Source organism: Lytechinus variegatus, chromosome 12, assembly GCF_018143015.1.
Source record: "Lytechinus variegatus isolate NC3 chromosome 12, Lvar_3.0, whole genome shotgun sequence".
NCBI classification, from domain to species: Eukaryota; Metazoa; Echinodermata; class Echinoidea; order Temnopleuroida; family Toxopneustidae; genus Lytechinus; species Lytechinus variegatus.
Window position 1 is genome coordinate 1786584 of NC_054751.1, and position 144179 is coordinate 1930762.

Consider the following 144179-nt stretch of genomic DNA (forward strand, 5'->3'; position numbering starts at 1 on the left):
GGAGCTATTAATATCTGAAGACCATCCTTGACAAAATTGATCTTTTAGTCTTTGAAGTAGGCGTTTCTTAAAACTAGATATAAAGTCAATTCTTTGGTTCAGCCAAGCAAAGGAATATCCATTACATTCAAGAACATGCTTCACAAACAAAAGCCAGTTAGAATGAAATTTGTTATCAGCACTAAGAGAATACAAAAGCTTATAAATAATACTAGATGTCCTACATAAATCGCTAGTAACTAGTCTATACCAACAAGAAACTACTCTACTTTTAATATAAATGTCTAATGGGAACCTACCAAGCTCTCCATATACCACACAGTTAGGGGTAGATTTTTTAACTCGTAAAATAGATTTACAATATCTTAAGTGGAGTTTTTCAATCAGAGAATTATTTTCATGACCCAAAATTTCACAACCATACAAAAGAATTGGTACAACCAGAAAATCAAATAAATTTAACTGAATATCAATAGAGAGGTTTAAGTTTCTAGATTTACTTATGAGAGCATACATAGCCCTAGTTGCCTGGTCATAGAGATATTTTTTTGCTTTACTAAAATTTCCATTATAATTAAATATAATACCCAAATACTTGTATTCAAAAACAACCTCAATTTTTTTCATTTCGGAAAGTGAATTCTGGTATTTTCCTAATTCTACCCTTTGAAAAGACCATGACTTTTGTTTTCTTAACATTTACTGTGAGATCCCAGTCAGTACAATAGGTTTCAAATGCATTTAGAGCAGTCTGGAGATCATCTTTACTTTCAGCCATAATAATAGTATCATCAGCATATAACAACGTATTTAATTTTAAATAAATTACAATATCATCAAAATCAACTTCATTTTCAATTAAGTCTGAAAGAGCAGTGAGGCCATTATATTTACTGAACAGTTCTGTTTCCATATCATTCAAATAAAGAGCAAAGAGGAGTGGAGAGAGGTTATCTCCCTGTCTTGCTCCAACCTGACTCGGGAAAATATCAGAAATAAAACCACTTGGATGTTTGACACACGATTTTGCTTTTTTATACAGGTTTGAAATAGTGATCAAGATTTTACCATTGATGCCATTGCTGATTAGTTTGTGCCAAAGTTTGTTTCTATTTATCGAATCAAAAGCCTTCTTAAATCAACAAAGGCACAAAACAGTTTTTTATTCATGTATCTTGTATACACATCAATAATACATTTTAATGAGAATAAATGATCAATGGTTGAATACTTGTGTCTGAATCTAGCTTGATTTTCCTTTAAAATGCCATAATCATCAATAAATGTGGTTAACCTGTCATTTAAGAGGGAAGTAAACAATTTACCAATACATCTGCAGGTCCATTGTTTTTATAAATTGGGGTTATGACCCCGATGCCCCATATGTCAGGTACTACACCAGTATTTAACACAATATTAAATAATTTAGTGAGTATTGGGGAAATAACATCAGAAGTATCTATAATAAATTCATTCACTATACCATCAATACCACAAGCTTTATTCCTTTTTAACTTTTTAATTGCGTTCTTTACTTCATTGAGAGTAAAATCATTATTGATAGGATTTTCAAGACCACAAAACTCTGGAGGGTTAGTGTTACCTGAAGATTGATTAAGTTCCTTAAAAGAATTAACAAGGTCTATAAAGCTGGCTTCTAATGATGGTTTAAGGTTATATGCCTTGTCTTTAAGAATATTCCAGTATTCATTGGGCTTACTACATTTTAGATTACGCAGTTTATTATTGAGCTCATTATAATAAGAATTACGGCAAGTCTTAAGTTGTTTTTTATATTTTTTACTTAAGCGATTCATTTTGAGTTTATTATATTCAGACTTTGATCTGATGAAGGTATTTCTGGCATTGCGATATTTTTTCCTCAATTTATTGCAAGAATGATTAAACCAGGGTTGCTTAAAATGCTCAATTCTGGCATTATGTGAATAGCAGTTGGAAATTTTAGCTGAATTCAGTAGGAGATTATTGATAGAATTAGTAACTTCATTAATAGCATTATCATCCACTACTGATAAATTTTCAAGAAAGGAATTAAGATGTTGTTCTATGAGAAGGGTAGCTTCAGCATTGAGATTTTCAATTATTTTAATTCTATGTTCGGGTTTCAATTTAGGTCGGGTAATTTTATTTGACGTGATGCCAATATCAGAAACACCTTCACCATCAGCATTATCAGAATTAATAACATCATGCTCCTTACATTTAAGTTTAAACACTGCATGAACCAGGTTGTGTGCATCAGAAAATAGCGGTTCAAAATCCAGTATTTCAAAGGTGGCTAGTCTGCATATTATTTCAGGGGACAAAATAAAATAGTCAACAATACTTGAGTTTTTACAGGTAAATTTACCATCACAGTCACCTCTTAATCTACCGTTAGCAATAAAAAGATTATTGTTTTTACATAATTCAATGAGTCTATGACCATACCTGTTTGTTTTCTTTTGCATACACTTTCTGTTAGTTTCAATGCCCAGGGCATCTAGATTAACAATGCTATTTAAATTTTCCAGGATGGGGAGGGATTGCAAATAATCAACATTAAAATTAGTTTCAGATTTGACACTAACATCAACATAGTCAGACAGATCACCACACCATGCGTTGAAATCGCCACATAAACAAACTGGAATTTTGTCTTTGTTTACTGGGTTAGCCAGCCTCAGAATATCTTCCTCAAGTGAATCAAATAAATCAATACTAGAAAAATGTGATGATTCCGGTGGGATATAAATCACTCCTAATAGAAATTGGTTACCAATAAGGACTTTATCAAACAGAAGCCATAAACAGTAGTCATTATCAGAATTCAAAACAGTTATATGATTATAGATACTATTTCTAACAAAAACTCCGACACCACCTGACTTGTGTTTGAATTTTGAACGATTTTGAGCAATAAACCTATAGTTAGGAACACAAATATTAGGTAGGTCAAATTTATCCAATTTAGTTTCAACAATTGCAAATATATCATTATTAGTAATTTCATTAACAAAATCTGGGATATTCAGTTTGTTAACGAGTCCTCCAACGTTAAGTAGGGAAACGTTTACTTTGGCTGATGTGAAATAGGGGTGGTCGAGAGAGACATTATCGGTAATGTGATCATTTGCGTTATTTAGGGATCGGATATTGATATTAGCAGCAGTAGAGACAGTACAGGCAGGTTCGGTTGGCTCAGTAGGTTCATATATACAAGATCGTTGGACAGGATGATCCCGCCTCTCTGGAAGACCCTATTTGTTACTAGGCATCTCCAGGCCAAGCTTTACGTAATCAACACTGTCGACACCAAGCTTGAAGAGGTCATCTGCTGTCTCAATGACAACTAGTCGCTTGTCCCTCAGGTTGCAGAACAATTTCCCGTTTCTGCTGTTGATCCTCTCGACGTTGGGTAGTGATTTGGCGTATGAAAGCAGTTTATAGCGGAGGGTAGTGAGGTCCTCGTTGATGTAGACCGTATCTTTGCAAGCAGGGACGTTTTTCAATTTTCTACGATTCTTTATCAGCTCGTCCTTTCGCATCCGGTTGGTGAAGCGACAGATGACTGCCCGTGGTTTTCCATGTTTAGGCTTCCCCACTCTATGAATGGCCGAGATATCTTGGCGAGATAAAGCGACGCCAATTTCAGCAGCGAGCTTTACCATTTTGTCAGCCAGATCCTCACTCTCCTCTTCAGCAAACCCAGAAACTTTTATGTTCTCCCTTCTTGTGTATTGTTCGAGGTTGTCAATCTCGTACTTTGTGAGGCGCCTGTGTGTGTCCAGAGAATCTTGAACTTGTTGGAGGTCAGCTCGTACCTCTTGGATAGGGTCTAGTTTTTCGTTGATTTTCGTCAGCATCTTTTCAAAAGCAGTTTCAATGAGTTTGTTGAGGACTGGGACCATCATATCCACTGTTTCCATCACTATTTGTTTAGAGGAGCTTGGGCTAGAAGGAAGCTGAGCAGAGGCTCCATCTGAAGCATCAAGTAGGGACCGAGTGATCGCATCCCTATCATCACTCATCACGGGGGCTAACATGGGGTCTTGATCATGACCAGGGTCGAGGTTCGTCATCGGAATCGGGTTTGTGTCATCAGTACCAGTCCCACTTGTCTTGTTTCTTCATCTCTCTGCGGGGAGTATTAGTGTTAGAGAGACATTACTGTAACGATCCCTCTTTTGGTTTGAGCTAGACATTGCGAACTGTTAACCACAAACGGTTACCCACAAGCTACACGTAGAGGCGCAAAATGTTTACACGAAGTTAGTGCAGTGTATCTTTTTTTTTATGGAGACGAAGAGCGGGGGTTGTCAACGTGGCTGGGCTGCACGATCCGAGCAAAACGTGCGGGTACTGTACGTGGTCGACCGCGTGGTTTCTGCTATACTGCTAGTGTTAATGCACAGAGCTGAATCAGCCGCAAATTTGTAAGTCCAAAATAACTCGAAGTAGATCACAACCACTTACGGGGACAGGTAAAGAAAGTCACAATGGCGAAGGTAGTAGTATAATTGCAAGGATAGCATCCAATTATAAGAAAAAACTTTTGATGGAAACCGTTATTATCCGTCCAACTCCAGCGTCAGCGCAGAGACGTTCACTCGTCAAACCGCCATCATCATATTCTGAAATTTCACCCCATAACAAGTATGAGCATGTGAAACCCTACCCTTAACAAGTATTGGAAACAAATTTTCGGCATTACTCCTATTTGTTTAAGATCAGTATGCTCGATCTGTAAAATTGCTATATGATAGTTTGATATTATCACATATTGATTATGGTATAATTTTATGGGGCTGTTCAGCAAAGTGCCATCTGGATAAATTACAAAGGCTTCAAAACCGGTATGCACGTCTGATACTTAACACACATTATTAACTCCCCGAATTACATTATCATCATCTTTAGGATGGCAATCCGTCACAGATAGTTGATTATCAATTTAAAATATGGATGTATAAAGTGATGCACAATATAACCCCCAAATATATTCAGGATATAGTGCACCATAGAGCAATACATTTCGAAACTAGATGTTCAATTAACTGTCCCCTTTTTATTGAAAAACCTCAAACCGAATACTATAAAAGATCATTTTGTTATGGCTCTAAAATATGGAATTACGTTATCCCCTTCTCTCCATTTTGCAAATTCACTTAATTCTTTTTAAAAACAATGTAAATCGATATCCCTCACACAAATATGTTTTTAAGATATCCATGAATACTTTGTTACTTTCTGTTATTATAAGTTGATAGTGATTTTGATTTTTTTTTACTTTTATTACATTTTTTTTCTCATATATTTTGTTGACGATTTTTTATGTGATATTGTTTTGTCATGTTTTTAATATCTGTTGATACAGGGCCCCTTGGTCAAGCAGTTCTTGTAACTGAAAGGGCTACCCTGTTAAAATAAAACGACAAATAAAATCATAAGTCAGAAAAAATTGGAACCAGTTGGATTCGAACCTGCCATCTACTGCTTTCCGGGCAGCGACTCAACCACCAGGCTATTCTGGTTCACGGCTAAGCCACGATGAACTAGAATTCAAATACCCTCGAGCATACTGATCTTATGATTTTCATTACAGATCAAGCATACTGATCTTAAATAGGAGTAATGCCGAAAATTTGTTAAACAAATTATAATTTCCTCTTATAAAAGCCTCTTCATTTAATATCTATTGTCCACGGCAGACGGCAGTTGAATAGTAACGAGTCAGAAAGAGGATCGAGGGTATTTGAATTCCAGTTCATCGTGGCTTAGCCGTGAACCAGAATAGCCTGGTGGTTGAGTCGCTGCCCGGAAAGCAGTAGATGGCAGGTTCAAATCCCACTGGTTTCAATTTTTTCTGACTTATGATTTTCATACAGATCGAGCATACTGATCTTATGATTTTCATTACAGATCGAGCATACTGATCTTAAACAAATAGGAGTAATGCCGAAAATTTGTTAAACAAGTTATAATTTCCTCCTATAAAAGCCTCTTAATTTACTAAGTATTGGAAACAAAACAATACTATTGGCAAGTATTCCCTGAATTGAACCCCTAAACAAGTACAGCGATATTTTGATGTTATGTCACTAACGCCGATCCGTCGGTTTTACCTTTACCTACATCATTGGGTTTAGTACAGCCCAACTCGCGCAAATCGTACTCTAAACATGTAGTGTTGACTCCTGGGGCAAAAGTACATCCTTTATAAACATTTTAGTCTTGATTTTTGTTTAATATACCCTCAAAAATTGGACCCTTAACCCTATCTAGGCCGGGGTATTTTGGGAGTTCATATGGCCGGGGGGGGGGGCCTCCCGAGCCCCCCCCCCAAGATCTCGGCCGTCGACCACGCCGAAAATTGGCACGCGGGTTGCCTTGGACATAATCTACAAGATCGTATGGTAATTTATTTCATGCAAATTGCTATTACGTGATTATGCTAATTTATGCGTAATTAGTATGCGAAATCATACTTTTTCCTCTAACTCCCTAAATAAAGCTCCAAATGTACTAATTCTTGGTATAGAAACTCTTTGAGGTGTTCTTAGCAAGTGTACATGAAAAAAATTGCGATATCAAATCATTTTCTTATGTATTATATTGTTCTTTGCAATTTGACCTTTTTGTTTTCCATTGTTTTTTCAATGAAATTTGTTGGGGACTCTTCTGTGATCATAAAAAGCATAAAATAATTACATTTAGACCAGCAAAACTAAAAATAATCATGCATTTGCACCGACTTTGTACACGAAATCACGTTTTTGAGCAATTTCGGAACCAGGTACCCGGGTGACGCAAAATTGGTCTCAAAAGTTGCGCAAGACTTGAAAGTAAAGTCAGCGCGCAGCGCGGTCAAAAAATTTAGCGCGGCGAAAATATCGCACAATCTGTTGGGGGGGGCCTCTGAGGCCCCCCCCCCTCGGCCTAGATAGGGTTAACACATAGCTTCAGTGTTTTTTTGACACATGCGTACATAAACGTGCCCTTTCTTGAAAAAGACATCCTTTTTACACGTTTTTTGGGTCGCGCATGGTATCCACTCGTCAATGTAAGTGGCCCCCCAGGCCCAAATCACTCTTACTAGTTAAAGATATTGGTTAATGTTATGTCATATGGATTAAAAAATACTCGTGAAGAAAAATCAAATTCATGTAGGCACTCAGATACCTGAGACTGCATTAATCATCATTCAATTTTGATGCTTGAGATTTCATAGGATTAGTCTCCAGACAGATGGTTGTGGAATCAAACCTCAGCCTTGGTTCTAACAGCAAAAAAAAAAAAATGCACCACATCGTGCTTCACTCAACCAGGAGAGGGTACTCGGCAGAGTTAATTCCTTGAATGCAGCGAGTGCTGCTGATAAAAAATAGTTGGGCTACGCTTCCTCTGGGAAAAGCTATTCGTAATATAATTTATCATTAGTAATTGTTTTGACCCTTCACTTGGGACCTCACTGGAAGACTTTTCACCTTGTGCCATATTTGATGTTTGTATTTCTCTGCAGATTTTTTCTGCCTTTTAGAACATATAAGTTATTTTTCTTAAAAAAGAATAGAAAACGAAATGAAATACAATCAAACAAAATGAACTGTTTATGAATATCCGCTCATTTTATTGTTCCCTCTATTTTATTTTACAGTTCATTGGTAAGTACAAAAAATAATTCATTGGTAACATTGTTTTTGTAATATGTATATGTCCAATGGGTTTGTAGATATATTTAAACAAATGATTTTAGTTCAATTACACGCTCTATTCTTGTAGCTCTACCAGTCACAAATGGTGAAATGATAATGAAATAAATCACTAACTAAAAATCTATTTTTTGATTGCTCTTTGTTTGTATTAACCTTTACCAGAATATGAATTCAGCAAAATAGTATTTTGAATTATATACTGCAAACCTGGGAAAAATTATACTCTAAATGCCATTGTTTTCAGCCAAGGAACTACATGTACAGTGTCTTACAAGAATTATTCATACACTACATACAGCAATGCAAAATGAGAAGACAAACTATGCTGGAACCCCAAAATTCCTAAGTTGGTCATCATAATGAATTATATATCGTATGAAAGTGTAGCCTTTGTTTTGCATCTAGTTGAAAATTGTGCTCGGTCACACATGAATGATTATGAAATGTAGTAGTCCATATTTTCAGACCTTGCTGCGAAGCGTTGTTGATATGCTTTCATCTGATATACAGTTGTGGTTCTTGTGAATATTAGTTTCCCTATACGCATACATAATTTACTTAGGGATGTTGCGGCCATTTTGAAAGTCAAAATACAGTACTTATCACCTCCATGGGGAAGGAAATGTTATATTTCATAAAAATCATGTTTTCAAACAATATTTTCCTCATACATTAGAACTATATAGATTTCATAGTCAGGCAAATCCTAATTCTTACAAAACTATCTGTCCCCATTTACATTTTAGATAATACTGTACGGACCCATTTTGAATTTCACAATGCAGCATTTATCTCATGCATGGCAAAGGAAATGATATGTTACACAAGAAAACGTTTTCAGACAATATATCACTTGGAGATAACAATTACATTCATTTTATTGTTCTTACTCTTGTGAACATTAGTTTCTTCATTCGCTTTGATACAGATACAGCCTATGGCAGCCATTTTGAATGTCGAAATACAGCACAAATTGCAAGGGAAATGATGTCTCGTTAGAAATCATATTGTCAGACATTTTTTCACCAATATTTCGCAACTATTGGCATTTTATAGTAAAGCAAATTCAAAGTTATAAAAAATATCCCCTTTTATATATTGTTCACAGTATAAGGGGTCTATGACAGCCACTGAATATAATAATACAGCATTAATCATATTAGATAGTATACAAATGACATGGTTTTATTAAGTTTTCAGACAGTCTACTCGTAGGTCACAATCACATGCAGTAATAGTGCTCTTGTTTTAAAATTATTATTCCCCAGTCATATAATAGGGTATACAGGGGCCTGTGGCAGCCATTTTGAATATCAATAAAATAAATATTTTGTCAAATATTGTTTTTCTGAGTATTTCACTTCTGCACAACAACTACATGCATTTTATAGTTAATGTGTAGGCAATTTTATGATTTTCATGGGTAATTTGCATATTTTGGCAGCCATATTTGATTTTGCCAATTTGTGGAAAATGCTCAGGTTTACACGAGTGGCATCATTCTGATACGGAATCAGCACCCTCGAATTGTCAAGAAACCATTGCATGGTTGCGCTTTCTCCTTCAGTGTGTACCACGAAGCATATGTGGATACGTACATTCTGTATGCGCACTCTCACAAATGAACACAAACGATTAACTGCTTTCAGAAAACGGGAAAACAAAAATGTTTTCAGAGAAAATGAATTGTCAGACAAAGGCAAAATGTCTTTATTCCATCTGCTTTTGTTGATTTTTTTTCTTTTGTCTATTGTCAAATTACAAAATCTAGAAAAATTGTTGTATAAAGCAAATGATGCATGCCTTCATTCGTCCATTTGCGACGTATCCACGCTCCATTGTACTCAGCCTAACGGCTTCGTGCAATGGATTGTACAGAGCCTCAACTCGCGTGATAGATCGCCTAATGAACTCATGTGCATGCATCATTTTTATACTGTATTATATATCTTGATCATTACTTACGTAATAGTTTCATAATCAATATTATTTGCTGTTCTTTTGTTAACAGGGCCACATGGAAGACTACCAAATGTGTGATATGTGCCACCTTGTATAAATATCAGAAATAAAGCGCTCACAAAGGAAATCTCTGCGGCGGCGGCGCAACAAGGCTGCATTATCACACTTAATGAATTATAATCATTCATGCATGATTGATAACAATTTGCAACTAGATGGAAAATAACTATACTTTTCTCTTTGATATGATATACGTATAATTCATTAGAGTTTATGAAAGCCAAAGGGCCGTTTCATAAAGCTGTTTGCAAGTTAAGAATGACTGGTGAACCTTTCTTACACGCTAAACCATCGCCAATGAACATTTTGGTACATACCATTTACCACAAGAAAGGATCACCAGTCGTTCTTAAAGTCTCTCTTACAAATAGCTTTAAGAAACACCCACCAGGTTACATATTTTTTTAGTTTTATTATTATGATAGTCCATTCATTTTCAGTGATATTAATGTACAGTGTACAAATAATTCTTGTAGACACTGTACATGTACTTAACATAAGAAAAGAAAATGATTGGTCTCATTTGTCGAAACTTCTTTTTTCATGAAATGCACTGCCTGACTTCAACACCTGAATTCAAGAAGAAAAAAATGCTGAAAAAATACAAATGAAACAGTTGTGTTTTGAAAAAAATATATACTGCCTGTCCAATGAAGACCTGCAAAGTGGCAAAACCTGCAAAATAAGTAGCATTGCCTGATTATTCATAAACCCCTCTAAAAAAGTTCTGCAACTCAATTTTGAGGGATGATATATTTTGTTACTGAGGTGTTAACAATGAAACTGATGTCATTAAAAAGCTTCATTATTCTTCTTTACAATGATGTGCCATCTTCTGTGATTATGTAATCATGGAATGTGCAATAACCCTGAATATAGGGAAAAGTCAGAATTACATGTACAATGTTGCAAAATACATTGTTTCTAAACACTAGTCTCCATTTCTGTTGAACATTAACCATGCAGGCAGGTGACAGTGAATGTTTTGCAAAAGTGGTGAATAAAAAAAATCAGTAACCATGACATGTACATGTATTATCTTTTACTCAACACCCTAGAACTTCTTGAAATTACAAGGTTCATCATCATTTCCAAACACATTCAATCCATTGCTCAAATAAGAATACACAATGTGTGGATTTTCAGGCATCAATGCATGAACATCATTCAAACAGTCCAACCTTAAAACAATGGAACAGTGACTATTGGAAAGAAGAAATTTTGCATTTTTTACATTGCTGCATATTTATCATGTCTGCACATTCCATGATAATATTAGCATTACAAATGACACATAGTAAAGAAGAATATTCATGCTTACCAATAAACCACTTTTACATATGATGGCACACTAAGAAATTTATTACCGCTCAAACTTGAGCTGCAGAAATTTTTGAGATGTTTATATGTATTGGTAAGAGCACTTGGAGATGTTGCAATGTGATGAACTCATATGAAAATACTGAATATATTATTCTTAAGGTTAACTAGCTCTAGTTTAAAAAAATAATTGGTAATGAAGGTACAAACTCAATACGGAAGTGAAGACAATGAACTAATGAAAACCTACAGTGTAGATCAATCTAAGGTGCACATGACCTCGTTCTAAAAGTCTTTGAAAACCTTGTTGATTAACCCTAAAAAGATTGGGCTATTATGGTGCCGAAGAAGACCCGGGGGTGGTGATTAAGCCTTTTTTTTTACAATTGTCACTGTCAATTGCGAGATTGCAACATAAATCTGCATAATCTACAAAACTTTTAAAAATCAGATTCTCCAAAAAATCTTGCTAATTCATGCATAGTTTGCTCAAATTAGCTAAGGGCCTTTTCACAAGTAAATCTTGAATCATCATTGTATTGATGATTGCAATTCCTCTTTAGAATCATTGGACCTTTAACACGCTTACTCGAAAACTGTGATTTGAATTCGAATTCCTGAGTGAAGACAGTATGTGTTCTTGGTGACTTGTCAATCAAAGCACTGCATCGAGACGATGAGTGTATGTCACTTATATTATAAATGGAAGTGCTTTAAAGGACACACAAGCTCCATCCCCCAAAAGATGTTTTGGAGGTCAAGCCTTTCACACGAAAAAAAATTGTACCATAATTTCAGTGAAACTTGACTGGAATTTACCTCCAGAGTATAATTTGCATTCGTGATTGTGATTAGAGTTTGTGATTCTAGTTTGGTTTCACACGTGCTAAAAATTCATCATTATCCTTATTAACTAGAATCATCTTTCAAATTACAATTTTTTTTCCGGGTGTGAAAGTGCAGTAAATGAGATAAGGCCCCTAAAATACTAGAAATTCAAACTCTTAATAGGATTCAGATCAAATGTACTTTAACCAAAAAAAATCAATATCGCAATTATTTTCTTATGTCTTTTATTATCTTCTAAACTTCTTGTGTATTTTTTGTGATGGAAATTGTCTAGGATTTTATTCTGATAACAAATTCAATGAAGTTTACTTAGTAAAGAAAATTTTTGCATGCACTAGAATTGTTGCATAATTTCTTAACTGCGTACCTGACAGTAGTAAATTTGGTCTAAAAATATTTCTCACAGCCCATTTACAAGAAAAATATGGAAGAGGAACTGAATTAGCCTGCCAAACCCTGCGTCTTATCAAGGTTAAAACAATATATGAAATAGAACATCTCTGTATGCCTCAATCTACATGTAGGTATGCTCATTTCTATACTTTGGTCTTCATCTACATGTATTTAAACATTTCAAATAAACTCAATACTCATTTCTTTAAAAAAAAACCCACGGAGATAACTTATTTAAGCCATCACTGTAACTAAAAAAAAAACGTATAACAATTTAGTAATAACATTAACACTACTCTACCCACAACTTGAAGAAGTTACTGGTAGCCATATGTACAGGTCTATAGTTCTGCACAAATCTTGTACAATAGTACTTTTGAATTAAAGATATGATCTCTACTAAAATATACAAAAGAAATCAGAATTACATTCAATATAAATTTGATTAAAATAGGAAGACATTTGATCATCAAGCAAAATTATAAATAGAATTGTACAAACACCAATGTGCAAGTTAACCCGAAATATACATGACAAAAGCCAAGGGGTTCACACAGTAAGCTGCAGTATAGTACTATTTGAAGCAACACACTATCTGTGCCAGTTACAACTATACAATTGCACAAAATTAATTTTTGCACAAAGGAAGAACTCATTGGATTAGACTGCTTTTGACCTATAAAAGAACATGTTTGATTTTTTGTAAAGAACATCAAAACCAAACTATATGGTGCCTACAAAACAAAAGGCACATTTTTTTCATTTGGACATTTGGACAAAACACCAAATAAACTAGGTACCTCAAAGGTACCTAGTTTATTTGGTGTTTTGATTCCTACATCAGATTTGTGCATTTCCTTTAATACATAGAGTGACAGATTTTCCCCCTCAAATATGTAAATGTATAATAAAATCTCTCAAAGTGGAGAACAAGAGAGAGGGACTTGAAAAGCAAGACCCTTGTGACTATGAACAGATAACAATGGTGTAGCCCAGTACATGTAGATCTCTACAATTGTGCACAGACATAAAATGACAGGACTTGCCAGATGTTTGTATTAATCTCAAAAACATGTGCTTCTTAAAATCATGGAAAGTTGTCATATTTTACTAGTCATGTACATAAATATATGATGAAAGAAAAAAAGGGTACAAATCTTAGAAGAGTTGTTGAGCAATGCCAACAGACGTATAGGGCAGGAAGACTTTGCAGTATTGCTACAATGTTTTTTATTCTTTAAACAAGTGGAATGCGTATTACACAATGAACAAGCAGTAGTGACTTTGAAAAAATCTACATTGATTTAATATAACATGGTAGATGTTCATTAATCCTTAATTACAATAGACCTTAATCATGTTACCTGCAACTCATGTCAGATGTTCAGTGTTATTTGATTACTCTTAAGCCCAATTTTCATGAAATACATGTAGGACAATGAACTTTTTTTAAGTCATGATATTTCACAAACTTAGGTTAAGGTTTTTATGTTGACAATGCTGCCAATGCCACCGCCAGAAAAGCGGCGCCAGTTGTCTCACTCTACTATGCAGACAAAATTAACAACACAAAAAAGCCAAGTCTACAATCTACAAAAAAAAAAAGGTTATCTGAGAGAAAATGGTCACAAATTCTGAGCTAAGTGGACCTCCTAAATAGAATACTGCAAAGTGTAGATGCCCTCTATGTTCGTTGACTGCTGGTTAGATGGGTGAGATCTTTTGGGAGAAATCACCACATGTGTTCTTCAAAGGGAGACACCAAGTGACTCCCAGTTGAAGGGGATGAGGGGCAGGGGTGGCACTTGCCACAAAAATTCCCTGTAGGAAAAATGCCCTTTTTTCAAAATGGTGAGTGCCCTTTTTTCAAAAATTATATACTCTTGAATAAAACATAATAAATCTAAGGTTAGAAAATAACAAAAAGTTTGGTCTCATGTTATGCCCCCATCAATTATTGTTTAGTAAGGTACCAGTACTCATTCTGTTCTTGGTGACCAAAAATGTTTTCAGGTTGGAATCACAAATTTGATTAGTGAGATATGTACCTCTCCATAAATTGACAAATGCAGTCCTTAATAGGTTTCTTTTGTGGCCATTATATTGAACAAGTGGAGTGTCTCTGGCAGTCTCACCTGCATTACACGATTCAATATAGCAGCAGTGCTGACTTTGAACACTAAGTAAAATAATTATTCACACAAAAAAACACCATTCATATATTAATACAATACTTAATTCATTGACACTAAATGACATTTGACCTTGATCATGTGACCTAAAACTTGCAAGTGATATTTGATTACCCATATGTCCACAATTCATATTACATCCATAAACTTTGAAAGTTATGACAGCAATTTAATAATTACCTCCAACATGCCCAATTAAAGTTCATTGACCTTTGACATGGGTCAAGTGACCTGAGACTCACACAGAATGTAGAGTGGTACTTGATTACTCTTATGTGTAAGTTTTATAAACTAGACCAATACAATTTCAGAGGTATGATGGTAATTCAACAAATACCCCCAAAATGGCCAAAGTTCAATGACCTTTGACCTTGGTCATGTGACCTGAAACTCAGACAGGATGTTCAGTAATATTTAATTACCCTTACGGCATTCGGATACTAATGAGTCAGAAAGAAGACGATCAAGGGTATTTGAATTCCCATTCATCTTGGCTTAGCTGTGAACCAGACTAGTCTGGTGGTTATTAGTCGCTGCCCGGAAAGCAGTAGATGGCAGTTTCAAATCCCACTGGTTCCAATTTTTTCTGACTTATGATTTTTATTACAGATCGAGCATATCGATCTTAAACGAAAAGGAGTAATGCCAAAAATTAAACAAATTAAACAGATATTTTCTAAGAAAATTGACATTTCAAACACTTAACCTTAGGTTAAGATTATGATATTGACTCCCCACGCATGGTCTAAGTTCACTGACCTTAAATGACCTTTGACCTTGGTCATGTGACCTGAAAGCTGAAACTCAGGCAGAATGTTCAGTAATACATGTACTTGATTAACATAATGTTCAAGTTTCATGAACTAGGTCCATATTATGCTGTCATTTAAAAAAAACTTAACCTTGATGTCGACGTTGCAGTCGGAAAAGCGGCGACTGCATGTATAGTCTCACCCTGCTATGCAGGTGAGACAAAAATGTTAGTTTGGGCTTGGTGCTTGAGTGAATTCTTTTGTTAGGCAACACATTTTTTTCATGATTACAAAATCTTCCCGGAATGTTAAATTTTCACATCTTATAACATAAAATCTCCGAAAGTTGCACCCACAACATTCGCAAGGATGCCCTTTTAACAGCGCCATAATAGACCAAAAAAGCAAGTTTTACAACTTCAGATTTGAAAATTATCCCAAACTGCTCTCTTGTTATGCTTTCACATGAGACAAAAACAAAGCTGAAATATGTATTTTTTTTATCAGGAATCACTTCAAAAAGGCTTTGCTCAACATACTTACTTCAAAAAACATACAACTACTTCATGCAGATGACAATCTCACAGTGAAAATATCTGTTTGCACCAAAATACCCATTTATACTTGTAAGTACCCTTTTTTGGCTTTCCCCCAAATGAGAATATGTTCCAACGCCCCTGGAAGGAGATGAGTGTGGCATAACAAAGCAGCAATACATGTACATGTAAATCCCTGGATCTGCATTCTGTGGAAATATTGATGATGAGCATACATGTAGATGGGTGTGACCCAATAAGATGGAGATCACTGCATCTTTAAAATGAAGAGGGGTGTAAAATAGATTTAATGATTAACATGGAATATGGATTTGGCAAATGAAAGCAGTAAGATATCACAGCCTCTGATGAAGAATGTTGCTCCAAAGGGTGACCACTTGATGTAGATCTCTACATTGAAGAGAGTGACTTGAAGGTTGGGACTCTTGAATTGATGTGGCACATGACAAGGTTGATTACTGTGTCTTTGTTGGTACAACTCTGGTGAGTATGTAGATAGGGAATACCATGAGGACAGCCCCCCAGATGTAACAGACACCGGCTCCAGCTCCCCAGTACACTAAAAGTAAAAGGATACATTAACGTGTTAGGCTGGGAAGTACATGTATCTCATGACATATTCAGGGATTTTCAGTAACCATTGTTATGCTCTCAATTAAAAGACTAAAAAGGTAGTTCATCAAACATTAAAACATTAATAGTAATGTGACTTGTAAAGCACCAAATCTACTAGGTAGGGTGCTCAAGGCGCATGAAGAGCTAAGAGTTAAATAAAAAAAGTTTTTAAGAAGATTTTTGAAAGTTTCGAAAGAGGTAGATTTCTATGTCTTCCAGAAGGCTACTCCACAAAGTGGGGCATGCAAAAGCAATTGATTTTTCCCCCAGGTTTTTGAAAGTTTTGGAATAACAAGGAAGCCAGAAGTGGATGAGCACAAAGACCTGCTTGGTCTTTAGTGATTGATAAATGAAAGACTTTATTGTGGTGCTGATCCAAGAATACTATGAAAAGCAAGCAACAAAATCTTACAGATAATCTGATTTTTGATAGGGAGCCAGTGCAGTGAATTCAAGATAGAGGTGATATGAGAGTGTTTATTTGACAAAGTGACAGATGCAAGCAGCTGCATTCTGAGGTTTCTGAAGCTTTAACTGAGCCTGCTGTAAATGAAACAAAAGGACATTGCAGAAATCAAGCGGGAGGAAATCAAGGCATGTACAATCTTTTCGGTTGCAGACATTGATAAATATTTTTGTTGCACATTAGAGATATTTGTTTTTGTTATGCAGTCAAGTACATGTTTATGTAAATTACATCACAAGGCTTTGGCATACTATGTTGTCATAGGCTTCTTCAGATGAAAACTGAATTGCCAGAGATTGCAGTTCAAGTAAACAGTCTTGAGAGAATGTCTTGACATCTTGGGACAATCAGAGTAGTCGCTATTTGAAAAAAACTCAGTAATGCGGTAGGCAAAATCCACAAGGCATTTTACTGAATTGTTTTGATTGTGTAATAGATTTTTTTCATAATATGAGAACATGATTACAATATATACAATTTAGGCCGAAAGGTTACACACACCCATTGAATTCAATAAAATTTGTTCACTTGCCAAACATCGTAAAATTTACTATCTTAAAAAAAATAATGACAAATTTGGTATCAAATGAAAGAGCATATTAAGCTCTTTCTCATGATTGGGATGCTGTTGGAATTAAAGTAAATTTCGGGTGGAATTTTCTTTGAAGAAGAAAATTAATATTCACACCAAATGTATTCTATTTAATATAAATGTAAAATCAATGAATTATATTATATTTTCTATCATGATATGTCTCCATTGAACAAAAAAAGCATAATCTGAAATGTTTGTGTTGAGAAGTACATGTATATGTACATGTAACTAGCAAAAATATGAGATGTTTTCCAAGTTTTTATTCTTACTTTGTCTAAAATATGAAGAATTTTGGGGAAAAATGACAGCTAAATATTTTTCAAATCCTGATGACAAAGCATTGTGATGAAGGGGCATGACATACTCATTTGTTTGAAATCAAATTTGTCATGATATCACAAATATTTTATAAAATAGAGTAAATTTCATGATGCTTGGTAAGTGCCAACTTTTCTTTGAATTTCCTGGGTGTATGTACATGTTCGCTTTTGGTCTCAACTGTATATACAGTATACAAAAAGTGAATAGGCATGAGTGCGATGGTGCGAGATTTCGCATTAGGTAAAAGAAAGATTCTCTATTCAACCAAGGCATTAGCCAAGTTGAATAGAGCGTCTCTTTCTTTCACCAAATGCTAAATCTCGCACCATTGCACGAATAAGAATATTCGCTATTTGTGTTGTACAACGCCTCAGAATTTAGTGAAAATATGAAGAAACAGGAGTTTTTCTCTGCAGTAATCTATGAAAAGGGAGCAAAAAAATTGAAAGCGAACAGCAAAATCCCACAAGTGCACATGAACTTGGGCAGCATTGCACATTTAGCCAGCAGGTTTATACACGTACTGCACCTTCATTTTACCACACGCAATGAATTAAATCATATTGTGACGTCACCTCCTAAAGCCATGCAACGGTACATTTTGGATGGTACATCCTATGTGCAACAGTACGAATGTTTAACATTCAGCATCCCATTTGCTCGCGTACAACAAGCTAAGTAGGCATTCTACACTATCTATTAAATGTGATCAATTTTAACAGTTGCTAATCTCATGCCAACTAGATTTGCTCCTGGCAGAATAATAAATAACCCTAAGAAGACAGGGGGAGGTGATTCAGCCCATCCCTTGCAAATTTATTTGACCGCGTTGCTGGCTGACTTTTTACACGAGTCTCGCGCAACTTTTGAGACCAAAATTCCAAGCCCTGGAGTACGTGGTTCCGAAATTACGAAACAATTTAGTGCATGCAGACCCAAAATCCTATGCCACAGTTCATTTGTATGTACCATTATTTTTCCTTTTAATGATTAAAATCAATTAACTCCATCTTGTTTATGGTCCAAATAAGGTCCCCAAACAATTTCCATTGAAAAAAACAATAAAAAACAAAGAGTAAAAAAAAATTAAGAAATGCAAAAGAAATATAGAAAACAATAAGATAAAAAGAAAAAAAAATGTGTTGTTGAAATTCTTCTTACATGTACAGTACATTTGAAAAGATTCCTATAAAGAGTCTGTGTACCAACAAGTAGCATTTTAGGGGCATTATTTAGTTAATTATAGCAAACTTCTCATTTTATGTATAATTAATGAGCAAAGATATTTTTCGCAGAATTTGATCTTATAGTTTTGTAGATCAAGCCATGGGTAACATGCGTGCTCCCCCCCCCCCTTTCACCTTCTTAGGCGTCAATATAGCCCAGACTATTTAGGGTTAAAGATTTAAAATAAAATTCATGTTTAGGAAGCATTTAAAAACAAGGCAAAAGCGATTTTGTGTCTCGCTCACTTATGAAAATAACCGGAAATATCATGATTCGCGAGGGCATGCAACAGAATTGTATCGAAACTTCATTGTAATATGACTGGGATGGAATAACATTTGCCTTAAGAGCCTTGCACATAAATTTTAATGTTGACCTAAAATTAACCTTTGACCTTATGTGCCCTCCGACTGCAGCATAACACGCAGGTCCTCCAAGTCAATCTACCATCCAAGTTTGGTTGAAAAGCACCTTACGGTTGCGGAGTTAGGTAAGGTTGACCTGAAAATGACCTTTGACCTTATTGTGTGACCTCCGACTGCAGTATATCATGCAGGTCCCCAAGGTCCATCTACCATCCAAGTTTGGTTGAAAAGCGATTTATGGTTGTGGAGTTAGGTGTCATAAGAGAGTCTTGCATGTAAACTTTAACGTTGACCTGAAAATGACCTTTGACCTTACCATGTGACCTCCGACTGCAGCATATGCTGCAGGTCCCCTAAGTCCATCTACCATCCATGTTTGGTTGAAAAACGACTTACGGTTGTGGAGTTATGTGTCATTACATGTGACAGACGGATGACGGACGGACGACATTTGGATCCCTTCACCTCTGGTGGGCGAGACAAAACAGGAATTTGTTATTACCCTTATAGCACGTTTTTTAATTACATACATCCTTTGGAATAAATATGACGCACAGCCACCCCAGATAATCAGACAATAGTTTAAATGTGGCAAGACCAAGGTTTACAAGGATGCGTAATGCTAAAATTTTCTTGACTCTGTTCAATACCAGTACTCCAATTACTTTACAAATGTTCAGTATTATCTATATGATATTTCCATGTCATATTTTCATCAAGAATTATTCCTAAGAGTTTTACTTGATTAACCTGCTTTATTGCATTATTGGCAATTCGTATTGCACCGTTATCAATATGTTTGTTTGTTTTAGAAATAAGATAATTTGGGTTTTTTTTAAATAAATATAAAGTTTATTGGCAAGAAACCATTGGTGAAATATGGCTATTTCAGTATTTGATATCAAATTCATATTAAAAAAGGATCATTACAAGATAAAAATATTGTCGTCAGCAAAGAGAAAAGTAATTTATATACAATAACAAGTGGAATGCCTCTGGCCGTCTCACCTGCATCACGCGGTTCAATATAGCAGCAGTGCTGACTTTGAATACTACTCTAACTCGCACAAGATGTTCAGTGATACATGGTTACTCTTATGTCCACTTTTTATGAACTAGACCAATAAACTTACAGAGATATGATAGTTATTCAACAAAAAAACCCCAACATGGCCAAAGTTCATTGACCTTACGTGACCTTTGACCTTGATCATGTGACCTGAAACTCGAACAGGATGTTCAGTGATACTTGATTACTCTTATGTACAAGTTTAATGAACTAGACCAATAAACTTTTAAAGTTATGATGGTAATTCAACAGATATCCCCAATTCGGCCAAAGTTCATTGACCCTAAATGACCTTTGACCTTGGTCATGTGAAACTCATGCAGGATGTTCAGTGATACTCGATTAACCTTATGTCCAAGTTTCATGAACTAGGTCCATATATTTTCTAAGTTATGATGACATTTCAAAAACTTAACCTCAGGTTAAGATTTCGATGTTGATTCCTCCAACATGGTCTAAATTCATTGACCCTAAATGACCTTTGACCTTGGTCATGTGACATGAAACTCTAATTGGATGTTTAGTAATACTTGATTAACCTTATGGCCAAGTTTTATTAACTAGGTCCATATACTTTCTAAGATATGACGTCATTTCAAAAACTTAACCTCTGGTTAAGATTTGATGTTGACACCGCCGCCGCCGTCGGAAAAGCGGTGCCTATAGTCTCACTTTGCTTCGCAGGTGATACAAAAATGATAATGGTCATGACGTCTCGAATATCTGCAGGATAACAAAATATCCGATCAACCTTTTTAATTATGGTAAAATGACAAATGACATCACAAGATTTCCCAAGATTATGTTGAACAAGCATTGCAAGATGATATCAATGTCAAATTCCCAACAGTGTTCTACCCCAGCAAATGTATAAATTATCTTAAAAACATGAAACTTTGGAAGAGCTGGTTTACCTGCTGAAGCTGCTGCTGGTCCGAAGGCTCTAGAGAGTGCTCCCAGTGACCTGAAGATGCCCATGATAGTACCTTTCTGATCCTCAGGACCTACATCAAAAGAAAATAAGTCCCTACAATTTATTTTTTAAAAGGCTTAAAGGGGATTCCAATCCAAATCATAAATTGTTCTAATGGAAAAGAAAAATTCAGAGAAGCAGATATGTGAAAAGAGTTTTAAACACAAACTGAAATTATATGCAAGTACTATTAAAGTATGCTTCTGATAGGTTGGAAATCAAGATATGATTTATGTGTACTGTCAATACATGAAAACCGCTATAATTCTCTAAGAAAAAAATTATGTGTATGAAAAGAGCCTATTTGCTCTGAATCTGGATGTATGAAAGATTCAGATTAAATACAACTCAGAAAATAAAAGGCAAGCCCTACTGTATGTGCATGCTTCTGACTGATTGAGAAGTTTCAAAAGAGTTGCCTTTAAATATACCGGTAATGAGGTGAAGCTGATTCATCTTTATTGGAGTTAAACCTAATAGGACGGGGGGGGGGGCATGATTGCCCACTTCGACATTTCTCGTGATATTTCCAAAATGCAAAAAGATAGCGCCACAAAATTTTAGGACTTTTTTCTTTGAAGTCTCGCGCAACTTTTGAGACCAAATTTGCAACATAAGGGTATAGAAGGTATTAATGGAATGCTGAACCTGTCAAGTACTTAAGAATGTATCTAACAAGTGATAAAAAAAGAGTCTGAACGAATGAACTGGTTTATGAAAATTCAAAAAGTTAAATCAATTTTAAATTTTTGGAAAATGAGAAATTTAACTTACTATGGTAAAGTTTTGGTACTTAAATCATCAGTAATTTCTCAATTTGTTTATGTTGCCTCTGTATTACCCATCCCCCAGAAACTAGTTGTTGATCTCAATAAACTGAGGTATAATTTTTAATGGAATTCAAAATGAGAAAAAGTCAAGAGAGCAGTCTTGATTAATGATGTTATAAGGGAAGGACTGAGAATGATAGATCTGAAATCATAATTCCAATCCTTATTTATCATGGTTGAGTAGATTCTTTGAAAATTATAATGATGTTCATTGGAAATTTATGTTTAGATATTGGAAAGAAAAAATATGTCCTTTTTTATCTATTTTGAAAACAAATTGTTTCAGTAAATATATGTTGAATTTGTGTGTAAAACAAAAGGTACCCGACTTTTATATAGACTGTCTCATAACTTGGAGTGAACTTAAGAATATTCAGTTTCCAGATATTGTAAATAATAAAAATCAAGTTTTGTGGTACAATAGTAATATCACACATGATAGAAAATCTTTATTTTTTGAAAAATGGTTTGAAAAAAGCATTATAATGATTTTGACAATGTAGAAAATGGACGATTTCGGCCAAGAGAACATATTTGTCGAGTGCTTGGCTCAAATTCTCTGTTAATTGACTTTACATGTATGTATTCGAAACTGAAAAATGCAATACCAAATATTTGCATCGAAAGAATTATAGACATAAGTTATGCAGATAACGATGAAACAAATTCACAATACGGAAGCGACGTATTCGAAATTAGAACGCTTGATTATATTAGACTACGAGCAATGAAGTCTCGCAATTTCTATAGTTTATTGTGTGAATTTAAGAAAAGAGAACAGGCTGCTTTAACATTCTGGGAAGGTAAATTGAACCTTGCAATTGATTTTGACTGGAAAGACACATTGAAATTTAAGTTTAAGACATTGAAAAACAATAAAATAAAATAAAGCAACTCAACTTCAAAACTCTTCATAAAAAACTTGTTGAGGTGGAAAATTGTAACAGACAACTTATGTATTTTCTGTAAAACAGAATCTTTTGTTCATGTTGTTTTAGAATGCCCAAGCGTACAGCCTTTCTGGAAATGTATTGTGGATTTGTTTAATTTAATGTTCTAAAACAACGAAAAATTATTAATAGTTGGTTTTGATTTCACACATGAAAAGCAAGAGATATGAATACAGTCCTTGTGCATGCTCAATATGCAATCTATTCGATGTATATGAATAATTATTTTCAAGGTAAACCATACAACAGTTATTCTATATGACATGTGTTTAAATATGATTTTTTATAGATGACATCTTGGATGTTGTCTCTAAGATTCTGAATGTTAATACATGTTAACTTGGCAATTGAATGAATAAAGAACCTCTGTCACAAGGAAAAAAAATCTTTATTGTAGTTAAACCTAATAGGACAGGAGGGGGGGGGGGCATGATTGCCCACTTCGACGCTTCTCGCGATATTTCCAAAATGCAAAAAGATAGCGCCACAAAATTTTAGGATTTTTTTCTTTTTAGTCTCGCACAACTTTTGGGACCAAATTTGCAACATACGGATATAGCATCGCGACGTAACAGGACTTTTTACAAGACAATGTAATGCCGAAAATGGCTCATTTTTATACTCTGTGTACAAAGTCTAAGGGAGATTAAATTCATAAAAAGGTGATTGTTCATTCTAATTAGTCTGCTTAATTAATATAGGGTTGAATTTGATTGTTAAATGGTCTGTAATGATTTCCATTGAAAAAAAAACAATGAAAAACAAAGAAATACATAAGAAATTCTAAAAACAAAGAAATACATAAGGAAAAAAAATTGTTTTTTGCAATTTTTTTTTAGAAACCTTTAAATTAAATTACAAAGATGACATCTGCAAAAAAAGAAGACAATTGGGTGTTAAATGATTGTTTTTCATGAATAAATTTGCATAAAAAATATTCATTTTCAGAATTTATTTATACTAGTTTGTAGCTTATGTGATAGAAAATGTGCGTGCCAAATTTTGGTGCGATCGTGCGAATGGTGGTCAAGATCAGAAGGGGGGGGGGGGCCATCATTGATGTTTTGTAAAACTACTCACCATAAATAGTTACAATGGTTGTCATACAAGGCACTACAGTTCCAGATGCTACATGTGAAGAAAAAAGAAATTTGACCAAACTGTATTTAACACAATTGGATTGTCTTGTAAACAAGTGGAATACCTCTGGCCGTCTCACCTGCATCACGCGATTCAACATAGCAGCATTGCTGACTTTGAAAACTACTATAACTCGCACAAGATGTTCAGTGATACTTGGTTACTCTTATTTCCACGTTTTATGAACTAGACCAATACACGTACAGAGATAGGATGGTAATTCAATACCCCCAATGTGGCCAAAATTCATTGACCTTTACATGACCTTTGTCTTTGACCTTGATCATGTGACCTGAAACTTGCACAGGATATTCAGTGATACTTGATTACTCTTATGTCCAAGTTTCAAAAGTCAGATCATAAACTTGCAAAGTTATGATGGTAATTCAACAGATACCCCCATTATGGCCAAAGTTCATTGACCTTTGACCTTGGTCATGTGACCTAAAATGCGCACAGGATGTTCAGTGATACTTGATTACTCTTATGTCCAAGTTTTATGAACTAGACCAACAAACTTTCAAAGTTATGATGGTAATTCAACAAATACCCCCAATTCAGCCAAAGTTCATTGACCCTAAATGACCTTTGACCTTAATCATGAGACCTGAAACTTGCACAAAATTTTCAGTGATGCTTGATTACTATTACAGTATGTCCAAGTTTTACGAACTAGACCAACATACTTTCAAAGTTATGATGGTAATTCAACAAATACCCCCAATTCAGCCAAAGTTCATTGACCCTAAATGACCTTTGACCTTGATCATGTGACCTAAAATGCGCACAGGATGTTCAGTGATACTTGATTACTATTGTGTCCAAGTTTCATGAATCAGATCCAAAAACTTTTAAAGTTTTGATTGTAATTCAACAGATACCCCCAAATCGGCCCGAGTTCATTGACCCTAAATGACCTTGGTCATGTGACATGAAACTCATGCAGGATGTTCAGTGATACTTGATTAACCTTATGTCCAAGTTTAATGTACTAGGTCCATATATTTTCTAAGTTATGATGACATTTCAAAAACTTAACTTCAGGTTAAGATTTTGATGTTGATTCCCCCAACATGGTCTAAGTTCATTGACCCTAAATGACCTTTGACCTTGGTCATGTGACATGAAACTCTAATAGGATGTTCAGTAATACTTGATTAACCTTATGGCCTAGTTTCATGAACTAGGTCCATATACTTTCTAAGCTTTGATGTCATTTCAAAAACTAACCTCAGGTTAAGATTTGATGTTGACGTCGCCGTCGGAAAAGCGGCGCCTATAGTCTCACTCTGCTATGCAGGCGAGACAAAAATTGACATCCATAAGTAATAATATCAGTAATTATATTGCTTTTTGTATCATTGCAAAGACCTGGGCCTTGTGATATAAAGATTTGCAAACAAAATACAAAACTGAAAATAAAGGAATGATTTAATGGTGATTCTTGAGAACACTCAAATTTTACAGAATAAAGTTAATTCTATTCATTCCATACCTGGTTGAAATTAAAATCATAATCATCACCAACAACACTCCACATCCAACTCATTATCACAGCAATAACACTAGTTTCTACTTTTACTACAACTATATGTACATGTACCACCACCACCACCATTACTTCTACTACTACTACTACTACTGCTGCTGCTGCTACTACTACAACTACTACTAATACTACTACTACTACTACAACAACAACTACTACTTCTACTACTACTACTACTACTACTACTACTACTACTACTACTACTACTACTACTACTACAACAACTACTACTTCTTCTACTACTACTACTACTAATACTAATAATAATAATAATCCGCTTTTTTATATAGCGCTTAATACATCAGAACGACGTGTCTAAGCGCTTTACAGATATATTATTACCCCGGTCATCAGATTCAATCAGTCATTCCCGCACACAACGTGTGCACATCCTCCTCTCCCTGGGGAGTATTTCAGTCAGTCGCCGGTGAGGCGCACACAGTACTGGACAAGCTACAATGACTTTCACATCCTACCGGGTACCCATTTAGCACCTGGGTTGAGAGTGGCAAAGTGTGGATTAACGCCTTGCCAAAGGACGCCAGACCATGTTGGGATTCGAACACACGACCCTCTGTTTACAAGGCGAGAGTCAGAACCACTACACCACGGCTCCTCTACAGGAGCTACTCCACCACGGCTGCTACACAGGAGCTACTAATACTACTACTACGACTACCACCAGCACTACTACTACATGAAAATGTACCACGACTACTACTGTGATTACTATTACTAGTACTACTACTACTTCTGGATAATAGTAATCATAATTAAACATAATTAATATAAAAAAATCAATAATTATCAATTCAGACTATACCTATTGAGAAGAGAGCAAGACCTAAATAATAAAGGAAAGACCCTGAAGCAAAAGCTATGATGACAAAGGCTGGTATTAAAATCAGCATTCCCTGTAAATAGAAAGATGAAAGAAATGTTTGAACTCTGATTGAAATTTAAATTCCAAGATCAGGAAATTCATAGTGGGATTTTATTCTAAACAATCATAAAATAGGATTTGTATAGTCCAAATATCCACCTTGCTGGGTGCTTGAGGCGCTCCTATATAACCCCAGCTAAGCCAGTCTCCTGATCCCATTGCGCACAGCTTTTTGAGAATTACTTCCTACCGGTACCCTTGTACCTCACATGGGTTGACTTGGGTAGAGCACAATGTGGGTAAAGGTTAAGGTACTTAAAACATACAAAATAAAATACTTCAAACATGCAAAAATAAAAGGACATTGTAAAAATGGAAATAAAAAACAGGGATGCCAGTGGCTCCAGGTCCTGATTTGTTTTTTGAAGGAAACTTACATGTATGTGAGCACAAAGTGAGAGCGCAAAGTTTTTTATGGCCTTGGCCAGGACCCCTGTAGTCTGGGCATGCAATATATCGGAGGGGTCTTTCCTCCTAAAATTTAATCATATTTTATGGCTGATTTAATTGTATTTCATAAGCTGAAATGAATAAGGATGAGGCTCATCAAAATAAAAACAATTAGATCTACATGTTTAAGGAGGAGTGAACTGGCCAACACTGTATTGTGTCCTATTGACTGTGTGCTATGAATGGCTAGTCTTAGAATATTTTTGAGGTACTAATAGTAATATACATGTAGAGGGTAAAATGGCTAATAACTTTATTGGTGTTAGAAATAATGTAATTGATTGTGGTAGGGTAACAATTCACACCTGAACAGAAGTTTGTGGCACCAAGATATGCTCAAACATATATAAATTTGAATAGGGTACAATATGCAACATTCAAAGAGTACCATGCAAGATGACGATACTCAGAAATATGCTCAAATACATAGAAACAGGACACTATTACAAGTACAAACAAGGCAGATGAGGGAGAACAGTTTGAACACAATATTGAGCACTTTTAGAAATGCACGTCGACATAGTCAACTGGTACGAGATGACGTCATTTTTTGGCGTTCCATATGCCTCAGGTCCTCACACACGTCCACTATCAGAATCGAGAACCTCGCCACATCCATTTTGCGGTTCTCCTTAATCATAGTTGACGTGCACGTGAGTGACGTCATTTAACCGCTCAAGCTCAGCATGAAGTTCAACCTTTCCCTTTAAAACAAAGTTTTCAGTGACTTTTTCACAAAATTAATGTAAGTTGTACGATACATTATGTTTATCATATTTGAAATTGCTTTCTGATCTCCAAAATTTATATCGATATATATCCTAACTCGCGTAAAAAGGAATCAAAGCACCTGAAAGGGCAAGTGTGCACAAGTTGCACCTTCGCATCACCCGACCGGGTCGCCAGATCTTCTGGGTCGGGCAGCGTGTCACGACCCGCTGGTTATCGCGCTGTTTCAAGTGGACGTACGTACACGTACAAGTCGAGTGAAATCTTAAAGTCATCCGATCTGTAGTGAACGAGGGCAGACGACGATGTTGACTCGAGCGATCAGAGGACTGCTACGACGTTCTCGTTCACTACTCCTAAAAGTCTCTATTGACATAGTGAGGTCCCCTTCTAGACCCCAGACAAAGAAACAATGTTCCACAAAGATCTATATCAACATCAAATTTTTCATCTCTACAAACTATAAGCATGGGAAAAAAAATTCAAGATGAGATCATGGGTTAAAAAGAAATGTTTCGATTTATTTCCTTGTAGTTTAATAATGCTAGTTATATATTTATATATTTTTTTCGAATGAGTTTCTTTAAACCTTTATTGGAGTGTTGTGGCCCAGTGGATTAGTCTTTGGACTTTGAAACAGAGGGTCGTGGGTTCGAATCCCAGCCATGGCGCAATTTCCTTCAGCAAGAAATTTATCCACATTGTGCTGCACTCGACCCAGGTGAGGTGAATGGGTACCCGGTAAGAAGAAATTCCTCGAATGCTCGAGCGCCCAATCAAGGTAGCCGTGCTAAAGCCGGGGTAATTATAGCAGGGCCCACTGGGAGAACAGTTTTCGGAACTGAAGTGACTACCCTGGGTAAATATGCCGCCATTATTATTATCATTTTCTTTTAAATTCAAGAATGGGCCTGCAAGTTGTGGGTCAAAAATCTATAAAAAAAAAGAAAATAAGATGAGAGTGAATGAAGATGGACCACACACTTCATTCAACGTAATAACACTTGGATTAAGAGGTTTTCTGATGAGTGCTGAAAGAAGACTCATAGTATCCCTAAATTAGACCTCAAAATAGCCAATCTGGAATAAAATTATTGGAAATGGTTTTTCAACTGATTTGAGTAGGTATGGGTGTCAACATTTACCAAAAAAAAGTTAGGAGGAATACGGGTTGGGGAAAGTGTTTTTTTTCAAGGTCAAAGGTCAATGACCTTTTCATATATACCATATAATGATATCTCTGAGATGGAAAGGCGCAGGTTGGTGATAATGGTGTCAAAATGCACAAATTTTTACCAGAATATCAAATAAAATAGAATTAAGTACCTAGCATGCACATTCACCGATGAAATTCAAGGTCAAAGCCTTTCAAAGGTCAATGACCTTTTTTACATTATATACCATACTGTATAATAGTATCTCTGAGATGATAAGGTACAGGCTAGTGATCATGGTGTCAAAATGTACAGATTCTTACAAGAAGGTAAAATAGAATGAATGTGAGTACATAGAATGGACATTCACCAATAAAATTCAAGGTCAAAGCTTTCAAAAGGTCAATGACCTTTTTACATTATATATATCATACTGTATAATGGTATCTCTGAGATGAAAAGGCACAGGTTGGTGATCATGGTGTCAAAATGCACAGATTATGATCAGAAGATCAAATAAAATAAAATTAAGGACATAGAATGCATATTCACCCATAAAATTTAAGGCCAAATGTCAATGACCTTTCATACATTATATACCATATTATATACTGGTATCTCGGAGATAAAACGGTGCAGGTTGGTGTTCTTGGTGTCAGAATACACAGATTCTTACAGGAAGATCAAATAAAATGAAATTAAGTATCGACAATGCACATTCACCCTTAAAATTCAAAGACAACTAGGTCAATGTCCTTTTTGACATTAGATAATAATAATGGTATCTCTGAGATAAAACACCGCAGGTTAGTGATCTTGGTGCCAAAATGCAAAGATTTGTACAAGAATCTTCTGAAAATGGGTAGGATAGGTCTAACTCTCATGTCACAGCTAGCATCATCTGAGAGCATTTCCAAACAGCAGAGGAATGATGATGAAGTGAAGGCCATCATTAGAGCTGCATGTATATCAACTTAAACAAAGATTAATTCCCGTATTATTATTAATTACCTCTCATTGCGAGCTGCCAGAATCTCTTGAGATGCTAATGTTGCAGGACAAAACTTCATACCTGCTCTCTGCCGTACGTCACCCATGATGCTATTTCTACTTGGTGTCAGTTTGTACAAGGATCATTATTTGGTCCAGAATAACTGAGTGTTATCATGCACAAATTAGGCATATGATATGATAATGAAATTCAAAAGGAGATAATAGCTTAAAAGTACACATCCATTGACCTAACAAAACTCCTACAGCACCACGTCCAGTTCTTGAGAATCAAGCTATGCAACATATCAGCAATATATGATATCCCTTGACAGAACGTTATTAGGCTTTCATTGAATGGGCCAGATCAAAGTCCTGAAAATGTCAGAAGGTTTTCAAAAGTTTAATTACTTTTTGCTGAAGTTGAGACACTTAACTTCATTTAGTATGACAAAAGCTGCAGCTCTAATGATTGCCTTATTTTAATTCTTTATCATTGCCCCTGGCTATATGAAAATGTTCTTAGATGATGCATGCCATTTTTTTGTTTGTTGGTTGTGTGCGCCTGCTGGTGGCCCTTCCACATTACTCTTACTTTTCTGCTCATTGTTGCTATTTTTGTGTATTTCCATGTTGTATTGATTATATCAAGTGTTTTGTTACTATGTTAGGAAGCAGGTAGACTAATTTGAGTGGCTGGTAAGCTTGTATTTCGTTGTAATTACTCATTTGATTTTTGGATCTTGACCACTCTGTTCACTGTACAGCCATTTTACTCTACTCTCCGTGTACATTGCCAGATAAGTTGCTGTTTAGTCACCTTTGTTGAATGCACCTTTGTTACTTTGAGAATTTGTGCAGTAGGTCTATTGTTAGCTTGTTAACAGTACTGTAATAATAATCTTGTACACAATGATGCCTCTTGGACTTTGTTTAATCCTATTGTGCTGTTGTCAGCTCCAGCATCATGAATGTGCACTGGATTTCAGCTTTATGCACTCCTCTCAACCTTGTGTTTTAAAGGGGAAGTATGTTGGAGCCCCTGTACAATATTATGCAAACTCCGAATCTACATTTCAGACTTTGTTGCTGATATCTGGTGATATCAATCCGAATCCAGGTCCTAATAGTGATCAATCTAACCTGTCTCAAAAACACATTACTAGTTCCATTACTTCACACTACAAATATGATTCTCAAACACTTCATTCATTTAACACAAGGAATAATTCTCTTTTTAAGAGTTGGTTTGATGCCAACCAAACTGCCTGGAATCGGATTGTATCTCTTGGAATTAAAAGAAAGCGGAAGACACATCGTGGTAGGCGTAGTAACCATGCCCATGTAGGTAGCTATATTAGATTAGGTATTCTTAATGTTCGTTCGATTCGCAACAAATCCTCTATTTTCCATGACTTTGTCTTAGATCACCATTTTGATTTTACATGTATCTGTGAAACTTGGCTAACAACCTCTGACGATGCTGTCATTGAAGATCTTCGACCTAGTGGTTACACCTTTCTCCATCGTCCTAGAGTCTCCAAGCGCGGAGGTGGTGTCGGTTTCCTGTACAAGAACGATCTCAATGTGGTTTTGAATCCACCACAAGAACATGACACTTTTGAATCAATGCACGGGACCATTTCTAACAGTTCATCATGCTTGGACATCATGGTTTTATATCGACCACCTGGCAATCAATCTTTTTCTGCCTTTCTCGACGAATTTTCTGAGCTTCTTGATATGACTCTCCTCAAGCCATCTCCTATTTTCATCACAGGCGATCTGAACATCCACCTGGACAGTCTGTCCTCACCGAACACACAGAAGTTCAAAGATCTCCTTAGTAGTCATGGTGTATCTCAAATTGTCACCTCTCCTACCCACGACAAAGGTCATACACTTGATGCAGTCATCGTGAGGAACTCTGATAATCTGCTTTGCTCTGGTCTGAAGGTTATTCCTGGTATTTCAGACCACTCTGCCATCACCTGCCGGCTTCGTCATAAAAGGCCTCTTCGAACTGACTCCACGTTTACCTGTCGCAACATCAAGGCAATAAATAGAGAAGCGTTTGCCAATGATGTTGCCAGCTGCACCATTACAGCCTCTGATACGGACAGTGTATGCAATGCTGTGCAATTGTACAATCTTCAGCTCAGCACACTCCTGGATTCTCATGCACCGGCCAAGACGAGAACCATCAAGAACCGTAATGACTGTCCTTGGTTCAATCCTGATATCTCCGCAGCTAAGAGGAAACGCAGGAGACTTGAACGTAAATGGCGTTCCAACGGTAAGCTACACATCGACAGAGAACTATGGTGTGCTCAGAAGAACTTGGTAAACTCCATGCTGATGAAGGCGAAACGCTCACATTATGTTGGTCTCGTTGACGACTGTGGTAGCGACTCACGCAAGCTCTTCTCTCTTGCTAACCGTCTTTTGAATCGAAAGAAGTCTACCCCTCTACCGCGTCACACTGATAGTCATGTTATGGCTGAGACGTTCATCCAGTTCTTCCAAGCGAAAGTTCGGACTATCTGCGACACTCTTCACCCAGATGAGTCCTGTCCTCAACCGTTCACTGCGACCTTACTTGAGACTCTGCATCCTACCAATCCAGATGAGATTCAATCAATTCTTAGGAAAATACCACCTAAATCATGCCAGTTAGACCCGATTCCTACCATTTTGTTAAAAGAATGTTGCACTACATTTGCTCCCATTATTTCTCAGATAGTTAATTTAAGTATTGATCAGGCTGAAGTTCCTACTTGTTTGAAGGTTGCCTATATCACTCCACTACTGAAGAAAAGTTCTCTTGATCCAGAGGTACTGCAAAATTACCGTCCTGTATCTAATCTGCCATTCTTATTCAAAATTCTTGAAAGGGTTGTTTTTTCTAGACTTTCTGATTATTTTTCTGACAACAATTTATTTGATCCCTTTCAATCTGCATATCGTCCCAACCATAGTGTGGAAACTCTCTTGGTCAATGTGTCCAACTCTATTCTTCAGGGTATGGACAAAGGAAATATCTCAGCCATGTTCTTACTCGACTTGTCTTCCGCTTTCGATACTGTCAATCATACTGTTCTTCTTAATACACTCAGTTCATTTGGTGTTAGGGGTCAGGCATACAAATGGTTTCAGTCATATCTTTCCTGTCACTCGCAGATTGTCTGTATTAATGACTGCACATCTAGTAGTATGCCTCTCTCTCACGGTGTACCGCAGGGTTCTGTGGGCGGACCCACTTTGTTTTCGATTTACTTGATTAGTTTGGGACATATCTTACAACGTCATAATATCCATTATCATATCTATGCCGATGACATCCAACTCTATCTCTCCTTCAAACCCAACCAGGCTGATGCAACAAATGCAATTGCCCTTCTTGAGAATTGTTTAGCTGACATTCACTCCTGGCTGGATAGTCATTCATTGAAACTGAATCCCTCCAAAACTGAGTTCCTTCTATTTGGTTCAAGGGCTCAACTTAGTAAGGTCAAGTTGTCATCCGTCTCTTTTTCGGGATGTATCATTAATGTGTCCCAGACGTGTCGTAACCTAGGTGTCATGTTAGATTATGGAATGTCTATGTCAAATCAAATAACCAACATTTGTAGGTCTGTAAGGTATCAGCTCCGAAATATTGGGTTCATCAGGAAATATTTGTCAAAATCTGCTACTGAAAAATTGGTTCACGCTCTGATTTCTTCACGACTTGACTTCGGGAATGCCTTACTTTACAATTTACCCAACACCCAGTTGTCTAAACTCCAAAAGCTCCAGAACGCTGCAGCACGTTTGGTCACCCTATCTAAAAAACATGTTCATATCACACCCATTCTGAAATCCCTTCATTGGTTAAAGGTCAACGATCGCATCATCTTCAAAATCCTTCCATGCAATTAACGGCTCTGCTCCACAGTACAATATTAATCTAATCAGCAAATACACTCCAGTGAGGTCCCTCCGTTCATCAAACTCCGGTTCCCTAGTTATTCCCAAATCCGTTAAAACATGGGGGGCTCGGGCTTTTGCGCATGCTGGCCCTGTTCTATGGAATGGTCTTCCCTGACAATTCGTGAATGCACGTCCATTGATACTTTTAAACGTTACCTTAAGACTCGTCTATTCAATGCCTCTTACTCTTAATGGTTCCTGGATCGATTACTATTATATTTGTACCTATTCTCTTTCGTTTTTTCTTTCTTCTCTCACTGCGCCTTGGGCATTCTGCCGAGTGGATTTGGCGCACTATAAATTACATATATTATTATTATTATTATTATTATTATTAGGGTTAGGCCTATCCTTTCCATTTACAGATTAAGTTATAGTTTATAGTATTGATTGTAGCAATTGAGGTTAGTGACCTATTGCTACAGAAAAATTAGTACCTTGATTTAGATTTATAAAATGCATATGTAAATGCTCCTACTTTAGACAACTTCACCATTTTAGATTATATCATACATGATTTTTTTGCACTTTTGGCAATGCATTACTACAATAATATATATTAAAAAGTGCTATTTGATATCGATTTCACCTCGAACTTGTATTTTGACGTCATCATTGGTCAAGGAATCAACTATTAAATTTGTGTTCATTTTCCATGCAGGTCAGTCTTTTTCCCATCAGAATCACTATATACAATGAAGTTATCAAGTTATCGAACTATTTACTTAAATTCCCTGACGTTATTGATATAGTTGATTGACTTCTAACCCTTAAATATTTTTTCCATGGCCGCCATTATTTATCCTTATTTCAGAGTGAAATTATTAAACATCCAAGTTTTCATTACAAATAGGTATCTTTCTTTCTATAATTCACAAATAAAATGTGAATATAATAATTATGAATTACTATCTTTTTTTTTGGGGGGGAATCATGCATGGATGTATAAATATTTATTAACCTTTTGACCTTTGACTCTGGATATCAAAGGTGAAGGTTAATTCTTTATGATTATTTTGTGCCTTTTCCTCTTCTTGCAAAAATGGCTTTTTGACACCAAATCACCAACCTGCGACTTTTCATCTCAGAGATACCATTATACCGTATATAATGTAAAAAGGTCATTGACCTTGGAAAGGCTTTGACCTTGAATTTCATCGGTGAATGAGCATTGTAGGTACTTGATTTGATTTAATTTGACCTTCTTGTAAGAATCTGTGCATTTTGACACCAAGATCACCAACCTGCGCCTTTTCATCTCAGAGATACCATTGTACCGTATATGGTATATAATGTAAAAGGGTCATTGACCTTTGAAAGGCTTTGGCCTTGAATTTCATTGGTGAATAAGCATTGCGGGTACTTGATTTGATCTTCGTGTAAAAATCTGTGCATTTTGACACCAAGATCACCAACCTGTGCCTTTTCATCTCATATATACCATTATACCATATATGGTATATATTTTTTAAAAGGTCGATGACCTTTGAAAGGCTTTGACCTTGAATGTTTTTGGTTAATGTGCATTCTGGGGACCTAATTTTATTTTATTTGATCTTCCTGTAAGAACCTCTGCATTTTGACACCAAGATCACCAACCTGTACCTTTTCATCTCAGAGATACCACTATATCTTATATGGTATATAGTGTAAAGAAGGTCATTGACCTTTGAAAGGCTTTGACCTTGAATTTCATCGGTGAATGAGCATTGTAGGTACTTGATTTGATTTTATTTGATCTTCTTGTAAGAATCTGTGCATTTTGACACCATGATCACCAACTTGTAGTATTTTATCTGGAAGATACCATGATACAGTATATTTAAAAAGGTCATTGACCTTTGACCTTGAAAAAAAGCACTTTCCCCAACCCGTATTCTTCCTAACTTTTTTTTGGTAAATGTTGACACCCATACCTACTTAAATCAGTCAAAAAACCATTTCCAATAATTTTATTCCAGATGGTTACTAATTATGGGATACTATCATATCTCTGTGTTAAAAGGACCATATCGCATAAAATTTAAGCAAGTTGTACATAACAAATGCCAGTTTACAATTTGAAATTCTGTACAATATGACTTACTAATTTTTACATTATACTCATTTAAATTGCAATTAACATTTGTTGTGGGACACAGTGTATATGCGCATACCAATGCATATTTTATCTCTGTGAGATAGGAACCAAGCATGTGCAAATCATTGAACCCATGGCCATACTAGGATCCATAGGCCCATCTTCTGAACTCCTGAATTAAACCCTGGTTTAAAATTGCAGTATTACTATGGAGATTTTCTTTAACTATAGAGAATTTCTTACAGATATGTACATAATCTGATCATTTATCATTAATCAAGCTTCATCAATTAACATGTATTGTATACATGTAAATGTACTTACAGTTAATGCAACCCGTTTTTCTTGTCCTGGTTTTATTCTACGTACATAACCACCTAGAGAGGAGGAAAAGGTAAACAAAGGCCAATTTTAATCATTGTAAATAATTCACTTTTCCATTTAAAGAACGATAAAACAATCACATTATATTCCTTGTCCACAAAGCATGGTTTAATGAATAGTGATCCTACAATGATGGTCCTCATACTATTAGTGAGCACCATTCATAAGGACTACTATCAAAAATATTTTAATACAACTCCTTCATATACCAGGCAAATCATAGATACTTGTACATGTACATTGCACGTCCCTCACTCTTTCCAATGACCACTGGTTCAAATGGACCCCAGTTAATCATTTGAATCATGCATATCAGCATAAGCCTTTTTTACATGAAGATATTTTCAATTTTTTGTCGAAAGTTTTATGTAAAGCAATGAGATTATTCAGAAGTAGACAAGTTTAACAATGTTGGACAAGCAAATTAGTGAAACTAGAACAATACAAAACCAGTAGTTGTAATGTGATAAACAGTAAGCAGGAGCTACATTTGATGTGTGTAATGACACACCTGTGCATTAACTATAGAAATTGGTAACTACATGAATTATTTTGTTGTCACTCTATCCTTTTTATCTCCATGTCCTAACTTAGATGAACTTGGATGGTATGTACACCATGACAAAATTTATTTTTCAGCGTTACGAAGTATAGCTGGTAAATTTTGTTTAGACATCAACGTAGGAATGCCAAGTCAGGCAAGCGTAACAGTCTTGATGATGTTGGATAATTTGAATGTGACGTATAAGGTAATTTGTATATGAAAAGAAGTAGATTCTTGAGTTGGGCATAGAGAACACCGAGAATCATTCTAGCCTTCTACAGCATAATACTAGCACATCTTTTTTTTTTTTAAAGGCAAATTAATTACCTGAGTTAATAATTAATATTTTAAGAATCCATATTATTGATCTTGCTTTATGTCTGGTTACAACATTTGTAATAGCCTAGGGTTTTTCAGAGTTTTTGCGCTTATTACTTTTTATCTCTGTTTTTTTCATCCCGGGCTAATAGGATAGGGAAATGTTAGAGTCAAATTTCCCGTGTTAGGATTAAAAGGATATAAAACCTATGAAGATGATGTATCTTAAAACACATTACTGAAGAAGCAATTGTTTTGTTTTCACGTTTGTGTAATATTTCATTTTTATGACAACTGTGTTGTCAAATTTATTGATTATTTGATATTACTGAATAAAGACCTCGCCGGCTCGACCGTGCTAGTAGCTTGGCAGGCTAATCCCAAAATAACGTCTATTTGTTTTTTTGGTGCGTACTCAATAGTTGTTATGGTTCACAATGAGATATTTGTAAGACATATGCTGTGAACGTCGCAGGATGAACTATAAATAAAATTCCAAGCACAGGTCATAACAGGATCAGACACCCTAGAGATTTATGGTATACGAAGTAGAGGTTGAAGGTGAAGAGGAAGACATATAGGGATATGTAGTTGACCTCTCCTATAAGCTCAAGTCATACTGTTCATTATTTAAACCTGTATTCTTTACTTCCATCAAACATCGATGCATTGAACTTTGAAAACCTGTCACACACTGATATACGCTGTAGACTAAACTCTGTTAGCAGTTGCACAAGCTGACGGAGCAAAGATCAATTGCATTTTACATGATTACAAAGTAACATACACAAAAGGGACTCATTCAGTAAGATGACAATTTATGTTTGAAATTAAATAAAAGACACTCATCCTATAGAGTCGAACCGCTGTTCTCGTTCACCTCACAGACACACACACAGATCCTACATTTTCATGTACACTGTACATGTAAATTGATATTCTATAGTGATATTATGATTGAAAGGAAAGTTTGTGCAATGATGACGTTCTAGAATTAATCCTGACATGATGCCATTTTTTAGACACAAGTGCAGAGCCCCGGTGGAGAGTACTCGATCAAAATCAATATCAAGTTCTCAAATTAATTTAAATTGATATTATCTATTATTGGATGGGAAATATATGCTAAAATATAATAAAATTCATCAAAGTTCTCTGGTCATACTAGAATGTTGTTAAGCAAAGTTAATGATACTAAATATGTTCATTATTGCGGATTGAAATAATCGCTAGAGGGTATTCATTTGTCTCGCAATCTACTATGGTCAACAAGGAAATTCGTGATCACTCTCGAAAAAAGTGTTCACTGGCTTTCTAGGAAATTTGTGATCACTCTCGCAAAAAGTGTTCACTAGCTTACAAGTTCACGAGCTTTCGAGTGCCGCTGCAACTCTTTATCAAGTAATGAAAATTGTCTGATATCGTACTCTATTTATACTAATCTCCAAGACCATACGCACGAACGCGAGAACAATAGGTGGGCACTGATCCGTTGTGCGATTGGTCAGGAGTTATGCAAATAAGCCGGGAGTATATGCAAATACGCCGTGGGTCGGCAATATGCAAATGAGACCAAAAAAAATTGGCGGGCTCGCTAGTTTCCCGTGGGCGGGGGTTGACTAGCTGAGCAGTCCCTCGATCGGGGCCGGGAACGATCGGGTCGGCGTGCACTGCCAGGTAAGGGGGTATTGTCAGGGTTCCCACAGAAATTTGAAAACTGAATTCCATGACTTTTCCATGACTAAATTGCTGCTTTCCATGACTTGCTTTCTGGCACCGTTTCCAAAATCAGACACATTATGATGGCCTCCATAACCTCCCCTCACAGCCATCCATTCCACCCACTGCCTTACTCATGACAAGTACATCTACATGTATTATCATTGGTATATGGTCTGTTTCTGACCAGGGTACAGTACCATTTTCGTTTCACCAACATCAAGATTCAAAATTGTCTTGAACACAAACTCATGTAATTTCTTGAACTGACAGATTTCCATGAACTATTTCCAAATTTTCAAAGCATAGCATGCAGATCTTGTCACAAAAGTGAACTATACAATACATGTAAATGTCAAATTTTCCAGGCATATTGAAATTAGGATTCTGAATTCACCTTTACTACAAAACTTCCACATAAATGTCATGGAATTCTGTTTTCAAATTTCTGGGGAACCCTGAATTATATGAAGATGAAACACTTTACATATGTCACACATGAGCCAATTATTACAAAAAAGTGACATGAGTTTTACAATAAGGTGACATGAAAAAAAAGGCTAACAAAAACATCCTCATCCTAAAATTCTCAACATAGTGCTGCATTTCACTCTACATTACAAAAAATGAGGCCATTTGTGATACAACTTGAGGACACCAGCTAAATTAACAAGTGTATTTCTCTATATGCTCCAAAAATAATGAGGATATCTTGAAAATTGGACATTTTATGCCTATTTTGGTATTTCATTAAACTTCATTTTCAAGTAACTTTTCCAGAGAGGACACATTACTTGATGCTAAAATAGCAATTGAAACATCTTGTGTAACTAAGAGATTCAGAACCTTATGAATGTATTGTGTTCTGATAGCCATGCTGGTAGTGCTTGATCAGTTGTGACTTGATATGTCAACTAATTGCCATGAATGTTGAGTAAAATTGTATTAAACTTGAAATTTAAATTCTCTAAAAACAACTAAGAACGCAAAACTGGTTACAAAATGTGACATATTAAAAATACTTTGACTGATTAACATCTTATATCATTGCAAAAAAGATGAAATTTTCTGTAATCTGGTTGTCCGAATTTAATGTCAGGAGCAATCAATTTATTCATGGCCATAAGTATTTTGAGTGAGAAATGTGGATTGTGGCTGTGTTATACATGTATTCACAAAAACCTTTTTTGTTATTTCAACCTTGCGAGCCCTAACACTAAGCCATCTTGGATTTTTGAACATACAGACAACTGACTGGTCTTGTAACTAACCCTAGTGTATTACTTGACCCTTTAAACCATGGTTTAGACACCAAACTCATATTCCCCAAACAGATATTGAACGAACTATGTCCTTTTATAAAAAAAAAGTAACAAACATCAGACATTTTGTACTTCATTTTTGGAAGCCATCTTGGAATTTTGAACATACTAGACCAATGAGTGTCATTGTAACTTGTCCTTACATGTATATAATTTGACCCTTGAAACCATAGTTTAGACACAAAATCATATATCACCAGTGGATATAATTAAGTATGAGAGAACTTTGCGAGACACGACAAAATGTAAAGCTGCCATAGCCATGAGGTAAATGCAATTCCATGACTTTTCACAAATTTTCCAAATTCCCTGACTTTTCCCTGACTTTCCAGGACCACAAATTTTTCCAGGATTTTCCAGGATTTTCCATGACCGTGGGAACCCTGTATTGTGCTGTCGGATGGTTCGCATCCAGAAATCGGGGATGTCGATCCCGCTGTCTCTGTTGAAGTTGTTGGGACAAAGACGTATACTAATAGCCTCCTTAATCCTGCGTGTATACCAATGTCTTTCTTTGGCAATGCAATGTACACCCTCCCAATCTGGGTGGTGTTGCTTCTCCCAAGCATGTTCTGCCACCGCGGATGTGTCGGTTCGCTGTAACCGAACATCGCGCTTGTGTTCAGAAATGCGTTCAACTATCGGTCGGGCTGTCTCTCCGATGTAAGACCCATCACATCCCTGGCAAGGAATGTTGTATACTACGCCATCACGTCTGTGATCAGGGATAGGGTCTTTGGGGTGTACAAGCTGTTTGTGTAAGGTGGTGTCCGAGCGGAAAACCGTTCGGATACCGTGACCTTCTAATCGGCGTTTAAGTTGTTGTGAAAGGCCATCTATGTATGGCAAGACTGTACAAGTCTTGAAAACCTTCTGATCCCTTGGTGGTTGTTTTTTCTTGAAAGAACTTTCAAGAAAACCCTATGGTTTCAAAATTCCACAGCGATCGACTAGTGCGCGCTCGGCTGAAAGTGTCATAAGAAAGTGTGACCTTAATTTGCGCACGATCGTTTTGCAAGGCTTTAGAAAAGTAATCAAGCATGAAAAGGTAAAATAATTGTATTAGATGGAGGATAAAATGCCATAAATTTGTTTGGTATCACATGATTTTACTTACTTATTTTGAGACCTCCGCTTGCAAACTAGCGAATTCTTGATGTTTATCGAGAAGGTCAGATTTTCTCAGAGCGGACGCAAAAGATAACAAAATTTACTGATGTTTTGCCAATATTTTCATAAAAAGAGACCTTACCTTCAAAAAATTACCAGACTGGGTAATTTTAAGTCACTCTTTCTGTTGGTGATATCCGTTTTTCAAAATATTAATTAGATATTGAGGTATTCGCCTGTGCACAAAATTAGGTAACGCGCGCATTAAGGTCACACTACCGTACATACATTCATTCATTGTCTTGTATCCTCTCACCTAAAATTGCATTAGCTTTTTAAATGTACAGTCAGGCCCCACCTTCTTAATCCAATTTAATCTAGTACATGGAGAAATGAGATTTCAATCTTAACTCACTTTGATTACATATATTTTCCAATAAAGTCTACCCACAACTACATTATTTTCATGAAAATGTCTCATTGCTTTTTCTTATAGTGATACAAACTCTTAATCCATGATGTATTCTTCATAAATATTTATTACATGCCCTCCTATAGAAAGAACACATGATCTACTGATAAAAGAGGCAACTTAAGTGAAATATAGGAAGGCATGTAATAAAGATCATGGATAAAGATTTTGTATCACCACAAAAAAAAGCAATGAGACATTTTGAGGATATTTTATAGTCCATCAAAGGAAAGTTGTTCACATGTGACATCACACATCCTTGTCGCATTGCCAATTGGAGGATCTCCATAGCATTAGTGATTGCAATTCAAAAGCTCATAACTTTCTCATTATTTGTCCGATTTTTCTCAAACTTTCTTTCTACTCATTCTTTGATTTTTCTGTTTCGACACAAGCCTACTTCTTCCAAAGGTTTCATTCCCCTTTAATGACTACATGTAATATTTTTAGTGCTTATGTTTTTCAGACTATTCCAATATCATTACCTTGCAATGCAGCCATTATTAGACCCATGAAGACAAACATTTTTCCTTGTTGCATACTGTAAATAAAAGAGACAATAGAAAGAATATGAATTCAAACAGTGTGCCTCATAATGTACACATCATAGCCTACAGGAATTTCATTCTTCTGTACATTGAATTAACCAGAGAATACATTATATCAAATGCAATGATGACAAACAATATACATGTAACAAGTGAAATGCCTCTGGCAGTCTCGCCTGCATCACACGATTCAATATAGCAGCAGTGCTGACTTTGAAAACTACTATGTCTATGCCTTATTTTTGGTACCCTGGGGTGGAAACATAATGCATCCGAAATGATTCTTTATCCATCTTTACATGTAATTCCAAGATGGCTGCCATGATTCACAGCTGCTGATTGATAAATAATATGACCAAATCTTTGATAATTTTGGGGCAATGCTGGCATAACCACATTGTAATATCTTTAACATGTCCGCCATTTCTTCCTCGCCTACATAGCAGAAGCAAGACATGGATGTGGATTTTCTGACGGTGGCGATGACCATGGCAGCGGCAAAGTCAACATCAAATCTTATCAAGGTTAAGTTTTTGAAATGTCTTAACTGTTAGGGTATATATGTCTATTTCATGAAAGTAAGGGTTAAACAAAGTCTATTGAGACAGGTTATAAAAGGCCATCCAGGGTACTTGGAAATCCAACGTAGCGTCCATAACGGCAGTTGATGTACCATCAACTCCAGAAATGAATGTGAATCATCAAAATCGTCAAAAAAGATTTTAAGGCAAATAATGAATCAGGACAAGTTTACAAGTCAGAAAGTGTGTCAGAGCTTCCAAGAAGATCTTCCAACATTGCATCTAAACCCCTCAAAAAAAGTTTTGCAACTCAGTTTTGGGGGATGATATCTGTTTGGTTAATGAAGCATAAAAGATGAAACTGGTTTCATTGGAAAGCTGAATTATTCCTCTTTACATTGACATGCCATTTGCTGTGATTATGTTATCATGGAATATGCAGTCACCATTGAGAAAAGTCAGAAGTGAAATGTTGCAAAGTGCATTGATTTCTAACAAGAGTCTCCATTTCTATAGAATTTCCACCATGCAGGCCGGCCGGTGACTAGTCTGCTGGGCAAACCCTTCACTCGAAATAAGGGTCTGAATGTGCAGCCTACTCATGCCTTGTGTACTGAAGGCTCTCTCGCTCAGTATTGGAACAGCAAGTTTTGTATGTGCTAGTCTTTGCGTGGAGGCAAACTTGTTGATCAAAGTTCCAATCAGGGTCTGTGCCTGCAGACTAGCCGGTGACAGTGAATGCACTCGGTCCATCCTCGAAACAATTGGAAATTCGCTATTGGAAACGACGCATTTTGCAACATTTCATTTCTAATATTGCTACGTATTATCATGTCTGTGTATTTCATGATAACACTAGCATTACAAATGACACATGATTGTAAAGGAGAATAATCATGCTTTCTAAAGATATCACTTTTACACATGATGATGGCATATTAAGAAATTTATTGGCACTCAAACTTGCAGTTTGAGTTGCAGAACTCAAACATGAGATGGCAACGAATTTTGCAACATTTCATTTTTTACATTGCTGCATATTTATCATGTCTGTGTATTTCATGATAACACAAGCATTACAAATGACACATGATTGTAAAGAGGAATAATCATACTTTCCAATGGTACAACTTTTACATATGTGATGGCTCACTAAGAAATTTATTAGCACACAAACTTGAGTTGCAGAACTTTTTTTGAGGGGTTTATAATGGATGTTGTAACTTTGAAATGGTCCAAATTCATATAATATCCACAGAAATAACTTTGGGGGTCTACCAAGAAAAAAATAAAACATATAAAATTCGTGGTTCCAAGGGGAAAAATAACATTGGTTTATCAGTGGACCAGTTTTGCAAAACCATCGTGCATCGTATACCATGTAAACTATCTACCTAGAGACATTTTGGGGCCTTTCTCATGATTTAAAGGGTCAAATAATGTAGGTGAAGGCGAATTACAGGGATACGCTAGCTGTTGTCCATTGTGTCAACAAATTGAAGAATGCTCCAAAAATGCATTCGAATTGGCCGCCATTGATACAACAAGTGGAATGGCTCTGGCCGTCTCACCTGCATCACGCGGCTCAATATAACAGCAGTGCTGACTTTGAAAACTACTCTAACTCGCACAAGATGTTCAGTGATACTTGGTTACTCTTATTTCCATGTTTTATGAATTAGACCAATACACTTACAGAGATATGATGGTTATTCAACAAAAAAACCCAACATGGCCAAAGTTCTTTGACCTTGATCATGTGACCTGAAACTCGCACAGGATGTTCAGTGATACTTGATTACTATTATGTCCAAGTTTCATGAATCAGATCCATAAACTTTCAAAGTTATGATGGGAATTCAACAGATACCCCCGATTTGGCCAAAGTTCATTGACCCTAAATGACCTTTGACCTTGGTCATGTGACGTGAAACTCATGCAGGATGTTCAGTGATACTTGATTAACCTTATGTCCAAGTTTAATGAACTAGGTCCATATATTTTCTAAGTTATGATGACATTTCAAAAACTTAACCTCAGGTTAAGATTTTATGTTGATTCCTCCAACATGGTCTAAGTTCATTGACCCTAAATGACCTTTGACCTTGGTCATGTGACATGAAACTCTAATAGGATGTTCAGTAATACTTGATTAACCTTATGGCCAAGTTTCATGAACTAGGTCCATATACTTTCTAAGTTATGATGTCATTTCAAAAACTTAACCTCAGGTTAAGATTTGATGTTGACGCCGCCGCCGCCGGAAAAGCGGCACCTATAGTCTCACTCTGCTATGCAGGTGAGACAAAAATGGCAATACATCATATCCCATCCAGCACCACTATTCTGGTGTACCTGCTATGTTTTTAAGGCTCATAAAAATAAATTTCAAGAGTTATTTTAAGTCTCCAACTTATCAGTCGCTGCAGTCGCGGAGACGTCTCGGAGACAAAAATGGCTTGCGCTCTCACCAAGGAGACGTCTCGATGGAACGTTTGAAAGATCATACACCTGACTTGGAGCAGGAGGAGGGATATCAGCACGCGTTCAGTCACGTGGTTTCTGAAGTGGGTCAAACAGTGTGAAGAAGTGTCGCGGAGACGTCTCCGCAGTGTATTATATTTTTTTTTGGTCTCCAGCAGGTCTTCGCGATGTCTCTGAGACGTCGCGGAGACATCGCGGCGACGTCTCAGCAGTCGCGTATATCATTAGTCTCCGAGACGTCGCAGCAACTGATGGAGACTTCTCGGAGACGTCGCGGAGACTAGAAACAGTCTCCAAGAATATTAAACATGTTTAATCTTCTTGCGACTCCTCGGAGACTCTGTAATTTTCATGAGACGTCTCATAGATGTCGCGGAGACGTCTCTGCAACTAGCAAAATTTGTAGTCGCGAACTAGTTTCAAGCCCAGTGAGATACCCCCTTTAGTGACATAATTAGATAGTGGTGCAACAATAATTAAACATCCATATGTTTATCCTTACTTTTAAAAAATAAGGTACACTTTCACCTAAAACAAGGCAAAAGCGATTTTGTGTCTTGCCCACGTATGAAAATAACCAGAAATATCGTGATTCGCGAGGGCATGCAACAGAATTGTATCGAAACTTCATTGTAATATGACTGGGATGGAATAACACCTGCCTTAAGAGCCTTGCACGTAATTTTAATGTTGACCTGAAAATGACCTTTGACCTTATCGTGTGACCTCCGACTGCAGCATAACCTGTAGGTCCCCCAAGTCCATCTACCATCCAAGTCTGGTTGAAAAGCACCTCACGGTTGCGGAGTTAGGTAAGGTTGACCTGAAAATGACCTTTGACCTTATCGTGTGACCTCCGACTGCAGCATAACCTGTAGGTCCCCCAAGTCCATCTACCATCCAAGTTTGGTTGAAAAGCACCTCACGGTTGCGGAGTTAGGTAAGGTTGACCTGAAAATGACCTTTGACCTTATCGTGTGACCTCCGACAGCAGCATAACATGCAGGTCCCCCAGTCCATCTACCATCCAAGTTTCGTTGAAAAGCACCTTACGGTTGCGGAGTTAGGTAAGGTTGACCTGAAAATGACCATTGACCTTATCGTGTGACCTCCGACTGCAGCATAACATGCAGGTCCCCCAAGTCCATCTACCATCCAAGTTTCATTGAAAAGCACCTTACGGTTGCGGAGTTAGGTAAGGTTGACCTGAAAATGACCTTTGACCTTATCGTGTGACCTCCGACTGCAGCATAACCTGCAGGTTCCCCAAGTCCATCTACCATCCAAGTTTGGTTGAAAAGCACCTCACGGTTGCGGAGTTAGGTAAGGTTGACCTGAAAATGACCTTTGACCTTATTGTGTGACCTCCGACTGCAGCATAACATGCAGGTCCCCCAAGTCCATCCAACATCCAAGCTTGGTTGAAAAGTGACTTACGGTTGCAGGGTTAGGTGTCATAAGAGAGTCTTGCATGTAAACTTTAACGTTGACCTGAAAATGACCTTTGACCTTACGATGTGACCTCCGACTGCAGCATATCATGCAGGTCCCCCAAGTCCATCTACCATCCAAGTTTGGTTGAAAAGCAACCTATGGTTGCAGAGTTAGGTGTCATAAGAGAGTCTTGCATGTAAACTTTAACGTTGACAAAATCAATAGTAGACTTGTTAACTGCAAAAAAAGGGGTGAACGCTGCATTTTTGAGTACAAATGTCCCACTTGGCACAAATGTTCCTTGAGTCAAAAGAAAAGGATTCATCCAAAGAGACACGCTGTCTCTATGCAAATAAGCAAGTAATTTGCATAAATTTGCATATTAGGTCGATATAGTGAAAACAAGTATTTAAGAATATATATTTAACCAGAACTGCCCTAAAATTGGAAATAAAGACTTAGGGTAAGAAAGGGAAGAAAATTGACATAAAATGATTGAGATATCCTTGTTTATTATTACCTAATTTACATAAATTATGCAAATTATAATTTAAAACAGAGTATTTTTTTCATGAATCCTTAACTGTTTTATAAATAGCAGCAATTAATACACAATGTCAACATTCTACATGAAACAGAATATATTAGCGAAAACATCGAAATGCTTCATGACAGTATTAGTGTCTTAATTTGCTTAGAAAGAGGGCAAATATGTCAAAATGTATGACGTGATATTGCGCTAAAACGAGACCAAAACAACCTCTATGTCACAGTCACACTCACGAATCGGACAATAAAGCGATTCGAGATACACAATCTCAACACAATAGCTTCCATCGGCTTCTCGTAGCGCTTTTGTTGGTGTATCTGCCACACCGTAATCTATGGGATATACGGGCAAAATGCATTTCGGTATCGGTAAAACACTATTAATTTTGTTTTATTTGTTTCTAATTTGTTTCTCTTGGAAATTTTACAGGAGACATTGCTTTGCAGATTACTGCTTTAATGAAGCTCTGGCACATGAATCACGACGAATGTACTCAACCTCAATCCATATTTTAACTTTGTTGAAATATATATCTTTTGGAGACCCCGAAGTGGCAAAACTGCATTCCCCCGCAGCATTCCCGCTACTTTACAAAACCTGTTTGACTTGTATTATCGACTTGGAAAAGAGAGATTTATGAGACATGTTTCCTGAAGATAGTTTTCCTATTATTTAAGCCTACATCCACGGGATCCCTCCTAATTTACCCCGTCCCCTCTCTGTATTTCGACACTAAATTAAAAAAATATCGTGTTTTAAAGCCACCGGCAAGGCAAATTGCGTTTTTGGTATAATAAAGCAACTGTTATATCTATATTTCATATTTATCTATATTAATATTGTTATTATCATTATTATTATTGTTGTTATTATTATTATCATTATTATTGTTCTGCAGTTTGTAATAATGCTCTAGCACAGTAAAGGCTATAACCCAACAGGAGCATGCCTAGGATACCCTTTCCCCTTTTGGTTTAATATATTCAAAATGGTTTGTCTTTAGAACTCTTAAAAGATTACTTTTTTTGTATTGATATCTTGGAATAGATTGAGGAGAAAATACTCTACGATTAACATGGAGAAGAGCTGCGGTACTTTATATTGAAGAAAAGCCACACGTAAGCTCTAAAATACTAAAACCCCTTTATTGATTCCACTCTATGTTAAATCTAAATATTTTTAGAGCCCATTCGGAAGAAAGATACATTTCTACTACACACAGTAAAGCCTCTTTACTTTCTCCTCTTGAAAAAAAACATAGAAGGCATTGTTTTATATCGCATAAAATAAATTCGTGTACATTTGATTTTATTGTTTACTTCTGCAATCACATCATTCGTATATAATACATTTTCCATAACATAACAAACATAGTATATTGAGAACTTTTTTGGCATGAATCATAACTAAGTGTACTAAAATTATCATTACAAACGAAACTGATCTCATACCAAATTAGTTAACATTTACAATTTGCAGAAGAAGGATTGTCATCATAAGCAGATTGCTTGAAAAAATGGCAACCCCAGGTTAAAACTCATTGATTAATATAATACATTAATACAGCATAATCGATATACATGACGGAGGCCCTGTCGAAGTTGCCCAACCCTTTTTGTTTTGACAATATATATTTAGAATTTCGTCTAAATGAAGCCCTCATCTGGAAAAGGGCACTTATTAAAGGCAGCATCTACATTATATAGAGGAGGCCCTGGTACTTGGAAGCAAGGGGGGTGCTGCGTGTGTTAGTGCAATCCTTTTTGTTTATTTGCTTGTTAAATTTCTTGATGTAAATTCTTCATGGGGCACATAATCATATTGCTTTACGTCTCAACATCCAAGTTAATCCAAGTAAATTTTGAAAAGCAAAAAAGGTTTAATGTAAAATTTTGGTCCCAAGAAATTTAACAAGCTTCAGCCCCCGCTTCCAAGTACCAGGGCCTCCTCTATATAATGTACATGCTGCCTTTAATAAGTGCCCTTTTCCAGATGAGGGCTTCATTTAGACGATATTCTAAATATATATTGTCAAAACAAAATAAACGGTTGGGCAACTTAGACAGACCACCGTCACGTACACAAACTTATTTTATGAGATATATAACCATCTTCTATATGTTTAGTAGAAATGCATCTTTCTTCCGATTGGGCTCTAAAAATATTTGAATTCAACAGAGTGGAATAAATAAAGAGCTGTGTAGCTGTTCTTCAACGTACCACAGCTCTTCTACATGTCAATTGTAGAGTATTTTATCCTCAATCTATTCCAAGATATCAATACAAGCAAAAGTAATCTTTTAAGAGTTCTAAAGACAATAAACTATTTTTTAATACATGAAACCAAAAAGGGAAAGGGTATCCTAGACAATCTCCTGTTGGGTTATAGCCTTTACTGTGCTAGAGAATTATTACAAACGGCAGAACAATAATAGTAATATTAATAATAATTATAATAATATCAATAATGATGAATGTAAATATAAAAATATAGATATAACAGTTGCTTTATTATACCAAATAACGCAATTAACCTTGCCGATGGTTTTAAAACACGATATTTTTTTAAATTTAAAGTCGAAATAAGGGGAGGGGATGGAATAAATTCGGAGGGCTCCCGTGGGCGTAGGCTTAAATAAACAAAAAAATACTTTCTTCAGAAAAACATGTTAACTGATGTCTCATACATCTGTCTTTTCCAAGTCGATTATACAAGTTAAACTGGTTTTGTAAAGTAGCGGGAATGCTGGGGGGAAGCAGTTTTGCCACTTCGGGGTCTCCAAAAGATATATATTTTGATAAAGTTAAAATATGGATTGAGGTAGGATACATTCGTCATGATTCATGTGCCAGAGTTTCATAAAAGCAGTAAACTGCAAAGCAATGTCTCCTGTAAATTTTCCAAGAGAAACAAATAAAACAAAATTAATAGTGTTTTACCGATACCGAAATGCATTTTGCCCGTATATATCATAGATTACGGTGTGGCAGACACACCAACAAAAGCGATACGAGAAGCAGATGGAAGCTATTGTGTTGAGATTGTGTTATCTCGAATGACATACCATTGATCGCTTTATTGTCCGATTCGTGAGTGTGACTGTGACATAGAGGTTGTTTTGGTCTCGTTTTAGCGCAATATCACGTCATACATTTTGACATATTTGCCCTCTTTCTAAGCAAATTAAGACACTAATACTGTCATGAAGCATATCGATGTTTTCGCTAATATATTCTGTTTCATGTAGAATGTTGACATTGTGTATTAGTTGCTGTTTTTTAAAAACAGTTCAGGATTCATGAAAAAATACTCTATTTTAAATTATAATTTGCATAATTTATGTAAATTAGGTAATAATAAACAAGGATATCCCAATTATTTTATGACAATTTTCTTCCCTGTTTTACCCTCAGTCTTTATTTCCAATTTTAGGGCAGTTCTGGTTAAATATATATTCTGAAATACTTGTTTTTACTATATCGACATAATATGCAAATTTATGCAAATTACTTGCTTATTTGCATAGAGACAGCGTGTCTCTTTGGATGAATCTTTTTCTTTTGACTCAAGGAACATTTGTGCCAAGTGGGACATTTGTACTCAAAAATGCAGCGTTCAACCTCTTAACAAGTCTACTACAATAGGCTTCCTCTGATCATTGCTAATTTCATACACACTATATTATATGAGCCTAGGTTAGGTCAAACTGAAGTTATCTAGTTTACAAGGAATAGTTAACGGATGGACACCAAGCGTGATACCATAACATGTCCCATCTAGGACGGGCGTATAAAAAGACAGAGAATGCAATGGATGACAAACTAAAGATAACAAAGGCATGGTGCCTGATCGAATCAATAGAATTCTATACAGGCATAACATAAGTTGAAAAATACACAAACCCTCAGCAAAACAGCATTGAACATTCCAAGGAATACTCCTTCTAGATAAGTATCTCTTTCCATTTCAATCTGTAGCTTAACAATATATATATATTCAATATTCTCACCTGCTGTACTGAAATCGTATATGCACCAAAAATGTAAGTGTAAACTCCAGTCCAGAAAATAAGAAAAGATAGATAAAATAACTTAGCCCCAACTGCTGTAAAATCTGCAACTCTAAAAAGGTTAAAAGAAATATATAACACTTATATCAATCAACATTGTATTATGTTGAATAAACATCACTAAAAAGCCCCTTATCTTGCCTTCAAATTCATTAAGGCCTGGTCACACCGCCCGAGCGTTATTGGAGCGGTCGTGGAGCGGTAGGGAGAGAGGGTCGAATTTCGCTCACAAAATTGGGGGAAAAATTAAAAACAAATTGAAAACAAAAAACAATCGAAATCGAAAATGGTGAAAGGTAGCGAGCGGTGATGATTTTTTTTCTCTCCGCTTCACGACCGCTCCAACAACACTCGGGCGGTGTGACCAGGCCTTTAGTCTTACTCAAAATATCTTGTATTTCTATAGTACCCTAAACTAAACAAAGTTTTCAATAATCAACATTGTACATGTCGTAGCTCAGTGGATAAGTCTCCGGACTTCAAATCCCACCTCAGCACTCTTATCCTTTGGCAAGGAGTTTATCTACATTTGCCACTCTCCATCAAGGTGTGGTAACCTGTATGAAGGAATTCCTTGAATGCTTGATCATCTGATCAGGATAGCCATGCTAAAGCGGGGGTTATAGTATGCAGTGCTTAGAGGCATAAGCACTACATATATGATGCATATTATTATTATTATTGCATATTAGAATTTCGCCCCCGAGTTCAAACATTACAATTATGAGCCAAAGGTACATGAAAGTGTCATCATAAGAATTTTCTAATGTTATTTTCAAAGTTTAATGCCCTCATACATTAATACAAGCAAAATTTGGGAGAAATATCAGTCACATGCTACTGAGTATCTTGCAAATATTCATTAAAAAAATAGACATAGTTATGGATGTGTAGGCCTATAGTTTAATTTGGAGTTTTATGCATGCAAGGATATCCCCCTTCAATTGTCATTTGATAGGTCACCTCAAGTGTCATTTTCTCAGAAAATGACACTTTACTATACCTGTACAGTCAACATATCACCAGACATATATTAAAAAAGATGGTGTGAGATATTCCAAACTATTTAAAAATTAGAGTTAATGAATTTATATTTTATTCAAAATAGGAAGCAGATCACAGGAATGTGACATGACAAAATAAAACTTAAAGGTCAAGTCCACCTCAGAAAAATGTTGATTTGAATCAATAGAGAAAAATCAGACAAGGACAATGCTGAAAATTTCATCAATATCGGATGTAAAATTAGAAATTTATGACATTTCAAAGTTTCGCGTATTTTTAACAAAAAAGTCATATGAACGAGCCAGTTACATCCAAATGAGAGTCGATGATGTCACTCACTCACTATTTCTTTTGTTTTTTTATTGTTTGAATTATACAATATGTCATTTTTTACGAATTTGACGATTAGGACTTGCTTGCCTGAAGCTCAAAATGTTAAAATAATGGAAATCCACGTGTTCAGGGAGGAATGAAACTTTATTTCACATGACAATGACGAGAAAATAAAATATTTCATATAATAAAATACAAAAGAAATAGTGAGTGAGTGATGTCATCAGTTCCTCATTTGCATACCGACCGAGATGTGCACATAACTGTTTTGTGAAATGAAGCGAAACTTTAAAATACCATAACTTTCTTATTTTACATCCGATTTTGATGAAATTTTCAGTGTTATGCTTGTTGAATTTTTCTCTTTTTATTCAAATCAAGTTTTTGTTGGGGTGGACTTGTCCTTTAAAAACTCATTGTTTACTAAATTTGGTAGATTTTTGTTGTCAAACCCTTATTCTTAATATGTTGCTCTCACTTTTCTACTTTTATCAAAATTAATTTGACCTCAGTGTGGATTTCCCTTTAAGTACTGTGGAAAAAATTTATTATCAATAAAATGAAACAAAGTCAAACTATGTATGAAAAGAGTCCCTTTTTAAGATCTGATGGCATATCCATACTCACCTTTTATAGGAGTGTTTTTTACAGCGGAAAATCTGAAGAGACTGAAGGGGTTAATAAGATTCTGTCTTTCTTGGAAACAGTTACCCATGGAAGGGGCCTAAATGTACATGATATACCAAAACAAATGCAAACAATGATGAGAAGTTATTCATAATGTGTTATGCACTATACAAGAACTATTATTATTATTATCATTATTATTGTACTATTTAGCAAAATACATGTATGTAGATTTCCTGCAACAAATAAATGAAGTCTTCTTTAACTCTAACTAGGCCGGGCTTTTTTGGCTATTCTGTGGCCGGGAGTAGGGTTGATTCAACCCCCTGAGATCTCAGCCGCCGATCACGCGAGCACCGTAAAAATTTGCACGCTTGTAGTGTGTGATGTAATCTACAAGGCCATATGGTAAAATTTTCCAAAATAATGAGATTTTAATTTATATGAATTAATTATGCTAATTTATGCATAAATCATACTTTTCGCTCTAATTCACTAAATAAAGCTCCTAGAATGCTAATTTTTGGTGAAAATATTCTTTGTAGCATTCTTAACAATTGCAATTGAAAATATCTTCATTTTGGAAATCAATTTCTTATGTATTTTGTTTTATAAATTTCTTATGTATTTCTCTGTTTTTCAACCTTTTGTTTTTCTATGTTTTTTTTCACCAGATTTATTGCACAACCTTTTTAAATCATAATTATGCTAAAATCAATTGATTTCAGCTGTTTAAAGTAAAAATAATCATATCTTTATGAATAAGATGAGAAAACTCAATTTGCATTAAATTTGTACACAAAATCACGTTTTGGAACAATTCTTGGTCTGACATGCACTTACGAAATGTTGGGTAATTTCGGAACCACGTACCCGGGTGTCGTAGATTAGGTCTCAAAAGATGCGCAAGACTTAAAAGTATAAGCTCTGTGAGTGGCGCTCACTGACTTTTTACTTTCAAGTCTCGCGCAAATTTTGAGCATTATGTACATGTAAGTGCATGTCAGACCCAAAATTGCTCAAACATGATTTCATGTACAAATCCAATGCAAATTCTGTATTTAGCCAAAATTCATAAATGTATCATTATTTCTACTTTTACTGATTAAACTTAATTAATTTTGCCTTGTTTATGATCAGAATTAAGTCTGGAACGAGTTCCTTTGGAAAAAACAATAGAAAAACAAAAATAAAGTAAAAAAACAAAGAAATACATAAGAAAAAAAATACATGTACATAAAAATCGGTCTTCTTACCAGAGTTTTTTTCATTCACAATTGTTAGTAATGCTGTAAAGAATATTTTCACCGAAAAATAACATTCTAGGAGCTTTATTTACTGTAGTGAATCTGAGCAAAAAGTATGATTTCATGAATAAACTAGCATAATTAATTCATATAAAATAAAAATATATGAATTCAGTGAAATTTACCAATGCAACTGCGTAGATTACATCATTCTCTACCATCATGCAACCATCATTTTTCGTTGTGATCGCGCAATCCGCGGCTGAGATCTTAAGGGGGGCCATAGTGCCCCCCACCCCCCGGGAATGACAAGAATCAAAATACCCCGGGAGATTTAGGGTTAAGGGGGTACACCAGGCTGAAAACAATACGATTTGAACCAATAAAGAAAAATCAGATAAACAAAACACTAAAAGTTTGATCAAAATCGGACAAGAAATAACAAAATTATGGCATTTGAACCCTATCTAGGCAAGGGGGGGGGGGCCTCGGAGGCCCCCCTCAACGAATCGCGCAATATTTTTCGCCATGCAAAATTTTTTTGACCGCGCCGCTCACTGACTTTTTACTTTCAAGTCTTGCGCAACTTTTGAAACCAACTTTGCGTCAACCGGGTACGCCGTTCCGAAATTACGTAACATTATGTAAGTGCATGTCAGACACAAAATTGCTCAAAAACGTGATTTCGTGTACAAAGTCAATGCAAATTGTGTTTTTAACCAAAATTCATAAATGTATGATTATTTTTAGTTTTGCTGGTAAACACGTAAATGTATTTATTTTATGCTTTTCATGATCACAGAACAGTCCCCAACAAATTTCATTGAAAAAACAATGAAAAACAAAAGGTCCAAAAAACAAGGAAATACATAAGAAATTGCAAGAAACAATATAATACATAAGAAAATGATTTGATATCGCAATTTTTTTCATTTACAATTGCTAAGAACAGAACACCACAAAGAGTTTCTATACCAAAAAATAGTACATTTGGAGCTTTATTTAGGGAGTTAGAGGAAAAAGTATGATTTCGCATACTATTTATGCATAAATTAGCATTATCACTTAATAGCGATTCGCATGGAATAAATTACTATACAATCTTGTAGATTATGTCCACGGCAACCTGCGTGCCAATTTTCGGCGCGATCGCGCGGTCGACGGCCGAGATCTTAGGGGGGCCTGGGAGGCCCTCCCCGGCTATATGAACTCCCAAAATACCCCGGCCTAGATAGGGTTAAAGGTTTGCATCATTTTGGGTGAAAAAGATCTATGCATGTCTTCATGAATATTAAATGACCAAACTGATGTCATATCCCCACATGTTCTTTTGTATATTATTATATGAAAATATGTTTATTCAAATTTTATCCTCAAAGAACTAAAAATTGTATTGACAACTGATTTAATGTATTAATTGGTGCACATCTTATGAAATAGAACATTCTTTTAAAGTTACATGTATGACATTAAAACAAGTGGAGCGCCTCTGGCAGTCTCACCTGCATCACGCAATTACATATTGCTGACTTTGAGAACTACTTTAAAATAACTATTCACAAGTGTCGCTAAGGCGAGCACATAATATGCCCGTCTGTAATGCGGAAAATGGAGCTATTGGTCAAGCAAGAAAAGTGGAAGATGGCGACTTCACCTTTGACCTTCTGACCTCAAAATCTATAGAATTGCTAGGATCTATGCTAGTATCATTCACACCAAACTACATGAGCCTAGGTTACGTTCAACTAAAGTTATCGCATTAACAAGGACTTCAGAAGGATAAGATGAAAACATGTTACTGTGATCTTGACCTTTTGACCTTAAAATCAATAAGCTTCCTGGGATCAATGCTAGTATCATACACACAAAATTATATTAGCCTAGGTTAAGTTCAACCGAAGTTATCACGTTTACAAGGACTGCAGCGGGGTACAATGAAAATAGGTCACTGTGACCTCGACCTTTGACTTTTTGACCTCTAAATCGATAGGCTTGCTGAGATCCATGCTACTATCATACACACCAAATTATATGAGCCTAGGTTAAGTTAAACTGAAGTTATCACGTTTACAAGGACTGAAGATGGGTACAATGAAAATAGGACACTGTGACCTTGACTTTTGACCTCAAAATCAATAGGCTTCCTCTGATCATTGCTAATTTCATACACACCATATTATATGAGCCTAGGTTAGGTTAAACTGAAGTTATCTAGTTTACAAGGAATAGTTAACGGATGGACACCAAGCGTGATACCATAACATGTCCCATCTAGGACGGGCGTATAAAAAGACAGAGAATGCAATGGATGACAAACTAAAGATAACAAAGGCATGGTGCCTGATCGAATCAATAGAATTCTATATTGACCTACATGTATATCAAGTACACTGTGACCTTGACCTTTGACCTCAAAATCGATAGGCTTCCTTGGATCCATGCTAGTCTTATACATACCAAATTATTTGAGCCTAGGTTAAGTTAAACTGAAGTTTTCGCGTTTACAAGGAAAAGTTAACGGACGGACAGACGGAAGGACACCGAGCGTGATACCATAATACGTCCCGTCAAGACGGGCGTATAAAAAGCACCATTCATTTAATGATACAATACTATGTTCATTGACAATAAATGACATTTTATCTTGATCATGTGACCTCAGACTTGTCAGGGATCATACTTGATTACCCCTATATCCACATTTTATAAATTTTATCTGTAAACTTTGAAAGTTATGACCTCAATCTCACAATTACCTCGATAATGGCCAAAGTTCATTGACCTTAAATGACCTTTGACTTTGGTTATGTGACCTGAAACTCGCACAGGGTGTTCAGTAATACTTGATTACATTGAGGTCCAAGTTTTATGAACTAGACCAATACACTTACAGAGTTATAATACCCCTAACATGGCTAAAGTTTACTGACCTTTGACCTTGGTGACCTGAAACAGGATGTTCAGTGATACTTGATATGTCCCAGTTTCATGAATCAGATCAATAAACTGCCAATTTTGATGATAATTCAACAAGTACTTTGGCCCCAACTCGGCCAAAGTTCATTGACCTTAAATAACCTTTGATCCCGATCATGTGACCTGAAACTCGCACAGGGTGTTCAGTGATACTTGATTAATCTTATATTTAAGTTTCATGAACTAGGTCCATATATTTTATAAGTTATGATAACATTTCAACAAGTGGAATGCCTTTGGCCGTCTCACCTGCATCACGCGGTTCAATATAGCAGCAGTGCTGACTTTGAATACTACTCTAACTCACACAAGATGTTCAGTGATACATGGTTACTCTTAAATGTCCACTTTTTATGAACTAGACCAATAAACTTACAGAGATATGATGGTTATTCAACAAAAAACCCCAACATGGCCAAAGTTCATTGACCTTACATGACCTTTGACCTTGATCATGTGACCTGAAACTCGCACAGGATGTTCAGTGATACTTGATTCTTATGTACAAGTTTCATGAATCAGATCCATAAACTTTCAAAGTTATGATGGTAATTCAACAGATACACCCAATTCGGCCAAAGTTCATTGACCTTTGACCTTGGTCATGTGACCTGCAACGCGCACAGGATGTTCAGTGATACTTGATTACTCTAATGTCCAAGTTTAATGAACTAGACCAATAAACTTTCAAAGTTATGATGGTAATTCAACAGATACCGCCGATTCGGCCAAAGTTCATTGACCCTAAATGACCTTTGACCTTAATCATGAGACCTGAAACTTGCACAAAATGTTTAGTGATGCTTGATTACTATTATGTCCAAGTTTCATGAATCAGATCCATAAACTTTCAAAGTTATGATGGGAATTCAACAGATATCCCCAATTCGGCCAAAGTTCATTGACCCTAAATGAGCTTTTACCTTGGTCATGTGACATGAAACTCATGCAGGATGTTCAGTGATACTTGATTAACCTTATGTCCAAGTTTCATGAACTAGGTCCATATATTTTCTACGTTATGATGACATTTCAAAAACTTAACCTCAGGTTAAGATTTCAATGTTGATTCCACCAACATGGTCTAAGTTCATTGACCCTAAATGACCTTTGACCTTGGTCATGTGACATGAAACTCTAATAGGATGTTCAGTAATACTTGATTAACCTTATGGCCATGTTTTTTTAACTAGGTCCATATACTTTCTAAGTTATGACGTCATTTCAAAAACTTAACCTCAGGTTAAGATTTGATGTTGACGCCGCCGTCGGAAAAGCGGCCCCTATAGTCTCACTCTACTTCGTAGGTGAGACAAAAACTTAACATTAGGTTAAGATTTTGATGTTGATTCCCCAAAAATTGTCAAGTCAGCGCTTCTCAACCGGTGGGCTGCAAAGCTCTCTCAGGTGGACCACAAGAAGCTCGAGAGAAGAGGGAAAATAGGGGAAAATTATAGTATATTCAACATGTTCCGAAAATGGTATATTTAATCGGTCTCTATGGGTCAAACCATAGACTCTACCATGGATATACATACACACTGTATGATGGTTTCGATCTAACTTTGATGTGAACCTCAGAACTCATCTTTCATGTGTATGCATATTGTGTTTATTGCCCATTCACCAGACCTTTCCAATTGGATTAATTTCTCAAATGGATTGCTTAGAATGTGCTTAAGAGCTTTATGTTCAAATTTCACGAAACATACTTTCATCAAAATGGACCGTGTTTTAACCCTTTGAACTCTGAATTATTAGGGGCAGCGGTGACATACATGTATACCCTGAATTATTTGCACATATATACCACATTCAGAAACTCCCATGATTCGAGACCCAACAGCATCTTCCTTGTTTTGCTTCTCGTAGACCTAGTCTTCAAACAGAAATATCAACTTTAGTGTTTGTTTTTGGCTCAAAATCACTGTTTTCACCAAAGTCAGATATACCAATTGCTTCCCCATAGTAAGCATGTGACTCACCGCGTATTACACCGTGTATTACCTCACATACGACACGAGCAACCACAAAAAATTGCCAAATTGCCTTGACTGAAATTATCGACTAAATAATCGTACACGTACTAGAAAGACATTATTTTAAAAGATCACCTGTCATATAAAATCCATGTTTTTGAAGTCACATGGCTCAGAAGGTAACTGCCAGAAAATATGACCCTGAATACATTAAATTTGGATTAATAATAACTGCGCAGTGATGCAAAACAAAAAGCAATGGTGTCGAATGTGCTGAAATTATTGTCAAATAAGGCGCTAAAACCATCAAAGCTTCAGAGACACCTAAACATACAACATCCAAAGCCAAAAGAGTGTTTGAATAGGAAAAAGGCTGGATCTAAATTCACAGCAGAACACTTGCGTACAGATGGGGGAGTGGCTCTTGGCCCAAAATGTTTCATGACCAATGCCCTTTTTACACAGGATTTTCTTAACCCCGGACTATCGCTAACCCCGTACTATCCTTAACCCCATACTATTTTTTTTCCTTTTCACACATGCCAAATTGTTATTGCTAACCCCGGATAAGGAATGCTTGCTTTTCACACACGAAACTCGCTAACCCCGGACTAGTGGTTATGTCGATCATTCGTAGTACAAGTACTTCACTCGTACACTTTTTACACACGCTACAATTTCCTTAACCCCGTACTATATAGGTGGGGCCAAATTGCCATTTAGCCCCACCTATAGTACGGGGTTAAGCTTAGCCCACTTTCGTTTTACACATGCGATCTTAACCCCGTACTATTGCTCTTAGCACCGCAATTGGTGGGATAACCCTGCTTTTTTGCAGGGCCAAATAATCCCGTACTATAGTGCCCTTTTTACACAGGATTTTCTTAACCCCGGACTATCGCTAACCCCGTACTATCCTTAACCCCATACTATTTTTTTTCCTTTTCACACATGCCAAATTGTTATTGCTAACCCCGGATAAGGAATGCTTGCTTTTTACACACGAAACTCGCTAACCCCGGACTAGTGGTTTATGTCGATCATTCGTAGTACAAGTGCTTCACTCGTACACTTTTTACACACGCTACAATTTCCTTAACCGCGTACTATAGGTGGGGCCAAATTGCCAGCCCACTTTCGTTTTACACATGCGATCTTAACCCCGTACTATTGCTCTTAGCACCGCAATTGGTGGGATAACCCTGCTTTTTTGCAGGGCCAAATAATCCCGTACTATAGGTGGGGTTAGCCCACTTTGCAAAAACGCTGTGTAAAACGAAAGTGGGCTAAGCTTAACCCCGTACTATAGGTGGGGCTAAATTGCCATTTAGCCCCACCAATAGTACAGGGTTAAAAAAATTTTAGCCTGTCTAAAAAGGGTATAGGTGGAGTTAGCCCACTTTACAAAAATGCTGTGTAAAAAGAAAGTGGGCTAAGCTTAACCCCGTACTATAGGTGGGGCTAAATTGCCATTTAGCCCCACCTATAGTACGGGGTTAAGGAAATTTTAGCCTGTGTAAAAAGGGTACAAGAAAAAAAAAAGAGAAAAGGAAAGAAAATGGATAAGGGTGAAATATGATATACTTTTTTTTAAATATGATGTCAAAATCTATAACAAACTTGGATTTTTGTAATAAAAATGTCAAAATTTTTGCTTGCTCGCCATGCTCGATCGCAACATTTTATCATTACGCCATATCAAGCTCCCTCAATTTTTTGTCTCATTATGCCACTGCAGCAGGAGTTACGCACTAATATATGCTCTTTATAATTGTCAAGACAATATTTGCAACAAGATAAGTAGTCATATCCTTTAAAAAAAGTTTATAGGTGGGCCTCAAAAAGAATCTGAGAGTCAAAGTGGTCATCGAGTAAAAAAGGTTGAGAAGCACTGGTCTAAGTTCATTGACCCTACATGACATTTGACCTTGGTCATGTGACCTGAAACTCGCACAGGGTGTTCAGTGATACTTGATTAATCTTATATCCAGGTTTCATGAACTAGGTCCAATATACTATTTAAGTTATGCTGTCATTTAAAAAACTTAACCTTAGGTTAAGATTTGGTGTTGACGCCGCTGATTAATTAATAATATTTCAAAGTTGATTCCCCCTACATGGCCTCTGTTCAATTCACCCTAAATGACCTTTGACCTTTAATAGTCATGTGACCTGGAACTCAAGAAGGATGTTTGGTAATACTTGATTATTCTTATAAGTTTCATGAACTAAGGCCATATTATGATGACATTTTAAAAATTTAACATTGTATATTGGTTAAGATTTCAATGTTGACAAAAGCACTAAGTACAGTTGAAAAATCAGCACCTATATTTGTCTCGCTCTGATATGTAGGCGAGACAAAAAAAATTACTGAGATTTAAAATAATGGGCAGGAACATTCTGTCATGAAACCCTTTGGGAATTTGAAAAAGCAGTAGTCTATGGGTTTAATTTTAATGGGTGAAAAATGCATTCAACAACTAAGTACTACGTTTTTGTCCTATAGTAATGTTTGGTAATACTCAAGTATAGTCGACATTGATCCTTTTAAGTTTACGTAAGCTTTAGACAGGCTTTATAAAGTTAATGTTGGGAGCTGGGGCCAGGCTGAAACTCAGAGCCCAGCTAGTTAGGGGGATTTCCCAAAGGCCACGCAGTCCTGGGGGGTGTTTCATAAAGCTGTTCGTAAGATAAGAGCGACTTTAAGAATGACTGGTGATCCTTTCTTTTGGTAAATGGCATGCACCATTGACGAAGCTTTAGTGCGTAAGAAAGGATCACCAGTCGTTCTTAAAGTCTTTCTTAACTTAGTAACAGCTTTGTGAAACACCCACCTGGGTTGATAGCTGCAAAGATAGGACGCTTCATGTTATGGAAAAATACCAAATAAACAAGATAATGTGAATACCTTCATGCGTTAACTAAGCTCATTTTCATTTCCAAATCCTTAACACCATCATTCAAATTCCTGATAGGACTAAGTATGACGATGCAAACAGGTGGGGAGGACTTTAAATCAATAACTTCAGCCCTTATCAAAACTAGTATACAAAGGAGCCGAGTGAAGGCACCAGACTAGGAATTTGAATGATGACATCAAGATCAAAGCCTTTCATGGTGTTTGATGTGGCTCAAAATCAGGTTTAAGATCGATATATTCAGACAAAAAAAAATTGAGGTAAAATCAGCTTGCGAACATTGCCAGCTGCAAAAGTGCACTAGCGCTAGCAGGCACTGAGCGATGCCACACTGGCTTCAAAATGCATCCTTAACATAACACTAGGAACATCTGCTATGGCAGTATTGTGCAGTGGTTCTGAGTTCCAGGCTGATGTATTACCCAAACTCAAACTTGCTAAACCTTCTGGGTTTTCCTTCCAAGCCCAACTTTAAGTGTGGCTATGACTTGTCCCCTTACCCTTTTTTCTTGAGGGAGCGTTTCCTTGAGGAAGACGAAAATAAATAGTAGATCAGCTAATGACAGCGTCAGGGCAAGAAGAGCCGGTGTGATGACCCTCGACCCCTCGTCAAAGAGCCCTCCTTTAGCGAAGTAAGCTCCAATCATGGGACCAACAATGAATCCAACAGAAAATGCAAGACCAATCAGAGCCTGCCAAACCAAAAGATAAAATTATTTGGGACATTGAATACTGGATTTTAATCTTTGGTTCTTGGATCTTAGATCCTTTATTTTATTTTTAAATTCTTGAATGATGAACGTTGAATTTTGAAATCGGAATTCTGAATTCTAATCTTTTATTTTTTAATTTCAGAACTTTTAATAATGAAAATCATAATCATGAATGCTTGGAGTTTATAATTTTGTATTTGAATTATCAAAAATAGTCCATGCACAAATACAAAGGATTAAATCCAGTATGGTCTCATATGTAGGACCTGACTTTTTGCAACTGATGTTAATATGAAATAAAATGTAATGTCATGAGCTGGCCTACATATAATCTCTTTATGGTCCAAAGTAAATAGAATAACTAATTGCAAAAATTTCTAGAGTTCACTTACCATGCCTTTTCCCCTGGTTTTGGTTGTTGAAACATCGGTCACAATTGTAGTACTGAGACTTACATTACCCTTACTAATTCCACCAACGATTCTTGCTAACACAAACATTCCAAAGTTGTAGGACATTGCCCATAGAACATAGGACAGTGAGATGCCGACCTGCAAACATGAATGTTGTACAGAGAATAAAAACACACATAATAAAAAAGAAGTTATACATTAAGAAGTACATTGCAGGGAATGGTTCTGTTAGTTGAGCCGCCATCCCCAGGCCACTAATGAAAGAGACAGACATTGTGGTGGTGCCATGACCCATTGCATAACCCCTAGCCCCACCACATTGTTTTCAACTTTGAAACAAAAAATAACTTTTCAGAAGGAAAAATACAAATTTCATTTCTTTTTATTAAAAAGTGTGAAATACATATCAAAGCACTTTTTACCCACATGGGTCTTCAAATATAATAAGGGCATAGGAACAATATTCATTGTCCAGGTATGGATCCTCATTCATATCAGTCCTTTACATGACGGATGCATATTGTGTGGATGTGGAAATATCACATTAAGTTCGGACTGGGGTAGGTTGAGCCAACCAACATAGGGCAAGTTGAGCCATGGTAATTCATATGGTACTGTATATAAATGTGAAAAAAATATCACTAATTCACTAAACAGGCATTGTTTTACTTTTAGCGGATGTTAGTATATATAGAGAATGAGCAAGTGAAAAGATTTTAAATAAAAAAATTGTCATGCTGGTTCTTGTCCCATACCTTTTGTACATAGTTTTTGTGACTAAACTTAACCCACAGGGTTGCTCAACTTACCCCATGGGTGGGGCAAGCACTGTTGAAATTCGATGGGAGTGAAGAGCAATTCTTGTGGGTTTTTTTAACTCTCACAACTGCCTAAAACTGTACCGCGCGACTCCCAATATGAAAATGGCTCCAGTCTCCCATCCACACCTGCAGAGAGATTTACTTCCATGCATCATCACTTTCTGACATGTAACTGACTAGACTTTGTAGAATCACAGGCGCGCGCTTAAACAAAAATATGTATCAAGTTTCAAACTCCGATATCCAGGACACTATTTTTCAAAATGCTGCACGGCATCACGGTCTTGATGTAAACTTTGAAAGTGAAAAATCTGTTTTTCTATTGCATTTTGAAGATACTATCTTAAATTGGCGAGAAAATAAGGTTGTCACCTTTTAGCCTATTTTGTCAGCGATCCCACCACTTAAAGGTCAAGTCCACCCCAGAAAAATGTTGATTTGAATAAATAGAGAAAAATCAAACTAGCAAAACGCTGAAGATTTCATCAAAATCGGATGTAAACTACAAAAGTTATAACATTTTAAAGTTTTGCTTGTGTCATTATAATTTGATTGTTTTATGAATGTATGTATTTCTCTGTTTTTCATCCTTTTGTTTTTCTCTGTTTTTTTCACCAAATTTATTGCACAACTTTTTGAAGCACAATTATGCTAAACTCAATTGATTTCAGCTGTTTAAAGTAGAAATAATCATATCTTTATGAATATGAGAAAACTCAATTTGCATTGACTTTGTACACAAAATCACATTTTGGAACAATTCTTGGTCTGACATGCACTTACGAAATGTTGTGTATTTTCGAAACCGCGTACTTCGGCGTCGCAAATTTGGTCTCAAAAGATGCGAGAGACTTAAACAGTATAAACTCTGCGAGTGGCACGGTCAAAAAATTTCGCGGTAGAATGATAGCGGAAAATGATGAGGGGGGTTGATTCACCCCCACCCCCCGGCCTGTTTAGTGTTAAAATTACATAACTTTGCCATCTGTTTTGACGAAATTTTCAGCATTTTGCTCTGTGAAGTTTGCTCTATTAATAATAGATACATTTATTTCAGCCTGGAGCATCCATGTCTGTAGGGAAAGTAATAAGCATACATGTACAGGGACTTTTAAACCAAGAGCAGTACTGTAAATTTTCTCCCCCCCCTTCTGTTGAATGCAAACGTAGTCATGTAAAAATATGCATGCAAGCTTGGATGGTGAAAAAAAAACCAAGACTTGTTATTCAGAAATGCCACATTTTATTACAAGCGAGATTTACTTACATGTATATATATCAAGACCAAAAATGTAATAAAACACTTGCCAAACTTATATTACAAATAATCTTCTTTTGTCTATTGCATGTACATTTATAAATCTCCAAAGTCATGAAGTCTTGTATTATAGTTCCTTTCTTAGATAATTAAGACATACACTACCAGTCATAATTCTTTGATTCACTATGTACATGTACCTGTTAAAACAATAACATATCTTTTAACAATGCATTGTCGCCATTGGGCATCAATGCAATAACAGTGACTGCCCGAACCAAGTACAAAGCACACACTTAAAATCTCACGATCCAATGCACTCATAGACTGTGTACAATGGCAGCAATCAATATTGCAGTGTTCAAACTGAATTTCATGATATTTACAAAGAAATCTGAGCAATTCTGACCTTCAAAACTTCACACATATGAATAGCCAACCAAAGATAGGGACATCTCTCTATGAGGCCGTTCTAATTATCCTTTCTAAAATTAGTTTACTGGAAACCGATTCAGGAAACCAGTTTGGAAGATCGCTTTGCTAGCATTCCCAATTGTTTGCACGAAAGTGGTTTTGAAATCATTTCACATAAAGTGATCTTGTTGCTATGGAAATGTCCCAGTGGGGTGACATGTTTTGCGCGAATTCGAAACCGCAGCATAGGCATTCTATACCAGTCGTGTGGAGTAGCGCGCTCAAAATGTGTAAAGATAGCTTCCTGAAGAACAGTTGAGTCCTCACGCTAAAACCACTTTAACAAGGCAAAGCAATCACTAAACTAGTTTCCACTTATAAAAGCTAGTTTCCAGTAAACTAGCTTCCACTTAACTAGTTTCCAGTACACTAGTTTCCAGTAAACTAGTTTCCACTAAACTAGTTTCCAGTAAAATAGTTTCCAGTAAACTAGCTTCCACTATTCCAGTAAACTAGTTTCCACTAAACTAGTTTAGTGGAAACGCCGATTAATCGTCAAATTTGTAAAAATTGAAATATTGTATAATTCAAACAATAAAAAACAAAAGAAATAGTGAGTGAGTGACGTCATCGACACTCTCATTTGGATGTAACTGGCTCGTTCATATATATATTTTGTTGAAAATAAGCGAAACTTTGAAATGTCATAACTTTCTTATTTTACATCCGATTTTGATGAAATTTTCTGCATTGTGCTTGTCTGATTTTGCTCTATTGATTCAAATCAACATTTTTCTGAGGTGGACTTGACCTTTAAAAACATATCTCTTTAGTTAAGAAAATATGCTGTGTAGACATACATGTAAGTAAAAAGAGCTCTGAACAAGCGCAGCTGCATATATCCATATAAAAGCTGCGCTATACAAATTAATGTTTATTATTATTACATGTATTTTCAAAAAAACAAAGGAGGTTTTTCAATAAACAAACAAAAAATAAATGCATTTTTCTTTAACATAGATGATCTTCATTCCCTGACTTGAGAAATTACATGTTTCTCTTTGGAGAATGTGTCATGTGTCAACCGGTGTGTTGGCTCAGTTGGTAGATTGTCCGTCTCATAACCGGGAGGCCGGGGGTTCAAACCCCAGCTGCGTCAGACCAAAAGATGTTAAAAGATAGGAGTTGCTGCTACCCTGTTTGGCGTTCAACGATTAAAGAGATAGAGCCTCGATGATCTGGCGCTGCACAGCGGCTGCCAGGCCCACGATCAATTGGGCAAAGCAAATTTTCGGAGTATTTCATTTCATGTCTATTTCGAACAATAAATTATGGATTTATGATTGTATGATTTTTTATGGAATTCTTCGAAAGAAACCGATCCTCATTCATGTTAAGAGCTTTGAATAGGAACACCAACTACGCAGCATTTAGACAGTTCATCAGCTTGGATTGAACCAGTCAGTAAGAGCTTCCTACATCAGAGGACTCAGACATAGCAGTCTATTGTCGGCATCTTTAGGACATTAATATTGTCTATAAAGTCTATTTTGACTAGATCTAATTATGAAATAAAAAGCTAAGAATGATTTTAGTAGTAAAATGTACAGTATGATAATGTCAGGGATGTTGTTTTTGATGTTTGCACATTTTTTTTTCTTTTATCTGATTTAAATCAAATAAATCCAATTTTATTTATTTTTCTTAAAAATAATAGAATTGCCAACCTCGGCAATGGATAATCAGTCAATGTAGTGGGTTGAAATGTCTGTGCAGACAATGTTGATGAACAGATAATATCAGCAATCCATGGGTTGAAAATGATCTTTAGAACAGGTTGATGACCTCGAGGAGAATTCCTCTCTCAAAATAACTGCAAACAGTTCATTGATGGCGTGCAAATATTCCTAGGTTAATGTATTCCAGGTGAAAAACTATGCTCTGACAGAAAGTCTAGCCTAAAACTCTGTGTTCTAATCTATATGTAATATATCCTTGAAGAAACTGCCAGCTTATAAACATTGCATCCCACCAAAAATGAAACAGAGGTTTAGCGATGATTTATCATAACTTAATCACAATATCATAACTTAAAGACAAATGAAATGACCTATCATTGTAAAGCTTAGAATGTCCTCTTTCAGCTGGTATAACATACAAGATTTTTCATCCACGCATGAGTGATTAAAAACAATTTGAAGGATAGCAAAATGTTATTTGGTGGAGGATATCAAAATTTCAATAAAAAATCACATGCCTAAAAAGTTAAATATCTGCTCTTTAATTTGATAGCCAAATCACAGAAAATGGTCAAGAAATAACAAAGTTATGTTTCTTTGAAACGATGCTTGTATTTCCATAATTTCATGAAACATACGCATTTCACCGGTTTTCCACCGGAGCTATTGCACAGTAAACAAAAGACTTTCTGCATGGCTAATCGTCAACAAAACGGAGAGTCGAGTAAGTCTAAAAGCTATCCTGTAAACCCTCTTCACTTTATGAAATTATTCGAATTCAAGCCTTATTTCAAACGAACAGAACTTTATTATTTATTTCTTAAATTAAAGAGCAGATATTGAACTTTTTAAAAATGTGATTTTATTTTTGTAACTCGTGTTGAATGCTGATATTTTGCACTACAGTAGTTGTTGATGTTAATAATTTTAAAACAGATAAATATCAATGCAAATTTTTTTTTTAATTTACCAAAACATGAAAAATTCGGGATAATTTTTTATTTATTTCAAAACAAGTATATTAACTGGACTATCCAGAATGATTTCTACTATCCAGATCATAGTAAAATACATATTCATTTTAAAGATTCTCCCATTGTCAACAAAATGAAGAGTCGAGTAAGTCTAAAGCTATCCAGTAAACCCTCTTTACTTTATGAAATTATTCGAATTCAAACCTTATTTAAAACAACAGAACTTTATTTCTTGGTATCTAATTCAAGAGCAGATAATGAACTTTTAAAAGATGTGATTTTCCTTTTGTAACTCGTGTTGAATGCTAATCCTATTGTCCTTTTCCACTGCCAGCAGTCTCTATTGTAAATTACAGAATACTGGACATTGCACTGCCTCATTAAATATGCATGTATATAGCAAGGCTTAACTGGTATTCTGGAATATTCTTATTATGCAATGAACTTCCTGAGAAAAGAAAACTGAATTTAATTTCTCTTACATTTCTTCTTATACACATGACTAAAAAGACCTCACACTTACCATAGTAACAAGCATGACAAACCGTCTTCCATACACATCAGATGCAGCTCCAATCACTGGACTAGTAATAAATTGCAACAGCGAGAAGAGAGACCCAAGTATGCCTGATACAAGAAAAAGAGGAAAAATCACTATAAATGGGATACTTTTATACACAGGTGAACTGTTATGCCCTCATAGATATAGCAGTTTAATCTTAAGCTCTGAAGTACCACAGCTCCATTCCTCTTCCCAATATTAAGAAATAAAGCACTGAATACATTAATATGAAAAGCAATCTTTTTTTTTAATTCAATATTTACTTGGAGAATTAAAAGTAGTCTGTGAAGAAAAAAATTTAAACATTATGCCCACTAAATATAAAAAGTACATATTTACAAGAAATATTTCTACAGCAATTCTTCATTCTGCTACCCATTCAAATGTGCATACATGTAGATGAATTTGACTTCAGAGCTCTGCAACAGCCATATAACTGGGGGCTTAAAAAACAACAAACTGATTAAGCATCTTAAATGGATTATGCATTGATCAGCCATTTGTCAGTTTGTCCTACAAGCATAATTAACACTGAAAATTTCATCAAAATCAGATGTAAAATAAGAAAGTTATGACATTTTAAAGTTTTGCTTAATTTCACAAGACAGTCATATGCACATCCTGGTCAGTATGCAAATGAGGAGACTGATGACGTCATCCACCCACTATTTCTTGTGTATTCTATTGTATGGAATATGAAATATTCTGGTTTCCTCTCAATTGTCAAGTGAAACAATAATTAATTCCTCCCTGAACATGTGGAATTAGCATTGTTTATTTATTATATACAGTTGTATTTCAGTCCAGTTAGTCCCTGTTGTCAAATTTGTAAAAAATGAAATATTGTATAATTTAAACAATAAAAAACAAAAGAAATAGTGTGTGAGGGACATTGAATGTCTCATTTGCATGTTACTAAGTTGCGCATATCACTGTTTTTTGAAAAATAAGCAAACTTAAAAATTCCATTACTTTCTCATTTTATATCCCGAATTTGATGAAATTTTAAGCTTTAAGCTAGTTTGATTTTTCTCTGTTTATTCAATCAAATTTGTTTTTGTGTTGGACTTGACCTTTAATGAACCTTCACATTTAATGCAAAATGAGATTTATCGAAAAAATTGTGTCACAAGAAATCGCATAGTATGTGCTGGGCTTAAAAAGTGTTGTTCTAATATTAAATACTATATAGTGGATTATCATCATCATCATCATTATTATTCATATGCATGTACATGTATGTTGGATTTATTCATTTATTTAATTTACCTCCGAAAAGAACTGAATTATATTTTTTGGTGTCAGGAATTCGCAGAACCTCCCTAAACTGATCCACACTGTGCTGCAGTGAAGCATACAGTCCACTCTAAACAGAGAAAATATATGAAATAGTTTTTTAAATTCACATTAAAATGCATGTATACATTTCCAACAGAAAGGAGAATATGTTCATTAGAAATTACATTTGATAACAGATAAAAAATAAATTCTGCACACATTCATGTACATATAAAGGGTTAATACAGGTACATGAGTATTTTCAGTATTGTAGCGGGACAGCTTTGCGAGACGGCTGGTGGCCGCCCACCGTCTTGCACTGCCAACATACAAAGAAAGACAGAGTCGAAAAATGACAAGTTTGAAAGGAAGAGGTGAAATAAAGTTGTACATGTGTTTTTTTCGAATCAATGTCAAATCAACAAGCCAGTATAGTATAGTAATGTCGCATCTCTGGGCTAGATTACCGACAATGGGGTATAACTAAAACAACATGGCCTACGGCAGCAAAACAAATCGTGAACGAAAAAAAACTACCCCGCCCGACCTACATTTGTACATGTAGCACACATCCTTGTTATACTTTTTGGCTCAAACACCACATGGCGAGAAGACCCTTCCCCAAATCGGTCCTATCACTTTTGGTGCAATGTGCCAAAAACGAAATTATTTAATGTGTGCATTCTGATTCCAATTCCAAGTTCCTCAGCTTTCCAATATTCTTCCCTCTTTATGTAACTCTTTCTTCTCCACTCCCCAACTGCTCTCTCAATCAACTTTTTTCTCCTTTGCGACTCTTACACTTTAACCACTCCCAATTCTATTCAGTATTCAATTCAACTCTTCCAAGTCCATGAGTCCCCAAAATACTAATCCTAATCCAAGACAGCCCAAACGCCTAGCAACCATTCAGTTTGCATTTTTACCTATCACATTCCAAACGCCAGCTTGACCCAGAAAGCTGACAACTGAAATTAACACATTAGGAATGTACATGTAAATAGTGCAAGAAGGCAAACAAACTTTTTACCAAAACAAACAAATCTCCATTTTCCACCCCACTATATTTTCACTGGAATAATGCAGGAAACCTCTGCATTGCATTGTGAATCTTCGGCAAATTGTACAAGTACATTCACTGTGTGTATCTATGAACATTCATCGGCTTAGAATTCTTTATTCCTCATATTAAGCATCTTGCTATAGGATTGGTCAATAGTCAGTCTCATGATAGAAGTTACTTTGCCTATCAATTATCAGTCAGTGTTTGAACTTGGGGGTTTCACTTCAGCCCACATTAAGGTTAAAATGTGTTAGTACACCCCAAATAAAGAGATCATAACCCCTTCATTTTATGGTTCCATCAATCTCCCATCACGCAAGGTCTAGATATGCGCACGCAGTGTACTAGCAGTCAAACTTTGCACAAAATAAGTGCATTGTCCCTCAATTGTTCTGTTGAAACCGTAAAATTCTTTGGTGAGGTCACAATAAATCTTACTGGAGCAAGATCTAGATGCCTCCGCAGTTTATTTACAAACTAGCATTGAAACATGCATAATCGTCTCAATGGATTTTTTTTCAAAGGAAACTAAGTAAGAAACACCCCTTTTCCTCATTCACTTTTGTACACATACATGTACATGTAGTGAATATTCATTAGTGTCTCATGTAATTTTCATCAAAAAGAGGTGTGGCCAAATTCTGTGTCTCTGATTGGCTTTTATTGCTTTTGAATATCAATCAGCCATCAATTCTTCTTCATATCGTTGACTGTCACCTTTTCATTGCACAAAGAAAATGATAAACTTTTTCATGTTCGTTTAACTTTTAGCAAGAAAAGTTAGAAATGAGTAATCAATGATCTCTTTTCGTTACTTGCACACGTATGTTTAAGCCCATAAAGCAAGCAAAGATGATTGAGCCACGATGACTTGAAAACAAAAAATGGCTACTAAAGGATATTCAATAAAAGCCAATCAAAGAATGGGAATTTGGCAATGCCTCTTTTTGAAAAAAAAATACATGAGGAACTAATGAATATTTCACTACATGTACAATGGTAAATGGGGAAAAGGGGTGTCAGAGGTGTTGGGGTGTCAGTAAATGGAAACCCTCCCAAATGGATATCAGTCCTTAGTTTATAGTGGTTCCTGATGTGGAATATAAAGCATGTACATAATCACCTCTTAATTTTGGGTGATGAAAAAAACTATCACTTTCTCGGCAAGCTGAATGTACTGGCTACCTCTCTTCAGCTTTGCTTCTGAAAGACAGCTAAGTTTGCCCATATCACCTACCCATACGGTGATTATTTTGTGACTGTCATTGTGATCTCAACAGCATCCTCTTCATGTTAGTGCACTGGTGATTATCAATGTGAATTAGACCTACATGTAGAGCAAATTACGATTTGACACTGATATTGCACAAATGCGCAAAACATAACAAGTGGAAAGCCTCTGGCAGTACCTGCATTACCTGATTCAATATAACAGCCACTATTAAAGAAATGTTTAACAAGTGGAATGCCTCTGGCGGTCTCACCTGCATCATGCGACTGAAAACTACTATAATATAATTATTCACAAAAAAAAACCCATTCATATAATGATACAATACTACATTCAAATTGATATTTGACCTTGATCATGATCACAGGGGCGTCGATCCATTTTTCAGATTGGGGGGGCAAAATCATGAATCAATTTTCCAAAGGCGCTCGATCACACAAAACAAACAAACTCACGCACACACACACATATGCCTAAATATATGTGTACATATATATATATGTATATATATATATATATATACACACACGCACACATACACACATATATATATATATATATATATATATATCTCACCAGCCAGCGCGAAGCGTGAGCTGAAAATTTTGATATTTCGATCTGAAAAAAAATTGATTTTAATGGACGTTTTTAATAAAGAACAAGATATATATCCAACAAAAGATTATTGCAAATCGATGTGGGAGTTCTTTTGAGGTTAAGAACTGAAAACAGGACCATATTCACCTATTTAATCATGGAAAGTATGGGTTTTTTACAGAAATGATGCGAGCGCGAAGCGCGAGCTGAAATTTTTTGAAATTCCAATCTGAAAAGTGGACATTTTGAGCACGATTTTAGACGAAGAACGAGTTGTGTATCTCAATCTCGCTTGCTGATTTCTGTGTAACATTACAATCTTACTTTATTTTTATATAGCACATGCGGAATTATTGGGGGGGCAAAACGATATGTTTGCCCCCCCAATAATTTCATTGGTGGGGCGATCGCCAACGTTTGAAAACGCTGATTCTGCACTCGCAATGGAAGCATAATCACACCCTTAAATGACCTTTGACCTTGGTCATGTGACCTGAAACTGGGACAGGATATTCAAAGATACTTGACTACTCTTATGTCCAAGTTTCAAGAATCAGATTCATAATCTTTTGATGGTAATTCAACAGATACCCCAATTATGGCCAAAGTTCATTGACCTTTGACGATGGTCATGTGACCTGAAATTCGCACAGGATGTTCAATGATACCTGATTACTGTTATGTCCAAGTTTTATGAACTAGACCAATAAACATTCAAACTTATATTTGGTGAGGTTCCCTTTGTAAACTATATTGTGCCGAATCCCAATATCCTACTTCCTCCTATTTCCAAAATCAACCACAAGATAAGCAAAGTCAATGTACAAAACCAGAAGTCACATCCTGCTCAAATGGTATGGATTTTATTTCCTCATGCTATAATCTAATATTGTACAACGCCTACTTGTTGAACACGAGCAAATGGGAGGCTGAATGTTAAACATTTGTACCGTTGCACAAAAGACATACCATCCAAAATGTACCGTCCAAAAAGTACCGTTGCACAGCTTACAGGTGCTGTCACACCTTGGCGTTTTAGATAGCATATGCCCGACGTATCAAAATTTCTCTAAAACGTCGGCATACGCTGAACTTTGTTGTTTTTTTCAACTCTGGGCGTATACTTAGCGTATTCATAACGAGTTGGACGTATACATAACGTATTAGTAACTTATATCGAACGCTTCGTTAACTTATAAGTAACGTATTCCAACGAATGCTTAGCGTATTGCTGGCGTACACAACTTATGCCCTACGATAGCCTAACTTACGCATAGCGCGGGGCAGCGTATTGCTGACGAACACGTGTCGTAGCCTATAAAAAGGCTGCAGCTCGACTATTCAAATCATAACCGCACGATACATCACCTATCAACACCACCGCCATGCCGAAGAAAACTCCTGTGAACCCCACCTTTATATACCAATTCCTATAAACATGATAAACGTTGTCAATACGCCATTATACGGTAGCTGTAAGTTATAAACACGTTCAGTAAGTTTTGTGGTCGTCCGGAGCACGTCTTCATTCGTCAATATACGTTGGAGTTAAGTTACACATTTGTTCAAAGCACGTTACTCATAGGTTAGAAGTTTTAGGGTACGCTGGGCATTTTCTCGACGTACATCGACTTATGAGTAACTTACGAGTAACGTGTGTCAACATGTATCAACGATCGCGTAACTTGCCTACAACTTATGGCCTGCGTATGAGGGACGTATGAGCCATACGCTGGCATACGTCGAAAAATTTTGTGCTTCCACAAAATTTTTCGACGACCTCGCCGTATGACGACGTATACCAGCGTGTTTTAGCGTACTCTTAACGTATGCAAAACTTACCCGTAACGTATTCGACGTACGCTAGCGTATTCGCCAAATTCCTCATACGTCCTCATACGTCGGGCATACGCTGTCTAAAACGCCAAGGTGTGACAGCGCCTTTAGAAGGTGATTTAATTCATTGCGCTCAGTAATAATGAAGGTGCAATACGCGTATAAGCCTGCTGGAAAAATGCGCAATGCTGCAAAAGGTCATGTGCACTTTTTTGCAGGATTTTTTTTAGGATTTTGCTTTCCCTTTAACTATTTTTGCTCCCTTTTCATAAATTACTGCAGGGAAACCTCTTTGTTTTTTTCATATTTTTGCTAAATTCTGAGGTGTTGTACAACACAAATAACGAATATTTAGGTGGTCTGTCTTTTACAGATAACCTCTTAATTTCGTCAGAATTTTCTTTATTATTTATTTTTCGCATCTAAGTTTGTCGCCAACTTTCCTCGGAATTGGCTGAATCAATTTTGCTGATTTTTTCGTCATATATCGAGTCTATCATTGAGACGGCATACTAAGCTTTTCAAGGTCATATGGTCATGATGACGTCATCTACGCGCCATTTTGTAAAATTCTGAATTTGATCTTTTTTTTTATCTTCATTATCAAAAATTAAAAATATTTACATCACATTAACATTAACTTCAGGTCAAGGGTCAACTGTCAATGTCATCAAAGGTTATGTAAAGGTCATGACGCGCTTTTTATATCATTGCATTGATAATATAATTCTGAGCAATTTGATACCTTGATCAACCTTCTGCGACCATTAATAACGAAATTAACACCCGTTACAGTTTGCAGTTCGTGTGCGCGAGCTCTCACTATAGGCCATACATGGGCAAAAAAAACAAAAGCATTGAAAATTCACTGTAGCTCTTTAAATAGTCGTTGACCCCCATTTTTTTTTCATATATCGATAGAGTTTGACTTGTACATTTGATTTCATGTCACCATTGTCCCTCAATTTGATCATGACATCATCAAAATGGCATCTGAAGTCAAAATACCCATTTTCCTTGTTATATGACGTCATAATAATTATGCAATTAGGCTTTAACTCCGTGAATATTGGTAAATTTTCACCCAATTTTCGATATGATGTAGCTTGAGTCTTTACTCTTTCTGAGTTATTGCCTTTATTTTTCATTTTGATAAACAAATCATCCTGAAAAATTACAAATAATAAGGCATGTCATTTTTTCCTCATTTTGCGTGTAATCTCTATGGGACATGACTTTTTCTCAAAATTAGATTCTACATTCCTCTACTTCTTGGGCCATTTCTCAATTTTTTCTTGTCAGTTTTCCCTGAGCTTTAGTATGTTGTAGATGAGATTCTAAGCTTTCGCATGTGTTCCCTCCATTTTTTGATCAGATGCCGGGATCATGCCCGTTTTTCACTTGCAAAATTGGAATTGCAATTCTCAAAATTGCTTATGTGTAATCTCTATGGGGAATATCATGGCTCAATGGATAACGCACTTGACTTGCGTTCTCGGGGGCGCAGGTTCGAGTCCTAGGGTAAACAAGATGATTTTTTTTCCATTTTTTTCTTTTTACCATCTCTCTTACATAGGGTTGCAAAGGGCTGGAAACAATCCGGAAATTTTGGAAAATTTCCATGGAAAGTTTCAGGAATTTTCAGCTGCCGGGAATTTTGGGAATTTTTGGGAATTTTCATTTTTTCACAAAAAGTGATAAATTCTGTAAAAAGTGATAAATTCTATTTTTAAATACAAAATTATAAATTGATAACCTAAAATATCATATTTTCCATTTGTATTTATACTATTCTTCATTCTTTAAATTGCCCATGGTATAAAATATTCATCAAATACATTATAGTATATGTAAATGTAGTAACATGATGGAGCATTATGTACAAAATGAAGCTTTTCAATTCAACATGAAAAAAATAATACTTTGCATTACACTTTTTTTCATTTTTCTTTAAATTTCAATGTTTTTTTATGTGAGAACCTGCCATTATATAACAGCATGTTATTAAGAGAACACTGCTCCCTACATGTAGCCTTCATGCACAGACCCTTATTAAAACTTTGATCCACAAGTGGGACTTCATACAAGACTAGCACGAATACAACTTTCTGTTGAACAAAAGGACCTTCTGTACACAAGTCATTGGCAGAAACCTTAGGCTGCTTATTCAGACAACTTTCCTTGAGTGAAGGGTTTGGCCTTGTCTATTGTGCAAAGCCTTCACTCAAGTTAAGGGTCTGAATGTGCAGCCTACTCATGCCTTGTGTACAGAAGGCCCTAACGCTCAGAAAACAGCAAGATTTTATGTGCTAGTCTTTGCATGGAGACCCACTTTTTGATCACAGTTTCAATCAGGGTCTGTGCCTGCAGACTAGGTTTGCACAGCAGACCAATCCCATCAGCAGCTATGGCACTGGCTTGAGTAAAAAAAATGGGAAAATCAGGTCTAGGAACAAAAACAGTTATTTACTAATTTATTTCTGAGATGCCCCCCGAAAACATGGGGGGGGCAAGAAATAACATTATTATAATGGGTGACTTTGAAAACAATCAAGATGAATAATTTTTCGCAAAGGTAGAAAAATGCACTATTAAAGTTTGTTGTCCTCAAATGACCTTTGACCTTGATTGAGATTGAGAAACTTGTTATCAATTTCATATCTTTTGTGTCATTAAATGACAATCTCATATCGGTTTCATTTAATTTGATCTAGTATTTTAAAAATACTATGTTTCTTTCTAAGAGGGTTAATTGAACTGAAGTTAACTTTAAGCTTGAGCCAGAAAACTAAATACTCATCAAATTAACGCTACAAACTGCACAAAGTTCTCACTTCTGCTATGCAGAAATAAATCAGAAATAGATGATAATATAATAATAATAATATAATGCTAATAACAACAATAATGCCATAATTATTATTAATAATGATTCTCATCTGCAAAAAGATGAGAATATCTTATACCCCTTTCATAAACCTATCCTCCAATTAGCCGCCTAAGAGTAATGCGGATAATTCAATAAAAATTGCGTTCATAAACTCCGAAAATATTCCGCACTATTTTTACGAGCGCCCGTCCTGTAAAAGGAGGATAATCGTCATGGCAACCGCACACACCCCTCCGATGCGGTTGCGTTGGAAAAGGGTGACCTTGTGACCGCTCCATGGAAATGCGTTCATAAAGTCAAAATCTTGTCTCGATGCTGCTATATTGCGGATAATTGCAGCATCAAAATAATGCGGATAACTGTGGTCCTCCTCCGATTTTACGACCAAATTATGCTGCTATTAGCCGCATAATTGGGTTTATGAAAGGGGTATAAGAGGCATTAGTGTAAAGCATTTGCAGTGTACATGTACTGCCATCGCTCATACCATTCAACCAGTAAAACAGTAAATCAACTTTTACATGAAATTCATTGAAATTCTGCCTTGTCTGACTGTCTTAGCATTTATATTTTGCTTGAAACTTGCTGACAAAGCACAATCAAGCATCATCTGCCAGAATAATCCTTTCAATTCATGTATATAAATATCAGAAAATTGCTACTTTTTGAAAATTCCCAACACTTCTTGAAAATTCCCGAAAATTGCCGAAAATTCCCAAAATTCCCAATAAATTCCCGTTTATTCCCATGGAAAGTTTCCACCGCGAAAATTCCCGGGAATTTTGCAACCCTACTCTTACATGATTCTTTATGACAATTAAAAGGTATAAAAGTTAAAATTTAGTACGATTAAACAGATAATTACTTTTTTTCATAACACATGTATTTTGCATGTAATCTCTATGGGACATGATTTTTTTCTCAAAATTAGATTCTACATTCCTCTACTTCTTGGGCCATTTCTCCATTTTTTCTTACCAGTATTTCCTGAGCTTTTAGTATGTTGTACCAGAGATTCTAAGCTTTTGAATATATTCCCTCCATTTTTTATCAGATGCCGGGATCATGCCCGTTTGTTGCTTGCAAAATTGGATTTGTAATTCTCAAATTTGCTTACATGTAATCTCTATGGGAACATGTAATCAATTTTGGGAATATCTTGGCTGAATGGATAACGCACTTGACTAGCGTCCTTGGGGTCCCAGGTTCGATTCCTGTGGTGAACAGGACGATTTTTTCATTTTTTTTTCTTTTTACCACTTCGTACATGATCCTTTATGACAATTAAAAGGCATAAAAGTAAAATTTTAGCAAGATAAAACAGATTATAATCATTACTTTTTTTCATATCACATGTATTGTCATAAATTAAATAGACCTTTTTCACAGTGCTTTATCATCTCCCGTCTTTCACAAGTATTTTATCAATAATGAACATTCAGTTGTTATGATGATCATATTGATCTGCATGAACATGACCATAATGATCATGATGGCGAGAATAAGGACAGACCACCTAATTCGTCCACATGACAAATTAAAATCTAGTCTTATTCTTGCAATGGTGCGAGATTTCGCATTCGGTGAAAGAGACGCTCTATTCACATCATTGGCTATTTGTATACCAACACTTGTCATTTTCTTCTTCATTTCAATACTCATCCTCTTCAAGTTATTTTTTCTAGGTTTTTTTAACAATCTTCCTCTTGTTTACTACTATTTCTTATTTTGTTCCCTTTCTCTCCTTCACTAAATTTTTACACCTTTCTTCCCCTCCCCCTTTCTTCAAATTGTATTCTTTCTTTCTCTTTATCACTCTTCCTTCTTTATCCCTCTTTTCTTCATCCAGATTCTTCTGCTTTGCTTATTATTAATAATAATATTTGAATAACGATAATTATGGTAAGTATTCTGGACGACTCAATCTTTTGTAAATGTTTCATTGAATCTGCTTCGTACCTAAGTAATTTATTTGTTTCATTGTGTTGTTTTGTTCATGCATGCCTAATGTAATCATTCCAGTGGAAAACAAATTTCTTTGTAATCATCATGTTTGTAAAGATAAAATAAAATATCTTGTATTTATTTTATCTATCTATCTATCTATAATGATAATAATAATAATAATATAGGATATTTATATTGCGCACATATCCACCTTGTTAGGTGCTCAAGGCACTCCTATTTTACCCGGCTAAGCTAGGCATTCATAGCGCACACAGCTTTTTAGGAATTATTTCCTACTGATACCCATTTACCTCACCTGGGTTGAGTGCAGCACACTGTCGATAAGTTTCTTGCTGAAGGAAATTATGCCATGGCTGGGATTCGAACCAACGACCCATCTGTTTCAAACTCCGAAGACTAATCCACTGGGCCACAACGCTCCACATCTATGTATCTACCTATTTATTTATCTATTTATTTATTAGACAAGAGTCTAATCAAACAAGAGCAAAGCCCCCCCCCCCCCCCCACATCCCTTGCAAATTAGAACCACATTAAAGGTTCATAAGTTAAAAGAATAGCCAAAAATATATTGAAGACGAGGGACATTCTTTAGAAATGTGGTAACTTGGTAAAGTTATGCAGGACTTTAATATGACTACTAACCAGTGACCCTTTCTTGGGTGCTACATCAGAAATCTGATCTGAAATCTGAATTCAATTTACCAGTTTCTTGTATTTTATTATTATTATTTGTTTGGCGTCACCTGTGTCTGGGAGGCGAAAAGCGAACTAAATTTCTATGACCCGCAGGTCTCTCCTCCCGATATAACTAATTGGGGGGAATGCAGGTGGACCACTACACCAGGGTTTCCCCCTACACTTATACGAATAGTGCAGTGGGTTCTTAACGTGCAAAGGTGGTGACTCTCCTCTACACAGGGCCTCCATTTATCATCCTATCCGAGGGACGGAGTGTTTTGCATTGTAAATTGCAATTTGCGTTTAGATGTTTTGGAATCGGCAGTGAACATGATGTGTGAGGAAACCAATATTGGCTCAAAATCACCAATTTTGAGACTGATAAGTGTGGAAAAGTGAAACTTTGTTAAATGTAAGATGAGTTGTTATAAACAGGGATGCCACTAGGTGTCCTCCAAACAACCCTGAACTTTTTTTTTTGCAGGCAGGGGGAGTGTCCAAGGACAGGACAGTGATGACTCCCTATAACATGGTGCCATACTGTGGATAGTGGAGAGGCAGCCGCTATTCTAACCCAACCTGAGACCTGACAGATCCCCCAGAAGTTTAGACGGTTGAAGTAAAATGCTTCCAAAACAATGGTTGAAATGAACGTTTCTACTTCTTATTGAGGTACATGTAAAATATGTTAGTCATGACAATATTTCAAATATAAGAGGTTGGAATTCCCCGGGGGGGGTGCACTCAACCAAAAAAGTGGTAGGGGTGTGCCACGGGCGAAGCAAAAAACGGGGACCTTGGAGCGGGCTTATTGTAAAAAGGAGGGTCCTCGGAACGGGGTTCGGAACTACAAATGTTTGTGAAAACGGGGGTCCTTGGAACGGATCTCCGTATCTCTGTGAGTGCGTATGCATCCCTATGGAACGGGCAGTCGTGCCTGATGCAGCTAGGGCGGACTCCGCCGGGTGCGCTTACACTGAGGCGATGGTCGAAAAGCGCTCTACAGCCGCTTTTCACCAAAATTGCAGCTCCTTGTAGCAGATCGATGCGACCGGAACGGCGTAACGAAAAATATGCGAAGCTTTGGAGGGGATTTCTTTCTTCTTTCTTCTCGATATGAAGAAAATGCTATGCCTTGGAGCGGTTTTCTTTGTTCTTTTTCTCAATAAGACAAAAATTCCTATGCCTTGGAACGGAAATTTGAGTGTAAAAATGGGGGTCCCCTCCGCGGCACATACCCACTATGCATTATACACTGAGTGCCCCCCCCCCCTTCCTCCCCGGATGGAATCCACTCTGGGATTTTATAGATGAATTAATCTTTGGGTGGTGACAGATCTCCGGATCAAAAACTAACAGTGGGGATTTGTAATAGTTATCGGGATGCGTGCCCTCTTTTGCGCCATATTAGCTATATTACCTGACGCTTCTCCCATCTCGGAAACATGTCGTGTCGTGCGTGTGTGGTGGTACGGTATCTTATGAAAAGCAAATAAATAAAAAAATAAGCTGGCATGCGGGCAGTAATTTAATATAATAATGGGACTTTTGGGGAGGGGGGAATAAAATGAATAACATCAGAATAACATGCACTATAACCACAACGCAAGCTCTCACTCTCGCGCAGCGGAAACAAAATATTACTGAGTTTGCTTGGCATCTGTTTGAACCTTGCCAGGGAACCTCACTGCTTTGAATCAATGACTTAAGAATAAAGTCAAAATTATTTTCATGAAGGTAGGTGTGTTTGTTAATCAAACTTTTATGGACAATTTTGATCGTAGTTATTATTACCCTTTGCTCATACCCCTCTAAAGGGGGCAATTTTTTTCAGTGAATGCAAAATAACCTCTGGCTAGAGATTTTCATATTGAAACGATTAATTGCCATAGGTTTGGGCTTACCATTTCTCTCAAGCAACACTCTTGACTAAATATTTTTTAGCCGTACCATCGCCATCCCTCACAAAATATAGAAATTTTAGGGGGCCAGGACAGAAATATCACAGTTCAAAGTATATCCTTAAAGAAAAAAGAGTTGGGAGCATATCACAGTAATTGAATCACATATTTTTAGTAAAACCTAGTGAAAATATGTTTCGGCTATGAGATTTGTTAAAAGCGGTAAATTCTAACAATGTAAGAAGATAAAAAAAACGGTAGGTGGGGAAAATGGATGAAAACCAGTAGACTACTGCCAAAAGCAAGAGTTTGCATGTAAGCTATAAGAAATAACACCATACTCCTTAATAAACAATACCTCATCATGTTGTCCATAATAATCAAGCAAGGTTGGGAAGAGTGGAAGTATCATTGTGAATGCTAACAGATCCAGGACTAATGAGATGAAGATGATGCCAACCATGCCATTGCTTTTTGATGTCTTGGTATCCTCTTCTGTCTGGTCTTCACCAGGCTCAGGATAAGATGTTCTTCTAGTGGACACCATGATGGAGCTTGATTATACAAACGTTTTAATCTGTAAAATTTGTAGATTTGGATCTTGCAAATGAAAAAAACTGTGTTCCAATAATCCTGGAATTGGGGAAAAAAGAGAGAAATTTTAGTTCAGAGTAGCGAGCTGAAATCTGTTTTTTTAAATAATAAATGTACATGTAGATAGCACAGTATTGGTGTGTTTACTATATACTCAACAGTGTTGAAATCACTTCTTTTTTTTTTAGGGAGCCATTTTGAAAAAAAAATTAAAAACCATTTTTCATTTTACCAGAGCCATTTTTTTTTACATGATTCAACGCATGGTTTTGCATTGCAGTTTGTCTTGCTTGTTTCAAAATTCATTAAATGTTTAACATTGTTTATTTCTTGCTATATATTTTTATTATCAAATTTCATATTATTAATAATTCATTGTTGTCACTTTATGTTGCTGGATGTTCTAACTTTTACAATTTTGTCCATCAAATCGAATAGGATGAAGTTAATCAAATTAGAACTGAATTTGGACTTGAGGAATCTTTATCATAATTTTAATTTATTTGATAAAAACTTGAAAATTGTTTTATGAAATATTGAATGCAGCACAGCCTGACAGCTAACATCAACATGTCGACTATTTCACAAGCTAACCCTAGTAGTTTCTTGTTGCCAAAAGTATTTTTTTTCTCTATTTTCTATTTTCTGTCTTTTGCAAGGCAAACAATCAGTTTTATTTAATCATGCATATATACTGCATTGCTCTGTCAGAGTTCGTCATATCAGGTTTTTCTATTGAGATTGCCTATAGCCAATTCATAGATTTGTCAATATATGTCACAATCTAATTCGCGAGGAATGTAGTAATTTTGCCATGTACCTGAAGTAGCCTATATTAGTATGTGTATTAGTCTAAGTATTGATCTATGTTCATGTATACTAAGTCTTTGTATATGATGCAGTATTTGGTACCCTGGGGTACCAAATAATAATCCGCCATTTTGTTGAATTATTTATTTTATTTTTTGCACTGTACCCTGGGTTACCAAAAAATGTGTACAAGTATATTTTAATGTTTTGTACAGATTTTTTTTTTTCTTTTTAGTGATCTTATGTAACAATTAATGCATGCAAATGATAACTTTATTCTAATTTTCATGTTCTGTTCTAATCTTCACTGTTCAATAATGATACCTGTAGTTGTCATTATTGATCTTATGTTAGCTGTCGAAAAGTATACTTAAATTCTTAAGTATAACATAATTTGTTTACTATTATTGGCACTAGATTGTATCAAAGAAAGGAAATAGGCGTTGTGATCGTTGTCCCCATTCATTGTCATGATTGTCGCACCGATCGTACGACCGTGATCACCATGACCAGACCTTTATTTTTGAGGAGCGCGATCGCGCCGGCGCTCCTACCGCGCTCCTTAAAAAAATAAGGAGAGCAAAAAATCGCGCTCCTCAAAAAAAAAAAAAAAAAAAATTGAAAAAAAAATTGCTAAAATTTAATATTTCACATCTTCAAATCCATGAAATAGCCTTCTTTTTTCCATAATTCCTTGAAATTACTTTGATTTAGTTGAAATCTATCAGAAAAATGAAGAATATTCATCTCTTTCCCGACTCTGATTTTAATTTAATCTCGGTAAATATTGCAGTCCCATGTAGTCCCATATGTAGATTTTCATGGCAACACCATGGAAGTCTACATGTGGGACTACAATATTAACCAAGGTGAGTTCAAATCAGAGTCGGGAAAGTGGTGAATATTCTTCATTTTTCTGATAGTTTTCAACTAAATCAAAGTAATTTCAAGGAATTATGGAAAAAAGAAGGCCATTTCATGGATTTAATTTTAAAGATGTAAAATGTGAAATTTTAGCAATTTTTTTTTTTAGCAGGGGCGTGTACGACATCTTGTAAACGTATTGACGTGACCCAGGCCTAGTTTCACCACAGATTAATTAATAGCTAACACAGCTATTGCATATACAATGTTAAGAAAAATCTATTATTTATCATACATGTATTGCAAGGCTCCACATTAACTTTTTTTGGAGGTGGCCCGTTCGGGCCACCAAAACCTTCAAATAATTTTTTTTGGTGGCCCGTTAGTAAAGTTTGGTGGCCCAAAAAATATAAAGAAAAACATCAATTAAAAATGAATAAAACAAATTTCTGAAATATTAATTCTGCAGCCACTACCACTAAGTTACTTCCACTTTGTACATCTTGTATGTAAATCATGCTTGCTGTTATTTTACTTTGCTTATTGATTTGTTGTAATATATAAATTGTTCTATCATTGTAAATATGAAATGATTGAAAGAGAACAAAAGAATTGTATTGTTCCCGGTATTATATACTATATAATATCATAGCAGGAGAAAATCACAGAAAAATATGCTGCGAAATTAGAATGCATAAGAGGGGGAAACAAAAATGTTTAAAATTGTGTATTGAAAAAAAGAAAACAAAAATTATAAAATATATAAGTGAAATGCAACAAAGGAAATAAAATAAAGAAAGAAAAAAAGAACAGAAAAAAATTTAGAAAAAAATACAAAAGAAAATGAAAGAAAAATGAATAAGACAAAATTGATAGAAAATGGGTGAAATTATTATTATCATTAATTAGTAGAAACATTTTCTTTAATCAGGCATATTCAATGGTAAGGGGTATAAATGGTTTAATCACTATAAAAAAATGAAAGAAAAAAAAAGAAAACGGCATAAGTTATATCTGGAAAAACAGTGAGAAAAGTCCTTCCCTATATTTGACAAAATGATGGAAAAATTCACATTTCATATCAATGAAATGCCTTCCCAAAGTATTTACTTTCTTACGAGTGGTTTAAGAAGTCATTTATAAACAAGAAAGAAAGAAGCTGTCTGTTTATTTTTGGCTAGAAACGACACAGCTTCGAAAGAAACCAAATATCAACATACATACAAATGCACACATGGGACTGTGATGTACTCACCTATGAGTTTTATGTGTATTAATGCATTTGGAAATCAATCTTTCTGAGTCAAAAGTGAGGTCATAATTCCTCTTTTTAATGCTTGCAAATATTCAGGATTTAGTAATATGGACTGTAGAAGGACATTTCATTGGTGTAAAATGTGACTTTGACGTAGATTTTCAAAGTTCTGTGGAAGACTTCTTAGCAGTAACATTTCGTATCCCAGCTCCCTGAGTCTGAATAGTCTGCTAGTGCACAGCTAGCTAGCTGCAGTAGTTTCATGCATGCAAACTCACCCACGCCAGACTGCCGGCGCAGCCGGCTGAATATATACTGTATGCTGTAGTGGTAGGCCTTCATACTGTCATGACTATGCAATTTTTGTGTGTAGATTAACAAAAAGGGCGCATGACGAATTTGCTTGCAATTTCAACTGTAGAAAGTTGATAAATGCGTGCAAAATCGAGATTAAAATTGCGCTACTTTGAAAATTATTGGTTGCCCGATTTGGGCCACCAAAACTTAATATTTTTTCAATAGTGGTTGCCCGAGGTGAATTTCTGGTGGCCCCGGGCCAACGGGCCACCCGCTAATGTCGAGCCTTGTGTATTGTAATGAATTGATTTGAGCTCCTCACGGAGAGCAATTCTGAGGAGCTCAATTGAGCTCCTCAAAAAAATAAGGAGAGCGATTTATTGAGCTCCACTAAATTATAAACGTGAAGGACTGCATGATGACAACAATGTAACTGTCCACTATTACAACACGAAATGGCGCTGCACAACGCCGTACCCCGGTGTACAGCGTGGTGCATCATATGCTATGTGTATGTGAGGCAGGGTTGAAAACACACGGGGGCGATGAGCAATTCCGCTCTCATGTGCTTTGGAATTGCTCTCGCAACTGCCTTAAACTGCCAAGTACCAAGCGACTCTCATTATGAAAATCGCTCCCATCCGCACCTGTCCAGTCTCCCATTTACGACTGCATATAGTAGTCAGACAGCCAGGCAAGCGCAGCTGCAGTCTTTACTTTCATGCATCATCACGTTCTGACGTGTAACTAAAGTAGATTTCTTACAATCACCGGCACGTGGCTTCATGAAAATGCGCATCGAATTTCAAACTCTTGATATCCCAGATACTATTTTTCAAAACGCTGCGCGGCACCAACACCAGATCTCGACATAACTTTGATAGTAAAAAAATTCCTCTTCTATTGGATTAATTTAGAAGACACCATTCTAAATTTGCAAAAAAATAAGATCATGAACTCTGAAGAAAATCAGTTTATTTTATTTTAGAGTAATTTTTGGCGACTCCACTTCTCTTTACCTAAACTAAGCCACTTGGTGCTCTGAAAAAAAATGGCTCCGATCCCACAATTTTAACCCTATCTAGGCCGGGGTATTTTGGGAGTTCATACATGTATGGCCAGGTGGGGGGGCCTCCCAGGCCCCCCCCCCCTAAGATCTCGGCCGTCGACCGCGCGATCGTAACGAAAATTGGCACACGAGTTGCCTGGGACATAATCTACAAGATCATATAGTAATTTATTTCATGCAAATTGCTATTACGTGATTATGCTAATTTATGCGTAATTAGTATGCGAAATCATACTTTTTCCTCTAACTCCGTAAATAAAGCCCCAAATGTACTAATACTTGGTATAGAAACTCTTTGTGCTGTTCTTAGCAAGTGTACATGAAAAGAATTGCGATATCAAATCATTTTCTTATGTATTATATTGTTTTTTGCAATTTCTTATGCATTTCTTTGTTTTTGACCTTTTGTTTTTCATTGTTTTTTCAATGAAATTTGTTGGGGACTCTTCTGTGATCATAAAAAGTATAAAACAATTACATTTAGACCAGCAAAACTAAAAATAATCATGCATTTATGAATTTTGGTTGAAAACACAATTTGCATTGACTTTGTACACGAAATCACGTTTTTGAGCAATTTTTGGTCTGACATGCACTTACATAATGTTGCGTAATTTCGGAACCACGTACCCGGGTGAAAAAAATTGATCTCAAAAGTTGCGCAAGTAAAAAGTCAGCGAGTGGCGCAGTCAAAAAAATTTGCGCAGCGAAATTATCGCACAATTTGTTGAGGGGGGGGCCTCCGAGGCCCCCCCGGCCTAGATAGGGTTAAGACCGAAATTAGGATTTTCAGTGGGGATTTTGGTAACAGTCAGTGCCCGAGTGTACATGTATTGGCGCTAATGCAGTTTCATACCCGCCTGTGTTGCAGTGAAGATTATCTGTGAGCTGTGTGTTGACCGAGAGCTGTGCTGGCGTAGGCATAGCTTAGGTTGAGAAATAGTTGACATGTTGACGTTAGCTGTCGGGCTGTGATGCAATCAATGTTTCATAAAATAATTTTCAAGTGAGTTTTTACTAAAAAATATTAATATGAAAAGGATTCCTCTGAATACAAATTCTGTTCAAATTTGATAAACTTCATCCTATTCAATTTGATGGACAAAATTGTACGAGTTAGATCGTCCAGTTAATTTAATACACGAAATACAAACAATAAACATTATACCTTAGATATGTAAATGAACAACAATTAATTAAATACTAATTTAACAATTAATAACAACAAGGAAAATAGCAATTTTGTTAAATATAGGGCAAGTCCAAGAATTTGCGCACGTTACGTATCAGACCTTCATTTTTAAAGCGCGATCGCGCTGGCGCTCCTACTGCGCTCCTAAAAATAAATAAGGAGAGCAAAAAATCGCGCTCCTAAAAAAAATTAAAAAATTAAAAAAAATTTTTTAAAAATTGCTAAAATTTCACATTTCACATCTTTAAATCCATGAAATGGCCTATTTTCATAATTCCTTGAAATTACTTTGATGTAGTTGAAAACTATAAGAAAAATGAAGAATATTCATCTCTTTCCCGACTCTGATTTCAAGTTAAACTCGGTAAATATTGCAGTCCCATATGTAGATTTTCATGGCAACACCATGGAAGTCTACATGTGGGACTACAATATTTACCGAGGTAAGTTCAAATCAGAGTCCGGAAAGAGGTGAATATTCTTCATTTTTCTGATAGTTTTCAACAAAATCAAAGTAATTTCAAGGAATTATGGAAAAAAAATTTTAGCAGGAGCTCGTATGACATCTTGTAAACGTATTGATGTGACCCAGGCCTAGTTTCACCACAGATTAATTAATAGCTCCACAGCTATTGCATAAAATGTTAAGAAAAATCTACAATTTATCATGTTGTATTGTAATGAATTGATATGAGCTCCTCACAGAGAGCGATTCTGAAAAGCTCAATTGAGCTCCTCAAAAAAATAAGGAGAGCGATTTATTGAGCTCCACGAAATTATAAACGTGAAGGTCTGACGTATGGGACATTTCAGAGGCTTTAATGACCTGAAAAATAGTGTTAAATTACTTTGATTAGATTGAATACGCTCATGATGGAAGACATCTAGGGGAAGAATAATCATGCAAAAAATGGTGAAATACATGTATGACCTTGACCTTTCAGAGAGAAAAGATGTGCCGTTACGTATGGGACGCAGAAAAAAGACAATTTTTAAAACATTTTTTTCAAGTTGAGAATTCTCTGAAAGTATTTCATTTGGCAACTTGTAACTTATATAGTGTGATACAAGTCACAACACTCTCGTATATCTACATGTAAGTTTCATGTCATAAAGCTAAAACCCTCTAATTGCAGACTCTAATTAAACAAATTAATGACATGTTACGTATAGGACAGTTACGTATGGGACATTTTGTCCCCATAGAGAATGTACACAATTTTCCCCATAATTTAAAAAATTAAAATGATATAGAAATAACAAGAGTTTTTTTCTTTTAAAATGTTCAATTGAGAAATATTTGATATGACTGAAAAGGAAATAAGCCATTTCAACAATTTTTTTTTTCTTGTTTTTCATGGTTTGAAGAATTTCATGTATTTCTATTGCTTTGTATTTTTTTCATATTTTTCCATTTTCACAATATTTTTTCTTTGTTTTGATTTAAATCATTATTCATAACAAATCAGTCTTTAAAAAGTAAAGAAAAGGTAAGAGCACTCTTGAAATTTGTTTTTTCTCAATGCACTTTGTACACAAATCTCCTCATTAACATTGTGTGTAAAATGTCCCATACGTAACATGTTGTCCAATAACAATTTTTTATTCAAGTTTTGATGAAAAAGTAACTATATATTTTAAACTTTTTGTGGTATGATATTTTCATACTTCATGAATTAGAACTTTCCAGAGATGCAATAATACAAGTATGATGAGAAATAACTTTATAAAACATCCTACAAAAAATGTTATGGGATATTCCATCCTTGGAAAAGAACTAAATTGCATATTTTATTAGATGACACCATTTTTTTCCCTCAAAAGCAAAAAGATGTTAGGGGGTCTATGTCTCACCTTAATATGACTAAATCTTACAAGCGTTGTTTCGACTTTCTACGAGTTTTTAGAAATGTCCCATACGTAACGCCCATTTTAGCAATTATACAAATTAGGTGCCCCAAATTAGCATGCATATTTGCATAAAACACATTTTACTTAATGAAATTTTAAAATTTAACATTTGGGCTTTATCAGTAGAAGCGCCGCATAGTGGGCCAGAATGAGTTGTTACATGTAGTGCGCCAAAATGATATTCCTTGTTATATTTTTACTTTAACAAGTTGATTAAGGGTAATTTGGGGCGTAAAATCTACTGAACATAAAATAAAGCTGATACGACGTCACTTTGATACCAAATTTTGATTGGCTACTTAAAACCTATTTGTGAAAATACAAATTACGCTATAAAGAATGTGCAGTATATAAACTTTGTGTTACATGTATGTGTTACTTTGAGATTGACCAGAGTGAATGTTGGTTTATGCTTCTCACATGCCTAAAAAGTGTGTATGAGATACTGAAAATAATTGCATGGCATCAAAATGATAATTAAATTTTAAAAATACAAATCTGAAAAATATTAACCGCACTTTATCAAGTGGTGTAAAATTGGGTAAAATGAACAGTATACATGTATAACACCACAAATGTTGTACTATGAGGAGGGTTTTGGGCTAAAATTATTCTACAAGTAATTTTTATCTATGGAAGAGGGGCAGGTAGCCCTTCTATGCATTATCAAACTTTATTTTGTTTGCATTATGCCCGGAATTCATGTCATTTTCATGGAATGGAATCGTACTCGCCGTGCAATATACACCCCACGCGGTGCGCTGGGATGACTGCGCGGTAAAAAAAGAACTGTTTTTTTAACAGGTTTTGGGGGTGTTAAGTCAAGTAGGATATTAACAAACTTTAAGCAAATTCCCGAATGAAATATTTTGCTGAAGTATTCTTCAAAGTGTTGTCTTTCAGCTGGGCATGACAAAAATTAAAAATCTGAAATTGCCCAAAATGAATTTCGCGCACTTTTGTTTCGCCCCGGCCCACTGTGCTCCGGTCCAAGAATTGGGATTGTCCCAGAAAACTAGGATATCCTCATAAACCAAGACAAATCATTTAGATTGTCCTTGTTTTGGGGGAATTTTTCTTCACTTACCCCGGCCCTGCGGGACATGGACGTCAATTAAGGGAATTGAGAATGCTAAAAAAATATCAGTGACCTCGATTTCTCCCAGTTCGCCGTTTAGTTTTCACAACTTGCCGTCTTCCAATAATTTTGTTATGAAACCTGATATTGCAGAGATGCCAAGTTCAAAGACCAGCTATGCGTGAGATTTTCTGTGAATCTGAGTGAGATCGCAGACATTGTGTACAATGCATATGGGGATAGGCTGTGATAGTTACGTGAGACAGAGATTTGAGGGGATGAACAAGAGTCCAAAATGCTTGAGTCTCACGCATAATGCGTGAGACTTGGTAGCTCTGGATATTGACTAGCACACTCAATTGACAGGTGAATGAACTTTACTAGATATTTCTAATTGTGTGGACAAATCTTTGAAAACTGAGACAGTCCCTGTGGCTGTAAAATAGGAGGATCCCAATTTGCTGACTGGCGCCTCCTATGTTTATTACCCCACCAAGGCAAAGATAACTTCTCAAATTAAAGATGTATTTTGCCTTCAAGGGTGACCTTTTCTTGGCCTGGATTTATTTGTAAACAAGCAGGACAAACAAGTGCAGTCCAAAACCATGCATCATGAGAAAAAAATTGGCTCTCGAAAACTGGAAATGGCTGGATTTTTTATTCAAAATGGCTCCTAAAAACAATAAGTAATTTCAACACTGCCTTAGGCTGGTTTGCTCCACAATTAATATGAGCCCAGTGGCCGTCATCTGTCTATTTTAATTGACAGAGTCAGAGGGGGTGCAGGGCAGGTTCTCGCCAGTGTATAATACGCATGGTTCAAACACCATGCGTGCGGAAATGGAGACCAAGTGGAACCATGCGTAAAATTTCAGCGACATACATGGAAAAATCAAATGGAAATATTCAGAAAAAATTAATACACTCCATGAACTCATCTTAGTGATATCAACTTCATTTATCGGGTTGCGCCGAAGTCCCACCAACTTAAGACCACTTACAGGCCTACTACGGCTAGGAAAGTGGCAAGGCGCCCAGCTAGCTCGCGGCTGCTATTGCGGGCATATGACGGCACGGTACGGTCGTTCCGTTGCCTATTCCCCCGTCTGCCCCGCACATCACACCGGCTATGCTCCATGACCTACCGGTGGCTGCGCTTAACTTGGAATAAATGCATTGTATATACAAGGAACATGTACTTGTACTGTGTTTGTCATTTATCCCGCCCTCTATACACACAATGAACGAATAGCAAAAGAGTTGTACTGTGTTTGTCATTTTATCCCGCCCTCTCTGCACACAATGAACGAATAGCAAAGGAGTTTGAGAACTGTGCGTGACCGCTATGGTGCATGGATGTTAGGCCTGGGACGATTGTCATTTTTACCATTCAATTATTTCCTGAAAAAATAATCGAATGATTCGATTGTTCGTCGGGAATCAGGTCTTTTAAGTCACAATAGTTGACCTACTTTATGGTGACCCCCCCCCCATGAAGAAATCTCCATCAAAGTCACATGTTTCGAATAAATGAAAGTAGGACCTTTTTCCCCTTCTCCATGATATTTATATCAAAAGAAACTACATGAAATGAGATTAAAACTTTCAGTTTATTGTTCCAATGGAAATCCTTCCTAAATCCATGCTGGTACTCTGGTATTATGCTTGCATCCCTCCAAGTGCCACACCCCTGCATATGAATGAATCAGCCCAGATCAGCCGAGTCCAAAGTCCATAGCCCAAAGATGTAAACAACTCATTCATGAAATATTCTTTGAGACTGACCCCAGGTGGAGCATTTCTTGAACAATTTCATCCCTTGCCCACACCATGTCCCCGCCCCCACTTGTGGCACTGCCCATCATTCTACACATGTATTTCAAAAAAATATTTTGCAAAATATTTAATTTGAAATACCTTTTAAAATTACGATTTTTTATCATTTGAACCTACATGTATAACTGGGTCTATTTTCGGAGACTAGTCGAGAAAGTACCGGTGAAGACAGGCGCATGTTGGAATGTAGTTTTCATTGTGTGAGAGGGATAGAAAAAAGGTTGCATTATTGTTTTGAAACATGAAAGGAATTCTCCGGCTCCCACCCTTATCTTTCTCTCTCCCTCACACACACACAGATAGGGGAGGGGTCAATTTATTTCTGAAGTCATGACCTCTCCTGATAAGGGAACCACGTGCCTTCTTCTTTGTTTCCCCAAAAGTTTCATTGGCTATCCGAAGGTCCAATCAGCTCAAGTGAGCTTGGTTGTGTGTTTTCTTATTGTTTTGTGCACGCAGACAATGAACTCATTATGTGTATCGAGGGCAAGGTTGGGTGGGATTAAAAAAAATTTGGTGCGCTTTCATGTTGGTGTGTAACTGTGAATGTAATACACTCATTGATTATTTTTGAAAAATTATCTCGGTAACATAATTTTTAAACCTAAAATTAGTGTAAATTTTGCTAATCGATTGGTAATTGGCCGCATGCAAATCGAACTATTCGATCAATCGATGTTTACTCCCAGGCCTAGCATTTATGTGGGCTTAAAAATACGCCACAATGGGGCTTCCTTAGCGTCTCTATTTGATGAAAAGGCCGTCGCTTCCGTGCTCCGCCCAGGAGTGGCAGCACAAGTCCCCGACATGGGTGAATTTTTTTCTGGCGAGAACGCTGGTGCAGGGCTATGGAGCCAGCTAGACAAAGTCTCAGCGGAGCATACCGGTATCCTAAGCTAGCCTGGGGCATTTTGGGGACTTAGAGTCATATACTGTACGTATGGAGTCACTCCCCACAAACGCATGGATTTGCTTTACATGCCTTTCCGTAGCGGACAGGATTACCCGTGTTGAATCACCAATTTTAGATTTAGTTTTTCGCCCAAAGTTATGTACATGGGCAAGTTTTATGTTTACTCCCATTTTAAGCATTCTATAGATACCTAGATACACACGCGGTAACACGCGTGCAGAGCTGCAACTTAGATTTTAAAAATACTTGCATTTGTCAATAAAAATCACGATTCGTAAAATATTTGTTTCGGTTGATAAATATCATAAAGTAATTTATATGATATTTATCAATTAAAACAAATATTTTGCGATTCCTGACATCTATCGGCAGATGCAAGTATTTTTTTAATCCCGATTGGCAGTCGATTATCAACCGAAACAAATATATGTTTAATATATTTCAAATATATCAATAACAAAAGAAATCAAAATTGAGGAGTAAACAGACGGGGTAAGTGAACGCTCTTGCTCTTAACTTCTTTCAATTTTATATTAGCGAATAAAAAGTACTAAAGAATGCTTAAAATGGGAGTAAACATAAAACTTGCCCATGTACACATATTGCCCATTAACCCACAGACTGGAACCTCAAAAAAAAAGTTCTCTCCTTCTACCCCCGTCTCGATCGGCCATTTTTGTTATGAATTGTAACAAAATGGCCGATCAAGACGGGGGTAGGAGAGAACTTTTCGTTTTTTGAGGTTCCAGTCTGTGCCCAGATGTCAGAAAAACTGCCACTCGTTTAGACCAAAAGCTTCAGTGTCTGTATTTTGGTTGTTCGGCTGAACTACATTGGCTCCACTCACCATACATAGACTGAAGCGGTTGGGGGTCCGTGGCTACAGACAACGTATAGTGAACTAGCGTTTTAAAGATCGCGATTTAAAACTGTTTTTTGAGCGAAATTTAATGATATACATTCAGGGAAATACAAATAATTTAAGTAATTGCATACCTTGGACCAGAGTTATTGAAAAAAAAATCCACTGGATGATTGAGAAATCTGTCATCTAAGCCATTTTCTCCTGACCTGACGGTTTTTCTTGCAAGTTGCCATCTTGAATGACGTCATTATTGTTAATGTCTCGATATATTGCAATTATAACTATTATTGTTTGTATTCGTGAGTGTATTGTATCGTATTATTGCCTTGTAGGTGTGCTGGTGGAATGCAATATCCATATCACATTCGTATATTGTTGACGCCCTCTCCGTTTGTTTGTAAATATTTCATAGTTTGGCTGCCTTAATTTGGATCGATTAGCTGTGCATTTCCCAACTAAATATCGGTAAAGTATAATTTTCAAGCATTTTCATCTATATCGTTTGAAGTATTTTAAAATTGAATAATTAAATATTTTTAATTTGTAGTTTACATAGGCCTATCCTTAGATTGTAACCTCGATGTGTTATATAACCCCAAACTTTGGACTCTGGTCGGACAAAAGTGCTGGTGTAACAAATGGGAGCCCACACGGACACTTTACTGTCTTTGAATGGGGATTACAGTAAAGTGTCAGAAATTGTTGAATAAATCCCCAGAAACGACGATTATTCCTGTCTACCACTCGTTAGACCATCATCCATATAATCGTGGTAAGTGCTTGATTTCTGTTTTAACTATTTATTCGGAAATTATTTTGACCATACTTCACGCTTGTCAGGTGAGTATGCCAAATTGCACGTACGATCTTGTGCTCCCGCCCGCTACGCAGGCGGGAGTTCCTTGGGTTAATTGCCCATGTACACAAGGTTATATTATAAGTTATAACCTTGTTCATTGAATGAGTGCATGTATGGCAGTGTATCCTATTGCCGGACACCTTTATTTCAGTGATTTAAAAATGACAACTAGAGGAAATACAATCAAGAAAAATTATCACTTGCTATTCCAAATATTCTAAAAATTATGAATATGATATTATTTTACATTTTCCAACCGTTTTCTTTGCACTGCACTTGCCGCATACCCTCCGCGAAAAACAATTATTTTCGTGCGTGACAAATGACATCATAATTCCGGACGCGCGCCGGACGGGTAAAAATATTCTTGATAATAATGATGTAAGAAAGAATTGGTGTGATTTTTTTCATGATATGTCATATCATGAGTAAATTATAAGTTTTTGTGTGCTTTCTTATATCGATTCTGAGCAAATCTTTTATAAAAATTTGTGTTTGCCAGCTAATTTCTTCTTTTTTTTCAATTGCGCTATCGATATGGCACTTTCCAGTATTACTGCTCGTTCATATCGTGACCCTCACTCAGTCATCAAGTTCTATTGGTGCGCTGTCAATCGTTGACGGCTGTCTATCACGGTAAACCTCGCGCGCGGCAGGGGATACCGAGTACCTTGAGAACTAGCCGTCAACGATCCCGGCGACGATCTGATCGATAGAGCGGACGAGATTGAATTTCAGCAATTATCAGGTCCGTATTCCCATCAGAAAATAGATCAATTGGGATCAATTGTTAATGCAAAACTATGTTATATGGTATGATGGGGTGTCCAAACTTCGCGCACTTTTCAAAAATATTCTTCAGGCTTAATTTTGTCCACAAATTATTCATAATTTATACAAAACCAATTCAAGAAATAGTAACCACATTGACGGCAAGATCGTAAACTATAAAATCATGGACGAAAATGTAAAGTAGGTCACTGGGTTTCGCCGGTATCGCGATCTCAAAATTCTATTTTGATCGGCGAATGCGGGCTGTCCTGGAAAACCGTTCAGAAAAAGTGTGACCTAACTTCGCGCACCAAAGCTTTTGTGGAGATTTAAACAAAGACTCAAGCTCAAAAAGTGAAATATTTATATCAGATTGATGGCAAAATGCTATGGAATCGGTTAGTACCACATTTAACTCACATTTTTTTATGATTTCTGCTTGTAAAATGGTGATATCGTGATGCTTGTTGCTTTCTTCAAAACGGGCGCTAACGGTGACAAATTTGCCGATCTTTTGCCAATATTTTCATGAATACTGGACTAATCCTAAAGAAACTTTCAGCGAAGGGTAATTTTAGGTCGCTTTTCACATTGATGATGTCAGATTTTAAAGGGGAAGTTCACCCTGACAAAAACTTTATTGTAAAAATAGCAGAAAAAATAATATAAAAATAGGCAGTGTATACAGCCACACGCGTGTGTCTTTACCATCCAGCCACACGCGTGTGGTTATATCCAGAACACCTATCTGTGGATACCGCCACACGCCGCCAGTAATAACAGTAAAACACGTATGTAGGTCTGACCGTCTATATCACGATCAAAATAACCTCATTTCTTCATTAAATTCTTACATTCTAAACCACTCTGATTTCTTTAAATCGTTTCAATTTCATTCTCACCGTCTTCTTTCCTTGCTTTTCTTGTCTTGTTACAAAAGGCCGCCTGTTAAATAGCAAATTTCCACACTTTTTCTACTTGTGTCGATTCTCTACTGACTCTAGGCTATGTGCGTGTACGTGCGTACGTACGAAACTCGGGATTCGTGCATGCTTAACGCTTGGTACGAAAATTATTCGTACCAAACGTAAACGTAACCCAAACTGTGTATGTCTACTGCGCTGCGCTAACGCTGTATGGGTCTGCCACCGTACCGCGAAGGAAGCCAGAATCGACACAAGTAGAAAAAGAGAATTTGCTGTTAAACAGACGACCGTTTGTAACAAGACAAGAAAAGCAAGGAGAGAAGACGGTGAGAATGAAATTGAAATGATCTAAGGATATCAAAGGGGTTTAGAATGTAAGAATTTAATGAAGAAATGAGGTTATTTTGATCGTGATATAGACGGTCAGACCTACATACGCGTTTTACTGTTATTACTGGCGGCGTGTGGCGGTATCCACAGATAGGTGTTCTGGATATAACCACACGCGTATGGCTGGATGGTAAAGACACACGCGTGTGGCTGTATACACTGCCTAAAAAATATTGCCGAAGGTTTGAGAAAAATTCATCAAATAATTAAAAAGTTATTCGAATTTCAATTATTTGATTTGTGACGTCATATGCGAGCAGCATTCCTACATAGCAAATGGTAAAAAATCAATGAAATGTCATTTTCTCAGAAAATTGATAATGGTTTTCGCTGTACCTTTTGTATATCAATAGACAAATCATTTCACACCCGACCATGAATAGAAAAGAAAATTAAGTCATCAGGAACCATGCAAAATTTGAAATTCATGCATTTTATATTACATAACACATGGGGCAGCTGCTCGTTTATGACGTCACAAATGCAAAACTTTGAACTCTAATAACTTTCTTACTCTTTAACGGATTTTCCTCAAACCTTCACTAATATTTTTTACCATTTTTTCTGCTATTTTTGCAACAGTTTTTTTCAGGGTGAACTTCCCCTTTAAGGATATTGGCTAGTTTTGGAGACAGCTACCACCTGTAGCTGTCAACTGCACTTCATTGGAGCCTTTCAAGCTGGAGGTGCAGTGTGTCAAGCTTCGTTAAGCTTCAGTCTGGTTTTTTAGCTGCACATAGAGTCCATTGTAGAAATTTTTACTTGCACTGTACACTCAACACTTGACAAGCACAAGGTACGATAATACGCCAGTGGCGGACTGTACCAGCCTGGAAGAAGAAGAATGACCATCCGCGAAGTTTGGACACGTGCGAAGTTTGGACTCACTGCCATATTTTAAGAATTTTCTGTCATTTTATTTTTATTTTTAAAGAAAAATAAGGTAAAAGTTAGATTTTTTCGCCTTGTTTTTGCAATCTTGTTCTTTGAATTGATCAGCGAAATTGAACTGCGGAAGCCTTGCTGTACGAAACTGACTTCGTACGCAGTAATATGCGCGTCCGGAAATATGATAGTGTCCGGTAATACAATACGTGACTAGATCTATACTGTGTAGGCCTAAGCGCCTATAACTTTGGGGGAAAAACTAAAAATAAAATTGGTGATTTAGGTCTAGGTTCAACACGGGTAATTCCGCTACGGAAAGGCATGTAAAGCAAATCCAGGCGTTTGTGGGGAGTGACTCCATACGTACAGTATATGACTCCATACGTACAGTATATGGTAGTGGATCGTATTACCGAACACTTTTCATGAATTTGATCATGTCAAACACATTATTCAAATAAAATTCACCAAACTTTCATCATAAATACACAAATACCTACAAAATATAAATATGCAGAAATTTTGCCGAAATTGTTTTTCATTTTTACGACATCAGCTTCCAATCGGACCCCTCTTCGCAAGTGAAATATTTTGGTCACTTGAAAAGGTATCGTATTACCGAACGTGTGTTTTCTATGGGAAAAGTTGGGAAAACAACAAAGTCACTCATTAGCTATTTTGACCATATTTTATTGTTTTGAGGATATAAAGACTTCGAAATTGTGTTTTTGATAATTTTTCATCATTTTTCTATTTAAGTTCCCTTTGGAAGGAAGTTGCAAAGGTTTGAGCGTATTTGATTATTTTCTGACGCATATGATGCGCGCGTTCGGTAATACAAGGCCGGTCGGTAATACAATCACTCACTATATATGACAAAACGCCCCAGGCTATCCTGTTGAAGCCTGGTGGTCGATGGTCGGGAGCTCTGGCCTGCTTCGCGGGCCGGAGCTCCCTGAGCTGGGTATAGTGAGTGGTTGTATTACCGACCGGCCTTGTATTACCGAACGTGCGCATCGTACGCGTCAGAAAATAATTTCATACGCTCCATTCTTTGCAACATCCTTCCAAAGAGAACTTGAATAGAAAGATGATGAAAAATGGTCAAAACACATTTTCAAAGTCTTAATATTCTAAAAATAATAAAATATGGTCAAAATAGCTCATCAGTGATTTTGTTGATTTCTCAACTTTTCCCATTGAAAACACACGTTCGGTAATACGACACCTTTTTCAGGTGACCAAAATATTCACATCTGAAGAGGGTTCTGATTGGAAGCTTAATATCATCAAAAGAAAAAACGATTTCGGCAAATTTTTTACATATTTATATTTTGTAGGTAATTGTGTATTTATGGTGAAAGTTTGGTGAATTTTATGAGAATAATATTTTTGAAATGATTGAATTCATGAAAAGTGTTCGGTAATACGATCCACTACCATACCACTCACACATACCGGTATGTAAAAAATTGGCAGTGTATACAGCCACACGCGTGTGTCTTTACCATCCAGCCACACGCGTGTGGTTATATCCAGAACACATATCTGTGGATACCGCCACACGCCGCCAGTAATAACAGTAAAACACGTACCGTATGTCTGACCGTCTATATCACGATCAAAATAACCTCATTTCTTCATTAAATTCTTACATTCTAAACCCCTTTGATATCCTTAGATCGTTTCAATTTCATTCTCACCGTCTTCTCTCCTTGCTTTTCTTGTCTTGTTACAAACGGTCGTCTGTTTAACAGCAAATTCTCTTTTTCTACTTGTGTCGATTCTGGCTTCCTTCGCGGTGGCAGACCCATACAGCGTTAGCGCAGCGCGCGCAGTAGTAGACATACATTGGGTTTCGTACGTACGCGCACATAGCCTAGATTCAGTAGAATCAACACAAGTAGAAAAAGTGTGGAAATTTGCTATTTAACAGGCGGCCTTTTGTAACAAGACAAGAAAAGCAAGGAAAGAAGACGGTGAGAATGAAATTGAAACGATTTAAAGAAATCAAAGGAGTTTAGAATGTAAGAATTTAATGAAGAAATGAGGTTATTTTGATCGTGATATAGACGGTCAGACCTACATACCGCGGTACGTGTTTTACTGTTATTACTGGCGGCGTGTGGCGGTATCCACAGATAGGTGTTCTGGATATAACCACACGCGTGTGGCTGGATGGTAAAGACACACGCGTGTGGCTGTATACACTGCCTAAAAAATTCGCGTACGAGGTTAGTATGCGTGGGTCCCGGCCCTGACAAAGTGAGTGACACAAGTCACAACACAACGCAAACATTAATTTTTATTCAATTATTGGTCTAGTTTTTTATTGCCTTTCTCTTTTTAGGAAATAAAAGATAATTTTTTTCTCTCTATTTGATCTACTCACCACCTTCAGTTAGTACATGTAATACAAAAACGAGAGCTTGAGCCACCGACAGGAAGTTGGTTGGATGTTCGATATTCAAACTGTGTGATATTCAGGTTCGATTCTTGGATAGCACTAGTCCAGATTGGACCTTGTTGTTTGGAAGTGCCCTTTCCCAAAAGCTAACATAGAGGGCACATGTCTCCCAATCTCAAGGCCCTATATAAACAAGGTTGCGACAACAGGGGTCAAAGGTCAAATTTGAAGGATCTCGAATAGTTCCAACCGGGCCTTTTTGTCGACTGCTACCATTGGAAATGCGTGCAAAATTTTGAATCATTTTTTATAATTATATCGGAAATTGACGTTAGAAATTTATTTTAACGCTGCACATTCATATTAGTATATTAGCGACCACCTAAATTTATCAAATTTGTACGATCTTATAACAAAATACGTGAAATATCGTTGATTTGAAAAATGGCAACCGAGGTCGTCGCACGCCGTAAATGCTCACTGCTGCTGTAGCGAGCGGGACGCTGCACTAATTTTCCCCGGAACTGTCGGGCTGGATGAAAGCTTCTGCTGGTCCCCCACGGGTCGTTTGGAGAGCGACAGGTGAGATGTACCGGTATGTCATGTGGTGTTATTTCTACTAGTTTTATATCCTAAATTCTTATTGTAGATTTTGTGCCGTTGTAAATTTAGCTGAATTTGTTTTTTTTTACCAGAGCACTCAAAAACATGAATGATTTGAGGATATCTTTGTGCTTGACTTTAGTTTGAGTTTTACTGAGTGGGTCCTTAATTATTTATTTTTTATTTCTGATATTTAAATAGGCCACAGGGCGGCACATATCATCAACTTGTTGGTTTTCCATGTGGCCCTATTATAAAAAAAACAGCAAAAAATGTAACTAGATCTATTAATAACACCAAATAGATCTAATGTTATGTTAGTCATTAGATCTACATGCAGTGAGTTAAAATAAACATGCCAAAATTTACTGGCAAAAATGTATGCAAACATGTTATAAGAAAGATTATTGGTATCCTTAATTGGGAATTACATTCATTTAATATTAAAATCAACTTTGACAATTTGAATCAATTTTGTGAATTCAGATTTTGAAGATGAAACATATATTGCTTGATGGAAAGTGAGATAAGTGCTGTGCATAATGCAGATATTCAATTCCACTTACCTTATTAATAAAATAGAACAAAATTAATTTCAAGAATTCAATTTATTTTGGGGCCAATGCATCAAATAAATTTACAACCAGGACTGTATGAAATAATGAAGTGCTTTATCCAGATCCAGTTTAGATCAAAATAACAACAACAAAAAAGAATAAAAAAAAAGAACTTAATATTTATTCATTTCAGTCACCACACAGCACAAGGTTTACTAAATGAGGATCATGTTAGGTTATTTATATCATAACATTTTACATTGGATAAGTGGTCTTTTCAGTTGTTACCAGAATAAGGCTAGTGCTAGTTTCCCCTTATGTTCCTATCGCTACAGAATTTTTCATAGCGTTCTTAATATTTCTACCCTTTATGCCCTGTAAAAACATACCATGGTGTTCTTTGGATTTTATACTACTTCAATGCCTTATATACATGTACCTCGGTGCTCTCGAGATCAACATGCTTTATTTTATTTTCATATGATACAGGCCAGGGTTATCCTTATAGTTGCCACTGTGATGTAAAACTAAAACTATTCCGAAGGAAAGTGAAATACCCAAGAAGGCCTAGTACAGTACTAGACCAAAAGCACTAGTATCTGTATTTAATTGTTTTGCTGAACTGCGTTGGCTACTCTCACATAGTAAAGTGTCAGAAATTTTTAAATAAATCCCCAGAAATGATTATTCCTGTCTAGCCTAGTACCAATTTGGCTATAAACTCTTTGTTGTGTACTGGGTGAGTTCAATTCTCACGAGGCATATTCGAACATCATTGACCACCAAGTCTATGATAACCCTAAATGCTTTCATGGTGTCAGTACATGGACAAATGAGTTTAGTAATCCAGTTGGTTTGCATGTAGCTTCCTTTTTATTAAATATTACTTTTATTTCTGCACTGCTAATACTTTGCACATTTTCTAGACCAAAAGTCTTCAATCTCTGTACCATCTTAGATGTTGTAACTTCTGGAAGTTTCCATGGCGAAGAAGAATAGTGTAGCAAAAAACATCTGAGATAGTGTAGTAGGTTTCATGGTCATCATGTATTTTTCTTGGGCAAATGTTGGTCCTGAAAAGGACCACCCAATCTTGACGTTTCGACAAGTGTGTTCTTGTCGTCCTACTCATGCCTTGTGTACTGAAAGCCCTCTCGCTCAGACAGCAAATTTTGTATGTGCTAGTCTTTATGTGGAGCCACACTTAAACAAGTTTTATTCGGTCTGTGCCTGCAGACTAATGCAGCCATGGCACCTCCTCACACATCCAATGCCATATAATGTTCAAATTGGCATTAAAATATATTTGCTTAATAAAACAACCTCTTTACAACTACCGGTATCTAAATTAACGCATGAAATATCGTTACATGTACACTGAATATGAAATAAAGAAGAGGTAGAGAGTGAGAGATTGACCCTCATTTTATGCTGTTGCCACCAATGAAAGTTCTGAATTTAAATTTGGAACTTCATGAGAGTCGAACTCATCCAACATTGCACAAAATGCGGTCAGAAGACAGGCGGAATGATACATGATGCATGATTTAAAGGAGAAGATTTCAAGGAAATAAGAAAGATTGATTGCATAATGTAGCCCTACATGTATGTATATAATCACATCTTATTACTATCATGATGAAAATCAAACAATCATACTTACGAGCTTATCCAGATAAGTTTAGTTCCTCTTATCCAAAACAGATCAATCGGCAGCAATTAGGGCCTATTTTATTGTCCACCATCAAATTGAAAAAAAAATCTACATTAAGATCTTACTTAGATAAGTTTGGTGCATCAATGATTATCTTGTCAACTAAGCATGTATTATCATTGGCTTTTGTAATTACTTATCACTACATACATATCAATTCTAAATAAGGCCTTTAAAGTTTCTTTGAAAATCTACAAAGAATTGATTTTAATTCCAAACCATTTCAAATTACTTGGCCTAGTCGAAGATATTTTGGTTCTAGATATTCAACCTGTTCGGTCATGCAACTAGTGGTATGATGGGGGCACTTATCCAATACTACAAGGTTGTGATAACATCCATGTGGTCTAACACCACTTTTAAAAAATGCAGTGCTAAGCTAACACCACTTTTATCACAAGGTTGTGATAACCTTGTTCGCAGTTTCCTGTGTGATGAACAAGATTGTCAATTTTCTCTTGATCTAGACTGGATGAATACTTGATATTTTGGAACATTCAATTTTGACTATACAGTGAATTCATCATCATAAAAAAATGCCTTGGCAAAAAACTAAATTGAATTCTTGAAATTTATTATTTTTTTCTAATTAAAAAGAGAATAAGTGAGTCTGTGGAGATGAAGATCTGCATCAATCACAGAGGGCCTCACAAAAATATGCTCAAAATTACAAGTTTTTGAGCACTCTTGTGAATGAAGAAAAAGATTTCTAAGTCTAGAATGAAAACAAATAACTGAATTTTTGGGTGTGCACTGTACATGAATGTTGCAATGACTCAAGACAGAAAGAGTGGTTGGAGAGTGCAAGTTGATGGGGTGCTTCCACTCTTCCCGAACTTCGAAAAAAAAAAATTTCCAGGAAAGGTTCCAGAAATTAAAAAAATTCCAGGAAATTCAGGGAAATCCAAAAATTACAAGGGGGGCCCCTTGAGAAGCAAAATTGTAATGTAGAAATGCAAGTGTGCCCCTGCACCCCTTTAATAGTGAAGTCCTTTTTATTTTGCATGTCAAATTTTTACTCAGGAAAATGTGCCTCCCTTTTGGAAAATTCTGGATCTGCCCATGATTACAATTAAATGACAATTTACTGTAGCAACTTATAAATATGTAATATTTTACAAAGATTTAGATCTAACATTAGATCTTCCTCCGGATCCAGACATAGGCTACGTCGTCGGAGCTCAAAATTTTCTGCCCTCGTCATTTCATAATTTTGTTCCTATTTTTCAAGAGGACATGAACAAAAAAAATTTAATTTCTTGAGTCTTCTTGGACCAAATTTAGGCTCACTGTATTATTATTGCCAGATTTTCATTAAAAATCAAAATGGAAAATTCCAGGAATTGTCTATGAATTTCAGAAAATTTGGGATTCATTTTCAGAAAATTTGTTTTGGATCTGTGGAACATCGATGAGGGGTGTGGTGTCCGGACACTGAAAAATTAAGCCTTGTAATTGTAGAAGTCTAGGCTTGCTGTTGTTTATCTCACTTTTTTTCATTTCTATCTCACTTCTCAATCTCAGCTCAGGCATGTCAGGAAAATAAAGCAAAAAATATAGCTTGAATAATGCTTATCATCATCATTATTTGTACTTTATAATATTTTCTTACATTCTGTGCTAATAAAAAATCAAAGACATTGCTTGTAAACTTTTCAAAAATTGAAAGATGTCAGTCAGGAGTCCGGACACCCAACCCGTCACGCGTCAGGAAACACAACCCCAGCGTATATCGGGCTACTGCACCATCCGCACTGCCGGCTACGATTGCCAGTCCCATACCGTATCTTTACTGTCATGTTTACGCCTTGGAACTATTAAAAATTAGTAAAAAAGCATGTTAAAATTCAAAATTATTGCAAACCAATCATATCAAAATGAAGCAAATAAAATTCTCGTTAAAAACTATCATTTTGTTTTTCTTAATAACAATTGTAATTACCTGAAATTTGCTGTCGAAAAATCTCCCTCATAGACTTTGTACACAAACTTCGGTGAGTTTGGAACTATTGAAAAGCTCCATGAGCAAATGACGGCAACTTCCGGTGTCGCAACCTTGTTTATATAGGGCCTTGCCCAATCTCTAATCAGCGACAATCCACTCATCTTCGCTCTGGGGAGCGAAGATGAGTGGATTGTCGCTGATTAGAGATTGAAGGTGGTACCAGGGGGTGGAAACTCCGCTTCTGCATCCGGTCAGAATTGAAGAAAATTTTGGAGGGTCAAAAGTGCACACTGCTCCCATTTTACATGTACAAGCCTATGGACACCGCCACTGCTTTGGTACACCAGCGAAATGGAGGCGTGGTCATTAAACGTCCTTCGCGCATAGCGTAAAAATATGTAAATGAGCATTTGGTCACTAATTAGCATAATGCGCGACCTGATTTAATATCGTTTGTGATTATAACATCATTACACTCATTCATTCTTAAGTACATGTTATTGATCTATTTGTTCTTGCCTGTCACGATTATTACTGCACCTTTGATTTATTTTAGCTGCAAGTTGCCAGGATCTTTGCGAAAGCAATAACTGGAAACTTTATGGGAGGGAATTTAATTGAGCTTGATTTGCCCTCTTCATATAATTTTCTTTCTACTAATTACATTCACTATTACAGAAGAAGATCCCAAAGAAAATGTTGCCATAATATTTTTTCCCCTTAAATCGTGTAAGTGTTCCTCGGTTGACAATAATGGTTGAATGTAATTACCATGGCATCTCTTTATGTTTCTGAAGCCCTTATTTGAAGAGCTCACTTGCAAAAGGGGTTAGGTCCATTTTTCATCAAATTTGATTTTTTTTTGTCGCAATGTATAGATTTTTAGATGATACCAAAGAAAATTTGAAATTCACATGAAAACGTGAATAAAAGTGGCAAAGAAAAATCACTTTTTAAATCAAAATTGATTGGATTCATTTCAGTATAGTTGCAAAAGGGTTTAGGTCCAAAATGATGTTTTAAAGAATATATAGAAAAAAATGAAAACAGGTAGATTTCTTTTATACCCGGCCAATTTTATGTTCACATGATAGGCTAGTACATGACAATTTAGTTGAGTAATGCAATAGGTGAGAATAAAAAACATGGATTTTCTCGGAATGGTAAAAAGTGGACCTAACCCCTTTTGCAACCAAACTCTTCATTTATATTTCTATCTTTTCTTTTTATTTTTAATTACAGAAAACAAAATGAACCTTTATTTCATAATTTTAAAAAATAATAAGAACAAATCAAATACTTTTACATAATTATTGTAGTCCCCAATATAGGTCCTATTATAGCAGTCGGGAGCACTTAATTTTAAATGGCGACTTCTATGTCATTATCATATCAATAACCATGACCTAGGTACAATATTTTAGGGGGATTCTCAAAATTATCTAGGCAGGAGAGCAAACCGATCGTAGGGTATAGGATATTTATTTTTTATTTTCAACTGGAAATGAATCTGGTATAATTTTTATATGGAAAGAAAAATACATTTTATATAAAGGTTCCAAATTTTGTAGAAATAATTCCCCTCCCCGTATACCCATCGTGAACAGTAAGGTCTTATGATTGCTTCTTCTAAAACAAACAACTTTCTCTAACTGCCCCCATCTCCTGCCCCTTCTCTCTCTTTCTCTCTCAGAAACTGACACACACAAATATATGCATAAAGGCAAATAATTCTCCTGTCTTTTTTACATACTTTCCCACTCTTATCCTTATTTCTCTTGAAGAATATTTTGATTAACTGCTGTTTGCTCTCATGATGTCACAGTAGTATCACATTTGAGTACAAGGTGCAACATCTTGTGCCATTTGTGCATAAAAAAAATTTTGGTAGCAATATATCATCACAAATTGGTGATTAATAAATGAAAATGACCAAGATCAGATAATTTAATTCAAAATTAACATGTTTATTACGAAATCCATTTTCTGAAACATTGAAAATAACATAACAACTAGAGTCTACAAGCATTAAATTAGATTTAAAAAAATAAAGGATTTAGTACATTTTCTACACTTAAGTCAAAATATACAATGTTTATTAGAATTTCACTCAAAAGATGTTGATGAGCCTAATAATTAATATGAGGGATGCATCCAAGATTTCATAAAAAGAGCATAAAAATCTGAGATATTCTGTTTATTCTTTCCACACAAGTTTGTCACTCAAAAAAAGAGTAAATTCCTTCCAAATTTGCGGACAAGAAATATTCTACTAATGTGAGAGCACTCCACATAAAAAAGGGGGGGGGCATAATTCAAGAATCTCCCTAAACAGTGCCTTTCCAAGTCAGTGAATCACTAACAAAATTTGATATTGTCTACTGTCACTGTGGGTAGAATTCAATCTATTTTTAAAAATATAGTCTATTTATATATTTTTGCAGAGGAAACCCATTTCAAAACTTTGAGTAAGATAACAATAAATGCAATTTAATATCCCTACATAATTATTGAGCCATTATTATGACGACTTGCAATTATGGTAACTTTGTCCAAGCCCATTGCAGCTACCATAAAGACCTTGATTTCTTGCTCAGCCCTGTTACCATGGTAATTGTCATAGTGACAAGATTACAATAGTAATAACTTGTTTATGGAATGAGGTCCAGGAGTGATACTAAAATTATTTCTTAATCCTCTGATCACCTTTATTAACATTTATCTACGCATGATTTTTATTTCAAAATATAAATTTTTGTCTTGTATACAATAGTCCTTTAAACTGGAAATTATATTTAATTTCACAAAAACTTCTAAGAACTAGTAGAAATATTAAATATTAATAAAAGGTGATACATTTGCCCATTGGAAAAAAAAATATTTCTTTCTTGTATTTTGTGTGAAATTTTGTATACTTTAATGTCATTGCCCGGTGGTGAAGGTGAACTCTTTACTACAGATGTGCAGTTTAAAGAACATTCACTGCTTTGTTGATATATCTATTCAAATTAATTTGAAGTAACTACTTATTAGCTTGGCCTTCATATATCTTCCATCTTGGTACTTGTTGTGATACCAGTACTTAAACAGCTTGGGCAGTGGGAAACCTGCATTGTAAAAAATAGAGAAAGAACAAAATGAGCTGCTGATGTAAATTATTTTTACTCATCTAGTCCAGTTTTATTAAGAAGATTTAAACTCTATTTAATACTTTTGTCACTTTTGTCCTACATCCAGATAAATTGATATATCAATATAACTATTTACAGTATGTTTTGATAATAAAGAATCCAAATTAATTCAAATATTTATCAGATGATAACTGTTAATATCATGTTTTTATGTACATGTACATAGACAGAAGGTATGGTCGGTGAAAATGGAAATACTGGTGAATCTGAATTCAAGCAAATATTAACTATCAATGGAGCTTTAATTGTACATGATATCTTATCTTGATTCAGCTCAATTAGCCATACCCCCTCCCCCCAAAAGAGGGAATATTTATTTATTTAGATTTAGACTTTAGCTTAGATACAGCCTGTATTATTATTAAAACAACAAGCATACCTTGCAATTTTCCAATTCAGATATCCTGTTCCTCATTAGAGCATGTAACCCACACTTGCTGATCTGCATGGTTCTCAATTTTGTCCCTCTGACCGGGTGTGAACTGCTAAAATCTTGGTCCTATTGGATCTGCAATAAACATTTTTTTTTAAGTTTGAGAGTACGGTATTAGAGATAAATAAACTAACCCCAATATCTACTCTTCTTAAACAATATTTAAAAAATTTCAAGCTGCCCATATCATTGGCCTATGAATATTCCAAAATTAATTATCTGGTCGGTCCAAAAACTTCATTCTCTCTCTATCATAAAGTTTCACAGAGAAGCATACGCATACCAGGTACCCGACTGTTTATTAAAGTAAAATGATTCCAACCAATATTGCCCCAGCTGTATAGCTGAATCAGGACCTGGTCTATACTGGTCCTGTATATAACTAAAGAATCACAACACATTTGAATGAAGTAAACACTAAGAACTTTTCAGAATACCACCCCAGGCCAGGCCCAGGGCATCCTGTTCAAATGGAAACTTGATTTGCGTCTAAGACATTTCATTCAAATCTAACACTAAATCAATTGGATTTCATTCATGATACTCTGAAGCAAAAAGTTTTCGAATAAAAGAAGCTGCTGAGAATTATACTTATTCATATAAAGATGAAATAGCGTGACGGACTAGACCTAAACTTCAACTTTCAAGCTTGAACTTAAGTTTGGGCCTAGACTAGTCCGTCCCCGCTATTTTCATACCCCATGACTACATCGACAATCTCGCTAGCCGGCTAGCACCGGCGATATCAAGACCGGATCCCGCTCTGACCAAAATCGAGTTTCTCGTTACTAAAACAGGAGGTCTGAAACAAGTCCACATCTACCCCTGATAATTGACAATAAAACTGAAATACAGGTTTACTTTTTGCCTACATGAAGCATTCCGATGAAGGTCTAGATCTACGAAAAATGGTAAGTTAGGCATATTTTTTTAGAAACTCAAATGACAGATGATTTATTTGGAAGTCAGGCAAAAGACATGGGAGTGACTGTATGGAAATGGTGGTTTACGTAGTAAAGTAATACGGGATGGGCCCCGAACCCCGGCAAACACATCACCATTGCAAGTGAGATCAAAACATGAAAATTAACTTAACTTACTTTTATTCTCATGGAATGTCAGTAGATTATTATTGATGTTCCCTCCAAGATTTTCTGCTCCAATGAAGTTCACTCAAAAATCACGATTTCGAACATCAATTCTATAAACAGATGATTAGTCGAGCTATTTCGTTGTAGAAACTGGAAATTCGCACAGTCCAAAAGAACAACACTTCGCACAGATCTCGTGGGGAATTGTGGGAAGGAAAAAACGTGTTTAATTCATAAGATATGAATAAAACATTAGCGTCTTAGCCAATCATGGAAGTGTATTTTGCGTAATTTGACGTCATTTCATGAATTAAACATTGACCCTCCAAAATCAACCTTCAAATTGTCCGCCGGCAGCCATGTTGGCTGTGTACAAAACCTATGGGAGAAAAGAACGCGCGAAAAGAGTTACCTCTCTAGCTCCCTTCGGGAGCTTACGTATACGTAAGATCGTATCTCTGTGAGAGATTGGGAGACATGTGCCCTCTATGTTAGCTTTTGGGAAAGGGCACTTCCAAACAACAAGGTCCAATCTGGACTAGGATAGCACCGGTAGCGGTATATATACTGTATTCTAACGCGCGTGTGATAGTAAAGTTGGACCAATATTCGATATTAAAAAAATAGGGGGGTTGAAAGCTAACTAGGGGGTTAACAGGTGCAGCACGTCTCGGTCAACCATAAAAACACTGGCTTGCCCTATAGTACGAGGACAAATTTTAGGGGACAAACGGCAGTGAATAAAACTTAAGGGCATAATTCCATAAAAAGTTTGATTTTTTTCGAGGGGCCGCGGCCCCCAGGGATATACCGGCCGACCCCCGGGATCCCGAAGGCCAGGCCGGGGTAACATTACAATCCTAACATAACTTGTAGAACTTAACTCGGGCAACCAGATAAACACTAGCTTGACCCGGCGCATGCATGCACATTTTTGGGGGCTCGCTCGATCAATTAAATTAACACAATTAAAGGAATAAAGGGCTATTTAGAGCACGCATTTTTTTTTATTAAAAAAAATATTTTTTTCCAAATGGACCCATGCAGGGATATCCCTAGACAGCTGGCAGCCGTCTGTTTCGAGGAGTTTTTAAACATTTTTTTTTCTATTTCTCTCTGTATTTGGTGATGAAGCCATTGCAACGAAGTTCAGCTGAACAACCAACAAAACAGAGACCGAAGCTTTTGGTCTAGGATATATATCCCGATGGCCTAGGCGAGCCACGTATCCTAACACTGGCGTAAATCCGTGTTGATGGGTGGGGGATGACTGAAATATTTTGGCATTTTTTTTTGCAATCATGCTTTAAGATATGCAAGGAATTGTCATAAGATATGTCCACAGTGGCGTACCGTGGGTCACAGCATAGCTAGGGGGGACCAACAATTTTTTTTTTAAATCACTGCATGAGTGAGCGCGTTCAGTTGCCAGGTATACTGACCTAATATAGAGACATTTTAAGGACAATGTCATTAAAGGGATATGCATCTCACTGATCATATAATGCGAGCGCGAAGCACGAGCTGATTTTTTTTATATTTACACCTGAGAAAGGGACATTATAATCAAATTTGTGTAATCATGATAGGTACCTGTCTAAACAGAAACAGAAACAATTAATGCGAGCGCGAAGCGCGAGCTGAAGTTTTCGTATATTTGACCCCAAACAGCGAGATTTTAAGGAATATATTTTAGGAATCCATTAAGAGCATGCATATCTCACCATAGTCATCTAATGAGAGTGCCGAGCGCTTGCTGATTTTATTAGAATTACATCTGAACACATGAAACACTTTTTGTAGTCATTGCAATCATGATTATCATACCATCTGAATAATCTAATATTGCGCGAGCTTAAAATTTAGATAATTCAGACCTGAAGTGGGGCATTCTAAGGTTTCTTTGTAGGAATTAACTAGGACCAGTGGCGTACCGTGGGTCACAGCATTGGGGGGGGGCACCAGCAAAAAAATTAGAGAGCGCGCTCATTCGCCAGTTATACTGACATAATAGAGACATTTTAAGGACAGTGCCATTAAACGTATATGTATCTCACCGATCACAAAATGCGAGCGCGAGCTGAAATTTTTTGAAATTCAGACCTAAACAGGAACATTATAAACAAATTTTTGTAATCATAATACAGACCTGTCTCGCTAAACATACAATGCGAGCGCAAAGCGCGATCTGAAATTTTTGTATGTATTGACCACAAACAAGGACATTTTAGTACTATATTTTAGGAAACTATTAAGGGCAGGCGCGGATCCAGGATTTCGTAGGGAGGGGGGCCCATATTTCGACCTGATTTTGGCGCCCCTGTGTACTTTTCGGAAAAATGGCGGCCCCTCCCTCCCCCATGGCAATCATTAGTGCCTTAAATGCATGTTAAATTATTTTATTTCATAGGCACATGAATCAGGGGCGGATCCAGCCATAATTATTTTCCCCGATCAGCCGCTCGAAGATGTTTTTTTTCGTTTGTTTCTTTGAAGGTTGTAGTCCTATAAGTCACTTCTTAGCTTTATTCTTTAAATAAAAATAAATGTATATTATCAAAATCCTTATTTCATAATGCCTGCGCGAAGCGCGAAATTGTATTTTTTCCTAAAATTTGAACATTCTGAAAAAAAGATGTGCCTGCAATACTGCGAACGCGAAGCGCGAGTAGAATTTTTTGATAAACGTTTTGAACTGCTCGAAAAGGTAGGCCTACCAGTCCTGTTAAAGACTCCATACAGTTAGCCATGAAGACGTTATATATTTCAATAATCGAATAATGCGAGCGCGAAGCGCGAGCGTTAAAATTTTTGACATTTCTACATAAAGAATGGAAAACTTTATTCAGTTTTTGTAATCATGAACAGGCTGCTATACAGTATAACTAAACAATTGATGCGAGCGCGAAGTGCGAGCGGAAAAATTCAAGATTTAGACCTAGAATGGGACACTCTATTCATGTTTCCTATATCATGAAAAAAGATGAGTAAGAGGGGATCTTCGTACATTAATAATGCGAGCGCAAAGCGCGAGCAGAAAAAGTTTGTATACGTTTTGAACTGATCGAAAAGTGCCTTTTAAGGACTGCTTGCATTTAGCCATGAAGACATTACATATTTCACAATCAAATAATGCGAGCGCGAAGCGCGAGCTTAAAAATTTTGACATTTCTACATAAAGAATGGAAAAATATAATCAGTTTTTGTAATCATGAACAGGATAGCTATACAGTATAACTAAACAATTGATGCGAGCGCGAAGTGCGAGCGGAAAAATTCTAGATTTAGACCTAGAACGGGACACTCTATTCATGTTTCCTAAATCATGAAAAAGATGAGTAAGAGGGGATCTTCCTACATTAATAATGCGAGCGCAAAGCGCGAGCAGAAAAAGTTTGTATACGTTTTGAACTGATCGAAAAGTGCCTTTTATGGACTGCTTGCATTTAGACATGAAGACATTACATATTTCATCAATCAAATAATGCGAGCGCGAAGCGCGAGCTAAAAATTTTTTTTACATATCTACATAAAGAATGGAAAACTTTATTCAGTTTTTGTAATCATGAACAGGATAGCTATACAGTATAACTAAACGATTGATGCGAGCGCGAAGTGCGAGTGGAAAAATTCTAGATTTAGACCTAGACCTGGACACTATTCATGTTTCCTTAATCATGAAGAAAGATGAGTAAGAGGGGATCTTCGTACATTAATAATGCGAGCACAAAGCGCGAGCAGAAAATGTTTGTACACGTTTTGAACTGATCGAAAAGTGCCTTTTAAAGGGGAAGTTTACCCTGACAAAAAGTTTATTGTAAAAATAGCAGAAAAATTAATGAAAAATATTGCCGAAGGTTTGAGAAAAATTCATCAAATAATTAAAAAGTTATTAGAATTTCAATTATTTGATTTGTGACGTCATATGCGAGCAGCATTCCTACATAGCGAATGGTAAAAAATCAATGAAATGTCATTTTCTCAGAAAATTGAAAATGGTTTTCACTGTACTATATTTTGTATATCAATAGACAAATCGTTTCACACTCGATCATGAAAAGAAAACAAAATTAAGTCATCAGGAACCATACAAAATTTGAAATTTATGCATTTTATATTACATAACACATGGGACAGCTGCTCGTTTATGACGTCACAAATCCAAAACTTTGATCTCTAATAACTTTCTTACTCTTTAACGGATTTTCCTCAAACCTTCACCAATATTTTTTTACTATTTTTTCTGCTATTTTTACAAGAAAGTTTTCTTCAGTGTGAACTTTCCCTTTAAGGACTGCTTGCATTTAGCCGTGAAAACATAACATATTTCACAATCAAATAATACGAGCGCGAAGCGCGAGCTGAAGATTTTTGACATTTCTACATAAAGAATGGAAAATTTTCATCAGATTTTGTAATCATGAACAAGATAGCTATATAACTAAACAATTGATGCGAGCGCGAATTGCGAGCGGAAAATTTCTAGTTTTAGACCTAGAATGGGACACTCTATTCATGTTTCCTAAATCATGAAAAAGATGAGTAAGAGGGGATCTTCCTACATTAATAATGCGAGCGCAAAGCGCGAGCAGAAAATATTTATATACGTTTTGAACTGATCGAAAAGTGCCTTTTAAGGACTGCTTGCATTTAGACATGAAGACATTACATATTTCACAATCAAATTATGCGAGCGCGAAGCGCGAGCGTAAAAAAAAATCGAGATTTCGACCTTGAACGGGATACTCTATTCATATTTTGTAAATCATGAAAGGGATGAGAAAGGGGATCTTCCTACATTAATAATACGAACACAAAGGGCGAGTAGAATTTTTTGATATTGTGATCTGAAACTGGATAACTGAATGAAAATGCGCGCGCGTGTTTCAGAATTAGAACTAGAATTTAGGCATTCTAAACAATATTTTATCATGAAAATAAAAGCGAGCGCGAAGCGCGAGCTAAAAATATTTGATATTCCGATCTGATATTTCAAACACTTTGTAGGAAACTTGTAAGGTGGATATAAATCGCACTTGATAAAGAGCTGATATGTTTCATTATTACTTTAATTTTGAGACATAGGACCTTGACATCCTCATAGGACATGTTATCACATGAATATGATATCTATACATCTTCCAATTCATCTTGCTAAGCGCGTGATAAAACAAAAGTGACAATTTAATTATTAAATTGATATCTTAGTATTAATGCATAATGAGGGCGCGGAATCTGATGATATTATGGCCTGATCACTGAACATTTCAATCACCTTTTTATTTATGAATAGGATGCATCATTAATTAGTTGATATATTTTTAACCATTAAATGCGAGCGCAAATCGCGAGCCGAATTTTTTGATAAACTGTCATGAAAAGGGGATTTTAAGTAGTTTGTTATACAATCAATATTGAGACATACATAACCCGCCAATCAAAAATGCGAGCGTGCAGCGCTAGCTGATGCGTTTTGACAATCAGACCTGAGAAGGGATATTTTGAAAACTTTATGGAATACATGAAAATAATAGGTACCTGATAAATAAAAATTCGCGAACTCGCAGCGCAATTGGAAAATGTTAATATTCAGACCATAAAACTGACATTTTTACAGAGCACTTTTTAAAAATCAATATGTAAATCACAAAAATTAATGAAAGTTCGATTTCCAAGGAGAAATATGTTTTGTATACTGACTTCCAAACTTGATATTTAAGCTCCTTGTTGAACAAGATATGTGGATCACTTAACAGGCAATGCGAGCGCGAAGCGCTAGCGAAAAATTTATATTGTGACATAAAATAGTCTTCCTCTCATCTTATCTTATTCATTCGTCTCCCTCCTTTTCTTTTTTTCTTTTTTTCCTTCCTTTTTCTTTCTCCCCCCCCCCCTGTTTTTTGCTCTACCATTAGGGGGGGTCCGGGCCCCTTGGGTCCCACCTGGATCCGCCTATGCATTAAGAAGAGGCAATTGAATAATGGTTTTATAATGATGTGTTCATGAATAAATGTAATATCACTTTAAAAATAATTAATGCGTGCGGGAAACTCGAGCGATTTCTATTTTAACCATTTCATGCTTTCAATTTAACTTCCCATCAGACATGTCAGAGTAGGCCCTGCTAGAATTATGTGAGCGGGAGCCAGGCGCGGATCCAGGATTTCTTAGGGGGCCCTAATTTCAAGTCAAGTAATAATCGTGCCGAAATATTGACTCCCATTGACAAATGGGTAATGTCTAGTTCAGTTACTTCTCACAGAAACCTCTCTTGCATTGTAGCAATTCTTCGTTCTTGTGGGTACTCCCATTTTTTTTTCTTTTCTACTTTTTGCTTCAAGGGTTGAAAAATCTTACGGGGATGACGCCCCTGTATCGCCGCGTATGAAAACTGGTTGTGACATAACTAAATTGCATATTTCTGCATGAAAGAAAATTAATATTTTATTTTGGGTAAGATATTCTTGAAAAAGATATAAATTTACATGCTTTTTATTATATAGTTGAGGTAGACTCAGTAGTCAGCACTCAGCATTTACTAATTGGGAGTGCACTGCCTACTTAGATCTGTAAGTGTTTGGATATATTATATAATCTTTTGTTATTCCCTTGAAATCCAATCCAAAACAGTGAGTTGTCTTGTCAATCCTAATCAACAAGGACACGATTTCTCCAAACATCTTTTTATCCAGACGCTATCAGGCTGTGGAATTCATTACCACCTGTAGCTGGCAACTGCACTTCATTGGAGCCTTTCAAGCTGGAGGTGCAGTGTGTCAAGCTTCGTTAAGCTTCAGTCTGGTTTTTTAGCTGCACATAGAGTCCATTGTAGAAATTTTTTACTTGCACTGTACACTCAACACTTGACAAGCACAAGGTACGATAATACGCCAGTGGCGGACTGTACCAGCCTGGAAGAAGAAGAAGAACAAACATTGTCCGCTCTTGCAACAATCATATAAAGTATCAAAAGGTTATGTATCTTATAATCTTGCTCAAATTTTATATACTCCAAATAGTTTTTCAAAAGAAACAGAATGCGTGTAAACGGTGTATATAAAAAGAATATACTAAAGATAAATATACTGTAAAAATATACTTTATTGTCAGTGTCTTTATAAATATGAAAACAAGGCTCTTAAGTTCGCATCATTTTGGACGATAAGTTCTTATCTCTCTCTTTCATACAATACTCATGAATTCCAAGGTCCCATGTATCTTGTATACATCTACTATTTCAAGATGTAACAATAAACGTAAATGATAGCAATGCAGTTTAGGCCTGAGTAAATCCACGTAATAGTTTCAGTGGAATTCGTTTAAAAAAAATAAAACGTGATTTCCCACTGTAGGTTGGAAACGAAAAGATGTCGTATCATCAACTGTATATAGCTGTCTTTTACGCATTACTACATGAAACAAAAATATAGGAACGATATAAACCATAGAGTTATTTTAGTTATTTGAGTATTTGACGATTCGTCAAAAAATAAAAAACGCATCCGAAACTTTCACCATTACAATGAAAGTATCATTTATTATTTTACATATTGCACACTAAGAAATAAAGGTTCAAAATTGAACCCCGAAAGGTTCATGCAAAATCAGCACCCTATGGGTTCAAAAATTGAACCCTGCGGTTAAGGTTCATTTTTGCACACTGCGGGTTCAAAAATGCATCCCTAAATTTCAAATTGAACCCCTAGGGGTGCAATTTTGAACCCGCAGGGTTCAATTTTTGAACCCATAGGGTGCTGATTTTGCATCAACCTTTCGGGGTTCAATTTTGAACATCTATTTCTTAGTGTGTGCAAGTAAACTTTAACATTTCTGTAAATTATATCTATCAATATATCCATCAGTGTTGTAGTCAAGGCTTAAACCTCCAAGGCCAAGGCTTTAATACCCAAGACAAGGCTTCAATCCCCAAGGCCAAGGCTTTAATACCCAATACAAGGCTTCAATCCCCAAGGCCAAGGCCTAAAAACCTCAGGCCAAGGCATTTCAATATATGGAACAATGAGCCAACAACAAGGCGGCAGTTCGAATATCAGTTCGGCGCCCCTACATGTAGGTCGATCATCAATTTGCCCCCCCCCCCTTTGAACATCATTTTGGCATCCCTTCGAACTCAATTTGCCTTCCCTAGTTCGAATATCATTTCGCCCCCTAGCTCGAGTATCAATTTGGCGCCCCCTACCTCGAACATCGATTCGGCCCCCTCCCTAGTTCGAGTATCAATTTGGCGCCCCAACTTCGAACATCATTTCGGCGCCCTCCTAGTTCGAATATCGATTCGGCGCCCCTACCTGTAGGTCCAACATCAATTTGGCGCCCCTAGTTGAATATTAATCTGGCGCCCCTACATGTAGGTCGATCATCAACTCGCCCCCCCCCCCTTCGAACATAAATTCGGCCCCCAGTTCGAACATCATTTTGGCATCCCTTCGAACTAAATTTGCCTTCCCTAGTTCGAATATCATTCCCCCTAGCTCGAGTATCAATTTTGCGCCCCCCCCCCTAGTTCGAACATCAATTCGGCCCCCCCCCCTAGTTTGAGTATCAATTGGCGCTCCCCTAGCTCGAACATCGATTCGGCCCCCCTCCCCAGTTCGAGTATTAATTTGGCGCCCCCAGTTCGAACATCATTTTAACATCCCTTCGAACATCATTTCGGCTTCCTCCTAGTTCTAATATCGATTCGGCGCCCCGACATGTAGGTCCAACATCAATTTGGCCCCCCTAGTTCGAATATCGATTCGGCGCCCCTACATGTAGGTCGATCATCACTTCGCCCCCCCCCCCCCGTTCGAACATCAATTCGGCCCCCAGTTCGAACATCATTTTGGCATCCCTTCGAACATCATTTCGGCTTCCTCCTAGTTCTAATATCGATTCGGCGCCCCTACATGTAGGTCCAACATCAATTTGGCGCCCCTACGTCGAACATCAATTCGCCCCCCCCCCCCGTTCAAACATCAATACTGCCCCCAGTTCGAACAGCATTTTTACATTCCTTCGAACATCATTGCAGCGCCCTTTTGGTTCGAACATCATTTTCTTTCTCCCTCTTTTTCCCTTTTTTGTCTTCTCGTCCTTCCCCTCTCTCTCCTCTCCTTTTCTTCTCTTCTTTCCCCTTTTCTCTCTTTCTTTTTTCTTCTCTTCTTTCTTCCCTCTTCCTCCTTTTTTCTCCTTTTCCCCTCTTCCTCTCTCTTTTCACCCTCTTCCTCGTTTTTTCTCCCCCTCCCCTCCCTTTTCTTCTCTTCCTTCCCCTCTTCCTCTTTCTTTCCCCTCTTCTTTTCCCCTTTTTTCTTCTTTTCTTTCCCATTTCTTTTTATTCTTTTCTTTCCCCTCTCTTTTTTTTCTTTCCTCCATCTCTCTCCTTTTCTTTCCCCTCTCCCCTCCCTTTTCTTGTCATTCTTTCCCCTTTTCTTCTCTTCCTTTCCCCTTTTCTTCCCCCTTCTCTCTCTTTTTTCCTCTTCTTTCTTCCCTCTTCCTCTCTTTCCTTTTTTCTCCTTTTCCTCTCTCTCCCCCCCTCTTCCTCTTTTTTTTTCTGCTCCCTCCCCTCCCTTTTTCTTCTCTTCCTTCCCCCTCTTCCTCTTTTTTTCTTTCTTTCCCCTCTTCTTCTCTTTTTTTTTTACTTTTTTCTTTCCCTTCTTCTTTTCTTTCCCCTCTCTTTTTTTCTTCTCTTCTTTCTTCCCTCCCCCTTTCTTTTCTTCTCTTCCTCCTTTCTTTCCTCTTTTTCCTCTCTCTCTTTTTCTTCTCTTCCTTTCCCCTTCCCCTCTCTCTTTTTTTCTCCTTTTCCTTTCCCTCTCTCTCTTTCCCCTTTTCCTCTCTCTTTTCCCTTCCTTCCCCCTCGTCCCTTTTTCTTCTTTTCTTTCCCCCTTTCCTCTCTCTTTTTTCCCTCTTCTTCCTTCCCCCTCTTCCTCTCTCTTTTCCCCTCTTCTTTTCCCCTCTTCTTTTCCTCTCTTGTTTTCTTCCCTTCTTCCTTTCTTCTTTTTCTTCTTTTCTTTCCCCCTCTTTCCCTCTTTTTCTCTTTCTTTCCCTCTCTCCTTTTTTAGCCGAAGGGGGGGGGGAACCAAGGCCCCCTCGGCCCCCCATGGATCCGCGCCTGATTAAGGGTATACATATCTCACCATAATCACCTGATGCGAGTGCCAAGCGCTAGCTGATTTTGTTAGAATAATATTAATCTAAATACATGAAACACTTGAAGTCATTGTAATCATGATTAACATACGCATCTCACACATCAAATAATGCGAGCACGAAGCGCGAGCTGAAATTTGTGTATATATTGACCCCAAAGAGGGATATAAGCACTATTTTCTTAGGAATTCGTTAAGAGTACACATATCTCACCATAGTCATCTAATGCGAGTGCCAAGCGCATGCTGATTTTATTAAAATTACATCTAAGCACATAAAGCACCTTTTGTAGTCATTGTAATCATGATTATCGTACGCATCTCACTAGTCAAATATTGCGAGCGCGAAGCGCGAGCTGAAAATTTAGGAAATTCAGACATGAAGAGGGGCATTCTAAGGCCTGCTCGTAGGAATTCACAAAGATCATGCATATTTCACTAACCAAATGATGCGAGCGCGAAGCGCAAGCTGAAATTTTTTGATATTCAGATCAGAAAAGGGGACATTTTAAGGTCTGATTTTAGGAATTCATGAAGAACAGACATATCTCACCAGTCCACGAATATGAACGTAAGCACGGCCAGGAAATGGCTTCTATTATCACCTTAAATGTGGCAATCACTTTAAGTAGTCATGAAAAAGAAGTATGTCACTACATAAAACAATAATAATTTGAAGTGCGAGGAAATGTATTTTGTGTATATTGACTTGAAAATGGGAGGTTTTAGTATAACAGGAATATATATCTTGTTAAACAGACAATGCGACAAAGTTATGATTTTTAATGTAATATATAATAACATAATCATAATATAATGTAACATTATGATTAGCAATAATTTCTTCTTTTCCCACTACGTTTCTTTACCTTTATCCCTCTTTTTCTCTGTTTCCCCGTTTTTGGGCCAGCCGATGGGAGGGAGCACGTGCCTCCCATGCCCCCCCCCCCCCGGAGTTACGCCACTGACTAGGACCATACGTATTTCATTAACAAAATGATGCGAGCGCGAAACGCTGAAAATTTTTATATTCAGATCAGAAGAAGGGACATTTTGAGGACTGATTTTAGGAATTCATGAAGAGCAGACATCTCACCAATCCTTTAATGCGAACGTAATCACGGAGAGGAAATGTTTCATATGTACGAAGACCTTAACAAGTCATGGGGCAATCACCTTATGAGTCATGAAAAGAAGCATATGTCACTACATAAAACAATGATAACTCAAGTGCTAGGAAATGTATTTGGTTTATATTGACTTGAAAACGGGATGTTTTAGTAAAACGGGATTATATATCTCGTAAACAGAAAATGCGAGCACCAGGAACAATGAAGACGTAGGCCCTGGGCCAATTATGTTTCATGAAGTTATGATAAAAATGTTTCTTATGTAATGCAACATAACATAATTATGATATAATATAACATTATAATGAATAATATTTTCTTTTTCCCCACTACGTTTCTCTTCCTTTCTCCCTCTTTTCTCCTTCCCTCCTTCCTCCGTTTTTTGTCAGACGATGGGGGGGGGGGCGTGCTCCCATCCCCCCGTAGTTACGCCACTGTATGTCCATATGGCAAATACCCCTCCAATATTATTTTCTTTTTTTACCCCATGATGGTTTAATGGTTTTATTAGAGATTACATTAAAATAATGACATTCCATCTTAACCCCTTCCCAACATTGATGAATGGGAAGAAACGGGGGTTTCTCTTCAATGTTATGATAAGGACATAAGTATTTCGTTTGGAAATGGTGAACGGCTTTTTATTTGCATTGTATAATTCAATAATATTGTTTTATTTGTTAAGCGGTGTTTTCGGAAGAATTTTCACCAATAAAACAATTATCTCTTTGATTTTTCCCCATTTCTTTCGTAAAAGTGGGGGGATGATTGTACAGGCCACCCCCCCCCCCCTTCGAAAAAAAAAATCCCCCCCGGGATTTACGCCAGTGTATCCTAACTTGTACAACTCGGAACGACTCGGGCAACCAGATAAACACTAGCTTCACTTGGTGCAGTGGTGTAGTGGTTCTGACTCTCGCCTTGTAAACAGAGGGTCGTGTGTTCGAATCCCACCGCGGTCTAGCGTCCTTTGGCAAGGCGTTAATCCACACTTTGCAACTCTCGACCCAGGTGCTAAATGGGTACCCGGTAGGATGCGAAAGATATTGTATGTTTGAATTTGCCAGCGCCATAATGAGGCTGCGATGAATGCAAGGAATGCTCCCCAGGGAGTGGAAATTGTGCACTTTTCGTGCGGGATTGAAATGAATCCAATGACCGGGGTAATAATATGCTGTAACGCGCTTTGGGCCATTTTGGGAAAAGCGCTTTGTAAAAATTGGCTATTATTATTATTATTATTATTATTATTATATTTAGGGGCTCAAATTAACAAAATTAAAGGAAAAGGGCTGTTTAGAACATTATTTTATTAAATTTTTTTTTCAAGGGGCACCTAGGGATATCCTGACGGCCTAGCCGGGGTAACCACATATCCTAACTTGTAATACTTGACTCGGGCAACCAGATAAACACTCAGGCTTGGTCGACCCGGCGCATGTGATTAAGGGGCTCAAATTAACAAAACTAAAGGACTATATGGATATTTAAAGTATTTTTTAATAAAAAAAAGGATTTTTTTTTCAAGGGGCATCTAGAGATATCCTGACGGCCTAGCCAGGATAGCCACGTATCCTAACTTGTAATACTTGATTCGGGCAACCTTGGCCCGGCGCATGTACATTTAGGGGGCTCAAATGAACAAAATTAAAGCCTCAAAGGGCTATTAAGAGCATTTTAAAATATTTTTTCAAGGGGACCCCATGAATATCCCGATGACCTAGCCGGGGTAACCACGTATCCTAACCCTTAGAACTCGACTCGGGCAACCAGATAAACACTAGCTTGACCCGGCGCATGCCAATTTAGGGGGCTTTAATTAACAAAATGAAAGGAATAAAGGGCTATTTAGAGCATTTTTTTTTTCTTCAGGGATTTCCCGACGGCCTAGCCGGGGTAACCACGTATCCTAATTTGTTGAACTCGAGTCAGGCACACTAGCATGACCACCCGGCGCATGCACATTTAGGGGGCTCAAGTTAACAAAGAGTAAAGGAATAAAGGGCTATTTAGAGCATTTTTTAATTAAAAAAAAATAAGGGGCCCATGCAGGGATATCCCGATGGCCTAGCCGGGGTAACGACGTATCCCAGCCTGTACTCGACTGGGGCAACCAGATAAACATTATTCATTTATCTTATTTATTTATTCCTTTTGCTTTCTTTTTATTTATTTTTGCTTGTTTCATTCGGTATACGCTTTGACATTCTCTTGCTATTTTGTGTAATGATATTTTATCCCCTATTTATGTACTGCATATGCTTATATTTTCTTGCATCTTTGTCCATATTGTAAATATTTGCTTCCGAATCTGTTCTATATTCGCTTGTATTATTTGTATTTGTATATACATGCTTGCTTTCCCATTTTGTTGTTTATTTTCATCTTATCTTTTTTTTCTCTCTTTTCTCTTTTTGACAAACGCAAATCCCTTTTCCGCTTTTTAGTAGATGCTAATTGCTTATTGTTTTATTACTATATAAGAGTAATTCAGTTCATTTATTTTTAAGCTGGATCACCGCATCATACACCTCCAAAGATGAGAGATATTATTTCTGTTTTCGTCTGTTACTTTCTTCCAAATGAGAGTATTTCATGTTTGTTCTGTGATGTGTTTCTATCTGTCTTCTTGCCTGACTATCTCCATTCTTCCTTTTTTTAGATGCTTGCTGAGATACTGCTTAAGAAGTGCTGGATTATTCCATCTTCCTCACAACACCTGGGTTGAGTGCAGCACAATGTGGATGAATTTCTTGCCGAAGGAAATTACACCATGGCTGGGATTCGAACCCACGACCCTCTGTTTCAAAGTCTGAAGACTAATCCACTGGGCCACAACGCTCCAATATTAACATTTTTTCTTATGAAAACTCATTTTCCTTACTGCATATGAATATCAGAAGCATTAGTGAACATTTTGAAGACCTTCGGATTCTTTTAGACAACCATAATGAACATTCTTTTTCAGTTATTGGCTTGACCGAAACTTGGCTTACCACAAACACAAATTTACCTAATGCATTAGATGGATATGATTTTAGTGTTAATAACAAATTTTAAAAAGTCGGTGGGGGCGTAACACTTTATCTTTCCAATAATTTTGAATTCACTGTCCTGAACGAACTTAATTTTATGAATGTATTAATTGAGTCATTATTTATTGAAATTTCTATTCCTTGCAAAAATATAATAGTTGGAGTTATTTATAGACCCCCAAACTCAAATAATAATGATTTCTTTAAATTTATAACATCTATTCTGAGTAATGCTAATTTTGTTAACAAATTATTTATTTATTTGTAATGGGCGATTTTATTATCGATCTGTTAAAACATGCAGCTAGAACATGAGTTTGTTGAAACACTAATTGTTCTTTGGTTGGAATTTAATCACATTAATGGTAATGATATAATTAGGGATTAACTTGGGCTAAAACTAAACTAACTGATGAATTTTGTGTAGCATTTTATCAACTACTAGGCAATTTATTATTATGGTTCTTTAAAATCGTTGAAAACAGACAAAAAATGCCTGGACATAAATTTTATGTTCAGTTTGACTTCAAATCGCAACTAATAATTTCGAAAACAATTACAAACTTGGAATATAAGCTTTTACTCTAACAAATGATTTGTGTATATTGGTAAAAAAAACATCAGCAATGACTAACCTAAACTGGTCATCTGTGACTTAACATTAGCATTGACTGCAAGTAATTGGTCACCGAGACTGGACAAATCTAAATTGGTCATTTTGACTTATTATATAAGCACCAATGACCATGATGACTAACTTGTGTTTACAGTGTGATCATTAGGAATTGTAATTGTTGTGATTTCATCCTCTTTATTGTCAAATCAGCAAAAGATTGAAATATCTTATATTTTTTATTTAAAAAAGATCAGAGAGAGATCACTTCACCCATTTACATGTCAAAGCGCCCTGCATACATCTGCTGTGTATAAAGTAGGCGAAATAAAAAAAAGTCGTCTCTTTCTTATTTTCCATCAGACTTTGAAGGAATTTTCAGCATCATCATGATCATGATGTATGATTTTTCCCATGTTCATTCAAATCAATTTTTGTTTACTGATCCTTTAAAAACAGAGCAGACGGGACGTCAACTAGAAAAGTTTGAAAATAAAAATGGTAAAACAGGCAATTAATCAAAATAAAGTGATTTTTTATCGATTACATACATTTGCAGAAGATAATTGGTATGATAACAAAGCAGAGGCGGATCAGTAGTCTAAAATGAATATATGAATATAAAAATAGATGTAAGTTTCGAACTGTGTAAAAATTGCCAGCTGTAACTTACCACCACCCCCCCCCCCCCTCTTTAAAACCAATTAAAATGAAAGGTGGTGGGTATTCCATTCAAGCTTATTGGGTTGCTGATTGTGGTCTAAATTGGATGGAATCCCTCTCACAGCTCTTCAAGGTTACCTTTTAAGGAACTCTTGGATGAGGAAAAGAGAATATAAAGAAGGAGGAGTTGAAAGTGATTTCTTCTGATAGCTCTTAAAGGATCAACACAGCTTATCATCTCTTTTGAGGCCATCCAATGCAATCCATGCATGGACCAAGATGTTTCTTGCAGCAGCTACTGTATTCTGGACTTTGTTAGGTACTGCTTGAATATTAGGTCGATTGGCTATTTCAAAACATTATAAATTTTAACATTTTATATTTCAACTCAAATTTCTCAATTTCCCAACTATCATGACTATCTGCTTGCTTTTACTAATGAAGACCTATGGGTATAGCTCCTGCGTTACGGACATTACAATTCAGACATTTTTTTGAAACTTTGTTATTCTGAACTCATATCATGGAATCACTCACTATCAATAATAAACAATGCATTCTCAATCAATTTCAATGCTTGATAGATACAGCACATAATGTTAGCCATTACGGACATTACATTTTTTGGATAGGACTTTTTGCATACCTATTTATTGAAAAGTTTGTGAGCTTAATTTGGTTTAAATTAATATAATTGTTGATAAGAGTAAGTTGAATTTAGAGAAACAAATGAGGCATGTACCCCAAGAGCCAGAATTGTCTCATTACGGACATTACATAATATTATATATACATAACTTTAGAAATAAGGTCTACATACCTTTGAAATATGTCTGTCAAATTTGTTTAAATAAATGAAAAATACGAATTTCGTCTTATTAAGTTCTGAGATTATTTGTTTAATTGTAATCAGGACCGTGTTTTTCTGTTTTTCATATCAATACATATCAGTTTACTAGAAATGAATAAGTTAAGAAAACGAGGAGAGTGTACTATTATATAGGTACTACTACAGTTTCTTCTAATATCATGATTGTAAATCTGAGTATGTACACTCTAAAAATGTTGGGCAATATACCGTCCACATCAGTAGCGTACGCAGGATTTTTCTACAGAGGGGGGGGGGGGGTTCAAGGTGAATGAAATGTTGACAACCCCCCTCAAAAAAAGATCTTCACCACCAATATTAGGTTGTTTCCTACTCGAAGAGAAATCGACAAGCAAAAAAAAAAGGTTTCACAAAAATTTTAGGAGGGTTTGAACCCATGTAACCACCCCCTGCGTACGCTAGTGGTACACGCAACAATTATTGGTAAAAAAAATCCAACTCTGGGTAGATTTATACCAATAATGTATGTTATGGGTGGAAGCTTCACCACGGCGCGTCGTGGTGTAGCGGTTTTGACTTTGGCTTTGTAATTAGAGGGCTATGTGTTCAAATCCCATCAGGGCCTAGCGTCCTTTGGAAAGGCGTCAATCCACAATTTGCCACTCTCCACCCAGGTGGTAATGGATACCCAGTACGATGCGAAAGCCTATGCCTATTAACTGAGTCTTGAAACTCTTCATGGAATGCTCCCCAGGGAGTGGAGAAAGTGCATACATCGTGTGTCAAGATCCAAAGACCGCTGTTGTAATCATTGCAATGTAAAGCGCTATGAAACAAAGTGTATAAGTGCTGTATAAATATTAGTATTATTGTTTTTAACTACACAGTATTGGATAAAGAATTGGATAAAGCTTTAACCAATTGTTGTGTGGACAGTATATTGCCCAACATTTTAAGAGTGGAGGTTAATTGGGAAAAGGGAAAGGGAAAGGCATAGAATAGCCTCATAAATAAGCTAAAACATGCCCTTTTTTACTGACAAGGAACCTTTTCTATAAGCTCATACATGAGAATGATATTTTTGAAAATATTTACCCAGTAGATGTGGGTGACAGAATTATATTCATAATGAAATCCAACTCGCAGTAAAAGGCTGAATTACATGAGTTTGTACAGGGTAATACAAGCAGGTAATAAAATGCTTTATACCCCGGCCCATGTTAGGCGTTCATCACTAGCGTACCTAAGGGGGGGGGGGGCAGACTGCCCCCCTGACGAGTCACAAGCACAAAAAAAAGGAAGCGAAAAAAAAGGAAAGAAAAAAAGAGGAAAAAGGAAAGATAGAAAAAAGGGGAACGGGGAAAAGAAGAAAAGGTTTAAGAGACAGGGGAAAACAAAGACTGGACTGCAGACTGTCCGAAAAAAAAATATATAAACTGTCGAGCACACGGGGCTGTTCCAACTTATTCGTTTTTTTAGTTCCACCATTTTTGTCGGTAAATATCACTTCAACTGTACACTTTTATCGGTAAATTGTGATTTTTACGCAATTCGACTTCGGACTGGACTGACCAGGGACAGGAAAAAGGTACAGAACAACTTTCAGGTAATGTAATTAAAACAATGAAAATTTCCCTCGCGCTAAGCGCTCGCATCATTTTTTTAGTTGAATACCTAAAATAAATGTCTAGTTTTAAGGTTAAAATTTTCAGCTCGCACTTCGCGCTCGCGTCAATTGATTAGTTAGACACCAATCTGTTCACGAATACGAATAGTGCTTATAATATCCAGTTCTTAGGCCAGAATATCAAAAAATTCAGCTCGAGCTTCGCACATGCATAAAATTCCACCCTATTCATAATTAAATGAAGTGCTCAGAATATAAAGTTTTCAGGTCGAAATATCATTCGCGCTCACACCAATTTATTGTTTTTTACTACCATCTTGTTTATAGTTTAAAAAAAAAGGTGCTGAGAATGTCCAGTTTTCAGGGGGGAATATCTCAAATTTCCAGCTCGCTCTTCGCTCTCGCATCAATTATTCAATTAGAAACCAATTTGTTTATGGTTACTAAAAGTGCTTAGAATATCAAGTTCTTAAGTCGGAATATCAAAACTTTTAGCTCGCACTTCTCGCCCGCACGACTGTTTAGATACCCCTCCTGTAAAACTGTTTTGAATGTCTAGTGTCTAGTTAGGAATATCAAATTGTTTAGCTCGCGCTTCGCGCTCGCATGATTTACTAAGGAAGATACCCATTGTATTGATAATTAAGTGCACAAATTGTATCGTTTTAGGTCAAAATTTTTAGAAAAAAAATCAGCTTGCACCTCGCGCTCGCAATTATTATTTCTATATCACTATTTTTAACTGACTTCAATGTCAAATACCTTTTTTTATAACGTCTCCAAACCAGCAGAATTGGGAACATAATGTAAACACCTTCAAAGAGGAATGTATGTTAATATTAACATTGCAATTACCACTTGATTAGAAATATATCGATCACCAATCTAATACGTTTCATTTCTGGAATGATATACAAAAAAAAGAATCAATTTCGACAATAAAGTGCAATTGCCCGATAGCAAATATCAGTAGTAACATGAACCCAACAGTTTTATTGGGCACCCCCAGGGTAACCTTTCCCACTTTCAGTGCCACTGCCAGACCTACACATCCAAACGTGTATGGGGGGATGGGCTGCAAAATACAGGGCAAAGAGGACTGCGAGGTGCCCAGATATTCTCGTGTATTGGTAATTTAATGACCGAATGTATAATTTTTGCACGTTTCACATCATGTAAAAAGGCTAAATAATAATTGAAAAAAATGTTTGCTCGCTCGAAAATTAAAAACTGTGAAGTTGATATTTGGGCATTTATAATCAGCCCCCGCCTTGAAAAAAATGTGCCTATATACGTCCATGCATACTACCCCCACCTTTATCATTCTTGTCTCTTGCCCCCCTTAACGAAATATGCCAGGTACGCCACTGGAGTTCATTATATATTTGTATTACCATACAGAGAAGGTAAGTTAAAGGGAGTAAATCGAAAGAGGGAAGATGTCTTTCGTACAAATGATATCTGAATTCCGGATTTGATAATTTTGTTAACAAAGTAAAGAAATCTTGATTTTGGCTGACAAAGTGACACATTTTTTGGTTATTTTAGACAAAGGTCTATTACCACAGTCCTCTATTTAAATATATGCTCGGTAAGTAAATATTAATCATTTAAAGTAAATAAAAGTAGATACAGAACCCAAATAGAAATAGATGTGTAGTTCTACAGTTAGAGTGAAGCAACAGCAAAAAACAGTAATAATATACAGATATTGACTGATGAGGTGTGTAATATAAACATTCTTTGGACCGCCGGATTTGTAAAAATATTAATCCTTTAGGTGGTCCAAAGAATGTTTTTTTTACACATCCCATCAGTCAATATCTGTTATATTAGATAGCCTCTAATGATGAAGATAAAGTTAGGCCTAACGAAGCGTGCAGCATGTTTATGATATTCACAGTGATTGATTAAACTGGTATAGATCTAACGTTAGATCTTGATCTATAGATATCTAAGCAACGTTAGTGTAACGCAGCGAATGACCCTTTTCTAATCAAATCAACTTTGTTTAGGCCTAGCCCTAGATCTAACTCTAAGTTCGAGTCCAGTCCAGGTCCAGGACCCAAGGCAGGCGGATAATGCATGGTAACATCTAATCCACACATAGAAAATATATTCATGGACCGGTTGGTCAATATATTCATCGAAGGTGGACCGGCTGGGAAAATACATTGATTTCGATCATATCACGTGACGCGCTATGGACCAATCGCGCTTGGCTATCTGTCTTGGCTATATAATATTAATAATACAGGTTATTTAGATTGCGCAATATTGCACACATATCCACCTTGTTAGGTGCTCAAGGCACTCCTATATTACCCGGCTAAGCTAGGCGTTCATAGCGCACACAGCTTTTAGGAATTACTTCCTACTGATACCCATTTACCTCACCTGGGTTGAGTGCAGTACACTGTGGATCAGTTTCTTGCTGAAGGAAATTATGCCATTGCTGGGATTCGAAACCACGAACCTCTGTTTAAAGTCCGAAGACTAATCCACTGGGCCACAACGCTCCACGATAACATAACATTCCCCATAATAATAGAAGGTGGAAAATATGATGTAAATGTAAATTAAAGTATTGTCATGTTTTATTATGGGATAGGTTTATGAAAAGGGTATAAGTTCCTATCTCACAGAGATAAAATATGCATTGGTATGCGCATATACACTGTGTCCCACAACAAATGTTAATTGCAATTTAAATGAGTATAATGTAAAAATTAGTAAGTCATATTGTACAGAATTTCAAATTGTAAACTGGCATTTGTTATGTACAACTTGCTTAAATTTTATGCGATATGGTCCTTTTAACACAGAGATATGAGTCTTCTTTCAGCACTCATCAGAGAACCTCTTAATCCAAGTGTTATTACGTTGAATGAAGTGTGTGGTCCATCTTCATTCACTCTCATCTTATTTCCTTTTTTTTTTTTAGATTTTTGACCCACAACTTGCAGGCCCATTCTTGAATTTAAAAGAAAATGGTAATAATAATAGCCGCATATTTACCCAGGGTATCCGAAAACTGTTCTCCAGCGGGCCCTGCTATAATTACCCCGGCTTTAGCATGGCTACCTTGATCGGGCGAGCATTCGAGGAATTACTTCCTACCGGTACCCATTTACCTCACCTGGGTTGAGTGCAGTACACTGTGGATCAGTTTCTTGCTGAAGGAAATTATGCCATTGCTGGGATTCGAAACCACGAACCTCTGTTTCAAAGTCCGAAGACTAATCCACTGGGCCACAACGCTCCACGATAACTTAACATTCCCCATAATAATAGAAGGTGGAAAATATGATATAAATGTAAATTAAAGTATTGTCATGTTTTATTATCGGACTAATGTTATTTAAAATTGAATGTTAAATATTGCATCTTTCAAGTACCTAAACTTTGATAAAGAAAAAAAACAAAATGTTACAATTTCATGTGTTAGAATCCCCCCTTCTTGGTGTGCTACAATAATCCCGTGTTATGGGACAATTATTGTAATACTTGACCTCCTGTTTTCAAATAATAATAGCTTCTAAATTGATTCAGGTTTAACTTAATAAATTTTGTTACAATTGGCCCCAGCCTCCCCTACATTATGCTTGAAGGCATTAAGAGATGAGGAATTCTGTTATTTTAAACCTTCGAACCAGAAAATATAAGAGACTTTTAAAACATTCTAAATCAAGGGTATCTCAGTTAGTAATTGATGTCTATCTATAACCATTTCAATATTGTTACATAACCGAGCTGACGCTAGTCCATGAACATAAGTCTGCTTATGCAAATAAAAAAATACTAATAATCACGACCATGCTCTAATGATAACCATTAAAGATAATTCATAATTTTTTCTGCACGGAAATTAATAGTCTATTAATTTCCGTGCAGAATTCTAAGAATAGAAATTGTTAGAAACATAACGTGAAGCTCTCATATGTAAGCGTAATAATTGTGAACTAGCTATAGGTATGGCATAATCTTAACATGGTAAAGTATTATAGATTTATACACGTATTTAGCAATGATTTATTAAGAAAAAAAATAATCGAAGTATGCAGAGAAATATTTTTTTGTAGGCTAATGACTTTGTAATTTGTGTTATGTTAGAATTTCAGTTTAAATTTTGATCTATTTCTATATACCTAATAGATTTAACTTGTTGAATTGGTTCATTGTCAATACATAATTGAAAATGTTAACAAATTGCTCTCAAGTAATTTGACCTTAGTTTTATATACAGTAATCGATTTCGTTCATACCTAGTTTTAACTCTCTCAATATCAATTTGTAATTTACTAACTTCGTTTTAAATCGGTATCATATAACACGACGCCGTCAGCGAAAATTTTGATTGTGTATCACTTCATTCAAATATAAAGTATCAGATGACATATCAGAATTGACATAGTAATTTACAAACATGATTAATAGAGGAAGTAAAAAGACTCCAGGGCCCCGTCTCACAAAGAGTTAAGATTGATCCAATCAATCGTAACTCTATTGAAATCCATCAGTGCCATTATTTCTTCTACAGGATGCAAAACGTCCTTCCTTTGCAGTCAGTCAGCAAGCATTGAAAAAACAGCTTCTTTTATCCAAGTGATATTCATGACTAGAGTGTTTTTGCATTGTCAATGCGCTTGGTGCGAGCCAAAACAAAATATTGACAAAATTTCATGTTTTTTTGTATCTTTGTAACAAAGAAGAAGAATAATTTTTTCAGGTCATGGTGTTTAGATTTTTAAAAGAACGGTGTAATATAGGGAAAGCTTTTGATATAAAACATGAAACAAAATATTTTTTTTCATGCAACAGAAGTTGTTGTTTTCACACTTAATTTCTGTTTGAGCACAAATGATTTTTAAATTATGATATAGCTGAAGATCTAAGCTTTAATATGATATGTTTTTTTATAAGAAGATGTATTTTTGATGGGTCAGCAGCCAGCTTTTCATAGGCCAAGTATACATTTAGCAGCTCAAAACAAGAATACTGCGCTCTGATTGGTCATAGAGACCACAGACCCACGCAAATTTCAATGTTCCCCACACTGGGCCTCTGCAAGGTAACACTCACCATGTGGTAATCTCTTCAAATTACCCGCGTCTGTTGTTGTGAAAACATATTCAGCCAATCAGAACTCTGGATTTTATGTTACTCAGAAATTTTAGAAATCTTGTCTTGCATCTTGATGGAAAAAGCTGGCTGCTGACCCATCTAAAAGATGCCACATATCAAGAGTGACATTGTAAGAAAGTATAGAGTTTGAGCTTTCTGATGATATAAATAATGTTTGTGCCTAAAACACAAAATGTTGCACAATTTGCAAGTGAAAACAGAGGATGAAAATTCTGTTTGATGCATATTTTCAGGTAAAAAAAAAATTATTTATTTGTCAAAATATTTTATTAAAATATGACCAATGTAAAGAGTAACATGTACTCTTCCCCATGGTACAAAAATAATCAATATTACCCAAGGAGAAAGTGGTTAAATTATTTGAGAAAGAAAGTCTCACAATTCACGAGATTTTGCAGGGTCATGAATTCAGTCACGAGAGGACTTGGATATATCTTGCCCATTTGCTCATTAAGAAATCAATGAATTTATGGGCCCCGTCTTACAATGAGTTACGATTGATCCAATCAATCGTAACTCTATGGAAATCCATCAGTGTCATAATTTATTCTACGGAAAATGTCCTTTGTAAACGAAGTAGAACACACCGAACTATCAAGAAATTAATGAATTTATGGATATACATTCATATCTAGAAAAAAAATTAAGCAAACATGCATTTTATATACTGTTTAAAAAAAAATATTTTACAGAAAAAAAAATTGCGGAAACAATTACAGAATCATTCTGTAAATTCATAAAACAGGAATTTTTCTGCAATTGAGAATAGGACTGCTTAAAAGGGTGTTTTATTAAAGGGAATTTGTAAGGTTCCATACACCAAATACCAAATACCAAATGTCCTGCAATTTTCCATGATGATGTAAGATTACGCAATCTGGTAAGATTACAAGTGTTCTCGAAACTCTGCTGCAGGAACTTCTTTTATTTTAAGGATAAATTTTCTATGTTGACTTTCCATAGTTGCGATTGATCGGATCAATCGCAACTCTTTGTAAGACGGGCCCATGGATATACCTTCTTATCTAGACAAAATTTGTGCAAACATGCATTTTATAATTTATGTTGACTTTGCAGGCTTTCCATAGTTGCGATTGATCAGATCAATCGAAAGTCTTTGTAAGACGAGCCCCTGGTCCTGACGCATTACTGTCGAGGCAGGACATACAGTAATACAAGATAGAATAGAGGACAAAATCATAGCAAAGATCTTGATTGCAATTAATCTCATAATAAAGTTTTATATTTCATAGTCAAAATAATAAATCAAGTAAACAAGTAAAAATACAAGGGAATTACTATTTTCAATACACAATGGCTATTACTTTTGTTGGTGTTATGCATGGTCTTAATCATCTTTTTCAATGGTATTGTTTTGCATACTACTATTATTTATGTTAGTACTGTGTAACTAATATCATTATTGTTATCATTTTTTATTATTGGAACTATGATGATGATGATTATTATTATTATTATTGTTGTTGTTATTTCCTATTCATTAGTAGTATTATTATCAATATTATCAATAATCACAAACATTATTACTATTAATTACACTGTTAATATATCATTATCAACATTGAAGGTTATGCATAAACATAATCAATATTGTTGTTAAGAAGTTGGATTACACTTCGTAATTCCGAAGGTTCGTAATTCCGAAACACGTAAATTGCCTATACCTCGATGTTCGTTAATCCGAAAATGTAAAAGGGTTCGTTAATCCGAACATTTGTGGCGTTATTCTGAAGGTTCGATAATCCGAAAACGAAATAAGGTTCGATGTTCCGAACGTTCGTTAGTCCGAAAACGAAATAAGGTTCGTTGTTCCGAAGGTTCGTTAATCCGAAAACGAAATAAGGTTCGTTGTTTAGAAGGTTCGTTAGTCCGAAAACGGAATAAGGTTCGTTAATCATTACGTTTTCGGACTAACGAACCTTCGGAATTCCGAACCTTATTTCGTTTTCGGATTAACGAACATTCGGAATTACGAACCTCACTTTGTTTTCGGACTAACGAACCTCATTTCGTTTTCGGACTTACGAACCTTCGGAATAACGAACCTCCGGAATATCCGAACCTTCGTAATAACAAAGCTTCGGAATTACGAATGTGTGCGAGAAGTTGTCAGTATTACATTCATAATCCTATTTCTATTACTGCTGTTACTAGTATGGACACAAATATCAATTCCTTTGTTGCCGCGGGGGGGGGGGTACTCGACCAAAAAAATGGTAGTGGTGTGCCGCTGGCGAGACAAAAAACGGGGGCCTTGGAGCGGGCTTATTGTAAAAAGGGTTACACTTCGTAATTCCGAAGGTACATAATTCCGAAACACGCAAATTGCCTATACCTCGATGTTCGTTTAATCCGAAAACGTAAAAGAGTTCGTTAATCCGAACATTTGTGGCGTTATTCCGAAGGTTCGTTAGCCCGAAGGTTCGATAATCCGAAAACGAAATAAGGTTCAATGTTTCGAAGGTTCGTTTATCTGAGAACGAAATAAGGGTCGTTGTTCCGAAGGTTCGTTATTCCTAAAAACGAAATAAGGTTCGTTGTTCTAAGGGTTCGTTAGTCCAAAAACAAAATTAGGTTAGTTAATCATTTAGTTTTCGGACTAACGAACCTTCGGAATTACAAACCTTATTTCTTTTTCGGATTAACGAACCTTCGGAATTACGAACCTCTCTTCGTTTTCGGGGACTAACGAACCTTCGGAATTACGAACCTCACTTCGTTTTCGGACTAACGAACCTTCGGAATTACGAACCTTCGGAAATACGAACCTTCGGAATAACGAACCTTCGGAATATCCGAACCTTCGGAATAACGAAGCTTCGGAATTACGAATGTATGCGGTAAAAAGGAGGGTCCTCGGAACGGGTTTCGGAACTTCAAATGTTTGTAAAAACGGGGGTCCTTGGGACGGATCGCCAGTGTGTGTGCGTATGCATCCCTATGGAACGGGCATGCGTGCAGATGGCCAGGCGCCGGGTGCACTAGCTCGCGCAGAGGCGATGGTCGGACAGCGCTCTGCGGCCGCTTTGCACCAAAATTGCAGATCAATGCGACCGGAACGGCGTAACGAAACATATCCGAAGCTTAGGAGCGGTTTTCTTTCTTTGTTCTTTATCTCAATAAGACAAAAATGCTATGCCTTGGAACGGAAATTTGAGATGGGGTCCCCTCCGCGGCACATACCCACTTTGCATTATATACTGAGTGCCCCCCCCCCCGGGTTTGTTGCCATCCTTGGCATGATACACTTAAAATCCTGCCAAGACGGTTCATCCATTGCACAGTAGCCTATAGTGTAAAGAATGAGACAAGGGCAATTTTGAGCTTGTCCCGAAACCCACACGGGCTCTGACATGCATTTAGCCTAACAGTTTTTTTTCAGTCTTTGGATGTTGTCCGATGAAATAAATCCACTTGAACCAAATTATATTGCCAAAAACTCTACATCATAACCATATGTGGCAAGGGACGAATATCAATCCGATTAATATTGGTTTGTTTTATCTATTCCAAGTTCAAATGGAACTGTCAATTCTATGATCATAATTCTTTTCGAACTTTCATTGTACAGATGTTCATGTAAGTCAGGTTTTAGGTTTGTTTGGGTGCAAAAGTGGAATTGTTGAAAAGGGGAAATAGCCAGTTAAGAACGGAATGTCGTGGAGGATTATTGTATCAGGTAAAAAAATTGCGTTCTACAAAACATTTAAGAACGTTATTAAGGCGCCACCACGTCCTGAATAATTTTTCTGTATTTCTGTCCCACCGCTATACTTGGTTGCGTGTCTCGATACACCTACAATGTTTACATTTATTAGTAGTGGATTTACCCCATCTCAACGGGTCACTTACTACATTTACAAGAAATTTCAGAACTTTTACTGGCAAGTTGTACTTTATACTCTTCCAAACCATGCTGTTGTCCTCTACTGACAAAATATCTAATCACTGAACAATTACCTCCTTTACATGTTAATACAAGATGGAAGAGACTTCTTGGATTAGAATTCTAGTTTTGCTTCTTTTCTTTCTTTCCTTTAACTGTTGGTTGTGCTTCTATGACAGATGAGTAAACACTTTTTACAATAGTGGACTTTTTCCTCACCCAATTTGATCCACGATCCAATATGGAATCAAGACAGTCAGTGATTTACTAAACCATCAGCATTTTCTGTCATGGTTATGTATGCTAAAGTGTGACATTGTACAAATCCGTCAGAAATGGAAGGTATTGCTAAACCATTTGGCATATGAACGAATGCTATTGTTCCATGATTTGGAAGACCACACCATTTCTTCAAAAATATATTTGCAATTACATCTCGGGTTTTACAATATGAATATGTTATTTCGTTCATTGTCAAATCAAATCTTAAAGGTAAACTCCACCTCAGAAAAATGTTAATTTAAATCAATAGAGAAAAATTAGACAAGAATTATGCTGAAATTTCATCAAAATCGGATGTAAAATAAGAAAGTTATGACATTTTAAAATTTCGCTTATTTTTCACAAAACAGTTATATGCATAATTTAGTCTCATGCAAACGAGAGAATCGATGATGTCCCTCACTCACTTTTTCTTTTGTTTTTTATTGTTCGAATTATACATTATTTCGTTTTTTGCAGATTTGACAATAAGGACCAACTTGACTGAACCATAAAACGATAAGCAATGGTAATTTAACATATTCGGGGGGGGATCAAAAGTTGTTTCTCAGGACAAATTACAATATTTCATATTTCATATAATAACATACAAAAGAAATAGTGAGTGAGTGATGTCATCAGTCCCCTCATTTGCATGCCGATCGGGATGTGCACATAACCGTTTTGTGAAAATAAGCGAAACTTTAAAATGCCTCATAACTTTCTTATTTAACATCCGATTTTGATGAAAAAATTCAGTGTGATCCTTGTTGGATTTTCTCTTTTTATTCAAATCAACTTTTTGTTTGGATGGATTTGTCCTTCAAGGATGGAAGTAAATACCGAGAATAGACTTTCAATTTATCATGTCTATATTCATTGCGAATGAGAGAGGCATCAATATGATTGTTCACACTCCTTTCTATTTTGCAAGAAAGATCTTCATAAATATCTGATGAAGAAATGTTTTTGGTTATTACAGCCCCTAAGTAATAATAATAATAATACCAACACTGTCAAATGCGTCCCTATGCGCTTTATTTACTAAGTACTTATGTATTTCATTACCAACAGACAATATTTGGCCATCATCAACTGAGAATATGACCCTTTTCATATCGGAATATCAAGTATTTTCCGCTCGCGCTTGCATTATTGATTTTCATGATAAAAAATGAAACGCATTCAGAATGCCCAGATTCTGTCTAATTCTAAAAACACGCGCACACATGTTTATTGAGATACGCAGCTTGATCTTTTTTCAACACGTGCTAAAATTATTATCCAGTTTCAGATCAGAATATCAATCATTTTGTGCTCGCAATACTAAATGTAGGACCAAATTACCTATCCTTTTTCGTGATTAACAAAACACGAATAGATTGTCCCATTTTTAGGTCTGAAATCTCATTTTCTTTTTGGCGTTTTGCCCCTCTCCAAGAAATGTTCACGACCAAGAAAAAAAAAGAGGAAAGTAAAGGGAGATAAGAGTGAAATAAATAGTCCTATTATTTTTCAAAATATTATGTCAAAATTTATCAAAAACTTTGATTTTTGTAATGAAAATGTCGAAATTTTTGCTGGCTCGCTTCGCTCGCACGTAACTTCTTATTGATTTTACCGGATACGCCGTATCAAGCCCCCTCAAAATTTTTGGCTCATTACGCCACTGGGACGACCCCTTCAAAGAAAGAAATAAAACTCAACTTTGAGCTGCCGATCGGGGAGAATATGGGTAAAGAAAAATATCGGGGTCCCAGTATTGGCGGGAGCTGGATCCGCCCCTGGAATTATTCTAACTTTCAGTTTGCATCTTGATATTCCATCTACCCCAAACATGCCAAATCAGAAAAAGAAATATATCCACTTTGAGCTTTCCGTTCAAACAACTAAAGCCCGGAAGACATTTTTGTAGAATTTCGTCTTTCTAACCTATACCAGTGCATCTTTATCGTGTCAAACGTTTCCTTCCGAATGAGCTCTGTTTGTTTGTATAAAACAATAGAATGATAAATGGTTTGTATAGAACACGTTTTCACCTTGTTAGGTGCCCAAAGCGCTCCTATATTACCCCGGCTATAAGCTATTCTATTGATTCCAGTGGTCACATCCGTTTTGAGTTCTTGTTCTGTTGTTTGTATCCATTTAGTTAATACTTCTGAAATGGGCAATCCTCCATATTTTATTTGACGATTTTTCTTTTTTTATCTTGTTTTATATGGAAATAAATACTACAACAACCAGTGGCGTACCGTGGGTCACGGCATGGGGGGGGGCACCAGCAAAAATTTCGGGTCACTTAGGGAGCGCGCGAAGCTCGCTCAGTTGTCAGGTAAACTGACCTAATAGAGATATTTTAAGGACATGCAGTGCCATCAAACGGATATGTATCTCACTGATTAAATAATGCGAGCGCGAAGCGCGAGCTGAAATTTTTTTATATTGAGGGCTAAAAATTGACATTATAAGCAAATCGTTTTGTAATCATGATACTTTACTGTCTCGCTAAACAAACAATGCGAGCGCGAAGCGCGAGCTAAAATTTTTGTATATACTGACCCTAAACAAGGAAATTTTAAGGATTATATTTTAGAATCCATTAAGAGTATAAATATCTCACCATAGTCATCTAATGCTATTGCCATCCTTTGCTGATTTTGTTAGAATTACATCTAAACACAGTCATGAAGCACCTTTTGTAGTCATGTAATCATGATTATCATACGCATCGATCTTACTAATCAAATACTGCAAGCGCAAAAGCGCGAGCTGAAAATTTAGGAAATATAGACCTGAAGAGGGGCATTCTAAGGGTTGCTTGTAGGAATACTCTAAGACCCTATGTATTTGACTAACCAAATGATGCGAGCGCGAAGCGCGAGCTGAAATTTTTGAATATATTGACCACAAACATGGATATTTTAAGGACTATAGTTACGAATCCATTAAGTCAGAGTATAAATATCTCACCATAGTCATCTAATTTTTTTTTTTTGCAGGAGTTTCTGCATTTTATTCAGAAATCAATGATAGATTAACATGTTCACATAATTGAATGAATACAAATTAAATGTGACAATTTAAAAGATACAATGTAAATAATACAAACAAGACTGGTAATTAAATCATACCTAAGCATGTGATATAGTTCGGTAAAATACAGGGGCCAGCTATTATAAGCACAGAGGTGCTTGAAGCAATAGCAGCCAGGAGAGGGGGCTACATGAAAACCATCATAAATTATATTTGATAAACTGATCGTCACGAAATATAAGATTTATATATATATATATATATACATATTGGTATATATAAAAAAAAATGGTAAAAAGAAGTGCAAGTGTGTGCATGTGGTGAGTGCAGGTGAATTAAATTAGGTATACTTAGAAATAAAAATTTTTTCAACGAAGCTTTAAACGAATAGAGAGATGTACATTGTTTTATATCATGTGGCAATGCATTCCAAATGTCTGGGCCACGGTGGCGTATCGTCTTATGAGCGAGTAATATTCGTGGTTGGTTAAGTGGAGATCTGTTGAATGCCGTGTTGGATAATTGTGAATGTCTTTGTTGTAAACAAAAAAATTGCGAAATGGAATCGGATTGTATTGGATGAAAATTTAAACATAAATATGGCCGTTTGATGAATGCGAGTGCCAAGCGCTTGCTGATTTTGTTAGAATTACATCTAAACACCTGGAGCACTTTTTGAAGTCATTGTAATCATGATTATTATACGCATCTCACTAATGAAATACTGCGAGCGCGAAGCGCGAGCTGAAAATATAGGAAATTCAGACATGAAGAGGGGCATTCCAAGGCTTGTTTGTAGCAAGGAGCTTCCAAGCTCCTTGTTTGTAGGAATTCACTAAGACCCCACGTATTTCACTAACCAAATGATGCGAGCGCGAAGCGCGAGCTAAATTTTTTTTATATTCAGATCAGAAAAATTGACATTTTAAGGACTGATTTTAAAAGTTCATGAAGAGCAGAAATCTCACCAATCCACTAATGCGAACGTTAGCACGGACAGGAAATGTTTTATATTAAGACCTTAAAATAGGGCAATAACTTTCAGTAGTCATGAAAAAGAAGAATATATCACTACTTATAACAATAATAACTCTAATTGCGAGGAAATATATTATTTTGTTGTATATTGATTTGAAAACGGGAGGCTTTAGTACAGCAGGTATCTCGTTAAAAAGTCTATGCGAGCGCCAGGAACAATGAAGACACAATTAAGGAAATAATGTTTCATAAAGTTGTGAAAAAATGCTTCTTATGTTATATAACATAATATAATATAACACTATGATCAACAACAATTTCTTCTTTCCCCCACTACGTTTCTTTTCCTTTTTCCCTCTTTTTCTCCTTTTCCCCGTTTTTTTTTTTTTTGGCCAGCCGATGGGGGGGGGGCACGTGTCCCCCCATGCCCCCCGTAGTTACGCCACTGACAACAACCTCACCTGGCCTGGGTTGAGTGCAGCACATTGTGGATAAATTTCTTGCTGAAGGAAAATACTCCATATGGCTGTGAGTGTAGCCCAAGTTCCTAAGATTGAGAGACGAGAGTCTTAACCACTGCGCCCCACGAAATATTTTCTTAATCCCGTTGTTATGGAAAAAAAATTCCTGCTTTAAGTCTCCATCGTGTATAAAGGCAGTTTCCCATGTTCCTCATTTCAACGATGTCGTTTGCTCTAAATAGAGCCGTCTCGTCCTATAAGCGTCATAGTGCACTTTAGCATTCTGACAGGACGTTGATGCTCTCTACAACCTCTTCAGCTTGGGGGCGTCGCGAATAAAAGAAAGCTACTTCGTAAGATGCAAATCAGTTTAACCGACGGTCACAATCTATTTTTTTGTCCATTCGGGCTCATTGTCTGCTGTTTCGCGGGCTTAAATATTTTCTCTGTTGCCACTAGCGAAGGGGGATTCTCCTGGTTTTTCTTTTCATTATTGCTGTGAGTTTCTTCGATTTCTGCCCGGAGAGGATGGTGTGTGTTTGCAGGAAAAGGAAACAACGTTCGGAAAAGAGAGATCTATTTACTCCTTCTGGATTGTTTTATTTTGACGAATCTTCTCTTATTTCGGTGAGTGACATTCAAATTCTATAAAAATGTCTTACATTGGATGAAGGTTTAGGGAAATACATAATGAAAGCACCCATTTGGCATTCTTCTTTGTTCTATAAGCTTATTAAAAAATCGTATTCTCATATAAATCGTTTCGGCT

At 36.3% G+C, this 144179-nt stretch overlaps 1 protein-coding gene and 1 long non-coding RNA gene across 2 annotated transcripts; both read right to left on the reverse strand.

Moving 5' to 3' along the window:
- Window positions 1–14945: 14945 nt before the first annotated feature.
- Window positions 14946–102136, reverse strand: LOC121425223 (major facilitator superfamily domain-containing protein 10-like). The gene is made up of 14 exons (XM_041621233.1): window positions 102032–102136; window positions 83480–83754; window positions 70946–71042; window positions 69638–69741; window positions 63888–64046; window positions 63283–63474; window positions 53660–53756; window positions 51635–51746; window positions 42573–42628; window positions 36543–36595; window positions 26724–26814; window positions 24292–24339; window positions 21373–21462; window positions 14946–16359 (listed from the first exon to the last, which is right to left on the reverse strand). The coding sequence occupies exons 2-14, from the start codon at window positions 83666–83668 to the stop codon at window positions 16256–16258; spliced, it is 1392 nt and encodes a 463-aa protein (XP_041477167.1). The 5' UTR covers window positions 83669–83754; window positions 102032–102136; the 3' UTR covers window positions 14946–16255.
- Window positions 102137–109824: 7688 nt separating this feature from the next.
- LOC121425626 lies at window positions 109825–112039 on the reverse strand. Its single transcript, XR_005971513.1, has 3 exons — window positions 111590–112039; window positions 110489–110564; window positions 109825–109972 (listed from the first exon to the last, which is right to left on the reverse strand). It is a non-coding gene; the product is annotated as an uncharacterized LOC121425626 (long non-coding RNA).
- Between the last annotated feature and the right edge of the window lie 32140 nt (window positions 112040–144179).

Coding starts and splice junctions, on each gene's coding strand:
- LOC121425223 (XM_041621233.1), bottom strand. CDS start 83,668: ATGGTGTCCACTAGAAGAACATCTTATCCTGAGCCTGGTGAAGACCAG. Junction 64,047..69,637: donor TTGTCATGCTTGTTACTATG/GTAAGTGTGAGG, acceptor TCATGTTTGCAG/GTCGGCATCTCACTGTCCTA. Junction 16,360..21,372: donor ACCAGCAGCAGCTTCAGCAG/GTAAACCAGCTC, acceptor TTTTACTTTTAG/TGTACTGGGGAGCTGGAGCC.